Here is a 144179-nt window from a genome sequence, read left to right on the forward strand (position 1 = left end):
CAGAGATCACAGGGTCAGGGGTCATCTGGACACAGAAAGTTACACTTCAATAGCGCCTTTTATAACCTCCGGCCATCCTGAAATACTTCACAGCCAATGAAATGCAGTCACTGTTGTATCATGGGAATACGCTCTCATGCCTAGCACTACAGGTTCATAGCTCCTTGAAAGTGGAGTCACAGGTGGACAAAATGGTGAAGAAGGCATTTGGAATGCTTGGTTTAATTGGTCAGAACATTGAATACAGGATTTGGGACGTCTTGTTGAAGTTGTACAAGACATTGGTGAGGCCACACTTGGAATACTGTGTTCAATTCTGGTCACCCTATTATAAAAATGATATTATTAAACTAGAAAGAGTGCAGAAAAGATTTACTACGATGTGACCGGGACTTGATGGTTTGAGTTATAATGAGAGGCTGGATAGACTGGGACATTTTTCCCTGGAGCGTAGGAGGCTGAGGGGTGATCTTATAGAGGTCTATAAAATAATGAGGGGCATAGATCAGCTAGATAGTCAATATCTTTTCCCAAAGGTAGGGGAGTCTAAAACTAGAGGGCATAGGTTTAAGGTGAGAGGGGAGAGATACAAAAGTGTCCAGAGGGGCAATTTTTTCACACAGAGGGTGGTGAGTGTCTGGAACAAGCTGCCAGAGGTAGTAGTAGAGGCGGGTACAATTTTGTCTTTTAAAAAGCATTTAGACAGTTACATGGGTAAGATGGGTATAGAGGGATATAGACCAAACATGGGCGATTGGGATTAGCTTAGGGGTTTAAAAAGAAAGGGCGACATGGACAAATTGGGCCAAAGGGCCTGTTTCCATGCTGTAAACCTCTATGACTCTATCACCTGTTCACATTAATAACAAACATAGCTGAAAGGAATGGAGTCCATTCTCCTTCTATTCCCATCCACAGTCTGTCTTGTGAGATTTCTGAGTTACAATAATCTCAGTCTTACGGGGAGGAGCCAGTCATGTTCTCTCTCGTAAAAAGAAAAGCAAGAGTATTCTATATGTTTGGAGGTCTTGTGCCGCAGTGAGGTAGCGTCCCTGCCTCTGGGCCAGCAGCTCTGGGTTTGAGTCCCACCCCAGGACTTGATGTCCAAGGAAGGTGCGTACATAACATGGCCAAATGTTTTGAGTGTCAACTTGTAAATCCTTCCAATGGCTGGTAGAAAGAGTGGGAGAGACTCCTGGTCAGCCACGCTTGATGTGGAGTGGTGCCCCTCAAGCTATAAGCCCCCTTGCGACAGACTAACGATCTGTTCCGGGAATTACTAGCTATGGAAACAGACAAAAGCCTGCCACTGTGCACTACTAGGTGCGGGAAGAGAACCGGAATGGCGGATTCTACATAATGTTGAATTCTCTCATAAATTCTAATAGTCCAGGCAAACGATTGTTGGTGCGATTGTGTCTGCTCGTAGTGGAGGGACTGGACATTTATTTCAAATTTTAATTATTCAGGACCGGCATGTACCTGTGAGGATGAAGGATAAGTGTGGGAAGTATCGGGAACCCTGGATAATGAGGATATTATGAGCCTTGTCAAAAAGAAAAAGGAAGCGTTGGTAAGGTCTAAAAGGCTTAGGACAGATGAAGCCCTTGAAGAAAGGTGGTTAGCACTGCCGCCTCACAACGCCAGGGACCCGGGTTCGATTCCCAGCTTGGGTCGCTGTCTGTGTGGAGTTTGCACATCCTCCCTGTGTCTGCATGGGTTTCCTCCGGGTGCTCCGGTTTCCTCCCACAGTCCGAAAGACGTGCTGGTTAGGGTGCATTGGCCATGCTAAATTCTCCCTCAGTGTACCCGGACAGGCGCCGGAGTGTGGCGACTAGGAGATTTTCACAGTAACTTCATTGCAGTGTTAATGTAAGCCTGCACTAATAAATAAACTTTAAACTTTAAGAATATAAAGTAAGTAGGAAGGAAATTAAGGAAGCAGTTAGGAGGGCTAAAAGGGGTCACAAAAAGTCCTTGACAAACAGGATTAAGGAAAATCCTAAGGCATTTTATATGTATGTAAGGAGCAAGAGAGTAGCCACGTTGGTCCACTCTAGGATAGTGGAGGGAATCTATGCTTGGAAGCAGAGGAAATGGGTGAGATGGTAAATGAATATTTTGCCTCAATATTCACCAAAGAGATGGACTTGGTGGATGAGGAGCCTAGGGTAGGGTCTGTAGATTTTCTGGGTCATGTTGATATCAAAAAGAAGGAGGTGACCTGATAGAAGTTTACAAGATTATGAGTGGCATGGACAGAGTGGATAGTCAGATGCTCTTTCCTAGGGTAGAAAAGCCAAGTACTAGGGGACAAACTGGCTATCTCATAGAAGACAGAGGGTGGTGGTGGATGGAAAATTTTCAGACTGGAAACCAGTTACCAGCGGTGTACCACAGGGATCAGTGCTGGGTCCTCTGCTATTTGTGATTTTTATCAATGACTTGGAGGAGGGGGCTGAAGGGTGGGTCAGTGAATTTGCTGATAACACCAAGATTGGTGGACAAATTTTGGTAGGACAAATTTGAATGCGGATTACAGAGTTAACGGCAGGGTTCTGAGGAATGTGGAGGAACAGAGAGATCTTGGGGTTCATATCCACAGATCTCTGAAGGTTGCCACTCAAGTGGCTAGAGCTGTGAAGAAGGCCTATAGTGTGTTAGCGTTTATTAACAGGGGGTTTGAGTTTAAGAGCCGTGGGGTTATGCTGCAACTGTACAGGACCTTGGTGAGACCACATTTGGAATATTGAGTGCAGTTCTGGTCACCTCACTATAAAAAGGATGTGGAAGCATTATAGAGTGCAGAGGAGATTTACCAGGATGCTGCCTGGTTTGGAGGGTAGGTCTGATGAGGAAAGGTTGAGGGAGCGAGGGATTTTTTCTTTAGAGCGGAGGAGGATGAGAGGCGACTTAATAGAGGTTTATAAGATGATGAGGGAGATAGATAGAGTGGACGTTCAGAGACTATTTCCTCAGGTGGATGTAGCTGTTACTAGGGGGCATAACTATAAGCTTCATGGTGGGAGATATAGGAGGGATGTCCGAGGTAGGTTCTTTACTCAGAGAGTGGTTGGGGTGTGGAATGGACTGCCTGCTGTGATAGTGGAGTCGGACACTTTAGGAACCTTCAAGCGGTTATTGGATAGGCACATGGAGCACACCAGAATGATAGGGAGTGGGATAGCTTGATCTTGGTTGCAGATAAAGCTTGGCACAACATTGAGGGTTGAAGGGCCTGTTCTGTGCTGTACTGTTCTATGTTCTATAGATTTAAGGTGCCTGGGGAAAAGTTTAGAGGAGATGTGCGAGGTAAGCTTTTTACACAGAGGGTGGTGAATGTCTGGAACATGCTGCCCAGGGAGGTGGTGTGAGCAGGTATGATAGTGGCATCTAACGGGCATCTTCAGATGAATACATGAATAGGATGGGAATGGAAGGATACGGACTCTGTAAGTGCATATGGTTTTAGTTTAGACAGGCATCATGATCGGTGCAGGCTTGGAGGGCCAAAGGGCCTGTTCCTGTGCTGTACTGTTCTTTGTTCTTTGGTGTAATGTTTGATCTATTCATTTGCCTGACTAAGATATCTGAGAATATCTGGCGTCCACATTGATTTTGCTTTCTCCTTTCACTCGGTAGCTGTATTGTTCCGAAGAATGTGGTTCTTTGTACTTGATTACGTCCCATCATGCCTTAGAGCGTTGTGCCATTGACCAAGGTATATGCTTTTAACACAGAATGTTCAAAATTACATGTCTAAATTCTCTAACAGTAGTTATATGTGTCTCTCTGCAAACAGTACCTTTGTAAACTATATTCCAGGCACTTTGTGACCTTTATACTGTATTCACTCTGATCTTGTTAGTCATTTAGTCCCAAGTTATTCGAAACTCTGTCTTACAGGAGTTGTCGTCCGACACCCTCGTGGTATTTCCTACTTTGCAACATTACAGAAAGTACTTGATTGGCCGTAAAGTGCTTTGGAATGTTCTATGTTTGAGAAAGGTGTTAGAGTTTTTCTTTGTTATCGAAGGGAGCGACTATGATTTTAAGTTTGTTTTTCTCCTAGTGCCATCTGTTTCCTCCTTTTAGTGACTATCACCATGCTGTATCGACATAAGCGTGTCTTAAAAGCTGTGTCATCACACCCGTCTCCTGAATAAAATGTTCCTCAGTGCGGTCTGTGACAGTCAGTCTCGCTGGCGGGATATGGAGATGAATCTAATTATTCGACAGGAAGTGTCAAAGCTGAAGTCAGCACAGCGACTGAGAAATGTCACCTCTCTTCAGGGTGATTTCCAGCCACGGAACATCACTGTGTTTTGCCAACCTCCATTCTGCTGAGGTGCAAGGTTACATGAGTGTGGACATGACTCAAGGATGAGTAAGGCACTGCCTGTTGACTCCTGGATCTGATGCGTGTGAGAAATGGAAGGATGATAGAAACATAAAAGATAGGAGCAGGAGGAGGCCACTTGGCCCTTCAATCCTGCTCTTCCATTCATTACGATCATGGCTGATTGTCCAACTCAATAGCCTAATCTTACTTTCTCCCCATAATCTTTGACCCCATTCGCCCCAAGTGCTATATCCAGCCACCTCTTGAATACATTCAATGTTTTGGCATCAACTACTTCCTGTGGGAATGAATTCCACAGGCTCACCGGGTGAAGAAATGTTTCCTCACCTCCGTCCTAAATGGTCTACCCCGAATCCTCAGACTTTGACCCCTGGTTCTGGATTCTCCCACCATTGGGAACATCCTCCCTGTCTAGTCCTGTTAGAATTTTATAAGTCTCTATGAGAACACCCGGAGGAAACCCATGCAGACACGGGGAGAACGTGCAGACTCCGCGCAGTCAGTCACCCAAGCCGGGAATCGAACCCGGGTCCCTGGTGCTGTGAGACAGCAGTGCTAACCACTGTGCCACCAGGCTGTCATATCTCAATTCCCTCAGGTTGGGGAACATCCTCTCACATCTTCCCTGTCAAACCCCCACCCCTTCAGAATCGTATGTGTTTCAAGAAGATCACCTCTCATTCTTCTAAACTCTAATGAGTGTAGGTCCAACCTGCTCAACCCTTCCTCATAAGACCTTCCTCCAATAATTCAACTTAATAAACCTCACAACTGCCTCCTTTTTGCTCCTTAAATGAGACCATAACTGTATGCAGTACTCTCAGTGTGGCTTCATCAATGCCCTGTATAATTATAACAACATTTCCTTACCCTTATTCTCCATCTGCCATGCAATGAAGGCTTGTCCCATTACTGCTCCCTTTGTCCTTACGCCATTAACTCTTTTGTTATCTAATCTCTCCCACATAGGTAATCCTATTCTGATGGTACTGTGCCTTTAAGAAATATATTTGTGTCATGTTTCTCGTGCAGGAATTTTGTTTAGACATCAGTTCTATTTACCCGGTACACTTTGTCTACAACTGGCAGCTCACATGTTGATACCGCAGAAGCATAATTGATCCTAATTTTTGGAGTGTTTGTTTTAATCTGGGCTAACACAGGTTTGTTATTTTAGTGTTTCCCCCTGGGGTTTTCAGAGTTGGGTTTGATTTGGTTGAGTGAGAGGAGAATCATGTGACTGGGTGGAGCTAGGCTTAGAGAGAGAAACAATCACCCAGTTGCTGTTTTGAATCTTTACGGTGCAGTAACTCTGTCTCTCTCTTTCTCACTCTCTGGAGATTGAAGTCTGAGATCTGCCAGCAAAGAGGTCTCTTTCTCTGAAGTTCTACTGTTTGAAGATAGATCTTTCTCTGGAGCCTGCTGTGTGGCAGTCAGAGACAGTTGTCTCTCTGTATCTCTGTGTTAAAAGGCTGTTAAAAGAGGTGTTAAAAGGCTGGAAGCCTAGCATCCCACATAAGTCTGTGTGTTTTTGCCAACTGATTCTGAAGAGGGGTTTGAAACTATGGGGATATTGCTTAAATTGGAACTATAGAGATAGCTAGCAGGTAAGAATTATACCTTGTTACATTTAAGTACTCCAAATTGGTAAAAGTTATGCTAATTCTTTTTGCTACATTTTAACTGTGTTACTTAATAAAGTTTGTTTTAATAGAAGCTTCCTAGAGGGTCAATAGAATTCTGCAGCGCAGAAGGAGGCCATTCAGCCCATCAAGTCTGCACCGACAACAATCGCACCCAGGCCCTAGCCCCATAACCCAATGCATTTACCCTAGTTAATCCCCTGACGCTAAGAGGCAATTTAGCATGGCCAATCCACCTAACCCGCACATCTTTCGGACTGTGGGAGGAAACCGGGACACGCGGAGGAAACCCACGCAGATACGGGGAGAATGGGCAAATGCCACACAGACAGTGACCCAAGCTGGGAATCGAACTCGGGTCCCTGGCGCTGTGAGGCAGCAGTGCTAACCGCTGTGCCATCGTGCCACTGGGAGTGAAGCACCTTATCCTCACACTAATGCCAAAATCAAAAATAGTTGGGGTCTAGGCTAATGTCATAATGTACCGTTGAGTTTCTGATCTGATCCCTGTGATCTTCCTGTTTGTGTTTAACATCCCCTCCTTTGCTTTCACTCGCTTAAAACCTGTTACATCTCAATTTTTTCTAATTCTAATGAAAGGTTACTGAGCTGAAACACTAACTCTGTTCCTCTCTCCCCGACAAAATGCCAGATCTGTTGAGTATTTCCAGAACGTTGTGAGTTTACATCAGATTTCCAGCATCTGCAGTTATTTTGCTTTGGTCTTGCTGTGATCAACTGCTGTGCCCCTGTTACTGCAGCTCTCCAACCTGTTCTGAAATCAAATGAAATGGAAATGTAACTGCCACAGAAAGAATACAAATCTTGTCAGCTTGCAACGATACCACCTTTTAGATCACAGACTTTGAGATCTAACTCTGGTTCTCTCCACAGGTGCTGCCTGATCTGCTCAGTAATTCCAGCATTTTCCTGTTCTTATTTTGTTTGCTCTTTGTTTTAATTACAACAGCATCAAGTAACAAAAAAACTAAAATTGCGTTCAATCCTAGAATATTAGGAGTTTAAAATTAAACTGTGTGACTCTCAGTGGCCCCGTGGCCAGTGTATCTGCATGAAATGCTTTGCTGGCCAATTTGACAGAGTAAGAAGTCTCACAACACCAGGTTAAAGTCCAACAGGTTTATTTATGGTATTTGCTACCAAATAAACCTGTTGGACTTTAACCTGGTGTTGTGAAACTTCTTACTGTGTTCACCCCAGTCCAACGCCGGCATCTCCACAATTTGACAGAGACATGACACATTTGTGGCACGGGGGCACAGTGGTTAGCACTGCTGCCTCACAGCGCCAGGGACCCGGGTTCGATTCCCGGCTCGGGTCACTGTCTGTGTGGAGTTTGCACATTCTCCCCGTGTCTGTGTGGGTGTGCTCCGGTTTCCTCCCACAGTCTGAAAGACATGTTGGCTAGGTGCGTTGACTTGAACAGGCACCGTAGTGTGGCGCCTGGGAGAATTTCACAGTAACTTCACTGCAGTGTTAATGTAAGCCTTACTTGTGACTAATAAATAAACTTTACTTTTTGCCCTGAAGTAATGAAAAAAAAATGCATTTGAAGTGAAAGTGTTAAATATTCAAATATTAATATTCTCACAACCTCATTTCAAAGACCTTACTCTGATTTCAAAATCTGCAACAACCCAATAACTGGAATATCAATTAGGCCATTGAATTCCCTATTGATGCATTAGACACTTTAACCTGGAAATTATAAGTGTTCGGTTTCTGTAAAGTCTTACTGCATCAAAGTTTTCTGTGCACAAGTAATTGGAGAGGTAAATCAATGTCTTCTTTAAAGTAATGTACAGTGGCACAGTGGTTAGCACTTCTGTCTCACAGTGCCAGGGACCCGGGTTCCTTTCTCGGCTTGGGTCACTCTGCAGAGTCTGCGCATTCTCTCATGTGTCTGCGTGGGTTTCCTCCGGCTGCTCCAGTTTCTTCCCACAGTCCAAAAGATGTGCTGGTTAGGGTGCATCGGCCATGCTAAATTCTCCCTCAGTGTACCCGAACAGGTGCCGGAGTATGGCAACGAGGAGATTTTCACAGTAACTTCATTGCAGTGTTAACGTAAGCCTACCTGTGACTAACAAATAAACTTTAAAAACTTTAACGTGTTGCTTGTTTGTGCGATATTATTGCCGGAATTTTGCCGCCTCGGTTGTCCAAGTAAGATCCCACCCGAGGCCAACAGAGAATGTCATTCTGCGAGCCTCACCTGCCCTGATTCTGGGGCAGGCGAGGCGGTAAAATTCCAGCGTATGACTCTGTGATTTTCAGGTTTCATGCTTTCTTTCCCTCTTTCTTTCATATCATTTTACTCAAAATCTAGAGACTGTATGAGTTGATTCTGACCAGCAATGAAACTCATAGAAACAAGAAACCTTCATAGGGAGATTTACTTTGGTCTTTACGTGGTTGGAATACTAGAGAAACAGAGATGAGGAAAGTGTTACAAAATAAAATGCAATTAAGGGCTCATTCAAGACATTAGTCAGTGAGTTCTTTCCCCCTAAGTGTTCAGTGTTCCTAATCTACAGCAAGAGGAGAAATCTATCCCTCAGAAACATCACTGGCAATGAAAAGAATTCAATTAGCCAGCAACAACTGAAACTAAAAACATTTATCACAACAGCCACATGTTTGTCTTTAGAAGGCAGCACTCTTTAGAAATGTACCATTAAGTCTACATTACCTCTCCCCGTCCCTTCTGGCAATACATAGAGATCAAGCAAATGTTCTTTTGATTACACAATATTTGATTGGAGTGCTAATGAGGAATCCAGATGAATTGCTGTCTTCAGGTGAAGAGGAGTTAGAAGAATGTAGGGATAATTAGATCTGACTGCATAGGCATAATATTTAAAATTATTTATTTATTTAGTCTGTATGCATTTATTGAATATTTATTTATTCCTTGAATATCCATTTTAAAGCCATACGTTCTGCTCTCATATTTATATAATTTTGCTATAAATTACTGTTCTCATATTTATAATAAAAATTATCCATTCAAACTTGTGACACTGTAATTACAGACTCCTGTTAAGTTGCTGCTGCACTGCCTCCACCGGTGAAGGGCATCATTACAGCATGACAATGGCCTCCGTTGCCCTCAGCCGATTTTTATTAATGACTTAGAGGAGGGGGCTGAAGGGTGGATCAGTAAATTTGCTGATGACACCAAGATTGGTGGAGTAGTGGATGAGGTGGAGGGCTGTTGTAGGCTGCAAAGAGACATAGATAGGATGCAAAGCTGGGCTGAAAAATGGCAAATGGAGTTTAACCCTGATAAATGTGAGGTGATTCATTTTGGTAGGACTAATTTAAATGTGGATTACAGGGTCAAAGGTAGGGTTCTGAAGACTGTGGAGGAACAGAGAGATCTTGGGGTCCATATCCACAGATCTCTAAAGGTTGCCACTCAAGTGGATAGAGCTGTGAAGAAGGCATATAGTGTGTTCGCTTTTATTAACAGGGGGTTGGAGTTTAAGAGCCGTGGGGTTATGCTGCAACTGTACAGGACCTTGGTGAGACCGCATTTGGAATATTGCGTGCAGTTCTGGTCACCTCACTATAAGAAGGATGTGGAAGCGCTGGAAAGAGTGCAGAGGAGATTTACCAGGATGCTGCCTGGTTTGGAGTGTCGGTCTTATGAGGAAAGGTTGAGGGAGCTGGGGCTGTTCTCTCTAGAGCGGAGGAGATTGAGGGGAGACTTAATAGAGGTTTATAAAATGATGAAGGGGATAGATTGAGTGAACGTTCAAAGACTATTTCCTCGGGTGGATGGAGCTATTACGAGGGGGCATAACTATAGGGTTCATGGTGGGAGATATAGGAAGGATATCAGAGGTAGGTTCTTCACGCAGAGAGTGGTTGGGGTGTGGAATGGACTGCCTGCAGTGATAGTGGAGTCAGACACTTTAGGAACATTTAAGCGGTTATTGGATAGGCACATGGAGCACACCAGGATGATAGGGAGTGGGATAGCTTGATCTTGGTTTCAGATGAAGGTCGGCACAACATCGTGGGCCGAAGGGCCTGTTCTGTGCTGTACTGTTCTATGTTCTATGTTCTATGTTCTATGACAAGTTTACATAAATCATTTCCATTCTAAATGCGGACATAGACATTTGAAATGGGGGACATAAATGACAGGACACATAGACAGGTAAGCTGTTTAATGTCTTATAGATTTGATATATAGAGTCATAGAGGTTTACAGCATGAAAACAGGTGCTTCAGTCCAACCTGTCCACGCAGTCCAGTTTTTAACCACTAAGCTATTCCCAATTGCCTGCGTTTGGCCCATGTCCCTCTGTACCCATCTTACCCATGTAACTGTCTAAATGCTTTTAAAAAACAAAATTGTACCCGCCTCTATTACTACCTCTGGCAGCTCGTTCCAGACACTCACCACCCTCTGTGTGAAAAAATTGCCCCTCTGGACCCTTTTATATCTCTTTTTAAAATATAAAATATTTTAAATGTGTGATATTCTTAAAATTATCCTAATAGCATGTAAAGTGATACGTTTTAAAGCACAATATTGTATCAGAAAATATTTCACTTAAATAAAAGCTTTCTAGGTTTCTAACCCATAATTTTTCTTTAAATGCTATTTTGACGCAAAGGGGGGAGTACCACGAAGGTTAATATAAATTAAAATATATTGCAATATATATATTATACAGAAGTTAGTTAAAATATATTGCAAAGTAACTTTCTCCTAAGATAAAAATATTCTAAGTGCAAAGCTATGTTACTGGGAGCGTTGGTAAAGAATTAGTTACAGTATTTGTGTATGTATCCTCTGCATCAGCCTGGCTTTGCTTCCAAGTGGGCGATGACTGTTCCTTTTCCTCATTGAAGCTTTGTAGGGTGTAGTGGTCTTCAAGGTCAGTTGTCCCAGTGCGAACCGACTCTTTGTTTGCCCAGATCTCTGCTGGATTGGTAGGGGCAAGCGATGACAATCTTGGCGTGTGAGTAACAGTCCTTGCTGGGTCTCCGGTGGACAGTCGATCTAATCTGCCTCCGTGTAACCCATTGTGGTTTCTCCTCTCTTGCTTTTTTGGTGTCCTGTCCAAAAACCCTAGCTTGGCCAATAGATTTTGTGTCTCTGTCAGATTGTTGGCGCTGGTTTTGTAAGAGTGCTGACTGTCCAACTCACTCTCATTCACCCCAGCGGTGGCAGTGTTAAATGGACCTAGGTCCATTGTAGGTCTGGACGTAACCCCAATGTTCTCCCTCCCTTTGGATCTTCTGGAAGAGTGAACAGTCGAACTTATATCAGCGCCCTCATCCATTTTACTTCTAGTTGCCTCATCCTGCAAGCCATTATCAACTACACCTGTTGACATAGTTAGAGAATGGGTGGTCTCCATATCCCTCTTGCCACCTCTCGATTTCGTGGTTGCTAATCTGCTCATTTTGACGTTCTTCATTTTGCGGCCGGTATCGTTTTTTACAGGTTCATTCAGCCCGAGCAAACCCGAGGCAGTTCCTAGCTCCCCTGCAGTGGAGGGGCTGGTTACCCAGCGGTTTGATCCCACCTTCGTTACATCGCCCTTGTAGGCTTGATTCGGCTCATTAGGAGGGCGGCTTGTCGCTCGATTTTGGCGACCTGCCGGGGGCGTTTGCGGCGTGGGGATCAGCGGAGCGCCGATGTTCATGTCGCTGACCACGGTGCTGAATACGGTGTTCTCGGTGGCCCCGTGGTTACCACTGTCCATGGTACTGAACTGGTTTCCCTCGGTGGCCCTGTATTTACTGCTGTCCACGGTGCTGAACGTGGTCCCCTTGGCGGCCCTGTGGTTACTGCTGTCCATGGTGCTGAATACGGTGCTCTCAGTGGCCCTGCGGTTACTGCTGTCCACGGTGTTGAACTTGGTCCCCTCAATGGCCCTGTGCTTACTGCTGTCCATGGTGCTGAACGTGGTCCCCTTGGTTGCCCTGTAGTTACTGTCCATGGTGCTGATTTGGCCCCCCTCGCTGGCCCGGTGATTACTGCTGTCCATGGTGCTGAACTTGGTCCCCTCGGTGGTCCCGTGGTTACCTCTGTCTATGGTGCTGAACTTGATCCCCTCGCTGGCCCTGTGGTTACTGCTATCCATAGTGCTGAACCGGCTTCCCTCAGTGGTCCTGTGGGTACCTCTGTCCATGGTGCTGAATTGGCTTTCCTCGGTGGTCCTGGGGTCATCTCTGTTTATGGTGCTGAACATGCTCCTCTCGATGGCCGCTGCCTTGCTGCTGCTCACCCTGAGATCGCCGCGGCTGTCCGCGGTGCTGAAGCTGGTGAAAGCCGCGTCCACAACCCCGGAGCTCTCACTCTGCGAGTTGACAAAATCGCCAGCCCCACCGCCTGCGCTTCTCAAATGGCTTCTCTCGAATCGCGGATTGCTGAAGCCTTTAGGACTGCTCCTTATCGCGTTGAAGGCGCTCCTCCGCTTATGCCCGGAGCTGAAGTTGCCGGTTTCTGCATTAATCGCGGTCAAGTTGCTGTTGGACGGTCCGGGTTTCGTCCGGACAGGCTCCCAAATTAAAGTGTAATAGATCACCAGAATAACAGCAGTCAAAGACACGCACAGCAAATAGGCAAAAACCGTTGCAAGTCTCATCCACGTCTTTTGGGTTTTTGCTGTAATTTTTGCTTTCTTGTCTCCCGTGAAGCTCGGACCCCTGATCTGCTTCCCAATCCCATCAGACGCCCTGTTTTTCATTTCGGCCTTCAAGCTTTCCAAAGGAAAACGAAGTAATGGCCACTCTCGGCTTGGAGAAAGAAACGCGGGGCTAATTTGTCATTGCTTGCATGTCCTCAGACCTCTTATTATTAGCCTATTTTAGCTTTTTAGTCTCTCCAGCGAGACTGATATAGAAACATGCTTTTGTTTACAGCGCCAGCGAAGGCAGTTGTCCCGCCCCCCAGCTCCACCAGTTGGCTAGTGTCAAAATGAGGAGTCTTATTAGCTCGGCAGTGTGCAATTTAAGAAGTTCCAGCCCACCTCTGCTCGCTAAAACGGGAATGCAGTGAAGGGCAATTGTTTTCCTGAATGTTCCCCCCATCCCCCAGGGGCAATCCATGGTGGGTGCCTCTGGTGATTATTATACAGAATCATAGAGTGACACAGCAGAGGTGGTGGTTATTCGGTCCATTACGCCTGTACTAGCTCTTTCCCATCTTTCCTCACTATTTTTCCTGTTCAAGTATTTTAAATCAGTGCCTCTTTGCAAGTTATGAATCTGCACACATTAATCTTTCAGAAAGGGCATTCCAGGTAATCTACTGTATAAAAATATTATCCACATCTCTCTGGTTCTATTTGAATCTGTCCCCCTCTGGTTATTGCCACTAGAAACATTTACTTACTCTTTTAAAACCCCTTGGGAGGTTTTCAATGTCTCAGTCAAATCCCCCCCCTTAACCTAAAATGAAAAAAAGTGTACAGGGAGTGCTCAAAATTTAAAAAAAAACAGAAAATGCTGTAATTACTCAGCAGCATCTGGAGAGAAACAGAATTAACTGTTCAGTTCTGATGAATGGTAATAGATCTGAAAGGTTAACTGTTTCACTCCACTGATGCTGCCATAACTTGCCGTGTATTCCAGCATCTTCCATTTTTATACCCCTCAACCTTCTCTGGTCTGAAGAAAACCCTCCAATTTCTCCACAGAACTTGAAGACATTTACGAAATTTATGAAAAACCCATTCTACGAAATCACCTCTGCACCCTCTGTAAGGTCTTGTTAACCTGCCACAACATTTCAGCTGGAGCCTAACAAGTGTGTATAGAAGTTTGGCATTATCTGACTGTGGGAAAGATACTTAGCCTTCTGGGGCAGCACAGTGGTTAGCACTGCTGCCTCACAGCTCCAGGGACCCGGGTTTGATTCCAGCCTTGGTTGACTGTGGAGTTTGCACATTTTCTGTGTGGGTTCCCGCCAGGTGCTCTGGTTTCCTCCCACACTCCAAAAAGGTGTACAGGTTAGGTGGATTGGCCGTGCTAAATTACCCCTAAGTGTCCAAGATGTGTAGATTAAATTAGACAATTTAATGTCTAATTCAATGGTAAACCTCCACACTCTGACTGGCAATCTGAGGCAACAATGTGTGCAGAATGCATGCAGTGTTTAAGTTAAGCATCTCTCCAGCATTAGGAAGCCATGGCTGCAATGTGTTCATGATGTGGAGATGCCGGCGTTGGACTGGGGTAAACAGTAAGAAGTCTAACACCACCAGGTTGGACTTTAACCTGGTGTTGTTAGACTTCTTACTGTGCAATGTGTTCTGCAGACATGAGGAAGGCCTCAACTGGGTTACACTATCTGTAACCCCCTCAACTTGCAAAAATCTCACTAACTGTCCTGGCTGGAGACAATACACATCTCTTTAACCTATGCTTAACCCTCTCTCCACTCACATTGTCTGTACCTTTAAGACTTGATTACCTGTAAAGACTTGCATTCCAGCCATTATCTTGTAAATTGAGTTGGTGTCTGTATATGCCCTGTTTGTGAACACAACTCCCACTCACCTGAAGGAGTCTGAGACTCCGAAAGCTTGTGCTACCAAATAAACCTGTTGGATTTTAACCTGGTGTTGTGAGATTTCTTGCAATGCGTACTATCAGCAGTGGCGAAGGGTCATCCAGACATAAAACATTGGCTCCATTCTCTCCCCCCAGATGCTGTCAGACCTGCTGAGATTTTTCTGTTTTTGTTTCAGACTGCTGTGGTCAAATTGCCAGAATCTGGAAACTAAATCGTAATCTTGTTTTCTCCTCGATTGTGCAGTCTGTTACTATAAAAAGGAAGACTGTCACTTTTGGTGGGGAGTTGAAAATGCACTGATAGACTGGAGCTGTTGTGTTAACAGTGCAGTGATGAATAAAGAGCACGCAAGGGTTACTTCTGTAGTTCCAGAGAATTGGGAAGGGTTTCTAATGTAGGTGGCATTGTGATTGAATAGCAATGTTTAACTGGAGACCTGTAACCTACAAAATTTTCCATGGGGAGTAAGGAGAATGTAACAAATAAAAGATCAGGTAATTATTTATTTTTCATTTGTATTGGATTTTTAAAAAAACCTGTCTCCTAGGCTGTTTTATAATAGATTTCATTCTACACATAGAGCTGGTAAGAATGCAGGGGTTTAAGTTTATTAGTGTCACAAATAGGCTTATATTAACACCGCGATGAAGTTACTGTGAAAATCCCCTAGTCGCCACATTCTGGCATCTGTTTGGGTACAAAAGGAGGGAGAATTTAGCACGGCCAATGCACCTAACCAGCACATCTTTCGGACTGTGGGAGGAAACCCACGCAGACACGGGGAGAGAATGTGCAAACTCCACACAGACAGTGACCCAAGCCAGGAATCGAACCTGGGTCCCTGGCACTGAGGCAGCAGTGCTAACCACTGTGCCACCACTACACCATGGTGGTGTAGAGGTATCACCATGGACTAGTAACCCAAAGACCAAGGGTAATTCTGTGGGGACCTGGATTCTAATCCTACCGCAGCAGACCGTGAAACCTTAATTCAATAAAAATCTGGAATTAAAAGTCTAATGATTGTTGGAAAAACCCATCTGGTTCACTAATGTCCTTTAGGGAAGGAAATCTGCCATCCTTACCCGGTCTACATGTGAATCCAGACCCACAGCAATGTGGTTGACTCAAATGCCCTCACAAGCCATTCAGTTCAAGGGCAATAAATGTTGGCCCAGCCAGCAATGCCCACATGCCATAAATGAATTTGTAAAAATATAAAATACTAACACATCAAAATTGCTGATCCCAGCAAATCTTGTAACACCAATCTGACTCTTAATTTAGTGGCATGAGTTGGCACATGACAGAATGGGGACTAAAGTTGTTATTGACAATTCTAATTCTTTTAAGAACACAGGGTTTCAATAAAAGTGCAATTTATAACATCTCAAACACAATGTGTACTCAGATCTGATGCAGAGCCAGCCCTTGGTGAGTTTAAGCAGAACAGCAAGAAGTCTCACAGCACCAGGTTAAAGTCCAACAGGTTTATTTGGAATCACAAACTTTCGGAGCGCTGCTCCTTCATCAGGTGATGACGCACGTGATTCCAAATAAACCTGTTGGACTTTAACCTGGTGTTGCGAGACTTCTTACTGTGTCCACCCCAGTCCAACGCCGGCATCTCCATCTCATGGCTAAGCAGAACAGTGTTGGATTTATGTCACGTTATCAGTAACCCCCACAGCTTGCCCCTGGTCTTGCATAATCTCACCAGCTGTTCTGTCTGGAGACAATACACATCTCTTTAACCTGTGTTTAATGTTCCCTCCAACCACATTATCTGTACCTTTTAAGACCTGGCTGGCTGTAGAGATTTGCATTCTAATTAGTATTCTGTAACTTGATTTCTGTGTCTGTGCACTGTTGGAGAACAGATAACCACTCCATCTGACGAAGGAGCAGCACGCTCCGAAAGCTTATGGTATTTGCTACCAAATAAACCTGTTGGACTTTAACCTGGTGTTGTGAGACTTCTTACTAAGCAGAACAGGACAGGGACATAGAGAAGCTAGTTACACACGATGAATATTTCGTGTTGATGTCAAGGTGGAACCCAGCTGTGTGCGCACATTTTATTTCGGGTCACATCTCCCCTTGTCTGAAGCTGCCAGAAGCCAATAACATTTCATAAGGCAAATGAGGAGGAATCATAAAAAGCCTGTGGTCGATCACAGGTGGGCACCCTCACAATGTTAATCTGTCCGGCTTATATCGGAGTGGTATTATGGGACTTTATTTTACACCCACCCGACAGGAGAAAATCGAGTTTAACATCATATCAGAAACAACCCCTCGGCGTGGCTCTGAGCTAACAGCCTGGTTCATGTGTCTACTTTCTGAAACCACAACTTTCTGTCTGAGACACATAGCTGACACATTTAAAATCATAGACATAGAATCCTACAGTGCTAAAAGAGGCCATTCAGCCCATCGAGTCTGCACCAACCACAATCCCACCCAGGCCCTCTCCCCATAACACCATGCATTTACCCTAGCTAGCCCCCCTGACACTAGGGGGAAATTTAGCATGGGCAATCCACCTAACCCGCACATCTTTGGACTGTGGGAGGAAACCGGAGGAAACCCATGCAGACACAGGGAAAATGTGCAGACTCCACACAGACAGTGACCAGAGGCTGGAATTGAACACAGGTCCCTGGTGCTGAGAGACAGCGGTGCTATCCACTGTGCAACCCATTATCCATTCGACACACCTTGAAAAAAATAGAGACATTAACCACCATGTGCATTTGGATGCAAACAAGTGATGGAGTTAAAATACTCCTGTCCTGACAATATGCAAACATGAATTAGGAGGAGCAGGCCATTCGGCCCCCCCCCCCAAAATATCCTTTGACTCCCTTGTCAGTCAAGAAGCTATCTAACTCAATGCCCACACCTCCACTGCTCTCTGGGAGAAAGAACAGACATTTCCTTGGCTGGAATTCTCTGACCTCACCCGTGGCCAGGGTTCTCCAGTCCCATGGCAGTGAATGAAGTTTTGGCTGAGCGCCAAATTCTCCATTCTCGCCGGTGGTGGCGGCAGGACGAACAAAATTTGAGAATCCTGGTCAACATCTCAGGTCTTAAACAGGAATAACCCTTTATACCACTGATTGAGCCAACTTTTACAGATGCACCATAGAAAGCATCCTTACTGGTTGTATCACAGCTAGGTATGGCTTCTGCCCTGCCCAAGACTGCAAGGAACTACAAAGAGTCGTGAATGAAGTCTAGTCCAGTCCAGCCTCCCACCCATAGATACTGTCTACACTTGCTGCTGCCTCAGGAAAGCAGCCAGCATAATTAAGGACCCCACGCACCCCAGACAGACATTCTCTCTTGCACCTTCTTCCGTCGGGAAAAAGATACAAAAGTCTGAGCTCACATACCAACTGACTCAAGAACAGCTTCTTCCCTGCTGCTGCCAGACTTTTGAATGGACCTACCTCGCATTAAGTTGATCTTTCTCAACACCCTAGCTATGACTGTAACACTACATTCTGCACCTTCTCCTTTCCTTCACTATGAACGGTATGCTTTGTCTAGCCCGCAAGAAGCAACACTTTGCATTGTATACCAATACGTGTGATAATAATAAATCAAATCAGAAGGGAATGAAATACTCAGCAAACTATACTATTGTTGTCGTGCACACATCTTAGCAATTACCAAAACCTAGAAGTACAAGGACAGCAAGTGCAGAGGAATATCACTATCTTCAGGTTCTTCTCCAAGTCACACAACTGGACAAGAAATCACCATTTCCCCATCATTGCTGGGTCAAAACACTCGAGCTCTCTTTGCAACACAGAGAAAGCACCATGACCACGCAAATTGCAATGGTTCAAGATGACAGCTCACCACCACCTTCTCAAAAAGCAACTTGGGATATGCAACACTTGCAACATAACATTTGCGGAATATTATAATTAGATGTTTCACTTTGAAAAGATTGTCAAAAACGAGGTCAGTAATTTCTTCCATTGCCAAGCATTCAGCAGAAAAATGTTACGGGGAGGTGATGGCCTAGTGGTATTATCGCTAGTCTATGAATCCAGAAACTCAGCTAATGTTCTGGGGGACCCGGGTTCGAATCCCGCCACGGCAGATGGTAGAATTTGAATTAAGAATCTACTGATGACCATGAAACGATTGTCGGAAGAACCCATCTGGTTCACTAATGTCCTTTAGGGAAGGAAATCTGCCGTCCTTACCCGGTCTGGCCTACATGCGACTCCAGAGCCACAGCAATGTGGTTGACTCTCAACTGCCCTCCAAGGGCAACTAGGGATGGGCAATAAATGATGGCCCAGCCGGCGACGCCCATGTCCCACGAAGGAATGAAAAAAAAAAGAAAGTTGGTCCAGCAGATGTTTATTAAAGCAATATAACTGCACAGTTTAGTGTTGCAAAAATAATATACAACTTACTGTCTCTCCCCACAGCAAAAGGCACGATTCTCTAAGTTTAATTTGCTAACTGTGCAGGAGGAGGAGTTGCAGTGTAATTTGTAACCATTTGAAAATATATATTTCTCAATCCTTTGGTGTAAAAATTGTAACCATTCCTGATGACCGTTAAAGAATTTCCAATCGGACATGACCAACCCACTAATTCCGTGCGCCTGCCAATTTCGCCTCTGCACCGACTAGTTCTGAACTCACTAAATGGTAGGTTTTGACACGGCTGTTATCTTGTGCACTGATGGGATTTTCCTCCTGAGCTCAGTGCCTTCATTCCAGGGGTCTCGGTGAACCTGTAAATAACACGGACACCAGTTAGCAGGTAACACAAAACAAATCCCGAAAACTGCTCGCTTCCCAAGATGAATCACAGAATCCCTACTGTGCAGAAGGAGGACATTCAACCCATCAAGTCTGCACAGACTGTCCAAACAGAACATCCCACTCAGGCCCTATCCCCGTAACCGCTATATTTACCCTACTGATCCATCAGAAGCAAATCTTCAATTGTAGGCAATAAAATAAAAATTACCCCAACTTGATTTATGTTTAATAAAGAAACTTCATTACTCCAACACTTGAGGCCTCACCCTGGGCCATTCCAAGCTCCCACAAACTCCAGCAGCTTCTTATTTATACTGCGTCAGCTGACCACCACATCATTTTGTCATTGGTTACATAGTTTACTGGGTCAGCTGACCCTTGCAGCATGTTACCATTGGATCTGTTGTAGTGTGACCAATGTTACCATTTGGTTACATTCTAACATAATCTACACATCTTTGGATACTAAGGGGCAATTTAGCATGGCCAATGCACCTAACCTACACATCTTTGGAATCCACTAATTCCCACCGAAAATTCAACCTCCACTTAAAAAGATTTCCGTCTCCTGCCCATTGTCCCCACCAAAGATCCACAGGCTGGACATTGATACAGATCAGGAAATTCATTTGGTTTATTGCAATGTAGCCTTCCGGAATGAAGCAACAGAGCCACGTCACTGCGGTAACTTTCTTGAAGGATTTCAGGTTTCTGTCGCAGTTCGAACCCAGAATATCACACTGCATCAAACTGCCACATATTTCCTAAATTTGTCTTTTGCTTGTATAAATCTATGTCCCTTTATCCTCTCAGTTACACTGGAGGTAATATTTCACAGTAACATTTCACTTGTAGCGCTGCATACTTCTACACCATTCACCCTCTCAAAGATCTTCTCAATCACCTCCAAGTTACTCGCCTCAGTAATTCCAAAGCTTCCTGCTTTTTCTTTCCAAATCTAGCAGAGCAAGTGAAAAAAAGGATGCAGGATTCGAGAGAGGCCTTTTAAAGAAAGATACAAGAGTATTCCTGTCACCAACCACCATGGCGTTAACCATCTTACAAAATCATCTGTATCAGATGACACTGAACCAGAAAAATCAAAGGTGGATCACAGGACCATAAGATCTAGGGGCAGAATTAGGCAATTTGGCCCATCAAGTCTGCTCTGCCATCCAATCATGGCTGATAAGTTTCTCAACCCCATTCTCCTTTTTCCCCCTTACCAAACAAGAACCTGTCTTAAATACACTCAATGACCTGGCCTCCTCTGCGGCAATGAATCCCACAGATTCATCATCCGCTGGCTGAAGAAATTCCTCCTCATCTCGGTTCTAAAGGGTTGTCCCTTTACTCTGCGGCTGTGCCCTCGGATCCCAGTCTCTCCAACTAATGGAAACATCTTCCCCACGTCCACTCTATCCAGGCTTTTCGCTATTCTAGAAGTTTCAATGAGATCCCCCCTCATCCTTCTAAACTCCATCCAGTGCAGATCATAGGGCCCCTTGAGTATGTTTCAACATTCAATATGATCACGGCTAATCTTCTGCCTCAACTTCACGTTTCTGTCCTCTCCCTGAAGGGGAGCGAGTGCATTACGATATCTCCAAAAGCAAGTTCCAGAACCCCGAGATGCAAATCAAATCCAGGGAGCTCTACCCTTTTCAATGGGGTAATATGGAGTCCATATAATGTATATGGACTTTCCCCACATTCTCTGCATTGGACTTCCATCCACATTAATCTGGGTTGACACTACAACATTTCACCAGTTACCCGACATGTACAGCAGTGTCTCCGAGAGCTTCAGATACAACAACGTCCAACCAGACAGCATGAGACTTTTACCAAAGAACAAAGAAAATTACAGCACAGGAACAGGCCATTTGGCCCTCCAAACCTCTACCGACCATGCTGCCTGCCTGAACTAAAACCCCCTACCCTTCCGGGGACCATATCCCTCTATTCCCATCCTATTCATGTATTTGTCCAGACGCCCCTTAAAACTCACTCTCGTATCTGCTTTCACTACCTCCCCAGCAGAGAGTTCCAGGCACCCACCACCCTCTGTGTAAAAAGATCTGTCTCGTACATCTCCATTAAACCTATGCCCCCTAGTAATTGACTCTTCCACCCTGGGAAAAAGCTTCTGACTATCCACTCTGTCCGTGCCTCTCAATCTTGTAGACTTCTATCAGGTCACCCCTCAACCTCCGTCGTTCCAGTGAGAACAAACCAAGTTTCTCCAACCTCTCCTCATAGCTAATGCCCTCCATACCAGGCAACATCCTGGTAAATCTTTTTTGTACCCTCTCCAAAGCCTCCACATCCTTCTGGTAGTGTGGCAATCAGAATTGAACTCTATATTCCAAGTGCAGCCTAACTAAGGTTCTATAAAGCTGCAACCAGTTAACAGTGAACTGATAGAATCCCCTACACAGTACAGAAGGAGGCCATTCGGCCTATTAAGTCTGCACCGTCTCTCCGACAGAGGATCTATCCAGGCCCTATCCCGATAACCCCACATATTTACCTCGCTAATTCCCCTAACCTACATATCTTGGAACACTAAAGGGGCAATTTAGCATGGTCAATCCGCCTAACCTGCACATCTTCGGAGTGAGAGGGGAAACTGGAGCACCCGGAGGAAACCCACGCAGACACTTGGAGAACGTGCAAACTCCACACAGACGGTCAGCCAAGGCCGGAATTGAACCCGGGTCCCTGGTGCTACGAGGCAGCTGTGCTAACCATTGTGCTGCCCAAGAATCCGCAAAGAGTCCAGAGCAAACTGATGAACATTACTGGACAGCACAAGCCATCCCCTTCCACCTTGATCACCCACCTCTTCAACCAGAGTGTGAACAGGGGAGTGACAGGCAGGTAAAGGCTAGGGGTGGTCCATTCAGCCCAACATGATGGCCAGAACCAACCCCTCACCTTACCCCTAAAAAGGAAGACTAGATCATAGAATCCTACAATGCAGAAGGAGGCCATTCGGCCCATTGAGTCTGCACCGACTAAAATCCCATCCAGGCCCTATCCCCATAATGCCATGTATTTACCCGAGCGAATCACCCTGATACCAAGGGGCAATTTAGCATGGCCAATCTTTGGACTGTGGGAGGAAACTGGAGCACCCAGAGGAAACCCACGCAGACACGGGGAGAACGTGCAAACTCCACACAGACAGTGACCCAAGTCGGGAATCGAACCCGGGGTCCCTGGCACTGTGAGGCAGCAGTGCTAACTACTGTGCCACCCTAGACCTACATCTTGCTTTTAAAAAATCCCAAACACACATGGTGAGCAGCTCCAGTGGCTCAGTGCGTTACACACATGGGATTGGTTAGGTCAGGTATTAAAGGATCTGGAACTGTGACAGATAGGTGGAGTCAAGATACATATCAGCCGTGATCTAACAGACCGATGGGATAGGCTTGAGGGGCAGAATGGCCTCCTCCCATATCAAGGCTCCTGGTCACTATCTGACAACCCCTGTTGGAGGTTTGCACGTGTACCCACCAGGCTCAACTGTGATGGCACATCAAGGTCGAATAGCCTACGGGTAATTTAATACACGTGTTTGCAAAAATGACCACTTGGGTGCGAACGACAAGTCAATGAGCAAAAAGAATAATTCATAGGGTTGTCTTGTATTGTACGGACTTCCTCAAATCACCATCTCTGAAACTTGACATTTTCTGATGCAGTGGGAAAGAGAGAGAGGGGAAACAACATGACCTGATTGAGAGCTTGCCCCCAGCAGCTTTTAGGAACAAGCCAATTTTTAAACATTCTTATCCATTTGTTGAGAAAACACAGATCAGGTGAACTACAGATTCAGGAGAGTAGTTCAGCAGCAACAGAGTCATGGTACAAAGAGACAGACTAATGGAAACAAGAATGTGATAATCAATGACCCCTCCCGACATACACCTGGATTATTTGCCGAACACATTCGCTTGCATTAACAGATAAAGGAAACACCACACGAGTGTGTTAAAGCATCCTTTAATACCCAGATTATAGAAAGCACTTAATAGAAAAAAGGCAGTGCTCAATAAAACAGCAATATTGTTATGGGGCATAGAACTCACCTTGTGCTTTATTGTAACCTACAGGCATTGCTAAGTAGTTTTTTTAAAAGGACGTTATTAGTGCCTAACATACAAACATTAGCGTTTATATCAGCAGCTGGAATGTTAAATCCATTGAACAGTCACAAGTTTTAAAAAGTTTTTCAGATGCGGTTGACAATTTAATTCAATTTGCCAGAGACCTTACCCACTCCCTTCCAATATTCAAAACCATATCCGCCCCAACATTCAATAACCATTTCTGTTACATTCTCTGATTAAAAGTTCATCAAAAATATCTCAAGTCTTACAAGTAAACCTGTGGCTGTGCAGTTAATACAGATGCTGGTGAGATTGACAAACTCCTTTGTGATGATATTAAACCCCCACCCCCCACATCAACTAGCAGCATTACATCGAGTAATCGACAGTGCCCTCCATTAACACAATTAGGTAGAAGTGGATGCACAGTTGAGAAAAGGAACACTTTCCTGGCTCCGAGGAAAGAGAGAAAGAGAAATCGGATTGCTCTTGCAAAGAGCTAGCACAGGTATGATGGGCCGAATGGCTTCCTTCTTCCCGTGCTGCACTATTTCTAAGAAAAAAAACTATGATTATTGAAAAGACAAAAGAGAAAATGCTGGAAAATCTCAGCAGGTCTGGCAGCATCTGTGAGGAGAGAAAAGAGCTGACGTTTCGAGTTCAGACGACCCTTTGTCAAAGCTTTGACATTTGGACTCGAAGCATCAGCTCTTTTCTCTCCTTACAGATGCTGTCAGACCTGCTGAGATTTTCCAGCATCAGCTGTAATTTGCTTTTATCCAATAAAAAGACAATTCTTTTCCTTTCCCCGAATTTCTCTCTTTTTCTGAGGACATCATGTCTCACTGGGGCAGGTCTCGAGGCACCGTCAGCCCCAGTTGGTGCACTGAATTTTGACATTTTTAAACGGGGAGAAGTGCTGGTCTATTCAAACTTGGGTACTTATATAAATGGAGTCCGGAACTGGTCCCGGATCCAGAATCACATTGCCTTCACATTCTCAGTCACTGGATTGGACTCCGTATCAGCTCTCCTGCTGAAACACGGTGTCCACTCAGGAATCATAGAAGTTTACAGCATGGAAACAGGCCCTTCGGCCCAATTTGTCCATGCCGCCCTTTTTTCACCACTAAGCTAGTCCCAATTGCCCGCGTTTGGCCCATATCCCTCTATACCCATCTTACCCATGTAATTGTCCAAATGCTTTTTAAAAGACAAAATTGTACCCGCCTCTACTACCGCCTCTGGCAGCTCGTTCCAGACACTCCCCACCCTGTGTGTGAAAAAATTGACCCTCTGGACCCTTTTGGGTCACTGTCTGTGTGGAGTTTGCACATTCTCCCCGTGTCTGCATGGGTTTCCTCCCACACTCTAAAGATGGGCAGGTTAGGTGGATTGGCCATACTAAATTGCCCCTTAGTGCCCCCAGATGTGTAGGTTAAGGGGGTTAGTGAGGTAAATGCGTGGGGTTACGGGGATAGAGTCAGAGGTTTACAGCATGGAAACAGGTCCTTTGCCCTAACTTATCCATGCCGCACTTTTTTTAAACCTGTGAGCAAGTCCCAATTGCCCACGTTTGGCCCATATCCCTCTATACCCATCTTATCCATGTAACTGTCTAAATGTTTTTTTAAAAGACAAAATTGTACCCGCATCTACTACTACCTCTGGCAGCTTGTTCCAGACACTCACCACTCTGAAAAAATTGCCCCTCTGGACCCCTTTGTATCTCTCACCTTAAACCAATGCCCTCTAGTTTTAGACTCCCCTACCTTTGGGAAAAGATATTGACTATCTAGTTGATTTATGCCCCTCATTATTTTATAGACCTCTAAGATCACCCCTAAGCGTCCTACGCTCGAGGGAAAAAAAATCCCATTCTATCCAGCTTCTCCCTATAACTCAAACCATAAAGTCCCGTTAGCATCCTAGTAAATCTTTTCTGCACTCTGTCTAGTTTAGTGTGCACTGCACAGATAAATCTCAAGCACTACCTTACACCACATCAGTCTTGGCTCAGATCCCAGCCCAGACACAGAAGCACAATCCAGGTTTACATTCCAGTGCATTACTGAGGGAGTTCTTTGCCTTCTATATCCTTATCATCATATGGGATCCGAGGTGAGCTTGTAAAATGGATACAAAACTGGCTTGGGCATAGAAAGCAGAGGGTAGCAGTGGAAGGGTACTTTTCTAACCGGAGGTCTGTGACAAGCGGCGTTCCACAAGGATCAGTGCTGGAGCCTCTATTGTTTGTAATATATACATAAATGATTGAGGAAAATGTAGGTGGAGAGATTAGTAAATTTGCAGATGATACAAAAATTGGGGGGTGAGGGGGGGGGGTGCGCGGTGGGGGGGAGGGAGTAGTGGATAGTGAGGAGGATTGTCAGAGGATACAGCAGGATATAAATCAGCTGGCGACCTGGGCCGAAAGATGGCAGATGGAGTTTAACCTGCACAAATGTGAGGTGATGCGATTTGGAAGGTCTACTGCAGAAGGAAAGTATATAGTAAATGGTAAAGCCTTTAGAAATATTAGCATACAGAGGGATCCAGGCGTGCAGATCCACAGTTCCCTGAAGGTGGCAACACAGGTGGACAAGGTGGTCAAGAAGGCGGATGGCATGCTGGCCTTCATCGGTCAGGGCGTTGAGTATAGGAATTGGAAAATCATGTTGCAGCTGTAGGAGACTTTGGTTAGGCCGCATTTGGAGTATTGTGTGCAATTCTGGTCGCCTCACCACCGGAAGGATGTTGATGCATTGGAAAGGGTGCAGAAGAGATTTACCAGGATGTTGCCTGGTTTGGAGGGTATGGACTATGAAGAAAGTTTGAATGAACTTGGATTGTTTTCATTGCAGTGTCGGAGGATGAGGGGGGAAACCTGATAGAGGTTTACAAGATTATGACAGGCTTGGATAGAGTGAATAGTCAGAGTCTTTTCCCAGGGTTGAAGGGTCAATTACTGGGGAGCATGGGTTGAAAGTGAGAGGGGGAAAGTTTAAAAGAGATGTAAGGGGCAGGTTTTTCACACAGAGGGTGGTGAATGCCTGGATCGCGCTGCCGGAGGAGGTGGTGGAAGCGGATTCTATAACAACGTTCAAGAGGCATCTGGATAGATACATGAATAGGCAGCGAATAGAGGGATATGGACCACGTAGAGGCAAGAAAATATTAGATTAGAGAGGCATCTGTGTCGGCACAGACTTGGTGGGCCGAAGGGCCTATTCTTGTGTTGTACTGTTCTTTGATCTCCAGTGTCGGACATGTTATCTTTTGGAAGGAACAATGCCATGGCATTATTTTGCAGGGGTGTTTTTCACGATAGCTTGACCAATTGCTATCCCTCAACCATCTCTATTTTAAACAGACGACCTTGACACCTAATCTGGACCTTGCTGTTCACAAATTGGTTGTAGAATTATAGAATGCTCACAGTGCAGAAGGAGGCCATTCGGGTCCATTGAGCCTGCAATCCCACCCAGGCCCTATTACCCCTTAAACCCACATTATTTACCCAGCTAATCCCCCGACACTAAGAGTCAATTTAGCATGGCCAATCAACCTAACCAGCATATTTCCCCATGGCTAATCATCCTAACCTACACATCGTAGCACAGTAGTGAGCACTGCTGCTTCACAGCTCCAGGGACCTGGGTTCGAATCCCAGCTTGGGTCGCTGTCTGTGTGGAGTTTGCACATTCTCCCCGTATCTGCATGGGTTTCCTCCAGGTGCTCCCGTTTCCTCCTACAGTCCAAAAGATGTGCGGGCTAGGTTGATTGGCCATTCTAAATTGCCCCTTAGTGTCCTGGGATGCATAGGTTAGAGGGGTTAGTGGGTAAATATGTAGGGATATGTGGGTAGGACCTGGGTGGGATTGTGGTTGGTGCAGACTCGATGGGCCGAATGGCCTCTTTCTGCACTGTAGGATTCTATAATTGTGGGACGCCAAGGGACAATTTAGCACGGCTAATCTACACATCTTTCAGACTGTGGGAGGAAACTGGAGCACCCGGAGGAAACCCATGCAGGCACAGGAAGAATGTGCAAACTCCACTCAGACAGACTGTCACCCAAGGTCGGAATTGAATCCGGGTCCCCAGCGCTGTAGAAACATTCATGGAAGATAGGAGCAGGAGGTGGCCATTTGGCCCTTCGAGCCTGCTCCACCATGAGGCAGCAGTGCTAACCACTGTGCCACCTACATTCTAAACAGTAACTGTCGGGGGACTCTGGGGAAATGCAAAGTGCTATAGAAGTGCAATTTTCCTGGTGTGTCTCACAGGAAAAAAAAAGAATCCGGGATTTCCAACGTTCGTAGTAAAGGTGAAAGCCTACTGAGAAAAATCCCCGGGCCAGAGGAGAAGTAATGCGGAGCGAGTGGAAAATATACCCCTTGGACCTCCGCAGCCAGCTAGCTACACAATGGATTCAAGTTGTGTCTGGTAAACACTAAACTCGATGGAAAATTCCAAAACAAAACATCTTGAGTCATTGCACCATCAGTACCTCTGGTTTGCATAAATGGGACGCAAAATTTGTATAAAGTCTACATTTGTGTACACAACAAGTATGTGTGGACATACCCAAAACAGGAGGAGGAAACTGGCTTCTGAACTAGAAAAAGCTAATAGAAACCTTACATTCAATAGCAGAGAAAACAAGAACCTCACCAAGGCAAGACCTTAATCAAACATACCCATCCAAATGAACAAAAGGTTCAATTCATTTACAAATGTGTGTTATTCCCCATGGACTTTGTGGCTGCATTGCTTAATTTAACGCTAATATTAGCTTAAAATACTGTTTCGCACACATGCAACTTTCAGTAGGGTTTAGTCACCACCTAGTTGAGACGAAACCTTGACAGAGACAGGGTGGGACCAAAGTAAGGGGGTCATGGTTCGAATTGTATAGTTGCCTTAGTGATAAGCACCTTGTTAATGTGCCAATGTCTCGCACATCATGTCAAAGAAGTAGTTAACACAAAGCATACTTTCTACTTTTAAAGACACATTAAAAATTGGACATTTGGAGTCTAGTTAACATTCTAGGATCTTCCCAGACAGCCTACTGGAGGCCCAGAATGCCCACTCCAGAAACCAAACACACAGTAACCAAATCCAACACAGAAAAACCGCATCCATTTCTTCAGAAAGTTCCCATTGTTCAGCTAGGAAGAAAGCCAGGAGGTACAGACCGCAGAGGTGTAGAAAAGGGAAGAGATCTCACAAGTAGGTGCAGCCCATGCTTTCCCGAGAGAGCGTGGCAAGAGAGCAGAGTCAGGCAAGAAGAGCGGAGAGCAGGAATTGCAGTTCAGAGTAACAGTCGTGGGATCCGCCCCCAAACTTGACTCCCAGGCCTCGGCCTAGCACCTCAAGAGGCCAAAGGTGTTAATGTTAGCTCCCTGGAGTTGGTGAGCGTTTGCCTTTAAGTCAGGGCAGTAGGAGGTTAGAGATGTTAGGTGCATTGTCTAGTTTGGTTAAGCAAATACTTGAGGTTAGGCAGCATGCTCAAGTTTAGTCCAGAGGGAGAGGAATCTTACGAAAACAAACAGTCTCGTAGCTAGTGATTTGAACTGCACCTGAGCTGGATTCATTGACTTCTGCACGTTCTGTGCTCCGCACTGTCCTTGTGGAGGTTTCCAAGGAATCATCTTTGAGAGAGAGAGGGAGAGAGAGAAATGTATTTAGAGAAAAAAGACAATGTAACTTGCGATGGCAAAATACTGCAGATGCTGGAATCCGAAACAAAATGCTGGAAAAGCTCAGCAGGTCTGACAGCGTATGTGGAGAGAGAATAGAGAAAGATGCCAAGAGCGTCCATTAAGGGATCGGGATGGGAGAATGGCAGAACGAAGGTGCAGATTGTCAGCGGACAACCTAAGGAATGTGGCAGTTCATAGAATAATAGAAACCCTACAGTGCAGAAGGAGGCCATTCGGCCCATCAAGTCTGCACCAACAACAATCCCACCTAGGCCCTATCCCTTTAACCCCATACATTTACCTCACTAATCCCTCTAACCTATGCATCGCGGGACACTTAGGGGCAATTTAGCATGGCCAATGCACCTAACACACACATCAGTTGGCCCCGGGGGGGGGTGGATCTGATCTCTTAATGAACAATCTTTGCTCCTTTCTCAACCTTTGTCATCACTATTTACATTCCCTTTGTCCAATTACAGCCCCACCCCGAACCCAAGTAGTATAAATCTTGTCCGATTTTCTTTGCTTTGAGCTCTGACGAAGGGTCACCCAGACTCGAAACGTTGGCTCTATTCTCTCCCCATTTTCTACTGCTCTAACTTGCAATGTCCGTCTTGCAAGCAACATCACATGTTAAGAACTAAAGATGAGAGAATAAATGTCTTCATAGAATCCCTACAGTAGAGAAGGAGGCCATTCAGCCCTGCACCTATCCCTGTAACCCCACATCCTGCTAATCCCCCCCGAAACTAGGGTCAATTTAGCATGGTCAAGCAACCTAACCCGCATGACTTTGCACCCAGAGGAAACCCACGCAGACACGGGGAGAATGTGCAAACTCCACACAGACGGTGACCCAAGCCGGGAATCGAACCCAGGTCCCTGGCGCTGTGAAGCAGCAGCGCTAACCACCGTGCCGCCAAACAGCATATTGTTGCGTTGCGTGGACATTAGGAAGGACAGCATGGTGCATGGAGAGGGAGGAGGAGAAGAAGAGATTCACTAAGCTGATAAGAGGGAGAAGAGGCTTTTGTTATGAACTTTAAACTTCACCTGAAGGGGCAGTGCTCCGAAAGCTTGTGCTACCAAATTAACCTGTTGGACTTTAACCCTTTAATCTGGCGTTGAGAGACTCCTTACTGAACTTTAAATTGGAACAAAGGATGTGGGATCTGCCAGAGCCAGGTGAAAGAGGGGGAGGTTTTAACATAGCATGAAGGGTCATCCAGACTCGAAACATTAGCTCTATTCTCTCTCCACGGATGCTGTCAGACCTGAGATTTTCCAGCATTTTCTGTTTTCATGGACTGGAAAAACTAGAGTTTCAGTTTAATCTCAGCAAAAGGGGAGGACAACAATGGTAGAAGATTTTTTGAAAAATATAAAACATCTGGACGCAGAACTTGTAGAGGAATAAAGCATTGGGGAAAAAAAAACATTTCAAAAGGGACGCAGTGAAGGAATAATAGTTTCTATTTCAGAAAAGCAGGGCAGGATGGCTGGATTCTGTGTTGTTGGAAGATTCCATGATGGCCTTTATATGTGGGCGGCACGCTGTGAGGCAGTGCTACTGCCCCACAGCGCCAGGGATCCGGTTCGATTCCCAGCTTGGGTCACCTTGTGCAGAGTCTGCACGTTCTCCCCGTGTCTGGGTGGGTTTCTTCCCACAAGTCCGAAAGACGTGCTGGTTAGGGTGCATTGGCCATGCTAAATTCTCCCTCAGCGTACCCGAACAGGCGCCGGAATGTGGCAACAACAGTGGTTAGCACTGCTGCCTCACAGCGCCAGGGACCCGGGTTCAATTCTGGCCTCAGGCGACTGTCTGTGTGGAGTTTGCACATTCTCCCCGTGTCTGCGTGGGTTTCCTCCCACAGTCCAAAGATTATACAGGTTAGGTTGATTGGCCATGGTAAATTGCTCCTTAGTGTCAGGGGGACTAGCTAGGGTACACGTGGGGTTAGGGGGATAGGGCCTGGATGGATTGTGGTTGGTGCAGACTCAATGGGCAGAATGGCCTCCTTCTGTACTGTCGGAATTCTATGACTCGGGGATTTTCACAGTAACTTCATTGCAGTGTTAATGTAAGCCTACTTGTGACACTAATAAATAAACTTTAATTCTGAGAAGGGTGGGGGGTGGGGGAGACTTTGGTTAAAACTTTCCGGCCACGCCAATTGTGACACCCCCCCCCACCTCGGCACATTCTCTGGTGGCAGAGGGTGCGGGAAACACAAAGGTATATTGACGTTGCCGGGACCGGTAGATGCTGCCACCAGCCAATGACGGGGTTGCAGGAAGGTACTCCGGGCGGGGCAGGGGGGGCAAAACCCCACCCTTCACGTATATTTAACACGAGGGTCGATCAGAGAATTGATTAATATCAAGAAACAAATTTCAAGTAACAAGACGCCGCTTCCAGGAACAAATCAATGTCACCACTGAATTTAACACAACAAAAATACAACCAAATTAAATTGACTCTGAATGTGTCATTAACAATCTGCAGATAAAACATAGGGTGGCACGGTGACACAGTGGTTGGCGCTGCTGCCTCAGTGCCAGGGACCCATGTTCGATTCCCAGCTTGGGTCACTGTCTGTGTGGAGTCTACACATTCTCCCCGTGTCTGCGTGGGTTTCCTCCGGGTGCTCCGGTTTCCTCCCACAGTCCAAAAGACGGACTGGTTAGGTTAAAAGCAAATTACTGCGGATGCTGGAATCTGAAACCAGAAGAGAAAGCGCTGGAAAATCTCAGCGGGTCTGGCAGCATCTCCAAGGAGAGAAAAGAGCTGACATTTCGAGTCCAGATGACCCTTTGTCAAAGCTAAAAGGCAGCTATTAGCAGTCATTTCCCCTGGTTTCGATGGCTATGACTCATCTTTCTTTCCCCGCCCCCCCCAGCAGTATAAATATCTTCCACTGAAGCTAAAAGGCATAGAAAAAGGGTTATCGGAACTCAAAACATCAGCTGTTTTCTCTCCTCACAGATGCTGCCAGACCTGCTGAGATTTTCCAGCGCTCTCTCTTTTGGGTGCTGGTTAAGTTGATTGGCCATGACAAATTGACCCTAGTGTCAGGGGGATTAGCAGGGTAAATGCGTGAGGTTATGGGAATAGGGCCTGGGTGGGATTGATGTCAGTGCAGACTCAATGGGCCGAATGGCCTCCTTCTGCACTGTAGGGATTCTATGATCTGGAAATACAGCAATCAGTTATTAAATGCTGACCGACCCATTACATAATTCCACCTATTTTCCCATTTTTTTTAATTCTGCAATTCTTGCCGCACTTTTCCTTTCAAAAAAATCTGGAGGGTTAAGATAATTACTCATAAATCATGCCCTTGTATTGGATTTTTAATGAACCACAGTGAAAAAAAATAATCAATGCTTTGAAAAATGCATGGCATCTTTAAACTGAATCAGCATGGATTAGATTCCTCTGTAGCAACAGGGAAAGGTTTACAATAGGGAAATGAGGGTTAGAATTCTCCAGTCCTGCCCGCGGGCTGGGGGTTCTCCAGTCCCGCTGCTGTGAATGGAGATTTGGCAGAGCGCCAAATTCTCCGTTCTCGCCGACAGCGGTAATGGGGCACGCGAGACTGGAGAGTGCCGATCTCTCAGGAGGCATTCCACCAAGGAATCTTATCGGGTATTCTGAATTACATGGGGTTCAGATGAATTAGAGGAGGGGGAGGCGCACTGGTGTGGGCACACTGGACTAATTATCCAGCAACCCCGGGCAAGATCTGGGGACCCGGGTTTGAATCCCACCACCAGCAGATGGTGAAATTTGAATTCAATAAAAATCTGTTATTAAGAATCTACTGATGACCATGAAACCATGGTCGATTGTCAGAAAAAACCCATCTGGGTTCACAAATGTCCTTTAGGGAAGGAAATCTGCCGTCCTTACCTGGTCTGGCCTACATGTGACTCTGTGGCATAGCTGCCTCAGTGCCAGGGACCCAGATTCGATTCCCGGCTTGGGTCACTGTCTGTGTGGAGTTTGCACGTTCTCCCCGTGTCTGTGTGGGGTTTCCTCCGGGTGCTCCAGTTTCCTCCCACAGTCTGAAAGACGTGCTGGTTAGGGTGCATTGGCCATGCTAAATTCTCCCTCAGTGTACCCGAACAGGCGCCTAGGGGAGTGTGGCGACTAGGGGCTTTTCACAGTAACTTCATTGCAGTGTTAACGTAAGCCTACTTGTGACACTAATAAATAAACTTTATAAACTTACATCCACAGCAATGTGTTGACTCAAATGTCCTCTGGAAAAAATATTTATTAGTGTCACAAGTAGGCGTACATTAACACTGCAATGAAGTTACTGTGAAATTCCCCTAGTCGCCAGATTCCAGCATTTGTTTGGGTACACTGAGGGAGAATTTAGCACGGCCAATGGACCCTAACCACCATGGATTAGATTCCTCTGTGGCAACAGGGAAAGGTTTACAATGAGGAAGTGAGGGTTGGAATTCTCCAGCCTTGCCCGCGGCTGGGGTTCTCCAGTCCCGCTGCTGTGAATGGAGATTTGGCTGAGCGAGGGACTGTGGGAGGAAACCGGAGCACCCAGAGGAAACCCACACAGACACGAGGAGAACGTGCAAACTCCGCACAGGCAGTGACCCAAGCTGGGAATCGAACCCGGGCTCCTGGCGCTGTGAGGCAGCGGTGCTAACCCACTGTGCCACCGTGCTGTTTTGAGGGCAGTTAGGAAAGAGTGATGAATGCTGGCCCAGCCAGCGACACCCACATCCAGCCAACGAATAGAAACAAAATTACATCTGAACCGCACGTGTGATGGCATCAGACCAGTGCAAGGGGCATCCCAAAAAATGCTTATCCTGCAAATTAATCCCAGATCCTGAGGTGGAAAAGGAGGAAGTGTCCTCATCCCATGTATCATTCATGGGAAATTGACCAGACGTTGCCATTTGTTATAACTACAGTTCACAGGGCACACTGACCTGGTCTCCTATTGATCTCCTGTTGTTTAAGCTCCTCTTCTGTTGCCACTTGTGTAGCCACAATGGCGGCAGTGTCATTGCTCTGATCACCCTGGCCAGGGTCAGGCTCCGCCTGTTCCTTCGGGATTTCACCAGTGGGACTGCTGTTCCCGCTCCCGTCTTGCGGAGGCGGCTGGTCGGTCACAGACACAGGCTGTGAATCCGAGGCATGGGACTCGTTGCCGGCGACGACGTCCTCTGGTTTGCTCTCCACTGTAAACGAAAGAACTGCTCGTTACTTCAAACCAAAAACCACCCGAGACTCCCCGGAGCACAGAACAGGACGGGGGATTCTGGAGGGTGCTGGAGTCTTGTCTCCTGACGGGAAAGGCTGCCTCCCAGAAACTGGGATAGGTTTCCGCTCCAGAATCATGACAGCAGAAATATGGGAAAGGAGGCCTCGCTACTCACTCGGTGGAACTGGTGGATGTGAGGATGGCATGGAAAAGGGGAGGCTGGCCAAAGCATTATTTAGGGAGAAGGCAGGAAAATGGGGATGAGGAGCATATCAGCCATGATTGAATGGTGGAGCGGACTCGATGGGCTGAATGGCCTCATTCTGCTCCTATATCTTATGAAATGATCTCGGGGAGATTTCTCCTCTCACTCTGGACAGTTAACACGGTGTTTCAGACTCCAGAATCCGCAGTATTTTACCTTTATCTTAAGAGTTATCTTAGGGCGGCACAGTGGCAAGCACTGCCGTCTCTCAGCGCCAGGGATGCGGGTTCGATTCCCGACTTGGGACACTGTCTGTGCGGAGTCTGTACGTTCCCCCCCCCTTGTCTGTGCGGGTTTCCTCCGGGTGCTCCTGTTTCCTCCCACAGTCCAAAAACACATGGGTTAGGTTGATTAGCCATGCTAAATTGCCCCTTAGCCTCAGGTGGCTTAGCAGCGTAAATAGGTGGGGTTACGGGGATAGGGCCTGGGTGGGAAGTTGTCGTTGCAGACTCGATGGGCTGAATGGCCTCCTTTCTCCTGTTCGGGGAATTAGTAGGGCAAATACATGTGGTTATGGGGATAAGGCTGGGGTGGGATTGATGCCAGTGCAGACTCAATGGGCCGAATGGCCTCCTTCTGCACTGTAGGGATTCTATGATATTTACATGGCATGCTGCCTGGGATTCGGGAGCTAGTTATTTGGTTTGGGGCAAGATTAAAAAGAGGTAGGGGAAAAGCGGAGGAATAAACAAAAAGAGGTTCTATTGGACTTGCCCCCACCCCAACCTCTTCCCCCGCCCAACCCCAGCTAACCTTTATCGTTACACTCCTCCTCCTTTGTGGTGTTAGCCACTTGCAATGGACTCTGTTCCATATTGCTTCTTGGTGAAGATGTTTCCATCTCCTCCGCCCAATCCTTCACTGGGTGATACTCATCGAGTGAGAAGGGACTCAGGGGTTTGGAGGCGGTTTCTTGAACCTGGACAGCTTCGTCCTTCGGAGGAATGTGAAGTTTGGGAGCCTCCCTGGGCTTCCTGATCCGCTGCTGTTTGGCACCAATCTCGGGGCTTGTGTCGGCACGCTGCTTTCCTTCCACCACCTCCACCGTTTCTCCAACACCTTTCTTCTCCTCCGCCTTGTCAAGCTCCGTTATTTCCTTCAGTTCGTCCTCACTGTCGGACACACCTTCTCCCACTATTTCCTCTTCACCGTCACTGGCATCTTCCCATTCATCCTCGTCGTCTGCCTCATCCACGGGTGATTCTTCCGTCTTGGCTTTGAGCTCAGCGAGCTTCAGATCTTCAATGGGTTTTCCTTCCGATTCCTTTTCCTGCAAGGAGCAAAATGGAGAGGATGATTCTCTGTGCTTCATAGATTTGGCAACTTGAACGCAAATATGAGTGGCAGGGTGGCACAGTGGTTGGCAGTGCTGCCCCACAGCGCCAGGGACCCAGGTTCGATTCCCAGCTTGGGTCACTGTCTGTGCGGAGTCTGCACGTTCTCCCTGTGGGTTTCCTCCGGGTGCTCCGGTTTCCTCCCACAGTCCAAGAGACGTACTGGTTAGGTGGATTGGCCATGCCAAGTTGCCAGGGGGATTAGCAGGGTAAATATGTGGGGTTACATGGATAGGGCCTGGGTGGGACTGTTGTCAGTGCAGACTTGATGGGCTGAATGGCCTTCTGTGCTATAACCATTCTACAATTCCATGATCTCCCTCCACAGTACAGCCCAATCTGTCAATTCCCCCACAACAGGTTCATCACATTTGGCCTTCATTTGCACCTCATTCTATTTTGACACAAAGGGACTGTAAGAATGCCCCCCACCCCCACGTGCCCACCTGCTGCTCTTCACTTCTTTGCTTCTGTTCATGTTCTGCTTCACACGTTTCCCAGCGATTGTCGTGCATACTACAGAGGAAAGAATGGAAAAGCGTTTCAGCACCAGAGAACCAAACACACAAAGACAATGCACTGCTTAAAACAATACACCCCCCACATCCACTCCTAGCTGTTGCTCTTTCATACCACTTGAACTCAACTCCTTCCTGGCTAAAATCGCTGAGGGTCGGGAGTGTCTGGAATGAGTTGCCAGAGGCAGTAGTAGAGGCAATTTTGTCTTTTAAAAAGCATTGAGACAGTTACATGGGTAAGATGGGTATAGAGGGATATGGGCCAAATGCGGGCAATCGGGGCTAGCTTAGTGGTTAAAAAGAAAAGGGCGGCATGGACAAGTTGGGCCAAAAGAGCCTGTTTCCATGCTGTAAACTTCTATGATTCTATGACTCTACCACCAGCCTGCTGTCTCCCAGTGCCAGAAGCCTGGGTTCAATGTGTTGGGTGACTGTTTGTGTGGAGTTTGTATGTTCTCCCCGTGTCTGCATGGGTTTCCTCCAGGTGCTCTGGCTTCCTCTAACACTCCAAAGATGTGTAGGTTAGGTGGATTGGCCATGGTAAATTGCCCCTTATTGTCCCGAGATGTGTAGCTTAGGTGACTTGGTCATGCTAAATTGTCACTTAGTGTCCAAAGATGTGCAGGTTAGCTGGATTGGCCACCCAAGTGAAGGCAAGAGAAATGTATTTTAGAAGAAAGCTCGGACTGGCCATTCTGTTACCAATGGCAGCCATTATTGGGCTGGCAAAACCCGCTTGGAAATTAGTTTTCACATTGTCAGGGAAGTCCATTCGCTCGGCCCCCATGGAGCAGGAACACCAGTGGGGAAAATTTGTTTCTGGCATCTGGGCAGAGTAAATAGGGAGTGACTGTTCCCACTGGGAATGAGGGGGCACAGAATCAAAGGCAATGGTCAAAGAAGCAAAGGAGACAGGCAGAGAAACTTCTCCATCCAGTGAGTCGTGAAGATCTGAGTGCGCTGCCGGGGAATGTAGTGGAGGTGGATTTGGTTGGGGCATTTGGATTATTATCCGAGGGGAAAGAGTGTGGAGGCCTAGGTGGAGCAACGGCACGAGGCGAATTCTTCATTCGGCGTGCTGGTGCTGACATGATGGGCTGAATGGCCTCCCTGTGTGCTGTAACCGTTCTCCAATTCGGTGCTGTGAATTTTATCAAGACGACTCGAGACTAGGACCAAGGGCACATAGTAAAGGGACGACCATTTAGAACCGAGAGGAGGGGGAATTTCTTCAGCCAGAGGGTGGTGAATCTATGGAATTCATTGCCACAGAGGCAGCCGGGTCATTGAGTGTATTTAAGAGAGAGAGAGATAGGTTCTTGATTGGTAAGGGGGTCAAAGGTTACAGGGAAATAATAGGAGAATGGAGTTGAGAAACTTATCAGCCATGATTGAATGGCAGAGCAGACATGATGGGCCAAATGGCCTAATTCTGCTCCTACCCCATATGGTCTTATCAATATCTGTGAGCATTTTACAGCAGGAAGTGTGGTGGGACACTAGCTCTGTACAGTTCCCCCACTTTCCTTGACCAGGGGTCGTCACCTTAAACAGAGCTCAGTTAGAGCAGCATGGCAGCACAGTGGTTAACACTGCTGCCTCCCAGCGCCAAGGACCCGGGTTCGATTCCCGGCTTGGGTCACTGCCTGTGTGGAGTCTGCACATTCTCCCCCGTGTCTGCGTGGGTTTCCTCCGGGGGCTCCGGTTTCCTCCCACAGTCTGAAAGACGTGCTGGTTAGGGTGCATTGGCCGTGCTAAATTCTCCCTCGGTGTACCCGAACAGGCACCGGAGTGTGACGACTAGGGGATTTTCACAGTAACTTCATTGCAGTGTTAATGTAAGCCTGCTTGTAAATTTTTTAAAAATCAGTTCTAAACAGGGTCCGAAGGAGAACCTCTTGGACTGGGCAGTCCAACAAAAGAGGAACGTAGCAAAGGCAAGAATTCTATTTGACAAGAATCAAGATACTTTTCCTACCTGTAATTTTTACCCCCACGTTTGTCTCTCCCTCGCTTGGAATCCTTATTCCTGGGCTGAGAAATAAAGTCGGAAATTGTTGGCGGTCTGGGAGGGCGATGATCATCTGGAAAAGAGGGGGGCGTTACCAGCGACACTCTCCAGAACATTAACGAGACCCCTCCCACCCCCAGAGAAAAGAGGGCCACCTCACTGAACAGAGGTGGAGATGCCGGCGTTGGACTGGGGTGGGCACAGTAAGAAGTCTCACAACACCAGGTTAATTTGCTGGACAGACTTTTCATTGTTACTCAACTTGGCTCGGGGTGAGTTTTAGCCACTCAGTAACAATACTCGGAATTCCCCGAAAACATTCCCATTATTGTCTACGAAACCCGTGAGTTTTACAGCTCTGCTGAAGACAAGGTGGCGACATTCTCAAAGACGACAGGAATAAATACCATCGAATCCCTACAGTGCAGGAGGCCATTGAGTCTATACTGACCACGGTGGCACAGTGGTTAGCACTGCTATCTCAGCGCCAAGGACCTGGGTTCAATTCTGGCCTTCAGTCACTGTGTGGAGTTTGCACATTCTCCGTGTCTGCGTGGGTTTCCTCCAGGTGCTCTGGTTTCCTCCCACAACCCAAAAATGTGCGGGTTAGGTGAACTGGCCATGCTAAATTGCACCTTAGTGTCAGGGGGTAAATGGCGAGGGTAAATACATGGGGATAGGGCCTGCATGGGATTGTGGTCGGTGCAGACTCAATGGGCCGAATGGCCTCCTTCTGCACTGTAGGGACTCGATGATTCAATCCCACCCGGGCCCTATCCCCGTAACCCCACATATTTACCCTGCTAGTCCCCCTGACACTAAGGGGCAATTTAGCATGGCCAATCAACCTAACCCGCACATCTTTGTACTGTGGGCGGAAACTGGAGCACCTGGAGGAAACCCACACAGACACGGGGAGACTGTGCAAACTCCACACAGTGACCCAAGGCCGGAATCGAACCTGGGTCCTTGGTGCTGTGAGGCAGCAATGCTAACCATTATTAAATGAACGACCTTGGACATTTTGTCACATTAAAGCAAACAAGGAGTCAGCTTGATGGAAAGGGCAGGGGTCAGAGTGCATTTCTGGGGTCAAGCTTTCAACCTGGGCCAATGTAGCAGTGTAAAAATACACAGACTTGCATTTCTCTAACACCTTTCATAGCCTCAATGTTCCCAAAGCTGCTTTGCGGTCGATGAAACACTTTTCGAAGTGTAGCTTCAAGGCAATGACGAGAATGCGGCAGCAAACTCCAGCAAGCTCCCACAGCCAGCAATATGATAACGAGCAGATAACAGCATTGCCTGCCTCAGTGCCAGGGACCTGGGCTCGATTCCAGCCTTGGGTGAGTGTCTTTGACTGTGTGGAGTCTGTCTGCGTGGGTTTCCTCCGGGTGCTCCAGTTTCCTCCCACGGTACAAAGATGTGCAGGTTAGGTGGGTTGGCCATGCTAAATTGCCCCTTAGTGTCCAAAGATGTGCAGGTTGGGTGGATTGGCTGCACTAGGATTGCTCCTTGGTGTCCGGGTGCGTGTAGTTTGGGTGGATTGGTCATGGTAGATGCATGGTGTTGTGGGGATGGGGCTGGGCTGAGTGGGATGCTCTCTTGGAAAGTCAGTGCAGGCTCGATGGGCTGAATGTCCTCCTTCTGCACTGTAGGAATTCTATGGTTCTAATCCATTAGAGTGCTGTAGGTGACGGATAAACATTGGGCTAGGTTACCAGGGGAACTGCCCTCCTCCTCTTTATGCAGTGATACCCTGAGGAAACACAATACCTCAAGTTTCGCCAAATAGATCTACCCAAAGGATGGCACTTCTGACAGCGTGGCACTCCACTGAGATGTCAGCCTAGATTTTATGCACTGAAGTGGTCCTCAAACTCACAACCCATCTGAGTCAAGAGACGGTAGCGCTACCCACTGGGCCACAGCTGATTAACAAAACAGTGGGGGAGACATCAGGATTCACACTCACAAAGCAAACACATACAGAAGTGTGACACAGCAAACCTGTATGCTTGGCACTCAGATTTGATTTCTTAAAGTTCTTCAGACCTACAGATGGAAAGATAGTCATAAAAGAAATAGAAAAAGAGGAGAAATAGTAAAATAACGAACACGGAAATATATAAAACTCAAATACACAACAGGGCGTGTAAGCCAATCCTGGAGCAGTTAAAATGGTCGGTTATATGGAGCCAATTACCCGCCCAATATAAATGCAAGAATCGGGCAAATATATATAATTTTTAAATTCATTTGTGGCACATGGCCAGCATTCATTGCCCATTCCTAGTTGCCCTTGAACTGAGTGGCTTGCTAGGCCATTTTCAGAGGGCAGTTGAGAGTCAACCACATTGCTGTGGCTCCAGAGTCACATGTAGGCCAGACCAGGGTAAGGACGGCAGATTTCCTTCCCTAAAAGGATGTTAGTGAACCAGATAGGTTTTTCCGACAATGGTTTCGCTGCCATCAGTAGATTCTGAATTTTATGGAATTTGAATTCCACCGTCTGCCGTGGCGGGATTTGAATCCAGTTCCCCAGAACATTAGCTGGGTTTCTGGATTAATAGTCCAGCGATAATACCACACTTGCGGGTGGCGATGTTCCCATGCGTCTGCTGCCCTTGTCCTTCTAGATGGTAGCGGTCATGGGTTTGGAAGGTGCTGTCCAAGGAGCCTTGGTGAGTTGCTATGTTGAACCTTGGTTAGTGCACACTTAGATTAAGTAGTCTCACAACACCAGGTTAAAGTCCAACAGGTTTATTTGGTAGCATGAGCTTTAACCTGGTGTTGTGAGACTACTTACTGTGCCTACCTCAGTCCAACGCTGGCAACTCCACATCATGGCTACCACTTAGACAGCACTGCGTCTAGTTCTGGCCACCATTTTATAAAAAGGATGTGGAGACACTGTAGAGAAGCATTTTTTTTACAAGGATGCAAGCAGAAATGCATGGGTACAAATATCAGTTAAGAATCGACAGTCTGGGTCTCATTTTCTCCGAGAAATGGCTGAGGGGTGTCCTACTGAGAGGTAGGATAGTGAGAACGTTCCGTCTTGTGAGGAAGAGATTACATAGAGCCATCATCGAGGAATCCAATCGGGAATTCAGAAAAAACCTCTTTATCCAAAGGGTAATGAGAAGCAAAACTAGAAGGAGAAACTAGGCAAGCAAATGGGAGAGAAGGAATTGAGGGTTACAATGGCAGATTTAGATGCGAAAAGATGGAGTGTGGGATCCTTTGTATGGTTTGCTTTAGTTAAACAACTTCAATTTTAGGTATTTATGCCAATGTAACTAACTATGCTAAGCTTGACCACATTTTAAACTCAGCTGGGAATTCTGGGATTAGCTTAGAATTTGGCTGCATTCTTTGAAATTACAATACATTCAAACTTTTTCATAAACAGAAGCTTTCACGGTCACACAGCTGCCAATTGTTTATGAAAGTTGAAGACTATGTGTGCCCAGCTCTTTCATAACACAGATAAGAAGTCATATATTGTAAGTAACAGCTATCTGTTTAACTCAGTTGAATCCTGTACAAGTTCAAGATCAGGTCTGTTTCGGGACCAGCTTTTGGTCCCTCCCCTCCTCTCTCTGGTTGGGCTGAAGGGTCTCTTTCAGCACCATACATCCTGCATAATCCGATATAATGTAAAAACGTTTCAATAATTGCCTCCCTCGTCTCTCATTTTGAGTGGAATTAAGTTGGTTAGGCCACATTTGGAATACTGCGTCAATTCTGGTCACCACACTACCAGAAGGACGTGGAGGCTTTGGAGAGAGTACAGAAAAGGTTTACCAGGATGTTGCCTGGCATGGAGGGTATTAGCTATGAGGAGAGATTGAATAAACTGGGATTGTTCTCCCTGGAAAGATGGAGGCCGAGGTGCGACCCGATAAAAATTTATAAAATTATGAGGGGGATAGATAAGGTGAACAGTTGGAAGCTTTTTCCCCAGGGCAGAAGCGATAACTACAAGGGGGCACAAGTTCAAGATAAGGGGGGAAAAGGCTCAGTGGAGATGTTTGGGGGAAGTTTGTTTTTACAGAGGGTGGTGGGGGCCTGGAATGCACTGCCAAGTGAGGTAGTTGAGGCAGATACATTAGCCATACTTGAGACTTATCTTGATAGGCATATGATCAAATGGGGAATAGAGGATTATAAGAGGTTGGTTAGATAGGCAAACATGATCGGTGCAGGCTTGGAGGGCCGAAGGCCTGTTCCTGTGTTGTACTGTTCTTTAGTTCAGATGGCTATCTTCAAATGGTTCTTTCTGGAATTCCTCCCCCTTTGGGAAGCTCCGGATGGCGTCACCTACCTCGCTTGCTGCCTCCTCCTTCAAAATTCCCAGCCGAACCTGGATTATCTTTGAACCTGAGAGGTGGGGGGGAAGGGTGGGGGAGCAAGAGAAAAACAAATTAAATCAATGACCAGATTAAGGCTCAACTTTTCCTTTTGACCGAACAGAGCAAATTAGTTAGATCACGCAACGAATCAAATGAAGAACATCACATTGGAATGTGAACACTGGTTAGAATCGGAGTGAATCTGGCTGGAATGACAGCCCTTGTGTAAAGGGATGAGCGTCTAATTAGACCGAATGTAGGCACCCAGGGAGAAAGGATCACACAGTGATAATTTTCCTACTGGAGTTTGGTTGGCTGGACTAGATGCAGGAGAACATGTAGTCGCTGGAAGATGGGCGACGCGGTGGCACAGTGGCTAGCACCGCTGCCTCACCGCGCCAGGGACCCGGGTTCGATTCCCAGCTTGGGTCACTGTCTGTGTGGCGTTCTCCCCGTGTTCGTGTGGGTTTCCTCCGGGTGCTCCGGTTTCCTCCCACAGTCCGAAAGATGTGGTGCATTGGCCACCCTAAATTCTCCCTCAGTGTACCCGAACAGGTGCCGGAGTGTGGTCACTGGGGGATTTTCACAGTAACTTCATTGCAGTGTTAATGTCAGCCTACTGTGACAATAATAAACAAACTTTAACCATAGCTTGCTCACACATCCTCCATCACCGCAAACAAACATTCACTCCCTCCAGTGCTGACACAATCTAAGCTGTGGGAAATAACTACAAGATGTACCGCAGCAATGCACCAAGGCTCCTTCGACAACACTTTCCAAACACCCGACCTCTACCATCTAGAAGGCCAAGACCAACCGACACCTGGGAACACCACCACCTGCAACATCCTCTCCAAACCACACACCATCCTGACTTGGAAATAGATTGGCCGTTCCTTTGCGGTCGCTGGGTCAAAATCCTGGAATTCCCTCCCTAACAGCACTATGGGTGTACCTACACCACACAGACTGTAGCGATTCAAGGCGGCAGCTCACCACCACCTTCGCAAGGGGCAACTAGGGATGGGCGACAAATCCTGACCTTGCCACTGACTCCGACATCTTTTTTAAAAATTCATTCATGGGATGTGGGCGTCGCTGGCTGGGCCAGCATTTATTGCCCATCCCTAGTTACCCTTGGTGGGGAGTTGAGTCAACCACATTGCTGTGGCTCCAGATCCACATGTAGGCCAGACCGGGTAAGGACGACAGATTTCCTTCCCTAAAAGGACATCAGTGAACCAGATGGGTTTTTACGACAATCGACAATGGTTTCATGGTCATCAGTAGATTCTTAATTCCAGATATTTTTCTGATGAATATGGAAGACATAGCACAGCAACAGATTTCTGCCTAACTAGTCCATACCAGCATTTTATGCTCCAGGTGTCTCCTTCCAGCCTTCATCCCATTAGCAGAAGTTTCTAGATCTTTCTTCCTCATTTGTGTGGCACTGCTGCCTCAAAGCACCGGTTCAATTCCCGGCTTGGGTCACTGTCTATGTGGAGTTTGCATATTCTGCCCGCGTGGGTTTCCTCCGGGTGCTCCGGTTTCCTCCCACAGTCCAAAGTTGCGTAGGTTAGGTGGATTGCCCATGCTAAATTGCCCCTTAGTGTCCCAAAGATGTGAAGGTTGGGTGGATTGGCGATGCTCAATTGCCCCTTAGTGTCAGGGGGACCAGCAGGGTAAATACATGGGGATAGGGATTGTTGTTGGTGCAGGCTCGATGGGCTGAATGGCCTCCTTCTGCACTGTAGGGATTCTATGATGTGCTTATCTAGCTTCTTCTAAAAGGCATGAATACATTTTAAAAAGCTCAGTCGGTGGTGGTGGCGATTGGCAATTGGACAGCAGACTCTAGGCTCTCAAATATTCTACAATGCCTGAAACCTGACGGAAAATATAGTGCGGAAAACTCCAAACCTTTCGAAAAGGAATATTTCCAAAATTAAAAATAATAATTTTTCTCATTGTCTGAGACAGAGAAAGCGACGGTTACCACAGCATGAAGACTAAGAAAATGACCAGAAAAACACGGAGGACACTTGGAGAAGAGGGATAATAGAAATAACTTTCTAAGTGTGAATAAAGGATCTGGGGAACGTGAAAATTAATGCTGGGGTGGTAATTAGAAATACAAGACAGCAGAGCCCTAGTGCTCTCAATAAATTTATTCCTCTGGCTGGCGGGGGGTGGGGTTCTAGGTAAAGGGTCACATAGAAACTAGAAGCAGGAGGAGGCCATTCAGCCCTTCGAGCCTGCTCCGCCATTCACTATGATCATAGCTGATCATCAAATTCAATATCCGGATTCTCCCCTTCCCCCCCATAACACTTGAGCCCCAAGAGCTATATCTAATTTCTTCTTGAAATCACAATGTTTTGGCCTCAACTACTTTCTGTGGGAGTGAATTCCACACACTCACCACCCTCTGGGTGAAGAAATTTCTCCTCACCTCAGTCCTAAAAGGTTTACCCCTTATCCTCAAACTATGACCCCTAGTTCTGGACACCCCCACCATTGGGAACATTCTTTCTGAATCTACCCTGTCTAACCCTGTTAGAATTTTATAAGTTTCTATGAGATCCCCTCTCTCTTCTAAACTCCAGTGAATACAATCCTAACCAACTTAGTCTCTCCTCATATGACAGAGCTGCCATCCCAGGAATCAGCCTGGTAAATCTTCGCCGTACTCCCTCTATAACAAGGACATTCTTCCTCAGATAAGGACACCAAAACTGCACACAATACTCCAGGTGTGGTCTCACCTGATGGAAAATATTTACCAGGCTGATTCCTGGGATGGCAGGTCTGTCATTAGAGTAGAGACTAAAATCGATTAGAATTATATTCGCTGGAGTTTAGAAGAGTGAGAGGGGATCTCATAGAAACTTAAAAAATTCTAACAGGTGGCCATTGAGGACTGAGATTAGGAGAAACTTCTTCACTGAGGGTCAGTAAGTAATCTCACAACATCAGGTTAAAATCCAATAGGTATATTTGGTAGCACGAGCTTTCGGAACGTTGCCCCATTATCAGATGAGTCTGGCCACACTCCAAAAGCTTGTGCTACCAAATAAACCTGTTGGACTTTAACCTGGTGTTGAGAGACTTCTTACTGTGCCCACCCCAGTCCAGCACTGGCAACTCCACATGATCACTCAGAGGGTGGTAAACCTGTGGAATTCTCTGCCACAGAGGGTTGTGGAGGCCAAGCCACTGAATAGATTCAAGGAGGAAATAGATAGATTTCTAGATTCTATAGACGTCAATGGGTATGGAGAGAGGACAGGAGGATGGCATTGGAATAGAGGATCAACCATGATTATGCTGAATGGTGGAGCAGGCTCGAAGGGCCGAATGGCCTACTCCCACTCCTATTTTCTACGTTTCTAGAAACACGTACATGGATTCGGTTTTCTCGGCGTCCCACTCGCGCCGCCACTGTCCGGTTGCGTTGCGGTGCCTAGCCAGCCTCTCCAGGTCAATCTGCTCGCGCTCCTTCTTCCAGCGCATGTACTCCGACCTCTCGCGACCGGTCATCGACATTGTCATGTCAACAGAGCCCTTGGAACCTGACCGCCTGCCCTGTGGGAACAAACGCAAGATGGATTATCCACTGAGGGAGTCGAAATGGGGGGGGGGGGGGCGAATAAATCCAGAATCCTTATTTGAGGAAAGATGTAGTGGCATTGGAGGCAGTTGAGGAGTTTCACAAGATTGATTCCAGAGATGAGGGGTTTGCCGTATGAAGAGAGATTGAACAGTTTGGGCCAATACTCTCTGGAATTTAGAAGAATGAGGGGAGATCAAATTGAGGTTTACAAGATGATAAAAGGTATGGATAAAGTAGACGTGGAGCGGATGCTTCCTCTTGTGGGACATTCTAGGACGAGAGGTCACAGTCTGAGGATAAGGGGCAGCAAATTTAAACCAGAGTTGAGGAGAAACTACTTCTCCCAAAGGGTTTGTGAATCTGTGGAATTCGCTGCCCCAAAGTGCGGTAGGTGCTGGGACCATAGAATCCTACAATGCAGAAGGAGGCCATTCGGCCCATCGAGTCTGCACCATCCACAATCCCACCCAGGCCCTATCCCCATAATCCCATGCATTTACCCTCGCTCGCCCCCCTAACAATAAGGGGCAATTTTAGCATGGCCAATCCACCTAACCCGCACATCTTTGGACTGTGGGAGGAAACCAGAGCACCCCGGAGGAAACCCACGGGGAGTATGTGCAAACTCCGCACAGACAGTGACCCCAAGCTAGGAACCGAACCCGGGGGTGCCTGGGTGCTGTGAGGCAGCAGTGCTAATCACCGTGCCACCCACTGTTCTGTGCCGGGACAATGAGTAAATTTGAGGAGTTGGACAGATTTTTAATTGGGAATGGGTTGAAGGGCTATGGGGAGAGGGCAGGAAAATGGGGATGAGGAGCATATCAGCCATGATCGAATGGCGGAGAAGACTCGATGGGCCGAATGGCCTAATTCAGCTCCTGTATCTTATGAACTTATACAGGCTCTCAGCAAAAAGGATAAAGTCACTTGCTGCTTCACTTAACCATGTAAGAAGTTTAACAACACCAGGTTAAAGTCCAACAGGTTTATTTGGTAAATACCGAATATCAGAGGCCGATATTCGGTATTCGGCCTCTGATATTCGGGTAAGCGTTCTCCAAGGCGGCCTTCGCGACACACGACGGCGCAGAGTCGCTGAGCAGAAACTGATAGCCAAGTTCCGCACACACGAGGACGGCCTCAACCGGGATATTGGGTTCATGGCACACTATTTGTAACTCCCACAGTTGCGTGGACCTGCAGAGTTTCACTGGCTGTCTTGTCTGGAGACAATACACATCTTTTTAGCCTGTCTTGATGCTCTCTCCACTCACATTGTTTTGTTTCTTAAAGACTTGATTAGTTGTAAGTATTCGCATTTCAACCATTATTCATGTAAATTGAGTCTGTGTCTTTATAAGCTCTGTTTGTGAACAGAATTCCCACTCACCTGAAGAAGGGGCTTAGAGCTCCGAAAGCTTGTGTGGCTTTTGCTACCAAATAAACCTGTTGGACTTTAACCTGGTGTTGTTAAACTTCTTACTGTGTTTACCCCAGTCCAACGCCGGCATTTCCACATCACTTAACCATGACATCGAACATTTCTCAGAGCCACTAACTCATGAAAAATTGTCCGCACAACACTCCTTGTTCATCTCCTTTGACTCCCATCTGACACCTTGCCGGAAATTATATCACCGATTGGCCAAAGTTTTTGTGATGCAACAGGGAACAGAAACACTCCAATCTCCTCTTACATCCCAACTGAGAGCAATGGCTCCCTTCAAATCGGAAATAATCCCCAGGCTGGAACAACACAGATCAGGACCCAGAGAGGGAACAAGTTAGAATTATGGGTAGAATCTTTAGGTAGAAACTGAAATGGAAAGGGAGGCAAAACCTCTCCGCATTTGATGGAATACCTCAGCATTAATCCTCCATCCCTCTGGAGTCCAACTTGTATTTCCAGCATGTGTGTCTCAGGTTTTAAGAATTTTTTGCTCCCATTTCCCTACGCACCCCGGACATTCTCTCTTCCACCTTCTTCCGTCAGGGAAAAGATACAAAAAAGTCTGAGGTCACGTACCAACCGACTCAAGAACAGCTCCTTCCCTGCTGCCGTCAGACGTTTGAATGGTCCAACCATATTTGGGCGGCACAGTGGCCAGCACTGCTGCCCCTCAGCTCCAGGGACCCCAGGTTCGATTCCCGGCTCAGGTCACTGTCTGTGCGGAATCTGCACATTCTCCCCTCCGTGTCTGCGTGGGTTTCCTCCGGGTGCTCCGGTTTCCTCCCACAGTCCGAAAATGTGCAGGTTAGCTTGAGTGGCCATGTTAAATTGCCCCTTAGGTGTCCCAGGATGTGTACGTTAGATGGATTAGCAGGGTAAATATTTGGGGTTTCAGGGATAGGGCTTGGGTGAGATTGTTGTCGCTGCAGACTCGATGGGCCGAATGGCCTCCTTCTGCACTGTAGGTATGTATGTGTATTAAGCTGATCTTTCTCTACACCCTTAACTATGACTGTAACACTACATTTTGCACCCTCTCCTTTCCTTCTCCCCTATGTACTCTATGAACGGTATGATTTCTCTGTATAGCACGCAAGAAACAATACTTTTCACTGTATCCTAATACACGTGACAATAATAAGTCAAAAATTTAGATTCCCTCCCTCATTAATGAATACAAGGGTTCTCCTTTAAATTGCCCTCTTTACGAATAAAGAGGCCCTTTGTTAATCCCCCTCGGAAAGACCACAAGACATAGAAGCAGAATTAGGCCACTCAGCCCATCGAGTCTTCTCTGTTATTCAATCCTGGCTGATTTTTTTCTCACCCCCATTCTCCTGCCTTTTCCCCATAACCCCTGATCCCCATATCAAATCAAGAACCTATCTATCTCTGTCTTCAAGACACTCAAGGACCCGGCCTCCACAGCCTTCTGCGGCAAAGAGTTCCACAGATTCACCACTCTCTGGCTGAAGAAATTCCTCCTTATTGTACTATCCACCCACCCCTCCCCGCCAGCCCAACTCACAGGACCCCATAAATATTCTTCACAAGGTTAGGTGGGTTGGCCACGCTAAATCGCCCCTTAGTGTCAGTGGCAGGGCAAATGCATGGGGTTACAGGAATAGGGTGGGATTGTTGTCGGTGCAGGCTCGATGGGCTGAATGGCCTCCTTCTGCACTGTAGGGATTCTATGATATGCTAATCTAGCTTCTTCTTTAAGGCATGAATACATTTATAAAAGCCCACCTTCCTAACCTGAAGAACCGGCTCCTCTTAAATCTTCCGTGTTTACAGGCCTCCCTATGTCTCCATCATTGGAGAAAATATCGTGATCCTTCACTTCGCTGAGGCTGGTGGATCTTTGGAATTCTCTACCCCAGAGGGCTGAGGAAGTTCAATCATCAAGCAGGGGTGGCACAGCGGTTAGCACTGCTGCTTCACAGCGTCAGGGACCCGGGTTCGATTCCCGGCTTGGGTCACTGTGCGGAGTCTGCACGTTCTCCCAGTGTCTGCGTGGGTTTCCTCCGGGTGCTCCGGTTTCCTTCCGCACTCCAAAGATGTGCAGGTTAGGTGGATTGGCCGTGCGAAATTGACCCTAGTGTCAGGGGGATTAGCAGGGTAAATATGTGGGGTTACGGGGATAGGGCCTGGGTGGGATGATGGTCGGTGCAGGCTCGATGGGCAGAATGGCCTCCTTCTGCATGGTAGGGATTCTGTGATTCTATGAGTGAGGCAGAAATTGAGGAAATGAAGGGATATGGGGACAGTAAGGAAACACGCCGCAGGCTTGGGTGATTGGCCATGTCATATTGAATGGTGCAGCAGGCCCAATGGGCTGAATGGCCGACTCCTGTTCCTATGTTTCTCTTTCACTAGAGGGCGACCAGGGAAAGAACGCAGCCTGTCCCATGCCATCCTGATTGACTCAATCCACGTGGGGAATGACCGAGTTACACACGGAATTTCTTTTTCATCAACAGCCCCACCTGCCAGTCCTTATCTCGATCCAACCCAGTCTTCACCTTGTCGAAGTCGGGTCCCCCCCAATTCCGGATGTGGCGCCGGCTGCCATCTTTGCGGTCACCGTCAGGGAGGGACCCCAAGCGCCGCGGGTCATCCAGAAAGTTCCGCATGGGGTTTTTCTCACCAGAGCCATCCTGGAAACACGATGGATTTTGTTATATTTTAAAAACGGCGTCAACACACAACTTTACAAGTACCAAGCCAGATCACTTGTTGCCTAGTGTTGGCATGAGGAACCCTGGCGTGCCCGCCATGGCTCACCTCTGAGGCAGAAGGTGAAGACCCATCTAGACCCATACACCCAGGGAAGGGTCTGGTCTTCAAGCAACATTACTACAAAACAGAGTATCTGGTCATTATCACACTACTGTTTGTGGGATCTTGCTGTACACAATTGGCTGTTGTGTTTCCTGCACAACAGTGATCACATTTGAAAAGTATTTAATTGTCTATAAAGAGCTGTGAATGATCATGAAAGGTGCGAAAATATACACAACTTTAACTCAATTCCCCAACTTGGAACCGCCCCAAGTCTTAAACTCTCCGCAATAGAACAGAGTCAGCGATGTGTCACCCGGATCAGTTTTGACACCGGCAAATGGTACACATTTGGATTTGAGGACCTCCTGCCCAGCTTCTCCACTCAATCATCCACCTACATATCCTCCCCACTGTGACTCTAACACATGGGCACAGCAATGTATTGAATACAGGAGTTGGGACATTGATAAGGCCACACTTGGAATACTGTGTGCAGTTCTGGTCACCCTATTATAGAAAGGATATTATTAAACTAGAAAGAGTGCAGAAAAGATTTACTAGGATGCTACCGGAACTTGATGGTTTGAGTTATAAGGAGAGGCTGGATAGACTGGGACTTTTTTCCCTGGAGCGTAGAAGGCGGAGGAGTGAGCTTATAGAGGTCTATAAAATAATGAATGGCATAGATCAGTTAGATAGTCAACATCTCTTCCCAAAGGTAGGGGAGTCTAAAACTAGAGGGCATAGGTTTAAGGTGGGAGGGGAGAGATACAAAAGTGTCCAGAGGGGTGTTTTTTTCACACACAGGGTGGTGAGTGTCTGGAACAAGCTGCCAGAGGTAGTAGTAGAGGTGGGTACAATTTTGTCTTTTAAAAAACATTTAGACAGTTACATGGGTAAGATGGGTATCGAGGGATATGGGCAATTAGGACTAGCTTCGGGGTTTAAAAAAAAAAGGCGGCATGGACAAGTTGGGCCGAAGGGCTTGTTTCCATGCTGTAAACCTCTAATGACTATGAATGTACATGATGCTAATTCAGGGGCTGGTTTGCAGAATGGAAAGGTGGAATTTAACCCCTTGTACTTGTCAACTTCAAGTCTTAAGCAGTAATGTCATTTCTCCAACAATCCATGCCCTGTTTGAGGGGTAACTTGCGGGACAATTATGCCAACCTTCACGCCTGGTCAAACAGTATGCACAGCAATAGAGTCAATATTGGAGAGTCGGCCCAACTTGTCCATGCTGCCCAGATTTTAACCACTAAGTTAGTCCCAATTGCCTGCATTTGGCCCATATCCCTCTGTACCCATCTTACCCATGTAACTGTCTAAATGCTTTGTAAAATTGTACCCGCCTCTACTACTACCTCTGGCTCATTCCAGACACTCAGCACCCTCTGAAAAAATTGCCCCTCTGGACCCTTTTGTATCTCTCCCCTCTCGCCTTAAACCTATGCCCTCTAATTTTAGACTCCCCTAACTTTGGGAAAAGATGTTGACTATCTAGCTGATCTATCCCCCTCATTATTTTATAGACCTCTATAAGATCACCCTCAGCCTCCTACGCTCCAGGGAAAAAAGTCCCAGTATACCTAGCCTCTCCTTATAACTCAAACCAACAAGTCCTGGTACCATCCTAGTAAATCTCTTCTGCATTCGTTTTAGTTTAATAATATCCGTTCTATAATTGGGTGGCCAGAACTGGTGGCCTTACAATGTCCTGCATAACTTCAACAAGACGTCCCAACTCCTGTATTCAATGTTCTGACCAATGAAACCAAGCATGCCAATTGCCTTTTTCAATGTTTCAGACTAGTTCACAATACCCACCCCAAAAGGGCTTATGGATGGGTCCCATGTACAAGAATGAATCCTTACGATCCAAAAACTGAGAACACATGCATGAACCAAAATACAGTGGGAGTTAAAACTTTTTTAAAAATATTCATTCGTGGGACACGGGCGTCGCTGGCTGGGCCACCATTTATTGCCCATCCCTAGTTGCCCTTGGAGGGCAGTTGAGAGTCAACCACATTGCTGTGGCTCTGAAATCACATATAGGCAAGACCAGGTAAGGACGGCAGATTTCCTTCCCTAAAAGGACATTAGTGAACCAGACGGGTTTTTCCCGACAATCGACAATGGTTCCATGGTCATCAGTAGATTCTTAATTCCAGATTTATTTATTTAAAAAAAAAATTGAATTCAAATTCCACCAGCTGCCGTGGCGGGATTCGAACCCGGGTCCCCAGAACATTAGCTGAGTTTCTGGATTAGTAGTGATAGTACCACTAGACCATCGCCTCCGCAAACTGTGGATCATTTAATGAAGGGGCAGCAGAAACTCTGGCATATTCAGCGGTGTGAACTCTTTGCCTTCCCGACAAAAGAATATCAGAGGTAATCAAATGTAAATACTGCATCGACTCTGACAGAAATATTACATACGCGCACAGTCCCAACTGTGCCATTCAACTGGGGCAATTAGCCAAAGAGCTCATCCATATGGAATAGGACTCATTAAACACAGCTGTGTGTTTGTTAATAAAGAGAAAAGACTTTCTCCCACGAGATATTTCACCGATATACAGGAAGCAGAAGGCAGTAATCTGGGACAACAGGTGTATTAACAACTCGAGAGACGCACGCAGTTCCTCTGTCCCACAGCCACAGCTCATTTTGCCCCACTATCCTAACCAAATTGTCTCAAACCATTTTAAAAGTATTAACCCTTGTAGGCACGGCGGCACAGTGGTTAGCGCTGCTGCCTCACAGCGCCAGGGACCCGGGTTCAATTCCAGCCTTGGGTCACTGTCTGCGTGGAGTCTGCATGTTCTCCCCGTGTCTGTGTGGGTTTCCTCCGGGTGCTCCGGTTTCCTCCCACAGTCCAAAGATGTGCGGGTTAGGTGGATTGGCCGTGCTAACTGATCTCTAGTGTCAAGGGTATTAAATGCGTGGAGTTACGTAATTCCAGGGATAGGGCCTGGGTGGGATTGTGGTCGGTGCAGACTCGATGAGCTGAATGGCCTCCTTCTGCACTGTAGGAATTCTCTGATTCTATGGCTCCTCTAAGCTACAATTAACGGCTCTGTACCAGCTCAAAATCAGAAACTGACTAAAAGGCTATTTTAACCAAGGAATAGGAGCGGCCATTCAGGCGGATCTATATCGTTGTTCGATATCCCTCTATATATTTGCCTAAAAAAAAAAAAACACCTCTCTGCCTTGGCATTGCAATTGGCCCCACAACCTTTCGGGCGGAGGAGATTCCAGATTTCCACTGCTGTGAGAGAGAAACATCATCCCAGTTCTTATTTTAAAAAGATTAGGCCCCGTCGTTTTCACACCAGAGGGGGATAGTTATTTTGCATCCACTCCGTCATTCATTATTTTATCATTTTAAACACCTCAATTAGATCCTCCCTCAATTGCCGAAACTCACACACGCGTAAACACACACAAAGACACAAGACACCATGGTTAATCTGTAGCTTAACTCCATTCAGACACCTCTTCCTGCACCTATCAAATCGGACCCTCGACTGTAAAGATGGCAGCTGATTATGGGACGACACGGTAGCACCGTGGTTAGCATTGCTGCCTCACAGCGCCAGGGACCCAGGTTCGATTCCAGCCTTGGGTCACTGCGTGTGGAGTTTGCACATTCTCCCCCATATCTGCATGGGTTTCCTCCCTGGGCAAGATGCGCTTTCGGAGAGTTGGTGGCAGACTGAATGGTCTCCTTCTGCACTGTAGGGATTCTATGTTGCAATGGATGTTAGAATAACATCTGTCTGTTACGATGGAGTGGAAACCTGGCTGATATACCATCCATAAGAAGCATTATAGATTGTCCCAGAAGGCTGTGGAGGCCAGGTCATTGAGTGTCTTTAAGACAGAGATAGATAGGTTCTTGATTAATAATGGGATCAGGGGTTATGGGGAAAAGGCAGGAGAATGGGGATGAGAGAAATATCAGCCATGATTGAATGGCGGAGCAGACCCGATGGGCCGAGTGGCCTAATCCTGTTCCTTTATGGGTCTTAAACTCATCAGAAACCCAGGTTTGTGTGGCTCAGTACATGTAACCACAGAGCCAGAGCAGCTAATTAAAATATACTTGGACAATGAACGACATATAAAATGATGGGCTAAATCGCCTCCATCCATACGATATTATTCTACAATAATCCCCCTGATGGATTTTAACCCGTCCTTATGGGCTCTTCTTCATTCTCTGCCTAGGAAAATTGTACTTTATTCTGACGTTGTGCTCTAGCCTGGCCTGATCTCTCAACTTCTTGTCTGTGGGGAGTGGAGTACTTTCAAAGTTAGTTGCTCAAAAACCACCATTAAGCAGGATCGCGCAGTCCCCGCAGGTTCATCCAGAATTCTGATCCCTGGGCAAGGTCAAATTTTCTAGATACCATTGACAGCAAGGGATCATAGAATCCCTACAGTATAGAAAGAGGCCATTCTGCCCATCGAGTCTGCACCGACCACAGTCCCACCCAGGCCCTACCCCCATATCCCTACATATTTTACCCACTAATCCCTCTAACCTATGCATCTCAGGACACTAAGGAGCAATTTTAGCATGGCCAATCAACCTAACCCGCACATCTTTGGACTGTGGGAGGGAACCAGAGCACCCCGAGGAAACCCACGCAGACACGAGGAGAATGTGCAAACTCCACACAGACAGTGACCCGAGCCGGGAATCGAACCCAGGTCCCTGGAGCTGTGAAGCAGCAGTGCTGACCACTGTGCTACCGTGCCGCCCCAGGGGCCAGTACAGGAAGTTGACAATGCAGTAGGTCAGACATGGCTGAGTTAAATGGCAGCAGAGGCTTGAGGGGCCGAATGACCTACCCTTACATTTCTATGTTCCAAAAATGGAAGTTCCAAGGTTAAAGATTATTAAGGGAGGTGATGGCCTAGTGGTATTATCGCTAGACTATTAATCCAGAAACTCAGCTAATGTTCTGGGGACCCAGGTTTGAATCCCACCACAGCAGGGGCGGCTCAGTAGCACAGTGGTTAGCACTGCTGCCTCACAGCGCCAGGGACCAGGGTTTGATTCCTGGCTTGGGTCACTATCCGTGTGGAGTTTGCATGTTCTCCCTGTGTGGGTTTCCTCCGGGTGCTTTGGTTTCCTCCCACATTCCGAAGGATGTGCATTGACCCGAACAGGTGCCGGAGTGTGGCGAATTTCACAGTAACTTCATTGCAGTGTTAATGTAAGCCTACTTGTGACTAATAAATAAACTTTAGATGGTGGAATTTGAATTCAATAAAAAATATCTGGAATTAAGAATCTACTGATGACCATGAAACCATTGTCGGAAAAATCCATCTGGTTCACGGATGTCCTTTAGGGAAGGAAATCTGCCATCCTTACCCAGTCTGGCCTACATGTGACTCCAGAGCCACAGCAATGTGGTTGACTCTCAACTGCCCTCCAAGGACAACTAGGGATGGGCAATACATGCTGGCCAGCCAGCGACACCCATGTCCCATGAATGAATAAAAAAATAGGAGAATTGGAACCACGCTCACCATCTGGCCCCTCTCGTATTCAGCAATCTTCTCCATTTCTTCATTCATTTTCTCAATGTTCTGTCTTCGTTTTTCTTCCCATTCCTGCAAAAGAAATGACCCAATTGAAATCTTGTCCAGACTCGTTCTCCCAATCCTGCGAAATTTAATTACACCCTGAAGGCTGCAAACTCCAACTCTTGGTTTCCGTCTAATGATGTTGTGGTGAGGGATGAGAAGGGGTGGGAGTTAGCTGTAATGGGGTGGCACAGTGGTTAGCACTGCTGCCTCACAGCGTCAGGGACCTGGGTTCGATTCCTGCCTTGGGTGTCCGTTTGAGAGAAATTTGCACATTCTCCCCGTGTCTGCGTGGGCTTCCTCCGGGTGCTCCGGTTTCCTCCAGATGTGCAGGTTAGGTGGATTGGCTATGCTAAATTGCCCCTTAGTATCCAAAGATGTACAGGTTAGGTGGATTGGCTAAGCTAAATTGCCCCTTAGTATCCAAAGATGTGCCGGTTAGGTGGATCGGCCCCAATAAATGTGTTGTGTTACGGGGATAGGGCCTGGGTGGGATGCTGTGTCGGAGAGTCAGTGCAGACCTAATGGGCCTCCTTCTGCACTGTAGGGAATCTATGATTGCTGACTCCAATGAACAGCAATCAGGAGCAGGAACCCGGGCTGATTTTCCACCCACCGAATACCAGAGACCATTGTGAAGGACCCAGAGAGTCACAAATTTCAAATAAAAAGGTCCCATTTAGGGATCACTGTCAACAAAGCTGTTAAGGTTTTGTGAAAATAGGATTGGAATTGGTTCCGGTGCGCTGATGCACCCAGACAAGCTACCAAAACCCAACATGTTGCTTGGATATTTGTCCAGTGGAGACTGGTTGGTACCTTACATGCCAGCTAGGCTCAGCTGAGAGCACTTTGGAATCTGGTGGTCATAGAATCCCTACGTTTTGGGACACTCGGGGGCAATTTAGCACGGCCAATCCATCTAACCTGCATACCTTGGGGCAATTTAGCATGGCCAATCTCCCTAACCTGCGCATCTTGGGACAATTTAGCATGGCCAATTCACCTAAGTCTGCACTGACAACAATCCCACCCAGGCCCTATCCCTGTAACCCCACATATTTACCCTGCTAATCACTAACCTACACATCCCGGGGCACCAAGGGGCAATTTAGCATGGCCAATCCACCTAACCGGCACATCTTTGGACTGTGGGAGGAAACAGGAGCACCCAGAGGAAACCCATGCAGACACGGGGAGAAGGTGCAGACTCCACACAGACAGTGACCAGAGGCCAGGAATCGAACCCGGGTCCCTGGAGTTGAGACAGCAATGCTAACCACTATGCCGTCCAAGAATTCACTGGTCAGTGGGATTAAATCCTTTCAAGGAGTCGGTCAAAATTCTATCGGCAGCTGTCCGCTCTGAAAACATGCAACCAATTTTATAATAAAAAAGGACTTTCCCCAGAAACATTAACCTTGCCTCTCTTTCTAGTTGCTGGTGTATCTGTTATGGTATAAATTTCAATACACACTGGTTTTGAAGAGCTGCAATCGGGGTTTTGAACAGAGGAATGAGAGTGTGTTCCCCAATTCCAATGGCTGCAACGCTCAGCTCTCTCCAAGGTCCAATCAATAAAGGCACACACAGTTAGTTAGAAACTGCTTTCACCCCGGCGCCCCAAGCCTTTGGCAACTCCCAGCTTGCTGAGAAAATGCAACAAATTAATCACCAGTGAATTCTTGGCTCTCTTTTCATCCGGTTATGTTTAGACAAGTCAGGTGTCAGTTTTAGTCAAATTTCCGGAAAAATTCCAAAGCAAAAACTGTGAAATTGGGAAGATCTACGGTGTGCACACACACAGGAATATCTACAGGGTAGCAGACACAGCAGTTGCTCCATGGGTCGGTACTTAAAAAAAACCCAGAACCTTTTGATTTGGGAAGTTGCCCGATCCAGGATGGATGTGGTTAAGGTGCCGGAGGCTGATAGAGGTACAATTGTACATCTGTGTCCCCAGTAATTGGGGAACAGATTCAAGGTAATTGGCAAAAGAAATAAGTGGGTTGTAATGATCTTCCCAAGACACTGGTGGTTGCAGATTCCAGAGTAACTTTCAAAAAGGGAACTGTTAAAAATTACAGGGCTACAGGAGAATAGAATGGAGGGAGTGGGACTAATTGAATAGCTTTTTCAAAGAGGCAGCACAGATACGATGGACCAAATGGCCTTGTTCACAGTTGCTGGATTAAAAACATAGAAGATCGGAGCAGGAGGAGGCCGTTTAGCCCTCAGAGCCTGCTCCGCCCTTCATCATGATCATGGCTATGGAGTTGGACGATCAGCCTAGTCTTGCTTCCTCCCCATAACCTTTGATCCTATTCGCCCCAACTGCTATATCCAGCCGCCTCTTGAATACATTCAACATTTTATTTGATTTATTATTGTCACATGTATTGGGATACGGTGAAAAGTATTGTTTCTTGCATACGATACAGACAAAGCATACCGTTCATAGAACTTTAAGTTTATTTTTAGTGTCACAAGTAAGGCTTACATTAACACTGCAATGACGTTACTGTGAAAATCCCCTAGTCGCCACACTCCAGCGCCCGTTCAGGTACACAGAGGGAGAATTTAGCACGGCCAATGCACCTAACCTGCACGGTCTTTCGGACTGTGGGAGGAAATCTGAGCACCCGGAGGGAACCCACGCAGACACGGGGAGAATGTGCAAACTCCACACAGACAGTGACCCAAGCCGGGAATCGAACCCAGGTCCCTGGCGCTGTGAGGCAGCAGTGCTAACCACTGTGCCACCCTAGAGTACACAGTGGAGAAGGAAAGGAATGCAGAGTGTAGCGTTACAGTCATAGCTAGGGTGTAGAGAAAGATCAACTTAGTGCGAGATATGTCCATTCAAAAGTCTGATGGCAGCAGGGAAGAAGCTGTTCTTGAGTCGGTTGGTACGTGACCTCAGACTTTTGTATCTTGTTCCTGATGGAAAAAGGTGGGAGAGAGAATGCCTGGGGTGTGTGTGTCCTTGAATATGCTGATTCATGAGATTAGAAATGGAGAGAAATTATTTGTGCGGCAAGTGTATTTTGTGTGAACTATTTTTAGTTTGAGGTCATTGTAACTCGAATGGAAGAAAATAACCTTTGCAGGATTGAAATGTATTTACGTCCAGAAGCCTCCTGGCTTGTGAAGTCTGCTTCAAACAAATGATTAAATTGATGCGGTCAAGTCACAGATCACTGAGCGATTTTATTATGTTACAGACCTTACATTGTTATTGGTCCTTACTCAAGATGGAGAGTTGTGATTGTGTACAGAATCTCGCTGATCTCAGTTTTAGGTGAATGAAACAGCGCTGGTTTTGTGAAATTTTGACTCATTTTATCGCTGCGGTTCTCTCATCATTAAGTTGTCTCCACCTTTGAAGCTGTTGTCACAAACACTACCAGCACCTCCCCACTGAGTGCAAAGAGAGGAAAATTCTAGAATCCCTACAGCGCAGAAGAGGCCATTCAGCCCATCGAGTCTGCACTGACCATCTTACCGAGGCTTTCTTGCCCATCCTATCCCCATAACGCAACACATTTAGCACGGCCAATCCACCTAACCTGCACATCTTGGGACACTAAGGAGCAATTTAGCATGGCCAATCCACCTAACCTACACATCTTTGGAGTGTGGGACGAAACCGGAGCACCCGGAAGAAACCCGTGCAGACACAGGGAGAACGTGCCAACTCCACACAGAGGCCAGAATTGAACCGGGTCCCCAGCGCTGTGAGGCAGTAGTGCTAACCACCGAACCAGGCGTGTTAAGCTCATTGGAGGGAATTGCATTAATTCTGCTCCTGTCCCTCACCCTGGCCTGCACACTTACCCACCCGCAGTCTCTCAGTTACAGTTAGGCAGTCTGAGAACAGGTTCCTCCACTCTTGTCCAACGTCCAGCATTGGAACTGAGGATTGTAATTCTCCCCACCCTCCCCCCCTCAAAGAATTGGGGGCTTTCTTCACTATACTGTCCCTCCCCTTTTCCCACCACACTGCATCATTTATTTGCCTATCAAGCCACTGCACACGTGACGCTACTGAACCTTGAAGAAATGTATTTCTTTTTAAATCATGTTCTCTGCAGTTTGTAAGCCAGCCTTTTGTTTTCACTGTGGCATGGGCTTTCTGCTCAGAAGTCCCTTTAATTGCTGCTTCAATAGGATTTTGCTTATTTTACTCTGGGCCTAATGCACTTTCTGGGATTTTTTTTAATTTAAAAAAACAACCTTTTGAATTGTTAGGAGGAAGAATGAGTTCTTTCACTTTTGGACTGTTGGCTGCTGTTTTAGTTAGAAGGTGTTTTACTTCAGGCTGGATGCAGTGTTCTGTCTGTCTCTCTCTCTCTCCCTGGTATTTTGGGAAGCAGTTTGGACTTTAAGCGTGTGTCAAGAGAACGGCAGCATCCAACCCAAGGACTAAGTTCCAGCATCACGTGATCATTCCTATTCTGAGCACAGTGGTTAGCACTGCTGCCTCACAGCACCGGGGACCCAAGTTTGATTCCCGGCTTGGGTCACTGTCTTTGCGGAGTCTGAACGTTCTCCCCGTGTCTACGTGGGTTTTCCTCTGGGTGCTCCGGTTTCCTCCCACAGTCTGAAAGACGTGCTGGTTAGGTGCACTGGCTGTGCTAAATTCTCCCTCAGTGTACCCGAACAGGCGCCAGAGAGTGGCGACTAGGGGATTTTCACAGTAACTTCATTGCAGTTTTAATGTCAGCCTACTTGTGACACTAATAAATAAACTTATTTTCCATGTTAAACCTGTGGCAGGTGTTTGTTGATGTGACTTGTTTGGTTGGAACAGCATTTAGTTGTTCAGGTTTATACAATATCATGGTTGTTTTTTTGTAATTGATAAAAGTTCTTGCAAATTTTCTTACTATACATGTTAACTATATTCTTAAATAAACTTTGTTTGGTAAAAGCTCCCTAGTGGGTCACTTGAATCATACCCTGAAGTGAAACATCTCATGCTTATCCTAGCCAAATTCAAATTGTAAAACTTATGATCGAGGCAGACTTCATAAAACACTTCCCGTGTCTGTGTGGGTTTTCTCCGGGTGCTCCGGTTTCCTCCCACACTCCAAAGATGTGCGGGTTAGGTTGATTGGCCGTGCTAAAATTGCCCCTTAGTGTCCCGGGATGCATAGGTTAGAGGGATTAGCGGGTAATGTATAGGGATATGGGGATAGGGCCTGGGTGGGATTGTGGTCGGTGTAGACTCGATGGGCCGAATGGCCTCTTTCTGCACTGTAGGGTTCCTATGATTAACACTCCTGTGTCAGACTTGTCGAGGGAACCCAAAACTAGGGACCAATTCAAATCGGGAATTCAGGAGAAACACCTTTACCCAGAGACTGGCAAGAGGGTGGAGCTCACTCCCAAAGGGGATGATTGAGTTAAACAGAATAGAGACGTTTCAGGGGAAGCTGGATAAAGAGAAAGGAATAGAAGGATTTGTAGATAGGATGCAATATAGAGGGATAGAATGAGGCTCTTGTGGAGTAGAAGCACCATAGAATCATACAGTGCAGAAAGAGGCCATTCAGCCCATCGAGTCTGCACCAACCATAATCCCACCCAGGCCCTATCCCCATATTCCCATGCATTTACCCTAGCTAGTCCCCCTGACACTAAGGGGCAATTTAGCACAGCCAATCAACCTAGCCTGCACATCTTTGGGCTGTGGGAGGAAACCAGAGCACCTGGAGGAAACCCACGCAGACACGGGGAGAATGTGCAAACTCCGCACAGACAGTGACCCAAGCCAAGAATCAAACCCAGGTCCCTGGAGCTGTGAGGCAGCAGTGCTAACCCACTGTGCCACCTGACCGGGGCTCCCACAGTCCAAAGATGTGCGGGTTAGGTGGATTGGCCATGATAAATTGACCCTTTGTCAGGGGGATTAGCAGGGCGGCACGGTGGCACAGTGGTTAGCACTGCTGCTTCACAGCTCCAGGGACCTGGGTTCGATTCCCGGCTTGGGTCACTGTCTGTGTGGAGTTTACACATTCTCCTCGTGTCTGCGTGGGTTTCCTCCGGGTGCTCCGGTTTCCTCCCACAGTCCAAAGATGTGCGGGTTAGGTTGATTGGCCATGCTAAAATTGCCCCTTAGTGTCCTGGGATGTGTAGATTAGAGGGATTAGCGGGTAAAATATGTAGGGATATGGGGGTAGGGCCTGGGTGGGATTGTGGTTGGTGCAGACTCGATGGGCCGAATGGCCTCTTTCTGTACTGTAGGGTTTCTATGATTTCTATGATAAATGCATGTGGTGATGGGAATAGGGCCTGGGTGGGATTGGGATCGGTACAGACTTGATATGCTGAATAGCCTCATTCTGTACTGTAAGGATTCTACGATCCACCAGTATGTACTAGATGGGCCGAGTGGTCTGTTTCTGAGAGGCTATTAAAGTTATCCAGTTGTGTGTCCTTCCCAGTCGGACTAACCTTTACTCTTCGGTCCTGGGGTGAAGCATTGCCAGGTCCAGACCCTCCGCCATCTCCCACTCCTCCTCCTCCACCTCCACCACCTCGACCTCTCCTGGTGCGACCCCCTCGGTTGGGCATCTCCCCGCCCGGGCTCTCGATCCCACTGAAGCCTCGGGGGCTCCTGTCGGGGTGGTCTGCCCACATCATTCTGTCGGGCCTGCTGCCAGGGGAACGGTGGTAGCTGCCACGCTCGGCTGGTGACCTGGGTCCTGGGGGAGCGGGACTCGCTGCCCACGGCCTCCTGCCGGGAGACTCCTGGTTGCCACGGGGAGAGTTCACCATCTTCCTGTCATTCACAAGTCGCTTCTCCTGTTGTGATCAGGGGAGAAGATTTCAGACAGTTCACGCAACAACAGAACCTCAACACCATCACCCAGCGAATCAATTTTGTTCCGAAATACAGCACACAGAATCTACACAGTGCAGGAGGTGGTCATTCGGCCCATCGAATGGTCGGTACAGACCACAATCCCACCCAGGCCCTATCCCTTTAACCCCATGTATTTACAATCCCCCTGACATTAAGGGTCAATTTAACATGGCCAATCCACCTAACCCGCACATCTTTGGACTGTGGGAGGAAACCGGAGCACCCGGAGGAAACCCACGCAGACACGGGGAGAATGTGCAAACTCCGCACAGACAGTGACCCAAGCCGGGAATCGAACCCAGGTCCCTGGAGCTGTGAGGCAGCAGTGCTAACCCACTGTGCCGCCCAAGAATTCACCGGTCAGTGGGATGAAACCCCTTCGAGGAGTCGGTCAAAATTCTGTCGACAGCTGTCCGCTCTGAAAACATGCAACTAATTTCATAATAGATAGGACCTTCCCCAGAAACATTAACCTTGCCTCTCTTTCTACCTGCTAGGGTATCTGTCCTGGTACAAGTTGAACATACACTGGCTTTTAAGAGTTGCAATCGGGCTTTTGAACACAGAGGAATGAGAGTGCGCAAACTCTGCACAGACAGTGGCCAAAGCCAGGAATCGAACCCAGGTCCCCTGGCGCTGCGAGGCAGCAGTGCTAACCATCGGCACACGCCCCTGGGAGACCCAACATTAAATCGCTCCAAACACAGCAAATACTGAGAGTTTGGAGACCAAATTCTAAGCTGATCCATGCAAGGCAGCGCTGAGCGAGTATCTCACCCTCCAAGGGGGAGGGGGTGGTGGTGGAACAGTGCTGAGGGAGCACCGCAACCTCAGTGGGGGTGGGGGATGCAGCATTGGGAAACACTCACTATCCAAGGATGGGGGGGTGGGGGGGCAGTGCTGAGGGAACGCTGCGCCCTCCGAGGGGAGGGGGGGGGTGGAGAAAGAGAGAGCGCGAGGGAGCACCACATTCTCTGACGGTCCTTCTTTAAGAATTCCATATAGAGCCAGGAGTCTGCCTGGCCTTTGGAGGAACAAAGAACAATACAACACAGGAACCGGCCCTTCGGCCTTCCAAGCCCGTGCCGCTCCCTGGTCCAAACTAGACCATTCTTTTGTATCCCTCCATTCCCACTCCGTTCATGTGGCTATCTAGATAAGTCTTAAACGTTCCCAGTGTGTCCGCCTTCACCACCTTGCCCGGCAGCGCATTCCAGGCCCCCACCGCCCTCTGTGTAAAATATGTCCTCTGATATCCGTGTTAAACCTCCCCCCCCCCCCCCCTCCCACCTTGAACCTATGACCCCCTCATGAACGTCACCACCAACCTGGGAAAAAGCTTCCCACCATTCACCCTATCTATGCCTTTCATAATTTTATACACCTCTATTAGGTCACCCCTCATCCTCCGTCTTTCCAGTGAGAACAACCCCAGTTTACCCAATCTCTCCTCATAACTAAGCCCTTCCATACCAGGCAACATCCTGGTAAACCTCCTCTGTACTCTCTCTAAAGCCTCCACGTCCTTCTGGTAGTGTGGCGACCAGGACTGGGCACAGTATTCCAAATGCGGCCGAACCAACGTTCTATACATCTGCAACATCAGACCCCAACTTTTATACTCTATGCCCCGTCCTATAAAGGCAAGCATGCCATATGCCTTCTTCACCACCTTCTCCACCTGTTTACTCACCGTTGGGGATTTACTAAGTTCGACGGTGACCTTTTCATCCCATTTGCGATCGTGTTCAGACTCGTGCCTGGGTTTCTGATTGGTCACAGAAATTCCATCCTCCTCTGCCTTTCTTCGATCTTCTTCAATTTCCTGTTTCAAAACAAAAAACAGTAAAACCCGGTCCGCCTGTCCCGCTATCGAGAGGAACCTGCCGGCAAGTGAAGCATTTTCGCAACTTGTCGGGAGTAGAGATATTCTTGTGCGTCTTTGTGACGTGCTTTGAGGGAATAATGGATGGAAACCAGGCCGTGACTTCAGTAAGGCTTTTGACAAGTCTATTTGAAGTTTCTTTTCATTAGTGTCACAAGTAGGCTTACATTAACACTGCAATGAAGTTACTGTGAAAATCCCCAGTCGCCACACTCCGACACCTGTGCGGGTACACCGAGGGAGAATTTCGCACATCAACCAGCACGTCTTTCAGACTGTGGGAGGAAACCGGAGCACCCGGAGGAAACCCCACACAGACACGGGGAGAACATGCAGACTTTGCAAAGATAGTGACCCAAGCCGGGAATCGAACCCGGGTCCCTGGCGCTGCGAGGCAGTAGTGCTAACCACTGTGCCACCGTGTCGCCCGTTGGAGCTATATAAATGTGGTGAACCATCGTTGGTTCCCACTGGATAGTACTGAGCTAGGGTCTGGCCAGTACTACAAGGATGTACATATGTTACTGTTGGGTTGTGCTACTTGTTGCTGTTGGGGTTAGGGTGGGGTTGTTACACCTTTGTACTGTAGTGTTGTGGCACATCCCAGTCGGGCTCCGCCTCCTGGGAGAGGTATAAAAGTCCCTGCTCTGGCTGGGACCCCTCAGTCTGGGATCGTGTATATAATTATTGGCTGCTTCATTACAGTAAATAAAAGCCTTTATTTCCCGAGCATCTAGCCTCGTGTTTGATAACGCGCATCAATAAAACACTGGTTAGGCCACAGTTAGAGTACTGTGTACATTTCTGGTCGCCACACTATAGGAAGGATGCGATTGGCACTAGCCTATGGCTCCAATGGTTAGTCCTCCTTACCCTGGGGGAGCGTTGCAAATGCTCACAGTTGGGCCATTAGAGGAAGTAACGATTTGATGGGGTTTCCCTGGATTTTTACCCAATGGACCCTATTGGTGGTGCGCGGGGGAGGGAAGGATCTGCTTTGGTGACTAGGGATTGGCTGGTGGCGAGGCCTGGCGGGATTGGTCAGAGGGTGGGGGGGGGGGGGGGGGGGGGGGGAAACCCTGGCCCCACGGGATTGGCCGGGGGGGGGGGTGGGGAGAAAGGCGGAGAGCACCTGGCCCGGTGGTATTGGCCGGAGAGGGGAGCCCGGCCTGGTGGCATTAACCGGGGCCCTAGCTTGGTTCTGATGCACTGCAAGTTCAAAACTGAACACTCCCCACAAAGTCTCCCATGTGACACCCGACCTCTCACCTGGTGTCTCTTCATCAGCGCCTCATTCTTCTTTCGGAGAGCTTCGATCCTCCTGTCCAGCGCGGCATCCTTCTCCTCCCGTGTCTTCAAATCGGGATCTCCTGCCGTTGACTGAAATGAGAGAGGAGGTGTCTTATTCATCCTCTGGAGCTGGGAGAGATCACGCCCAGTTAAGTGACAACCTGATAGAAGTCTACAAGATTATGAGGGGCTTGGACAGAGTGGATAGTCAGAAGCTGTTTCCCAGGGCGGAAGAGTCAATTACTAGGGGGCATAGATTTAAGGTGCGAGGGGTAAGGTTTAAACGAGATGTACGAGGCAAGTTTCTTTACACAGAGGGCGGCAGGTACCTGGAACTCACTGCCGGGGGAGCTAGTGGAAGCAGATATGATAGTGACTTTTAAGAGGGGGCATCTTGACAAATACATGAATAGGATGGGAATAGAGTTATATGGCCACTGGAAGGGTAGGGGGTTTTAGTTCAGTTGGGCAGCATGGTCGGTGCAGGCTTGGAGGGCCGAATGGCCTGTTCCTGTGCTGTAATTTTCTTTGTTGTTAACAACCAGCATTTATATAGCACCATAAACATGGCAACGCATCCCAAGCTGCTTATGGGTAGGTTTATCAGGCCCAAAAAAAAACCTGCCTCTCAGCCAAAGAAGGTGACGAAGGGTCATCCGGACTCGAAATGTTGGCTCGATTCTCTCTCCACAGACGCTGTTAGACCTGCTGAGATTTTCCAGCCAGTTTTTGTTGTTGACGGTGATATGAGGCTAAGTTTTAAGAGGCTCTCAGAGACAGGAGACAGAGAGGTGGAGGGGTTTGGAGAGGGAATTCCAGAGCTAGTGGGGTTTGGCAGCTGAAGGCACGGTCGCCAATGATGGAGTGATTAAACCCACAATTAGATTGCTGCAGAGATTGTGATGGGTGGTGGGGTTGGAAGAAATGGCAGAGAGAGAGGGAGGGAAGCCATGGGAGGGCTTTGATAAGGAGGACAAGCATTTTTCAAATCAATGCAAATCAATCAAAGCCCACCCCCAGAGTGAGGGGGCACTTTTGAAGTTGGAAGGCCTTCAGTGTGTAGGAGCTGCAGTTTGAGATTCAGGGAGGGAGGGAGGGAGGGAGGGAGGGAGGGAGGGAGGGTGAAAAAACTCCTTCGAGGCAGATGACCCTTCACCAGATTTAGCTTTATTTACAGAGGCAGCAACACTCGGACAGGTACAGAATATAAACCCTGGGAACCGGTATCCCTGACACTCCACATTACGTACACATGCTTGGTTGGACAAGGGCTCCCTGATTACTGCCTTAATCTGGGAGCTCCTATTCTAAAAGAGGCCCATATCCTGAGCCTTGTTAAAGTCACTATGCAGAGGGCATCTTGAGACAACTTTACAAAAAAAAGATTAAAGAATAGCTAGGTTGGCCATCATTTTGAAACCTCTCCGAATGGACCACACCCACAGTCAGGTGGGTGGAGAAGGCCTCAAAGCCTGACCTGGAGTGCTGGACCCCTGGTTAGATGATGGGAGGCCACTATCAGACACAGGCGTGTCTGTGAGCCAATTCTGGTCAACCTCGGAGACTTAGGCTCATTTCACCATTAATCCATCTTAATTAGCTCTTCCACACACCCACCCACCCATCTAGCCGTACCCCAGTCCAGGGAAGATGATTTCTGAGAGACAGACTCTGGCATCCACCAGTTCCATTAAATTATTTCTCGATCGCCACAATTCACATCTCCAAAATCATTGAATCCTACAGTGCAGAAGGAGGCCATTTGGCCCATCGAGCATGCACTGACAACAATCCCACCAATCCCCACATATTTACCCCACTAATCCCCCTGAGACCAAGGGGACAATTTAGCACGGCCAATCCACCTAACCTGCACATCTTTGGACTGTGGGTGGAAACCCACGCAGACACAGGGGAGAACGTACAGACTCCACACACACTGACTCAAGCCAGGAATCGAACCCAGCTCCCTGGCGCTGTGAGGCAGCAGTGCTAACCACTGTGCCGCCATGTCACCCGTCAGAGGCGGAAGTTCTACCCAATTGGATTCACTTTCACCCCCTGGTCTGGCAGTATTGGACCACTCTTAGACCCTGGTCTGAACTCACTGAGTTGGACTCAGGTCATCAAATTGTCTTGCTGTCTCCAAAACGGCTGTTTAGTCTTCTGTCTCTGGGTCACAGGAAGGAAATAGTCAGCCAGAGCTCCCAGGCCCAATCTCCAGCTGGCCACCTCTGCTGCAAAGCACATAGAATGGCTACAGCACAGAAGGAGGCCATTCGGCCCTCAGACTCTCTGACAGAGCATGAGCAGAGGCGATGGCCTAGTGGTATTATCACTAGATTATTAATCCAAAAACTCAACTAACGTTCTGGGGACCTGGGTTCGAATCCCGCCATGGCAGATGATGGAATTTGAATTCAATTTTTAAAAAATCTGGAATTAAGAATCTACTGATGACCATGAAACCATTGTTGATTGATGGAAAAGCCCATCTGGTTCCCTTTAGGGAAGGAAATCTTCCATCCTTACCTGGTCTGGCCTACATGCGACTCCAGAACCAAAGCAATGTGGTTGACTCTCAACTGCCCTCAGGCAACAAATGCTGGCCCAGCCAGTGACACCCATGTCCCACAAATGACAAAAAAAATCTTACACTAGGCCCACCCCTCTGCCCTATCTCCATAACCCCACACATTTGCCCCACTAATCCCCCAATCCTATACATATTTGGACATTAAGGGGCAAATTAGCATGGCAATCTACCCAAACTGCACATCTTTAGAGTGTGGGAGGAAACTGGAGCCCCCGGGAGGAAACCCATGCAGACACAGGGAGACTGTGCAGACTCCATTCAGTGACCCAAGCCTTGAATCGAACCCAACTGTGAGGCAGCAGTGCTAACCACTGTGCCATTCTGCAATTAGAATAGACTGTGATGCACCCGAAGGTCAAATTGCCCATCAGCACTCATCATCTAGGTGGAGGGTTTGGAAGGTAAGGCCATGGTGGTAATTGAAAACAAGTTCCGAACTTGAGATCCCACAAGAGAAATAGGTACTTAAAGCTTTCAGTCGAGCAAAACCACAGACAAATTAGTTCCACACCCTGTTTGAAATTCTGCACACTCACCATCGTAGCCTGCTGTGTGTCAGTAACTGTGCTGAACTTTCTTCAAAACTCCTGCAGAACATCAAAACAGAATCCAGAGTTTATAGACTTTCACTGAGAACTACAAAATCAAATCAGCTGAGTTTGTGTGGGAGAGAAGAGGGAGCAGATTGCTAAGCTCTGTGGGATTCTGATATTAGTTTGCCCAAACCAGCTGGGCTCAGGGAGAGAGCAGCTGAGATCAATATTAAAGAGGCCGTTTTGTCCCACTCACATGGTTAGTGAGGTCTGTCATTTAAAAGGGGCATCAAATCCCCAAAGGTTTCATGGTGGGACCCGGTTCGATCAGAATCGGCCACCTTACCTCCAATAGTATTAATACTCTTACAGTTCACTCAAGGAGTTCATACAATCATAGAATCCCTATAGTGCAGAAGGAGGCCATTTGGCCCATCAAGCCAGCCCTGACAACAATCCCAATCCTATCCCTGTTAATGCCATATATTTACCCTGCTAATCCCCCTGACACTAAGGGGCCATTTAGTGTGTGCAACTGACCTAACCTGCACAACTTGGGACACTAAGGGGCAATTTAGCCTGACCAATCCACCTAACCTACACATCTTTGGACAGTAAGGGGCAATTTAGTATGGCCAATTCACCTAACCTGCACATCTTTGGACACTAAGGGGCAATTTAGCATGGCCAATCCACCTAACCTGCACATCTTTGGACACTAAGGGGCAATTTAGCCGAACCAATCCACCGAACCTACACATCTTTGGACAGTAAGGGGCAATTTAGCATTGCCAATCCACCTAACCCGCACATCTTTCGGACTGTGGTAGGAAACCTACACAGACACAGGGAGAAGGTGCAGACTCCACACAGACAGTGACCTGAGGCCGGAATTGAACCCGGGTCCTTGGCGCTGTGAAGCAGCAGTGCTAACCACTGTGCCACCATGCTGCCTGGTTATGGCAACATTCGCTTTTACCTGCATGTTGTGGCCTGGAGCTCTGGTGATTGAGGCTTTGACAGTCTTTCTATTGCATGGCTGACCAGGATTCTCTCCCGCTCACACCGCCTGCCACGGGCGTGGGTAGGAAGGATTTACAGGTTGACACTCAGCCAATGCTGAGAGGTTGCTTCCCCTTGTGGGAGAGTCTAGGGACAGAGGGCATCATCTCAGAGTAAGGGGGTCCCCCATTGAAGACAGAGATGCGGAGGAACTTCATCTCTCAGCGGGGAGTGAATCTGTGGAATTCTTTACCGCAGAGGGCGGTAGAGGTTGAATTATTAAGTATGTTCAAGGCTGAGATAGAGAGATTTTTAACCAGTAAGAGAACTGAGCCTTATGGGGATAAGGTGGGAAAGTGGAGTTGAGGATTATCACATCAGATCTGTCATGATCTCATTGAATGAAGGAGCAGACTCGACGGGCCGAATGACCTTCTCCTACTCCCCCATGTCTTACAGTCTTACTTTTGACTGCGTAATGAATGCATCTTCCATCAATTCCAGAGGGAGACTCGAACCTGGATCTTCTGGGTTAGAAGCAGAGATGCTAATCCACTGCGACACCAGGTCTCCCTCATGAACCTGTACCCAAATAGATTACCGGCCACTAACTAACTTTACCCAGGCTGTTGACCCCGCAATGATAAACTGCCTTAAGATGCAGACTTGATGGGCCGAATGGCCTCCTTGTGCAATGTAGGGGTTCTATGAATGGCCAGGGAATTGAGAAGGCAAAAATGTGCAGGGCCATTGAGGGGCAGTTAGTAGGTACAACTCTTTCAAAGTGGCTATTACAATCATAAGGAGCTGGATGGCCTCCTGGGATCCGTCCTGGTTCTTCCATACTACACTATAGTTAAGAAAGCCCACTAACTTTCTCAGAAGACTAAGGAAATTTGGCATGTCAGCTACAACTCTCACCAACTTTTACAGATGCACCATAGAAAGCATTCTTTCTGGTTGTATCACAGCTTGGCATGGCTCCTGCTCTGCCCAAGACTGCAAGGAACTACAAAGGGTCATGAACATAGCCCAGCCCATCACGCAAACCAGCCTCCCATCCATTGACTCTGTCTACACCTCTTTCTGCCTCGGCAAAACAACCAGCATAATTAAGGACCCCACACACCCCGGACATTCTCTCTTCCACCTTCTTCCATCAGGAAAAAGATACAAAAGTCTGAGGTCACGTACCAACCGACTCAAGAACAGCTTCTTCCCTGCTGCCGTCAGACTTTTGAATGGACCTACCTTATATTAAGCTGATCTTTCTCTACACCCTAGCTATGATGTAACACTGCATTCTGCACCATCTCCTTTCCTTCTCTATGTACAGTATGCTTTGTAGAATCATAGAATCATAAAGACCCTACAGTGCAGAAGGAGGCCATTTGGCTCATCGAGCCTGCACCGACAACAATCCCACCCAGGCCCTATCCCCATAACCCCAGATATTCGCCCTGCTAATCCCTCTGACACTCAAGTGCCAGTCAACCTAACCTGCACAACTTTGGAGTGTGGGAGGAAACCAGAGCACCCGGAGGAAACCCACGCAGACATGGGGAGAACGTGCAGACTTCACACAGACAGTGACCCGAGGCCAGAATTGAACCTGGATCCCTGACATGTGAGGTAGCACTGCTAACCACTGCGCCACCGTGCCGTGCAAGAAATAATACTTTGCACTGTATCCCAATACATGTGACAATAAATCAAATCAAATTGTGATTTTGTTTCCTCCAAAAAAGGAGCGGCACGGTGGCACAGTGATTAGCACTGCTGCCTCACAGTGCCAGGGACCCGGGTTCGATTCCGGCCTCGGGTCACTGTCTGTGTAGAGTCTGCACGTTATCCCCGTGTCTGCGTGGGTTTCCTCTGGGTGCTCCGGTTTCCTCCAACATAGTAAGAAGTCTAACAACACCAGGTTAAAGTCCAACAGGTTTATTTGGTAGCAAACGCCACTAGCTTTCGGAGCGTGCTGCTCCTTCGTCAGGTGGAGTGGGAGATCAGATCTGATGAAGGAGCAGTGCTCCGAAAGCTAGTGGCGTCTACTACCAAATAAACCTGTTGGACTTTAACCTGGTGTTGTTAGACTTCTTACTGTGTTTACCCCAGTCCGACGCCGGCAACTCCACAACATTCCTCCAACATTCCAAAGATGTGTGGGTTAGGTTGATTGGCCGTGCTAAATTGGCCCTGAGGGGGATTAGGACTGTAAATATGTGGGGTTAAGGGGATGGGGCCTGGGTGGGACTGTGGTCGGTGCAGACTCGATGGGCCGAATGACCTCCATCTGCACTGTAGGGTTTCTATGAAATTGAAATCATTGCTCTGATCAATGAGCTTTGGACCAGCACAATGGTACCAAGTCTCAAGAACAGCTCCTTCCCTGCTGCTGTCAGACTTTTGAATGGACCTACCTTGCATTGAGTTGATCTTTCTCTACACCCTGGCTATGACTGTAACACTACATTCTCCACCCTCTCGTTTCCTTCTCTATGAACAGTATGCTTTATCTGTAGAGCGTGCAAGAAACAATACTTTTCACTATACGTTAATACAGGTGACAATAATAAATCAAATTAAATCAAATCAAAAAGTTCCACGAATAGTACAGCCCCCTGACATACAACAAGTCCTTGTGCAAACTGCACGTCTCCAGATTTGCAAAGACGCAAGGTGATCATGACAACCTAAATTAATTTTTTTCTCTCTTTTTAAAAGCATCAGCGGTGTCTCTGGACTTAACTCAATAGAACTGCAGCTTTCAACATTAAACAAATGCAGCTGCCAATTTCTGGATCCAACAATCAGCATATCAAAGCTCTCAATCAAACACTACATCAAAGAGTGTCTTTATTAGGACACTAGACAGGAAATAGGGGAGGGTCACAGCATGGCATTTAGACTTAAAGCACGGTATGGATCACTGGCTGTGCTGAATAATAGGAACAAAAACATAGACATATTTATACACAAATCATTTGCAAAAATTACATTATATCCTGGCGATCCTAAATTAGATCATCCTAAATCATAGAATCACACAGTGCAGAAGAAGCCCTTCGGCCCATTGAGTTTACACCAACGCATTAGGAACACCTGAACTCCCACCTAATCCTATTTACCAGCGCTTATTTATTTGTTATTTATTAGTCACAAGTAGGCTTACATTAACACTGCAATGAAGTTACTGTGAAAATCTCCTAGTTGCCACACTCCTGTTCGGGTACACTGAGGGAGAATTTAGCACGGCCAATGAACCCTAACCAGCACGTCTTTCGGATTGTGGGGGGAAACCGGAGCACCCGGAGGAAACCCACGCAGACACGGGGAGAACGTGCAAACTCCACACAGACAGTGACCCAAGCCGGGAATCGAACCCGGGTCCCTGGCGCTGTGAGGCAGCAGTGCTAACCACTGTGTCACTTGGCCTTGAATGTTATGACGTGCCAAGTACTCATCCAGGTACTTTTTAAAGGATGTGAGGCATCCCGCCTCCACCACCCTCCCAGGCAGCGCATTCCAGACCCTCACCACCCTCTGGGTAAAAACGTTTTTCCTCATATCCCCCCTAAACCTCCTGCCCCTCACCTTGAACCTATGTCCCCTCATGACTGACCCTTGAACTAAGGGGAACAGCTGCTCCCTATCCACTCTGTCCATGTCCCTCATGATCTTGAACACCTCGACTAGGTCGCCCCTCAGTCTTCTCTGCTCCAACAAAACAACTTTCATACATCATCCCTGTGCTCTCTGATCTACAAAGATTCTGTCTGCCAACAGCTCAATAAATCTCATCCTTATTTTCAAATCTCTCCGTGGCTTTGCCGCTCTCTCTCTCCTCCTCTAGCTCCACAACACTTTGAGATCTCAGCGCTCCTCCAATTCCGTCCTCTTGCACATTATCGATTTCAATCACTCCTCCATGGTTGGCCGTGCTTCAGCTGCTGGGTTCCCAAGGCTGGGAATTCCCTTCATAAACCTTTCCCTCTCTCTCTCTCTCCCCCCCCCCTCCTTAGTGATGTTCCTTATCATCTACATCTTCGACAAGTCACTTTTTATTCTTTCACGGGGTCTGGGTGTCGCTGGCTAGGCCCAGAATTTATTGCCCATCCCTAATTGCCCCTTGAAAGTCATAGAATCCCTACAGTGCAGAAGGAGGCCTTTCGGCCCATCGAGTCTGCACCGACCACAATCCCATCCGGGCCCTATCCCCGTAACCCCACGTATTTACCCTGCTAATCCACCCGACACTCCGGTCAATTTAGCATGGCCAATCAACCAAACCCGTACACCTTTGGACTGTGGGAGGAAACCGGAGCACCCGGAGGAAACCCACGCAGACACGGAGAGAATGTGCAAACTCCGCACAGACAGTGACCCGAGGCCGGAATTGAAGCCGGGTCCCTGGCGTTGTGAGGCAGCAGTGTTAACCACTGTGCTACCGTGCCGCCCCTGATCTCGAGCCTATGCCCCCTCATGACTGACCCTTCAGCTAAGGGGAACAGCTGCCAAAACATTGAATGTATTCAAGAGGCAGCTGGATATAGCATTTGGGGCGAATGGGATCAAAGGTCATGGGGAGAAAGCAGGATTAGGCTATTGAGTTGGACAATCAGCCATGATTGTGATGGATGGCGGAGCAGGCTCGAAGGGCCGAATGGACTCCTCCTATCTTCTATGTTTCCATCTATTCTGTCCAGGCCCGAAGGTAGAGGTGAGCTGCCTTCTTGAACCGCTGCAGTCCATGTGATGTAGGTACACCCATAGTGCTGTCAGGGAGGGAATTCCAGGATTTTGACCCAGCGACAGCGAAGGAACGGCGATATATTTCCAAGTCAGCCTGGAGAATGGCTTGGAGGGGAACTTGCAGGTGGTGGTGTTGCCTTATATCTGCTGCCCTTGTCCTTCTAGATGGAAGTGGTCATGGGTTTAGAAGGTGCTGTCCAAGTAGCTTTGTCAAGTAGCTACAATGCATCTTGTAGATGGTACACACTGCTACTACTGAGCGTCGGTGGTGGAGGGAGTGGATGTTTGTGGGAGGGTTCGCAATCAAGCGGGGCTGCTTTGTCCTGGATGGTGTTGAGCTCCTTGAGTGTTGTTGGAGCTGCACCCATCCAGGCAAGTGGGGAGTATTCCATCACACTCCTGACTTGTGCCTTGTAGATGGTGGACAGGCTTTGGGGTGTCAGGAGATGTGTTTGTAACCTGCTATTGTAGCCACAGTATTTATACAGCTGGGTCCAGTTCAGTTTCTGGTCAATGGTAACCCCCCAGGATGTTGATAGTGGGGGATTCAGCAATGGTAATGCCATTGAATGTCAAGGGGCGGTGGTTAGATCCTCTCTTGTTGGAGATGGTCATTGCCTGGCACTTGTGTGGCGCGAATGTTACTTGCCACCTGTCAGCCCAAGCCTGGATATTGTCCAGGTCTTGCTGCATTTGAACATGGACTGCTTCAGTATCTGAGGAGTCACGAATGGCGCTGGACATTGTGCAATCATCGGCGAACATCCCCACTTCTGATGGAGGGAAGGTCATTGATGAAGCAGCTGAAGATGGTTGGGGCCAGGACACTGACCCTGAGGAACTCCTGCAGAGATGTCCCAGAGCTGGGATTGACCTCCAGCCACCAAAACCAACCTCCTTTGTCCATCTAGAAGGACAAGGGCAGCAGATACATGGGGAACACCACCACCTGCAAGTCCCCCTCCAAGCCACTCACCATCCTGACTTGGAAATATATCGGCCGTTCCTTCACAGTCGCTGGGTCAAAATCCTGGAATTCCCTCCCTAACGGCATTGTGGGTCAACCCACAGAACATGGACTGCAGCGATTCAAGATGGCGGCTCACCGCCACCTTCTCAAGGGGCAACTAGGGATGGGCAATGAATGCTGGCCCAGCCAGCGACGCCCATGTCCCACGAATGAATAAAAAAGAGTGACTCCAACCAGCGGAGAGTTTGCCAACAATCCTATCGGGCGCCACCTGTCGATGACCCCTTCCATTAGTCTGACTGTTCTGATCAATCGTTCCTGGTGGGATTGGGGATAATATTCCACCTCCTTCGTGCCGAGTCTTTGCGGCGAGATGAATATTGGGTGGTAGACAGGCGGAGCCTGGGAGACATGGACAGGCCTAGGTTGATGAGGCTTTTACTGGTCTGGATTTAAGGGTCTCACAGTAAGAAGTCTCACAACGCCAGACTAAAGTCCAGCAGGTTTATCCGGTAGCACAAGCTTTCGGAGTGTTGTTCCTTCTTCAGGTGAGTGAAGAAGGAGCGACACTCCGAAAGCTCGTGCTACCAAATAAACCAGTTGGGACTTTAACCTGGTGTTGTGAGATTTCTTACTGTGCCTTCCCCAGTGCAACGCCGGCGTCTCCACATTAAGGGTCTCAACAGCTGATCGAATCATACCTGATAAAACAGCGGCAAGTCCAGAGGATTGTAAACCTCAGTGTCCGTGGAGAGTGAGTTAACATTGAGTCCAATAAGACTCTTGTTCGGAATGAACTTAAAACAACACTCTGAATTCTTATTCAATCGGTTAAGAGGACCTAACCCCCGAACCTCTCGCACTGGGAGGAAATCTCAACTCAAGAGATGAACTGCTTCACCCCGTCAGTTTCCTGTGATTAACAAAATGCTATATCGGTCTGGGATTATCCACTCAGCACAGATTACCCCCTCCCACCCCTGCCTGAGCAAGCTCACACACGTACAAGGTTCCTTAAGGAACAGGCTGCCTCAGTGCGTGCCAAATGGAGAGCGGGCTGGGAAAACAGGATTGACCAGAACATGTGAATTATAAAGAATATCCCAGAACAGGAACAGGCCATTCGGCCCATCCGCTCTATGCTGGTGTTACTGCCCCACACGAGCCTCATTCCCATCCCCTCTTCATTTCATCCATTCAGCAAATCCTTCTATTCCTCTCTCCCTCATGTGTTTATCCAGCTTCGCTGTGTCACTGGGAGCGAGTCACACATTCTCCCCCTCCCCGTGGGAGCGAGTCCCACATTCTCCCCACTCCCCGTGGGAGCGAGTCCCACATTCTCCCCACTCCCCGTGGGAGCGAGTCCCACATTCTCCCCCTCCCCGTGGGAGCGAGTCCCACATTCTCCCCGCTCCCTGTGGGAGCGAGTCCCACATTCTCCCCACTCCCTGCGGGAGCGAGTCCCACATTCTCCCCACTCCCTGTGGGAGCGAGTCCCACATTCTCCCCACTCCCTGTGGTAGCGAGCCCCACATTCTCCCCACTCCATGTGGGAGCATATCCCACATTCTCCCCACTCCCTGTGGGAGCGAGTCCCACATTCTCCCCACTCCCTGTGGGAGCGAGTCTCACATTCTTCCTACTCTCTGGGTAAAGAGGTTAGTCCTGAATTCCCTGGTATCAGTGACTGTCTCGCACTGATGGACCCTAGTTGTGCCCTGCCCTATCCCAACACCCACCCGCACCACCTGTAAATCCACCCTTCCCTAGCTCTATTCCCACCACTCCCCCACAGCACCCCCCAAAACACTGATGTGGCACAAGTGTGCCCAGTGTCAAATTGGTCTGCCAAGGATGACCTCCTCTGGATCACTGTTCCAGAAAGCTTCAAGTTTCTAGGTGTTCTTATCCCCACAGTCCATCCTGGTCCCCCCCCCCCCATGCTGACACTATCGTTAAGAAAGCCCACCAAAACCTCTACTTCCTCAGAAGACAAAGGAAATTTGGCATATCCGCAATGACTCTCGTCAACTTCTACAGATGCACCATAGAAAGCATTCTTTCTGGTTGTATCACAGCTTGGTATGGGCTCCTGCCCTGCCCAAGATCGCAAGAAACTACAAAAGGTTGTGAATGTAGTCCAGTCCATCACACAAACCAGCCTCCCATCCATTGACTCCGTCTACACTTCCCGCTGCCTCGCCAAAGCAGCCGGCATAATTAAGGACCCCACTCACCCCGGACATTCTCTCTTCCACCTTCTTCCGTCGGGGAGGACACGGACCAACCAACTCAAGAACAGCTTCTTCCCTGCTGCCTTTGAATGGACCCATCTTGCATTAAGTTGATCTTTCTCTACACCCTAGCTATGACTGTAACACTACATTCTGCACCATATCCTTTCCTTCTCTATGAACGGTATGCTTTGTCTGTATAGCGCACAAGAAACAATACTTTTCACTGTATCCCAATACACGTGACAATAATAAATCAAATCATATCAAACTATTCCCAACCAGCCTGTTGCCTTTGAACCTGCCTCTGATAAGTTTGCCCTGAGACCCCGAGTGACACTTTAAAGGAATGCAGAGCAAAGCAGATAGCCCAGTCTCTCGACTGCACAGAAAAGTTGGGTGCCAGAGTATCTCTAGGGGTTGACAAAAGGCAGTCAGTTTGACATACACATATAACAAACTACATGTGAGGGGCTGAATAATAGGCCCAAACTATGTCTGCTCCACAATGTGTATCTCCAAGGCCCACTTTAGCAAACCACTCAAAAAAGTTTGCCCTCTCCCCCCTGCCCCCTTTTGAACATCTTTCGTGACAGCAGATTGCTCAGTTGTACTGAGCCCTCCCTGGCGAGTGGCTGTAAATCTATCCAGGGTGGATCATGGCCTTCTCTCTGCTGCTAACTGTGCACTAGTGCCAGCCACAGGCTTGCTAAGTGAATTGGAAGGAATTCAGCAAGCCACTCTGTTATCACTTAATGAGTTCCCACTCGCTGTGCGCCAGCCCCCCTCCCTCCCCTCTCCCCACCCCCCCCCCCCCTCGGTACCTCAGTTTCCCAGCGCTCCCACATTCTCCACAGAAGCCAGTGTGTGTGAGCTCAGAGCTGCAAAATCCTGCCCCGCACACACACTCACTTCCTGCGGATGGAGTCCCCACATTTCCTGCCAAATAGTGAGCCCTCCCCTTTCCCTTAAAGGGGACCTGGAGTGTCTCTTAACGGCGTGACGGAGGAAAGCCCAGGTCAAAGGAGCGTGGAGGCCGAACTCCTTCGGCCCTCCCTCTGTCTGTCCTGCGAGCTCCCCCCACACACCGGGCCACTTCGTTCAGGGCGGGCGGTCAAGCAAGAGAACATTAATCACTGACGCGAGCTGGCAGGATTAAAGAGAGAGCTGTCTTAAAGGCAAAGTCTTTGAGCCGAATTTGTGTCTGCACAGAAAATAATATGTAAAGAAAAATCCTTGACTGTTTGTATCCACCTTGAAAAGTTTGATTTGTCATGACGTTGATTCGTGTTGAGAAAGTGTTCCTCTTTAATTAATGTCGGGAATCGGACATTTGATAAGGATTTTTTTAATCTCATAGATTTTTGATTTTTTGATTTTGATTTGATTTATTATTGTCACATGTACTAGTGTACAGTGAAAAGTATTGTTTCTTGCGCGCTATACAGACAAAGCATACCGTTCATAGAGAAGGAAGCGAGAGAGTGCAGAATGTTGTGTTACAGTCACAGCTCGGGTGTAGAGAAAGATCAACTTTGATTTGATTTATTATTGTCACATGTACTAGTGTACAGTGAAAAGTATTGTTTCTTGCGCCCTATACAGACAAAGCATACCATTCATAGAGAAGGAAGGGAGAGAGTGCAAAATATAGTGTTACAGACATAGCTGAGGTGTAGAGAAAGATCAACTTAATGCGAGGTCCAATCAAAGGTCTGACGGCAGCAGGGAAGAAGCTGTTCTTGAGTCGGTTGGTACGTGACCTTAGACTTTTGTATCTTTTTTCCGACAGAAGTAGGTGGAAGAGAGAATGTCCGGGGTGCGTGGGGGTCCTTAATTATGCTGGCTGCTTTGCCGAGGCAGAAAGAGGTGTAGACAGAGTCAGTGGATGGGAGGCTGGTTTGCGTGATGGATTGGGCTACATTCACGTCCTTTTGTAGTTCCTTGCGGTCTTGGGCAGAGCAGGAGCCCATACCAAGCTGTGATACAACCAGAAAGAATGCTTTCTCTGGTGCATCTGTAAAAGTTGGTGAGAGTCGTAGCTGACATGGCAAATTTCCTTCGTCTTCTGAGAAAGTAGAGGCATTGGTGGGCTTTCTTAACTATAGTGTCGGCATGGGGGGGACCAGGACAGGTTGTTGGTGATCTGGACACCTAAAAACTTGAAGCTTTTGACCATTTCTACTTCGTTCCCATTGATGTAGACAGGGGCATGTTCTCCTTTACGCTTCCTGAAGTCGATGACGATCTCCTTCGTTTTGTTGACATTGAGGGAGAGATTATTGTTGCCGCACCAGTTCACCAGATTCCCTATCTCATTCCTGTACTCTGTCTCGTCATTGTTTGAGATCCGACCCACTACGGTGGTGTCATCAGCAAACTTGAAAATGGAGTTGGAGGGGAATTTGGCCACACAGTCATTGGTGTATAAGGAGTATGGTTGGAGTCTGAGAACACAGCGTCTCCTTTCTCGAAGGTGACAGTCAGGGGATCCAGCATCATAAATTCAATCTTGCACTCTGGAACTCTCTAGTTATGTCTTGTTGTGTGGGGATATATTCCAGCCCACGCACCAGTATCGTAGGACCATGAGGCGACATGGTGGCACAGTGGTTAGCACTGTTGCCTCACAGCGCCAGGGACCCGGGTTCGATTCCCGGATTGGGTCACTGTCTGTGTGGAGTCTGCACGTTCTCCCCGTGTCTGCATGGGTTTCCCCCGGGTGCTCTGGTTTCCTCCCACACTGCAAAGACGTGCTGGTTAGGTGCATTGGCCCTCCTAAATTGACCCTAGTTTTGAGGGGCCTAGCAGGGCTGGCAGGGTAAATGTGTGGGGTTACGGGGTTACAGCCTGGGTGGGATTGTTGTTGGTGCAGACTCGATGGGCTGAATGGCTTCCTTCTGCACTGAACAGAAGGAGGCCATTTGGCCCATCGAGTCTGCACCGATTCTCCGACAGAGCATCCCACACAGGCTCTTTCCCCATAACCCCAGGTATTTGCCCCACTAACCTGCACATCTTGAGGCATAATGGGGCAATTTAGCATGGCCAATCCACCAAACCTGCACATCTTTGGACTGTAAAATGCTGCGGATGCTGGAAATCTGAAATAAAAACAGAAAATGCTGGAAAAGCTCAGAGGGTCTGGCAGTGTCTGTGGAGAGAGAAACAAAGTTAATGTTTCGAGGCCGTGTGACTCTTCTTCAGAGTTAGAGAGAGGGAGAAATCTGATGGAGTTTAGACTATCAGAGGTTAGTGATAGGTGGGAGCTGGGAGAGATTGTGGGACACAAGACAGAGGGAGTGTTAATGGCAGTGTTAAGGACAGGAGTAGGTGCTGATAGTGGCATAAAGGTGAGAGAGCAGAGTGTGTTAATAAAAAACAAAGGTCAGTGCTGAGTGAAAGCAAAATTGGAGAACAAGTGACAGATGGCCCAGTGGAGGGGGTGGGGGGCAATTGTGTGGGACAAAAAAAGTGATTTTTTAAAAAGAGGGTCACAGTCTACAGTTGTTCAACTCAAAGTGGAGTGAATATACTAGTGTCACAAGTAAGGCTTACATTCACACTGGGATGAAGTTACTGTGAAAATCCCCTAGTTGCCACACTCTGGCGCCTGTTCGGGTACACTGAGGGAGAATTTAGCACGGCCAATGCACCCTAACCAGCACGTCTTTCGGACTGTGGGAGGAAACCGGAGCACCCGGAGGAAACCCATGCAGACACGGGGAGAACGTGCAGACTCCGCACAGACAGTGACCCCAAGCCGGGAATCGAACTTGGGTCCCTGGTGCTGTGAGGCAGCAATGCTAACCACTGTGCCACCGTGGCACCCGGATTCAATCGGATTACAATGTTGAATACGGTAAGTGTGTGTGTGCGTGTGTGTGTAGTGTGCACATACATATATGTATGAGAGAGAGATATTCAAATAAATCTGCTTCTATTGTTCCCTTGGCATTTCTCCCCCACTGCCTTGCTCCAGCAGAGATCACTATGAGGATGCAAGAGAAATTATTATTGGTTCAAACTTGCTGTTGAGTTCCAGCCACCTTGAAATGTTGTCTATCGAGTGAACAGCTGGCAGGCCACCACATAGTTTGGCTGGTGAGCATGGGTCAGCATTGATAATGTACTGTAACATCCCAATTTGCTTCACTGGAGCAATTCATAGAACCATAGAATCCCTACAGAGCAGAAGGAGGCCATTTGGTCCATCGAGTCTGCACCGGCTCACTGAAAGAGCATATTATCCAGGCCTAACCCCATCCACCCAATGGCCAATCCACCCATAGAACCATAGAAAATTGCAGCTCAGAAACAGGCCCTTTGGCCCTTCCTGTCTGTGCCGAACCATTTTATGCCTAGTCCCACTGACCTGCACTTGGACCATATCCCTCCACGCCCCTCTCATCCATGAACCCGTCCAAGTTTTTCTTAAATGTTAAAAGTGCATTTACCACTTTATCCGGCAGCTCATTCCACACTCCCACCACTCTCTGCGTGAAGAAGCCCCACCTAATATTCCCTTTAAACTTTTCTCCTTTCACCCTTAACCCATGCCCTCTGGTTTTTTTCTCCCCTAGCCTCAGCGGAAAAAGCCTGCTTGCATTCACTCTATCTATACCCATCAAAATCTTATACACCTCTATCAAATCTCCCCTCAATCTTCTACGCTCCAGGGGAATAAAGTCCCAACCTATTCAATCTCTCTCTGTAACTCAGCTTCTCAAGTCCCAGCAACATCCTTGTGAACCTTCTCTGCACTCTTTCAACCTTATTTACATCCTTCCTGTAACTAGGTGACCAAAACTACACATCTTTGGACTGTGGGAGGAAACTGGAGCACCCGGAGGAAACCCACGCAGACACGGGGAGAACGTGCAGACTCCACACAGAGAGAGTGACCCAAGCCGGGAATCGAACCCAGGTCCCTGGCGCTGTGAGGTAGCAGTGCTAACCACTGGGCCACCGTGCCGCCCAAATTAAAACTGGAGCTGAGGAAATATTGGGAGAGGTCAAAGAGGTAGGTTTTGTGGAGTGTCTTAAAGGAAAGCAAAGAGGAAGAAAGGTGGGGAGAGGATTTCAGAGCTGGGGGCTGAAGGCCAATGTGGAAGGATTAAAATCAGGATTCAAGTGGCCGGAATGAGGAGAGTTTAGGAATCTGGGAGGGCTGTGGGGCTGGAGGCAATGACAGAGATAGGGAGGGAACGAGGCCATAGAGGGATTGGAAATCAAAAATGGCAATTTTAAAGTCAAAGTGTTGCTTGACTAATGTTGGTCAGTGAGCGCAAAGGGTGATGTGTGAGTGGGGCTTGGTGTGAGATGGGACACGGGCAGCAGAAATTCGGATAAGCGCAAGTTTAGAGAGGATGGAAAAGGGGAGGGCGGCTGGGATTACATTGGAATAGTTGCGTCTGGAGGTAATCCATGTGGTGTGGGCACAGTAAGTAGTCTCACAACACCAGGTTAAAGTCCAACAGGTCTATTTGGTAGCACGCCATGATGTGGAGTTGCTGGCGTTGGACTGGGGTAGGCACAGTAAGTAAGTTGGACTTTAACCTGGTGTTGTGAGACTAGTCCAAAGATGTGCAGGTTAGGTTGATTGGCCAGGTTAAAAATTGCCCCTTAGAGTCCTGGGACGCGTAGGTTAGAGGGATTAGCGGGTAAATATGTGGGATGGGATTGTGGTTGGTGCAGACTCGATGGGCCGAATGGCCTCCTTCTGCACTGTAGGGTTTCTATGGTTTCTATGATTACTCACTGTGCCCACCCCAGTCCAACGCCGGCAACTCCACATCATGTGGTGTAGGCACACCCACGGTGCTGTTAGGGAGGGAGTTTGAGGATTTCAATGCAGCTGGGCCGGATTTGTTCTTCATACACGTGAGGGGTAAGGAAAACAGGGAAGTCGGCTTAGCTCGGTTGGCTGGACGGCTGGTTCATGACGCAGGGTGACGCTAACAGCGCGAGTTCAATTCCCGTCCTAGCTGAGGTTATCCATGAGGCCGCCAATGGGGAGGGCCGCCTTCTCAACCTTGCCCCCTCGCCCGAGGTGTGGAGACCCTCAGGTTAAATCAGCACCAGCCACGGCTGATGGTCATCTGGGATTATGAAGACCCTTTTTAAGGAAAGCTCGGGGAAGGACAGATCAGGGTGAACTAGCAACATGATTTTGTTACGACATCCCTTTTTGTTACCTCACCTGAATAACGCGGGTAACAACTGGAGAGGAGCAGGAGGCAATGTGTCTTTTTTCATTAATTCATGGGATGTGGGCATCGCTGGCTAGGCCAGCATTTATTGCCCATCCCTAATTGCCCCTTGAGAAGGTGGCAATGAGCTACCTTCTGGGCCCGCTGCACTCCATCTGGTGTAGGCACACCCATGGTGCTGTCAGGGAGGGAGTTTGAGGATTTGAGGACAGCACGGTGGTACAGTGGTTAGCACAGCTGCCTCACAGCACCAGGGACCCGGAAGAGAGAAAACACTGGAAAATCTCAGCAGGCCAAAGCTTTGACAAAGGGTCATCTGGACTCGAAACATCAGCTCTTTTCTCTCTTTACAGACCTGCTGAGATTTTCCAGCATTTTCTCTTTTGGTTTCAGATTCCAGCATCCGCAGTAATTTGCTTTTATCCCGGGACCCGAGTTCGATTCTATAAGACCATAAGATGTAGGAGCAGAATTAGGCCATTCGGCCCATCAAGTCTGTTCTGCCATTCAATCATGGCTGATATGATTCTCATCCCCATTCTCCTGCCTTCTCCCCATAGCCCTTGATCCCCTTATTGATCAAGAATCTATCTGTCTCTGTCTTAAGAGACACTCAATGACCCGGCCTCCACAGCCTTCTGTGGCAATGAGTTCCACAGATTCACCACCCTCTGGCTGAAGAAATTCCTCCTCATCTCAGTTTTAAAGGAGCGTCCCTTCACTCTGAGGTTGTGCCCTCGAGTTCTAGTCTCTCCCACTAGCCTTGATTCTTGTCTTGAGTCACTGTCTGTGTGGAGTCTGCATGTTCTCCCCGTGTCTGCGTGGGTTTCCTCCGGTTTCCTCCCACACTCCAAAGACGTGCGGGTTAGGCGGATTGGCCATGCTAAGTTGCTCTTTAGTGTCCAAAGATGTGTGGGTTAGTTGGATTGGCCATGCTAAGTTGCCCCTTAGTGTCCAAAGATGTGTGGGTTAGTTGGATTGGCCATGCTAAATTGCCCCTTAGTGTCCAAAGATGTGTGGGTTAGTTGGATTGGCCATGGTAAGTTGCCCCTTAGTGTCCAAAGATGTGTGGGTTAGTTGGATTGGCCATGCTAAGCTGCCCCTTAGTGTCCAAAGATGTGTGGGTTAGTTGGATTGGCCATGCTAAATACGCGGGGAGTAGGGCAGGGGGGAGGTAAGATGCTCTTTCGGAGAGTCAGTGCAGATTCTATAGGCCGAATGGCCTTCTTCACTGTAGGGATTCTATGATTTTGACCCTGCGACAATAAAGGAACGGTTGAAGTGGGTCTAAGTCAGAACGGGTGAGCGGTTGGGTGGGGAACTTGCTGATGTTCCCAGGTACCTGATATATGCCACATAGTAACGTAGAATTGATTGTGAGTGGAGTGTTGGTACAATATTCCCCAACAGAGTAACAACAACGTATCAACAGGTGAGTGTAAAACGGAGGTAACTAAGTTAACAAGAGACAAATCATTCCTGGTACGTTGTATCCTTTCTCTTTTGCACTTGTTGTTAAAGTTCTCAGATATTGATACGAGTATTAAAGTGTCTCAGTAGGTTCAGCTGCTGTGTTATAAAACCATCAAGAACCGATTGTTCCAGGCTCACTGAGACCTGTGATAGGCTGCGTAAAACCGGACGAGGAAAACCTGCATTTGTGTGGCACTTTTCACAAACCACAGAAAGTATTGTACAGCCAACGAAACGTGGCGGCTGTAATAGCACAGGAAACGTGGCGGCCAATTGGTGCACAGCAAGCTCCCAGAAGGTGACAATGGGTAGATAATCCACGACTCTCACCAACTTTTTTACAGATGCACCATAGAAAGCATCCTTTCCGGATGTATCACAGCTTGGTATGGCTCCTGCAAGAAACATTACTATGGGCGGCACGGTGGCACAATGGTTAGCACTGATACCTCACAGGGACCTGGGTTCAATTCCCGGATTGGGTCACTGGAGTTTGCACGTTCTCCCCTTGTCTGTGTGGATTTCCTCCGGGTGCTCCGGTTTCCTCCCACACTCCAAAGATGTGCAGGTTAGGTGGATTGGCCATGCTAAATTGACCCTAGTGTCAGGGTACTAGAAGGGTAAATATGTGGGGTTACGGGGAATAGGGCCTGGGTGGGATTGTGGTCGGTGCAGACTTGATAGGCCGAACGGCCTCCTTCTGCACTGTCGGGTTCAATGATTCTATGAAACTACAAAAGGTTGTGAATGTAGCCCAGTCCATCACTCAAACCAGCCGCCCATCCATTGACTCTGTCTACGCATCCCGACAGTGCAGAAGGAACCTACACTGACCACAATCCCACTCAGGCCCTAAGCCCATAACCCCATAACCCCATGCGTTGACCCTAGCTAGTTCCCCTGACACTAAGGGGCAATTCAGCACGGCCAATCCACCTACCCTGCACATGTTTGAACTGTGAGAAGAAACTGGAGCACCCGGAGGAAACCCACGCAGACACGAGGAGAACGTGCAGACTCCACACAGACAGTGACCCAAGCCGGGAATCGAACCCGGCTCCCTGGCGCTATGAGGTGGCAGTGCTAACCACTGTGCCACCATGCCGCCCTTTACAGCGTCATGGGATTCTTTGCAACTCCCCGAGGAGCCAGAGGGGGCCTCAGCTTAATATTTCACCCCAAAGGCGGGACACCTCCGGCAGTGCAGCACTCCTCAGGCGGGTCAGAACCTGGAGTGGGAGCTGAAACCTGAACGGTAAAAGTGCTACCTACTGGGCCATGCATCAACAACCAAGATTATGAAGTTCATTTATTTATTCATGTCACAAATGGTCTTACATTGTAATGAAGTGTTGTTGTTGGTGCAGATTCGATGGGCCAAATGGCCTTCTTCTGCACTGACTGGGATTCAGTAGTTTACCACTGGGCGGCACGGTAGCACAGAGGTTAGCACTGCTGCTTCACAGCTCCAGGGTCCTGGGTTCGATTCCCAGCTCGGGTCACTGTCTGTGTGGAGTTTGCACATTCTCCTCGTGTCTGCGTGGGTTTCCTCCGGGTGCTCCAGTTTTCTCCCACAGTCCAAAGATGTGCGGGTTAGGTTGATTGGCCAGGTTAAAAATTGCCCTTAGTGTCCTGAGATGTGTGGATTAGTGGGTAAATATGGAGGGATATGGGGGTAGGGCCTGGGTGGGATTGTGGTCGGTGCAGACTCGATGGGCTGAATGGCCTCTTTCTGTACTGGAGGGTTTCTATGATTCTATGATGTGACTGTGAGGGAACCGGAACACTCGGACGAAACCCACGCAGACACGGGGAGAATGTGCAGACTCCACACAGACTGTGACCTAAGTCGGGAATCGAACCCGGGTCCCTGGTGCTGTGAGACAGCAGTGCTAACCACTGTGCCACCGTGCTGCCCCCCCTTTGTGAAGCCTGGTCTTACATATTTTCCAACGTTCGAGGCAAGGCTAAACTTTAAGGAAAGCCCAAGGCAAAGGATTCACAATCAAGCTGTGAGGCTGCTTGGACTTACTGAGGGTTTTGAGTCTTACACCACCTATAACCACAAGGTGGCGACAGTTACTGCATTTGGCTCCATTCAGCCTCCAGACAGTTCAATAATCCAATAAACCTTGTGTTTACACAGCATTCCAGACTCAAGCCACTCACACAATGAAATGCTCTTTGAAGTGTAATGACTGCTGTTAATTAGGTGAATACAGCAGTCATTCTGACCAGCAACATCCCACAAACAGCAAATGCCTGACCAGTTCGTGTAGTCATAGAATGATGCAACATGTGTGCAGCCTCTGAACTATACAGAATGTGTGGAGGCCATTCGGCCGCTCATGTCGGTACTAGCTGTTTGAAAGAGCTGTCCAATTCACCCCACCTGCCTACCACCCCCCTCTCCCCGCCCTTCCCCATAACCTTGGGGAGTCACTGCTGCCTCACAGCGCCAGGGACCCGGGTTCGATTGGGTCACTGTCTGTGCGGAGTCTGCACATTCTCCCCGTGTCTGCGTGGGTTTCCTCCGGGTGCTCCGGTTTCCTCCCACAGTCCGAAAGACGTGCTGGTTAGGGTGCATTGGCCGTGCTAAATTCTCCCTCAGTGTACCCGAACAGGTGCCGGAGTGTGGCGACTAGGAGATTTTCACAGTAACTTCATTGCAGTGTTAATGTAAGCCTGCAATGAAGTTACTGTGAAAATCCCCTAGTTGCCACACTCCGGTGCCTGTTTGGGTACACTGAGGGAGAATTTAGCACGGCCAATGCACTCTAACCAGCACATCTTTCAAACTGTGGGAGGAAACTGAAGGAAACCCACACAGACACGGGGAGAACGTGCAGACTCCATACAGACAGTCAAGAAGGAATTAGAACAAAGAACAAAGAACAGTACAGCACAGGAAACAGGCCCTTCGGCCCTCCAAGCCTGTGCCGCTCATTGGTCCAACTAGACCATTCGTTTGTATCCCTCCATTCCCAGACTGCTCATGTGACTATCCAGGTAAGTCTTAAACGATGCCAGTGTGTCTGCCTCCACTACCCTACTTGGCAGCGCATTCCAGGCCCCCACCACCCTCTGTGTAAAAAACGTCCCTCTGATATCTGAGTTATCCCTCGCCCCTCTCAGCTTGAGCCCGTGACCCCTCGTGATCGTCACCTCCGACCTGGGAAAAAGCTTCCCACTGTTCACCCTATCTATCCCCTTCATAATCTTGTACACCTCTATTAGATCTCCCCTCATTCTCCGTCTTTCCCTGGAACATGTTTAGATATAGCTCTTGGGGTTAAAGGGATACGGGGGGGAAGGGGGAAATTAGGATATAGAATTTGATGATCTAATAAATGGCGGAGCAGGCTCGAAGGGCCGAACAGCCTACTCCTGCTTCTAGTTTCTCCCGGAGGAAACCCACGCAGACGCGGGGAGAACGTGCAGACTCTACACAGGCAGTGACCTGAGCCGGGAATCGAACCCGGGTCTCTGGCGCTGCGAGGCAGCTGGGCTAACCACTGTGCCATCGTGCCGCCCCAGTTCCGTCTCCTGAGATATCTGAAATGAACCCAGTAGCCATTGCAATCTAATAAAAGACTGTTTGCTCGATCATGCCCTTTGCCCTCTCTTGACCATTTCCTCGGGGTCTGTTTCACGTCAGAAGCAGCAGATGGAGGACGGAAAAGAAAGCGTCTCCTTGTCCTCGCCGTCTCTCCCGAATTCTTCAAAGAAATTCCACATCCCGATTATCAATCTAAATTTCTCCAGATATAGGAACGTGTCAGCCTCCCAGACGCACCCAGTGCCAGCTGCACATCAGTTGCAGACTGAGTTTTGCATTGTTGCCAGCGAGGCCTCACATTCACAGAGTAACTGTTGTCTGAGCCACTTTTCCAGAGAGAGCGAGAGAGGGAGGGAGCAGGTCCGGCATTCCAGGAAGAAGCTGCAAACCTTTTAATAAACACCATCACTTCATTCATTCCACCTTGAGCAAAACAACAGAGCCTGTTTTAGATTTATTTTCAGATCCCACCTATTGCCTCTCCTGGCAGTCACTGGTCGGAGATGATTTGGAGATGGATTACACTATCAACAACGCAGGGTGCTCCCTCCCCCCCGCCCTCCCCCCCTCCATCCGCCCCACTCCCCCATCCCCCCACCGCTCTCTCCCCTGGCCGGAACTGTCCCAAATGGTCAATCTTCATTATGTAACTACAATGAATGCTTCCCAGCTATCCAACTGTGGGGGCGTAAATAGAATCATAGAATCCCTACAGTGCAAAAGGAGGCCATTCAGCCCATCGAGCCTGCACCCGCAACAATCCCACTCAGGCCCTAGCCCTGTAACCCCTCCTATTTACCCTGCTAATCCCCCGATACTAAGGGCCAATTTAGCATGGCCAATCCACCTAACCTGCACATCTTTGGACTGTGGGAGGAAACCGGAGCACCCAGAGGGAACCCACGCAGACACGGGGAGAATGTGCCAACTCCACACAGACAGTGACCCAACCCAAGGGGATCGAACTCGGGTCCCTGGCGCTGTGAGGCAGCAGCGCTAACCCACTGCACCATCGTGCCAAGTAAATGCCAAGCTCAATCCTGTTCTCAGCCAGTGTTGGGTGGGAGGGATAAAGGAGAGGAACCGGGGATGCTGGAATCTGAAACAAAAACAGAAAATGCTGCAAAATCTCAGCAGGTCTGATCATATCTGGGGCAGCACGGTGGCACAGTGGTTAGCGCTGCTGCCTCACAGCGCCAGGGACCCGGGTTCCATTCCCGGCTTGGGTCACTGTCTGTGCGGAGTTTGCACGTTCTCCCCGTGTCTGTGTGGGTTTCCTCCGGGTGCTCCGGTTTCCTCCCACAGTCCGAAAGACGTGCTGGTTAGGGTGCATTGACCATGCTAAATTCTCCCTCAGTGTACCCGAACAGGCGCCGGAGTGTGGCGACTGGGGGATTTTCACAGTAACCTCATTGCAGTGTTAATGTAAGCCTTACTTGTGACACTGATAAATGACCTTTAAAGTATCTGTAGAGAGAGAGCGGAGTCTGGATGACCCTTTATCACAACTCCAATTGGATGCATTCCCTGGATGACCTTTCACCTACAACTGGACATGCCGCCTGTTTTTCGGATCTGAGATGTTAAATGGACCCCCACCCCCTCCCCCCTCCCCCTCCCCCCACCCCTGCCGCGCTCTTGGGTAAGTGTTTAAGATCCCATCTCAAGGAAGAGAAGGGGTGTTCTCTCCTCTGACTTGGTCAACATTCATCCCTCAACTAACATCATTGAACCCACGCCGACACTATAGTTAAGAAAGCCCCACCAACGCCTCTACTTTCTCAGGAGACTAAGGAAATTTGGCATGTCAGCTACGACTCTCACCAACTTCTACAGATGCACCATAGAAAGCATTCTTTCTGGTTGTATCACAGCTTGGTAGGGCTCCTGCTCTGCCCAAGACCGCAAGGAACTACAAAAGGTCGTGAATGTAGCCCAATCCATCACGCAAACCAGCCTCCCATCCATTGACTCTGTCTACACTTCCCGCTGCCTCGGCAAAGCAGCCAGCATAATCAAGGACCCCACGCACCCCGGGCATTCTCTCTTCCACCTTCTTCCATCGGGAAAAAGATACAAAAGTCTGGGGTCACGTACCAACCGACTCAAGAACAGCTTCTTCCCTGCTGCTGTCAGAATTTTGAATGGACCTACCTCGCATTAAGTTGATCTTTCTCGACACCCTAGCTATGACTGTAACACTACATTCTGCACTCTCTCCTTTCCTTCTCTATGAACGGTATGCTTTGTATAGCACGCAAGAAACAATACTTTTCACTGTATGTTAGTACATGTGACAATAATAAATCAAATCAAATCAAAAAAATATTATCTGGTTATTTGCCTTATTGCTGTTTATGGGATCTTGCTGTGTCCATTTTGGATTGACACGTTGCCTACATTGGAACAGAAGTACTTCCTTGGCTGTGAGACACTTGCAGACGGCCTGAGGCCGTGCAAGGTGCTATATAAATGCAAGTTCTTCCTTCTATCTCTGCTTGTCAGGGGGTCACTGTTAAGAATTGAGACTTCCCTGGGTGCCGCACCGATAGCCCGCAGATTGGCTAACTGGCTGAGGAGGTGGGGCGTTCTGGTGTGTCTGGGACTGTCCCCCAGCAAGTCAGCGGTTTCCAGAGAGAGAGAGAGAGAGAGAGAGGTGGGCGTGGGGGGGAAGGGCAAGGAATGAAGAAAGCCCATTGCCAGGAGCAGCAATGGGTCACAGGGGGCGGGTGAGCTGTGCCACCTGTTACCATCCTGCGGGATGGGTCTCTGTGAGGGTGTCACGTTCAGACAGCCATTGAGAGAACGCAGACACAACTTGTGTTCTAAATCCAGCCTCAGACTCAGACAGTGACATTTCCACCCCCTCCCCTACCCCCCTGCCCCCCTCCCCCCCCCCCCCCCCCCCCCCGCCCCAATCCACGGATGTCCCTCTCTGTACTAATCAAAAATAAAATTTTCACAGAGTTACAGCGAGTAAAATCACTCCTGGTGCTCCCACACTGCCCTGTCAGCATTGGGTGGCACGGTGGTTAGCACTGCTGCCTCACAGTGCTAGGGACCTGCGTTCGATTCCTGGCCTCGGGTCACTGTCTGCGTGGAGTCTGCACATTCTCCCAGTGTCTGCGTGGGTTTCCTCCGGGTGCTCTGGTTTCCCCCCACAGTCTGAAAGACGCGCTGGTTAGGGTGCATTGACCCGAACAGGCACCGGGCTGTGGCGACTCGGGGAATTTCACAGTAACTTCATTGCAGTGTTAATGTAAGCCTTACTTGTGACTAATAAATAAACTTTAACTGTACAGATCTGGAATGGAGGGGCTGTATGTGGCCTGGTGGGTCAGTGAATGACACTCCCCCGCCCCCCGGATATGTAACTTTAAGCTTATTTATTAGTCACATGTTGGCTTATTAACATTGCGATGAAGTTACTGTGAGATTCCCCTAGTCGCCACACTCCGGCACCTGTTCGGGTACACTGAGGGAGAATTTAGCACGGCCAATGCACCCTAACCAGCACGTCTTTTGGATTGTGGGAGGAAACCGAAGCACCCGGAGGAAACCCACGCAGACACGAGGAGAACGTACAGACTCCGCACAGACAGTGACCCAAGCCGGGAATCGAACCCTGGGTCCCTGGCGCTGTGAGGCAGCAATGCTAACCCACTGTGCCACCGTGCCGCCCACACTTGCCCTTGCTTTACGTGCCAATCACTCCAGTCACACTGGTAGGAAAAGAACTACGAGGACAGAAATCAGCAAAATGTGGCAACTCTGCACCTGGGCAACGGTCAACAAAATGTCTCGTGAGGCCACGCTCAGAACCCAGATGGGCTCCATGTGAGGGGAGATGATGGCCTAGTGGTATTATCGCTAGACTACTAATTGGCACAGTGGTTAGCACTGCTGCCTCACAGCGCCAGGGACCCGGGTTCGATTCCCAGCTTGGGGGTCACTGTCTGTGCATAGTCTGCACGTTCTCCCCGTGTCTGCGTGGGTTTCCTCCGGGTGCTCCGGTTTCCTCCCACAGTCCAAAAGACGTGCTGGTTAGGGTACATTGGCCGTGCTAAATTCTCCCTCAGTGTAACCCGAACAGGCGCCGGAGTGTGGCGACTGGGGGATTTTCACAGTAATTTCATTGCAGCGTTAATGCAAGCCTTACTTGTGACACTAATAAATAAACTTTAAACAGAAACTCAGCTAATGTTCTGGGGACCCAAGTTCAAATCCCGTCACGGCAGATGGTGGAATTTGAATTCAATAAAAAATATCTGGAATTAAGAATCTACTGATGGCCGTGAAACCATTGTCGATTGTTGGAAAAACCCATCCGGTTCACTAATGTCCCTTTAGGGAAGGAAATCTGCTGTCCTTACCCGGTCTGGCCTACATGTGACTCCAGAGCCACAGCAATGTGGTTGACTCTCAACTGCCCTCCAAGGGCAACTAGGGATGGGCAATAAATGCTGGCCCAGCCAGCGATGCCCATGTCCCATGAATGAATAACTAAAAAAAAAGGCTTACACTCGAGGTAGATTTGATTTGATTTATTATTGTCACATGTATTAACATACAGTGAAAAGTATTGTTTCTTGCGCGCTATACAGACAAAGCATACCGTTCATGGAAAAGGAAAGGAGAGAGTGCAGAATGTAGTGTTACAGTCATAGCTAGGGTGTAGAGAAAGATCAACTTAATGCAAGGTAGGTCCATTCAAAAATCTGACAGCAGCAGGGAAGAAGCTGTTCTTGAGTCGGTCGGTACGTGACCTCAGATTTTTGTATCTTTTTCCTGAAGGAAGAAGGTGGAAGAGAGAATGTCCGGGGTGCGTGGGGTCCTTAATTATGCTGGCTGCTTTTCCAAGGCAGCGGGAAGTGTAGACAGAGTCAATGGATGGGAGGCTGGTTTGCGTGATGGATTGGCTACGTTCACGACCTTTTGTAGTTCCTTGCGGTCTTGGGCAGAGCAGGAGCCCATACCAAGCTGTGATACAACCAGAAAGAATGCTTTCTATGGGGCATCTGTAAAAGTTGGTGAGAGTCATAGCTGACATGCCAAGTTTCCTTAGTCTTCTGAGAAAGTAGAGGCGTTGGATGGGCTTTCTTAACTATAGTGTCAGCATGGGGGGACCAGGACAGGTTGTTGGTGAACTGGACACCTAAAAATTTGAAGCTCTCGATCCTTTCTCCTTCATTCCCATTGATGTAGAGTCACCAGTGTGGGAGCTTTGTCACAATATTCAACTGTATTGAGGCAGGTGACTTACCAAATCACATCCCCACATCACATTCCTGAAGTGACTGGCCATCAGAAGGAGCAACCACAAAGAGTTTCACTGGCGTGTGGTCAGAAAACATTTGACACAACCACAGAAGATATTAGGACGGTTGGCTTGGTCAGGGAGGAAGATTTTTATGTCTGTTGTTAACAAATGAGAGGAAAGTGGGGAGGTTTCGGGAGGGAATTCCACAGCTTAGGGTCCCAGGAAAATTAAGGCACAGAAGCCAACTGGAGATGCGCAAGAGGCCGGAATTGGAGGAGCGCAGAGACCTTGGAGGGCTGGAGGAGGTTACAGAGATAGAGAGGGGTGAGGCATAGAATCTCTACAGTGCAGAAGGAGGCCATTCGGCCCATCGAGCCTGCACCGACAACAATCCCACCCAGGCCCTATCCCCGTAACCCCACATATTTAACCTGCTAATCCCCCTGACACTAAGGGTCAATTTAGCACGGCCAATCAACCTAACCCGCACATAGAAATCAATCATAGAAATCATAGAAACCCAACAGTGCAGAAGGAGGCCATTCGGCCCATCGAGTCTGCACCGACCACAATCCCACCCAGGCCCTACCCTCACATATTTACCCGCTAATCCCTCTAACCTACACATCCCGGGACTCTAAGGGGCAATTTTTAACCTGGCCAATCAACCTAACCCGCACATCTTTGGAGTGTGGGAGGAAACCGGAGCACCCGGAGGAAACGGGGACACGGGGAGAACATGCAGACTCCACACAGACAGTGACCCAAGGCCGGAATTGAACCCGGGTCCTTGGCGCTGTGCGGCAGCAGCGCTAACCACTGTGCCACCCATGGAGAAAGATAGGAACTTTAAAACAGAGCAGTTGCTGGAGCAGGGCTCATTGTACATCATCAGCCGTAATTGGTGAAACGGTCATAGCGTGGGTTTGGATAAGCAGGAATCCCCCAGTAGAGGGTCCTTTCCCTGAGCCCAGGTTTGCTGAGGTCAATTTTAACCATCTGGACAAACCATCTCCCACATCCCGGCTTAGACCAAGGAGGGAGTGCAGCGAAGGTTTACCATCCCGGGGATGGCGGGATTGATGTCTGAGGAGGGATTGACGAGGTTAGGATTGTTTTCGCTGGAGTTCAGACGAATGAGGAGGGGATCTGATAGAGACTTATAAAATTCTAACAGGACTAGACAGGGTAGATGCAGGGAGGATATTCCTGATGGTGGGGGAGACCAGAAAATCTGAGGTCACGTACCAACCGACTCAAGAACAGCTTCTTCCCTGCTGCTGTCAGACTTTTGAATGGACTTACCTTATATTAAGTTGATCTTTCTCTACACCCTAACTATGACTGTAACACTACATTCTGCACTCTCTCCTTTCCTTCTCTATGAACGGTATGCTTTGTCTGTATAGCGCGCAAGAAACAATACTTTTCACTGTATGTTAATACATGTGACAATAATAAATCAAATCAAAAAATCAAACCGGGGTCACAGTCTGAGGATTCGGGGTAGACCATTTAGGACGGAGGTGAGGAGACATTTCTTCACCCAAAGAGTGGTGAGTCTGTGGAATTCATTCCCACAGGAAGTAGTTGATGCCAAAACATTGAATGTATTCAAGAGGCGGCTGGATATAGCACTTGGGGCGAATGGGATCAAAGATTATGGGGAGAAAGCAGGATTAGGCTATTGAGTTGGATGATCAGCCATGATCGTGATGAATGGCGGAGCAGGCTAGAAGGGCCGAATGGCCTCCTGCTGCTATCTCCCATGTTTCTATGTTTTCTATATCAGACCAGAATTGGTGCTTTCCTACCCCATGTGACACAGAGCTCTGAGAAAGGTCAGAATCTATTAGTTCCTGAGTTCTAAATAATGAAAATAGTGAACAATTATACAAGAAACAACATCCTCATTCTTTGAGTATAAAGAGGAACTAAGATAGACTGAGAAATGAAGGTCAGGGTGGGTGGCTGTGTCAACGTGACATAAAAATAACCATTGTACGCCTAAAATAAAACCCTGTGGGCACCTCAGCCAAAATCTTGTTTTTATTTGTTCATGGGATGTGGGCGTCGCTGGCTGGGCCAACATTTATTGCCCAAACCTAATTGCCCCTTGAGAAGGTGGTGGTAAACCGCATTCCTGAGCCGCTGCAGTCCCTATGGTGTAGGCGTACCCACCGTGCTGTTGGGGAGGCAGCAGATTTGACCCAGCGACAGTGAAGGAACGGCCGAGATATTTCCAAGTCAGGATGGTGAGTGGCTCGGAGGGGAACTTGAAGGTGGGGGTGTTCCCATGTATCTGCTGCCCTTGTCCTTCTAGATGGAAGTGGGTTTGGAAGGCGCTGTCTAAGGGTCTTTGGTGAATTGCTGCAGTGCATCTTGTAGATGGTACACACTGCTGCTACTGAGCGTCGGTGGTGGAGGGACAAAGCAAGTGGGCTACTTTGTCCTGGATGGTGTCGAGCTTCTTGAGTGTTGTTGGAGCTGCACCCATCCAGGCAAGTGGGGAGTATTCCATCACACACATTCCATTAACAAATAAAAACATAACGTGAAATGTATTGTCCAAACCTAGTTCATAGAAGAAATCATAGAAATCCTACAGTGCAGAAGGAGGCCATTCGGCCCATCGAGTCTGCACCGACCACAATCCCACCCAGGCCCTACCCCCATATCCCTACATATTTACCCGTTAATCCCGCTAACCTACGCATCTCAGGACACTAAGGGGCAATTTTAGCATGGCCAATCAACCTAACCCGCACATCTTTGGACTGTGGGAGGAAACCGGAGCACCCGGAGGAAACTCACACAGACACGGGGAGAATGTGCAAACTCCACACAGACAGTGACCCAAGCCGGGAATCGAACCCAGGTCCCTGGAGCTGTGAAGCAGCAGTGCTAACCACTGTGCTACCGTGTCGCCCTTGATAAGGTGGTGGTGAGCTGCCTTCTTGAACCGCTGTATCCCAGATGGTGTAGGTACACCCACAGTGCTGTTAGGGAGGGATTCCAGGATTTTGACCCAGCGACAAGGTAGGAAGGATAGAATGGTGGCGCAGTGGTTAGCACTGCTGCCCCACAGCGCCAGGGACCCGGGTTCGATTCCCGGCTTGGGTCACTGTCTGTGTGGAGTTTGCGCGTTCTCCCCGTGTCTGCGTGGGTTTCCTCCGGGTGCTCTGGTTTCCTCCCACAGTCTGAAAGACGTGCTGGTTAGGGTGCATTGGCCATGCTAAATTCTTCCTCAGTGTACCCGAACAGTCGCCGGAGCGTGGCGACAAGGGGATTTTTCACAGTAACTTCATTGCAGTGTTAATGTAAGCCTACTTTTGACATGAATAAATAAATTTAAAACTTAAAAAGATAGAGGGCGGAATTCTCCAACCGTGCTGCCCTAAAAGCCAGAAATTCCCGTCCGGCTGTCAATGGGGTTTCACATCCCCCATAACTCCCCCGCTAAAATTCCAGTGGCAGGCAGGATGAGGGAATTCTGGCCATATTCCTGAGTTGGCATCACGTGTGGCTTGACGGGGAACCTGGGCTGAGGGGATAAACGTTAGCCAGGGTGTTGGGGGAGGACTCACCAGTTCATCTTCAAGTCACGGTATCTTTTACATCAACCTGAGAACACAGACAGAGCCTCAGTTTAACGCGTTACCCAAACGACAGCACCCCCAACAGTGTCGCACTCCTTCAATATCGCACCAGAAGGCCAGCTTAGATTTTCAGCTGAATCGCTTCAGGGTTTTCTGACCTTGTGAAAGGTGTTAGATCAAAGCAAGTTTCGCTTTTCAATAAGTGGGTCCCACTCTCACAGCATGAAGGTTCAAGCCCCACTCCACCTCTCTATCAGTCCTGTCGTAACATATCAGGATGTGGAGATGCCGGCGTTGGACTGGGGTAAACACAGTAAGAAGTTTAACAACACCAGGTTTTTGCTACCAAATAAACCTGTTGGACTTTAACCTGGTGTTGTTAAACTTCTTACTGTAACATATCAGGGCATTAATAAGGATTGACATTTGATCCGATTTTTTGATTCGATTTAATTTGATTTATTATTGTCACATGTCATAGAATCATAGAAACCCTACAGTGCAGAAAGAGGCCATTGGGCCCATCGAGTCTGCACCGACCACAATCCCACCCAGGCCCTACCCCCACATATTTACCCGCTAATCCCTCTAACCTACGCATTTCAGGACACTAAGAGGCAATTTAGCATGGCCAATCGACCTAACCCGCACATCTTTGGACTGTGGGAGGAAACCGGAGCACCGGAGGAAGCCCACGCAGACACGAGGAGAATGTGCAAACTCCACACAGACAGTGACCCAAGCTGGGAATCGAACCCAGGTCTCTGGAGCTGTGAAGCAGCAGTGCTAACGACTGTGCTATCGTGCCGTATTATTGTACCGTATTATTACGGTATTATGCTACCGTATTAGCAAGAAACTACAAAAGGTCGTGAATGTAGCCCAATCCATCACGCAAACGAGCCTCCCATCCATTGACTCTGTCTACACTTCCCTCTGCCTCGGCAAAGCAGCCAGCATAATTAAGGACCCCACGCACCCCGGACATTCTCTCTTCCACCTTCTTCCATCGGGAAAAAGATACAAAAGTCTGAGGACACGTACCAACTTATTGGAACTTACAGGATACTGTGAGGCCTGGATAGAGTGGACGTGGAGAGGATGTTTCCACTAGTAGGAAAAACTAGAACCAGAGGGCACAACCTCAGGCTAAAGGGACGATCCTTTAAAACAGAGATGAGGAGGAATTTCTTCAGCCAGAGAATGGTGAATCTGTGGAACTCTTTGCCGCAGAAGGCTGTGGAGGCCAGGTCATTGAGTGTCTTTAAGACAGAGATAGATAGGTTCTTGATTAATAAGGGGATCAGGGGTTATGGGGAGAAGGCAGGAGAATGGGGATGAGAAAAATATCAGTCATGATTGAATGGCGGAGCAGACTCGATGGGCCGAGTGGCCTAATTCTGCTCCTATGTCTTATGGTCTTATAGTTGACTGAAGAACAGCTTCTTCCCTGCTGCCATCAGACTTTTGAATGGACTGACCTTGCATTAAGTTGATCTTTCTCTACACCCTAGCTATGACTGTAACACTACATTCTGCACTGTCTCCTTTCCTTCTCTATGAACGGTATGCTTTGTCTGTATAGCGCGCAAGAAACAATACTTTTCACTGTATACTAATACATGTGACAATAATAAATCAAATCGAATTAAATACAGTGAAAAATATTGTTTCTAGCATGCTATACAGACAAAGCATACCGTTCATAGAGAAGGAAAGGAGAGGGTGCAGATGTAGTGTTACAGTCATAGCTAGGGTGTAGAGAAAGATCAACTTAGTGTGAGTTAGGTCCATTCAGAAGTCTGACGGCAGCAGGGAAGAAGCTGTTCTTGAGTCGGTTGGTAGGTGACCTCAGACTTTTGTATCTTTTTCCCGAAGGAAGAAGGTGGAAGAGAGAATGTCCGGGGTGCGTGGGGTCCTTAATTGTGCTGGCTGCTTTGATTATGTTGGCTGCTTTTCCGAGGCAGCGGGAAGTGTAGACAGAGTCAATGGATGGGAGGCTGGTTTGCGTGATGGACTGGGCTACATTCACGACCTTTTGTAGTTCCTTGCGGTCTTGGACAGAGCAGGAGCCATACCAAGCTGTGATACAACCAGAAAGAATGCTTTCTATGGTGCATCTGTAAAAGTTGGTGAGAGTCGTAGCGGACATGCCAAATTTCCTTAGTCTTCTGAGAAAGTAGAGGCGTTGGTGGGCAGCTCTGGGAGAGTGCTACACGGTTGGAGGTGCTGTATTTTTGATGTAATGTGAAAGCACAGGCTTTGAACGCCCGCTCCAGGTTGGTGTAAAAGTTTCTCAACACTACATCTGAGCACTGGTCTGTCCTCCCAGTGTCATGATCCACATTCCTCCCTCAAACAATAGGATGAGGTAATTTGCCATTCATTTCCTGTTTACGAGATTTCAGCCTGGGTGTCGGTGATGTGCTAACATGACAAGAGTTAACGCGAAAATTAATTCACTTGGCTGCCAAATGTTTGTGGATAAGGCAGTATTTAAGGTCGGTTATCTATTATAATACGCCGTTTATTTATATCTCAGAGGGGAAACATCTGTCACATACCATCCCAAATAAGAAATGGTGAATTTTTGTAGGCATTTGTGTATTTTTTTCGCAAAAAAAATACTTTCACCTCTGCTGTGAGATCATATAATTCCCCATCGCACCAAGGCAGACCGCAGGGTGATCTCACTTCCTGCGACTCATTCCTTTCAACTAGGAATCCACGGCCACCACAGGGGTCACAGGTCAGCCACGTTGCTTAACCCCGACTCGCAGGAAATGGTCTAACGGCTCCCACCCGAAAGCAGCCCAAAATGATCAAGCATCAAAACCCACGCCTCGGTTGCTTGCTGCTGTTGCAGCCTCGTGACGTCCAGGTGTCCCCCGGGTTTTCAAAAGAAAAAGCAAACTGGGACCCGAGCAAGTAAATAATATTCACAGCGCCTCACAACTGCTCTCCCACATCTTCCCCTCCCGCCATCCCTGGCTACATATCCCGAGAAAAGACGCAACAGGGGCGAGGGCAGGATGTTGCTGCCTCTGGGACAGGCGGCACTGGGGGTGACTGGGCCAGGGGGTAATAAACGTGAGCGTCACCAATAAATCTAACAGGGAATTCAGCAGGAAGCTCTTTATCCAGAGAGTGGGGAAGATGTGGGACTCGCTCCCACAGGGAGTGGGGAGAATGTGGGACTCGCTCCCACAGGGAGAGGGGAGAGTGTGGGACTCACTCCCACGGGGAATGGGAGAATGTGGGATTCACTCCCACAGGGAGTGGGGAGAATGTGGGACTCGCTCCCATAGAGTGTGGGGAGAATGTGGCATGCGGTCCCAGAGGGAGTGGAGAGAATGTTGGACCCGGCTCCCTTAAGGAGTGGGGAGAATGTGGAACTTGCTCCCATAGGGAGCGGAGAGAATGTTGGACCCGGCTCCCACAGGGAGTGGGGAGAATGTGGGACTCGCTCCCACAGGGAGTGGGGAGAATGTGGGACTCGCTCCCACAGGGAGTGGGGAGAATGTGGGACTCGATCCCACAGCGAGTGAAGAGGATGTGGGACTCGCTCCCACAGGGAGTGGGGTGAATGTTGGACCCGGCTCCCATAGGGAATGGGGAGAATGTGGGTCTCGCTCCCACGGGGAGTGGGGAGAATGTGGGACTCGCTCCCACAGGGAGTGGGGAGAATGTGGGTCTCGCTCCCACAGGGAGTGGGGAGAATGTGGGACTCGCTCCCACAGGGAGTGGGGAGAATGTGGGTCTCGCTCCCACGGGGAGTGGGGAGAATGTGGGACTCGCTCCCACAGGGAGTGGGGAGAATGTGGGTCTCGCTCCCACAGGGAGTGGGGAGAATGTGGGACTTGATCCAAAATTTGAGGAAAAGCTTTATTACCCAGAGGCTGGTGGGAGTCTGGAACTCGCTGCCTGAACGGGTGGTGGAGGTGGGAACCCTCACAACATTTAAGAAGTATTTAGATGAGACCTTGAAACGTCACAGCACACAAAGCTACGGACCAAGAGCTGGAATATGGGGTTAGAATAGATAGGTGCTTGATGGCCGGTGTGGACATGGTGGGCTGAAGGGCCTCTTTTTGCGCTGGAAAACTCTATGGGAGGGATTTCCAGCCGCGCCCGCCCCAAAAATGAGAACGTCCCACCTGTGGTCAATGAACATTTGCATGCTCCGCCGGCTATGGTTCCCGTGGCAGGCGGGACAGGAAAACTCCTCCCTATGGCTCTATAAATCTAGCGAGAGGAGGCTTGTATGGAGCATAAAGGCCAACTGTTGTTGAAATGGGCCGAACAGCCTGTTTCTGTGCTGTAAATACTATGGAATTCTATATCAAGCTCGTGCAACAACAAGATGCATTTATATAGCGCCTTTATTGCAGGAGAACATCCCAAAAGGCTTCACAAGAGCCTCATTGAGCAATATTCAACACTGAACGATCTAAGTAGGTATTGGAACAGATGATGAGAAGCTGGGTCAGAGAGGTGGGTTTTAAAGAGGGTGAGACGGGGAGTTTAAGGAGCAGATTCCGGAGATTGGGGCCCAGGCAGGTGAAGGCTGCCAATGAATCACAGAATCCCTGCAGTGCAGAAGGAGGCCATTCGGCCCATTGAGCCTCTGCTGACAACAATCCCACCCAGGCCTTATCTCTATAACCCCCACACATTTACCCTAGCCAGTCCCCCTGATACAAAGGGGCAATTTAGCGCGGCCAATCCACCTAACCCGCACATCTTTGGAGTGTGGGAGGAAACCGGAGCACCCGGAGGAAAACCCACACAGACACGGGGAGAACGCGCAAGCTCCACACAGAAAGTGACCCGAACCGGGAATCGAACCCGGGTCCCTGGCACTGTGAGGCAGCAGTGCCAACCACTGTGCCACCGTGCCACCCATGGGGAAGTGACGGATATCAGAGGTGCCTGAGAGGCTGGATTTGGAAGAAGTGAATAAGAAGCTAAATAAAACTGTCGAATTCCCCAGCGGATTCAGTGATTTAATACCTGACTCACCTTAGATTATCATCAACCTTGCCACTAGGAGCTTGCATGATCTGATTTGCGCTCGGTGTCGTTCACTAATCACAGCTGGGACTGGCTCTTGTGGATGCTGACAGGGAAAGAAATATTTCTATCGCATCTTTCATAGAAACATAGAGGATAGGAGTAGGAGGAGGCCATTCGGCCCTTCGAGCCTGCTCCGCCATTCATCACCATCATGGCTGATCATCCAACTCAATAGCCTAATCCTGCTTTCTCCCCATAACCTTTGACCCCATTCGCCCCCAAGTGCTATATCCAGCCGCCTCTTGAATACATTCAATGTTTTGGCATCAACTACTTCCTGTGGGAATGAATTCCACAGGCTCACCGGGTGAAGAAATGTCTCCTCACCTCCGTCCTATATGGTCTCCCCCGAATCCTCAAACTGTGACCCCTGGTTCTGGACTCCCCCCACCATCGGGAACATCCTCCCTGCATCTACCCTGTCTGGTCCTGTTAGAATTTTATAAATCTCGATGGGATGCCTCCTCATTCGTCTGAACTCCAGTGAAAACAATCCTAACCTCGTCAATCTCTCCTCACACATCAGTCCCGCCATCCCCGGAATCCCAGTCTGGTAAACCTGATTCATGACAACAGACCATCTCAAAGTGTTTTCCAGGCAATAATCACTTTGAATAATAGTCACTGTAATAATGAGGGAAATGCGGCAACCAATTTACACACAGCAAGCTCTCTCAGAAAGCAATATTAAAGTGTTTGAGTTATCTGCTTCTCAATGTTGGTTGAGTGATTAAAGATGTTAGACACCCTGGGAAAACTATCCGGCCCTTCGAAGCGAGTTGTGGGATCTTTTACATTCATTTAAGAGGGCAGATATGTTTAAAATTTTATCCAAAAGGCGGCACCTCTGACAGTGAGGCACTCCCTCAGTACTGACCCTCTGACAGTGCGGCACTCCCTCAGCACTGACCCTCTGACAGTGCGGCACTCCCTCAGTACTGACCCTCTGACAGTGCGGCACTCCCTCAGCACTGACCCTCTGACAGTGCGGCACTCCCTCAGCACTGACCCTCCGACAGTGCTGCACTCCCTCAGTACTGACCCTCTGACAGTGCGGCACTCCCTCAGTACTGACCCTCCGACAGTGCGGCACCCCCTCAGTACTGACCCTCTGACAGTGCAGCACTCCCTCAGTACTGACCCTCTGACAGTGCGGCACCCCCTCAGCACTGACCCTCTGACAGTGCAGCACTCCCTCAGCACTGACCCTCTGACAGTGCGGCACTCCCTCAGTACTGACCCTCTGACAGTGCGGCACTCCCTCAGTACTGACCCTCTGACAGTGCGGCACTCCCTCAGTACTGACCCTCTGACAGTGCGGCACTCCCTCAGCACTGACCCTCTGACAGTGCGGCACTCCCTCAGTACTGACCCTCTGACAGTGCGGCACTCCCTCAGCACTGACCCTCTGACAGTGCGGTGCTCCCTCAGCACTGACTCTCTGACAGTGCGGTACTCCCTCAGTACTGACCCTCTGACAGTGCGGCACTCCCTCAGCACTGACCCTCTGACAGTGCGGCACTCCCTCAGCACAGACCCTCTGACAGTGCGGCAGTCCCTCAGCACTGACCTTCTGACAGTGCGGCACGCTCTCAGCGCAGACCCTCTGACAGTGCGGTACTCCCTCAGTACTGACCCTCTGACAGTGCGGCACGCTCTCAGCGCAGACCCTCTGACAGTGCGGCACTCCCTCAGCACTGACCCTCTGACAGTACGGCACTCCCTCAGCACTGACCCTCTGACAGTGCGGCACTCCCTCAGCACTGACCCTCTGACAGTGCGGTGCTCCCTCAGCACTGACCCTCTGACAGTGCGGCACTCCCTCAGCACTGACCCTCTGACAGTGCGGTGCTCCCTCAGTACTGACCCTCTGACAGTGCGGCACTCCCTCAGCACTGACCCTCTGACAGTGCGGCACTCCCTCAGCACTGACCCTCTGACAGTGCGGCACTCCCTCATCACTGACCCTCTGACAGTGCGGCACTCCCTCAGCACTGACCCTCTGACAGTGCGGCACTCCCTCAGTACTGCACTGTCAGTGTCAGTTTAGATTTTGTGCTTAAGTCTCTAGCCACAGAGTTCTGACTTTGAGCTGAGGGGGCTAATTGCTGGGCGACAGCTAACAATATCACTCGACATCAGTCGAACCCGCAATCCTGTCATTTAACTTTCAGCAGTTTAAGAACTGTCGGCTGGTAATTATCAATAACTCAATAGTGTGTTGTCAGAGGCCTGTTTGCATTAAAATCCCAGGAGAGATTGAACTTCAGTGAATCCTCCAAACACAAGGACGTTTCAATCTTCTCTTGACCCTGGGAGGTCTGGAGCTGAACTACAAGGGTGGAATTTCCTGGAGGCACTCAAGAAATCGCAGCTGAGTCACAGCTAATTAATAGACCTCTTGCTCTTCTGAGAGGGGTGAGTGAGGTACCATCTTTCAGATGAGGTGTTGAACTCAGGTTAAGAAAGCCCACCAACGCCTCTACTTTCTCAGGAGGTGAAGAAAATTTGGCACGTCCGCTACGACTCTCACCGATCTTTGCACCATAGAAAGCATTCTTTCTGGATATATCACAACTCGGTATGGCTCCTGCTCTGCCAAATCAAAATTTGATTTGATTTGATTTATTATTGTCACATGTATCAGCATACGGTGAAAAGTATTGTTTCTTGCGTGCTATACAGACAAAGCATACCGTTCATAGAGAAGGGAATGGAGAAAGTGCAGAATGTAGTGTTACAGTCATAGCTAGGGTGTAGAGAAAGATCAACGTAGGGTCGTGAACGAAGCCCAGTCCATCACGCAAACCAGCCTCCCATCCATTGACTCTGTCTACACTTCCCGCTGCCTCGCCAAAGCAGCCAGCATAATCAAGGATCCCATGCAGCCCGGACATTCTCTCTTTCATCTTCTCCCATCTGGGAAAAAGATACAAATGTTTGAGATCACGTACCAACCGACTCAAGAACAGCTTCTTTCCTGCTGCCATTGGACTTTTGAATGGAACTATCTCACATTAAGTTGATCTTTCTCTACACCCTAGCTATGAGTGTAACACTACATTCCGCACTCTCTCCGTTCCTTCTCTATGAACGGTATGCTTTGTCTGTTTTGCGCGCAATAAACAATACTTTTCACTGTATGTTAATACATGTGACAATAAATCAAATCAAAAAGGTTACACAAACATGCGAATGATGAACAGGAGGAGGCCACTTGGCCCCTCCAGTGTTCCCTGCCATTCAATTCCATCATGGCTGTTATGACTGCAACCTCAACCCCACATCCCCGCCTACCATCGTCAATCCTCTCAGGTGGATGCCAACGATCCCTGGACCGTTATTGTGAAGAAGAGCAGGTAGCTCGCTCCAGTCTCCCGGAAAATATTTATCATAGAATCCCTACAGTGCCGAAGGAGGCCATTTGGCCCATCAAATCTGCACCAACTCCCTGATGGAGTATCTTACCTCAGGGGGAGGCGGTGGTGTAGTTGCTGGACTTGTAATCCAGAGACCCCGAGTCATGCTCTGGGGACCCGGGTTCGAATCCCACCACGGGAGATGATGGAATTTGAATTCAATAAAAATCTGGAATTAAGGATCGACTGATGACCATGAAACCATTGTTGATTGTCGGAAAAACCCATCTGGTTCACTAATGTCCTTTAGGGAAGGAAATCTGCCGTCCTTACCCGGTCTGGCCTACATGTGACTCCAGAGCCACAGCAATGTGGTTGACTCTCAACTGCCCTCAGGCAACTGGGGATGGGCAAGAAATTCTGGCCCAGCCAGCGACACCCACATCCCATGAATTAATTTTTTAAAAGCCCTATCCTCCCAATCCCACATACTTACCCTACTAATCCCCCTAACCCCCACATCTTTGGACACTAAGGGACAATTTAGCATGGCCACTCCATATAACCCACACATCTTTGGACATGTAGGGGTAATTTAGCATGGCCAATCCACCTAACCTGCACATCTTTGGACACTAAGGGGCAATTTAGCCCGGCCAATCAATCTAACTTACACATCTTTGGACATGTAGGGGTAATTTAGCATGGCCAATCCACCTAACCCACCCATCTTTGGACACTAAGGGGCAATTAAGCATGGCCATTCCATCTAACCTACATATTTTTGGACACTAAGGGGCGATTTGTCATGGCCAATCCATCGAACCTGCACATCATTCATTATCCCTGAAACAACTTAACAAAACAGATTATCTGGACATGATCACATTGCTGTTCGGATGGATCTTGCTGAGTGAGGATAGGCTGCTGTGTTCCCCTATTACAGTAAGAAGTCTCACAACACCTATTACGACAGTGGCTACGCTTTATAAGTACTTCATCAACTGTAACCCACTTTGGGACATCCTGTGGTCACGAAAGGCACCCCAAAAAGACTCTAAACCAAATCTTGTCATTGATTCTATTTGATTCACGGTGGTGCCTCCAGCTGCCTGGGCCCTAGTCTCTAGGCCTCTCTAAACCTCACTGTTGCTCTGAGTGAGAATATCTCCTTTGTACTAAAGATTCAAGACACACACAGGAGCCTAGGCCAGCACTTATTGCCCATAGGGGAGGCGATGGCCTAGTGATATTATTGCTAGACTATTAATCCAGAAACTCAACTAATGTTCTGGGGACCCGGGTTCGAATCCTGTCACAGCAGATGGTGGAATCTGAATTCAATAAAAAATATCTGGAATTAAGAATCTACTGATGACCATGAAACCATTGTCGGAAAAACCCATCTGGTTCACTAATGTCCTTTAGGGAAGGAAATCTGCCGTCCTTACCCGCTCTGGCCTACATGTGACTCCAGAGCCACAGCAATGTGGTTGACTCTCAACTGCCCTCCAAGGGCAACTAGGAATGGGTAATAAATGTTGGCCCAGCCAGTGACGCCCATGTCCCATGAATGAATTTTTAAAATCTCAAATTGCCCTTTAACTGAATGGCTGGCTCGGCCATTTCAGAGGGCAGTTAAGAGTCAACAACTTTGCTGTGGGTCTGGAGTCACATAAAGTTTTAAAGTTTATTTATTAGTATCATAAGTAGGCTTACATTAACACTGCAATGAAGTTACTGTGAAAATCCCCGAGTCGCCACACTCCAGCGCCTGTTTGGGTACACTGAGGGAGAATTTAGCACAGCCAATGCACCCTAACCAGCACGTCTTTCGGACTGTGGGAGGAAACCGGAGCACCCGGAGGAAACCCACGCGGACACGGGGAGAACGTGCAAACTCCACACAGACAGTGACCCAAGCCGGGAATCGAACCCGGGTCCCTGGCGCTGTGAGGCAGCAGTGCCACACTGCTGCCCTTGTAGGCCAGATCGGGGAAGGATGGCAGATTTCCTTTAACTAAAGGGCATTAGTGAAACATGGGGGTTTTATATTCAAACAACAAAAATGTTTATTTTCAAGATCACGATTAGACTGTTAATTCCAGAGTTTTGTAGAATTCAAATCTGCCCGTGGTGGGATTCGAACCCAAAGTCACAGATCGTTCAGGACCAGCATTGACCTGGTGGGCCGGGTGGCCTCTGTCTGAGCAGCAATGGTCTCCTCAGCCAGTGTGGATTCGACATCAGATTCACGAGGCATCTGGGAGATTGAGTCATGTTATCCCCATGGGACGCTGCTTTAAAAGGGCTGCCGCCCACTGCTCCCACGTAGAGCCTTTTCTGATCTCCGCATGTGGTTATGAGGCGACAGCAAATGGCGGACAGATGTTTCCCCAAAGCTGGCGAGGGCTGGGAGACTGAGAGTCAGGCTTACATTTCAATAGCACTTTTCAAAATTTGAGACCAGATGACCCTTCATCAGAGCTAAGAGAAAAGAGTTCTTACCTCTGACGAAGGGTCATCCAGACTCTCTATTCTCTATTAGCTCTATTCTCTCCCCACAGATGCTGTCAGACCTGCTGAGATTTTCCAGCATTTTCTGTTTTTATGGCAGATTTCCTTCCCTAAAGGACATTCGTGAACCAGATAGATTTTTTACGACAATTCATGGTTATCATTAGACTTTTTATTCCAGATTTTTACTGAATTCAAATTTCACCGTTTGCTGTGGTAGGATTCGCACCCGGGTCTCTAAAGGAGCATCAGTGAACCAGGTGGGTTTTTACAATGGTTGCAAGGTCATCATTAGACCTTTTAAAGTAATTCAATATTTTTTAGTTGAATTTAGATTTCACCATCTGCCGTGGTGGGATTCGAACCCGAGTCCCCAGAGCATGGCCCTGTGTCTCTGGTTTACTAGTCCTGTGACAATATCACTACACCACTGCCTCTCTTCACAGGCAATAAATGAGCTTCTGAAATTGTGTCCACTGTTGTAACATAAGGAATGCGATCACCAACAACCTGCCCTGGTCCCCCCATGCCGACAATATAGTTAAGAAAGCCCCACCAATGCCTCTACTTTCTCAGAAGACTAAGGAAATTTGGCATGTCCGCTACGACTCTCACCAACATTTACAGATGCACCATAGAAAGCATTCTTTCTGGTTGTATCACAGCTTGGTATGGGCTCCTGCTCTGCCCAAGACCGCAAGGAACTACAAAAGGTCGTGAATGCAGCCCAATCCATCACGCAAACCAGCCTCCCATCCATTGACTCTGTCTACACTTCCCGCTGCCTCGGAAAAGCAACCAGCATAATCAAGGACCCCACGCACCCCGGACATTCTCTCTTCCACCTTCTTCCTTCGGGAAAAAGATACAAAAGTCTGAGGTCACGTTCCAATCGACTCAAGAACAGCTTCTTCCCTGCTGCTTTTGAATGGACCTACCTCGCATTAAGTTGATCTTTCTCTACACCCTAACTATGACTGTGACACTACATTCTGCACCCTCTCCTTTCCTTCTCTATGAACGGTATGTTTTGTCTGTATAGCGCGCAAGAAACAATACTTTTCACTGTATGTTAATACATGTGACAATAATAAATCAAATTAAATACCTGCTGAGATTTTCCAGAATTTTTTGTTTTTACGGCAGATTTCCTTCCCTAAAGGACATTCGCGAACCAGACAAATTTTTTACGACAATTCATGGTTATCATTAGACTTTTTATTCCAGATTTTTACTGAATTCAAATTTCCCCATTTGCCGTGGTAGGATTCGCACCCGGTTCCATAAAGGAGTATCAGTGAACCAGGTGGGTTTTTATAATGGTTGCAAGGTCATCAATAGACTTTAAAAAAATTCCATTGAAAAAAAATTGAATTCAAATTTCACCATCTGCTGTGGTGGGATTCAAACCTGGGTACCCAGAGCATGGCCCTGAGTCTTTGGTTTATGAGTCCTCTGGCAATACCACTGCACCACTGCCTCACCTCACATGCAATAAATGAACTTCTGAAATGGTGTCCATTGAAACATAGAAACATAGAAACCCTACAGTGCAGAAGGAGGCCATTCGGCCCATCGAGTCTGCACCGACCACAATCCCACCCAGGCCCTACCCCCACACATTTTACCCGCTAATCCCTCTAACCTACGCATCCCAGGACTCTAAGGGACAATTTTTAACCTGGCCAATCAACCTAACCCGCACATCTTTGGACTGTGGGAGGAAACCGGAGCACCCGGAGGAAACCCACGCAGACACGAGGAGAATGTGCAAACTCCACACAGACAGTGTGTGTTGTAACATAAGGAATGTGACAGCCAATACACACTGCAAACTCCCGTAAACAACAGTTGAGGAATGGGGAGATGGTAGTGTAGCGATATTGTCAGTGGATGATTAATCCAGAGACACAGGGTAATACTTTGAGGACCCGGGTTCGAATCCAGCCACAGCAGATGGTGGAATTTGAATTCAATAAAAAATATCTGGAATTAAGAATCTACCGATGACCATGAAACCATTGTCGATTGTCAGAAAAATCCATCTGGTTCACTAATGTCCTTTAGGGAAGGAAATCTGCCGTCCTTATCCGGTCTGGCCTACATGAACCACAGCAATGTGGTTGACTCTCAACTGCCCTTGAGCTACTAAGGAAGGGCAATAAATGCTGGCCCAGCCAGCGACCCCCATGTCCCACAAATGAATAAACAAACAATATCCCACAACTCACATATTTACTCTGCTAATACCCCTAGCCTACACAGCTTGGGACACTAAGGGGCAATTTACCATGACCAATCCACCTAACCAGCACGTCTTTCAGACTGTGGGAGGAAACCGGAGAAACTGGAGGAAACCCACACAGACACGGGGAGAACGTGCAGAACGTGGGAGAACAGTCGCCCAAGGCTGGAATCAAACCCACGTCCCTGGTGCTGTGAGGCAGCAATGCTAACCACTGTGCCATTGTGCCACCACAGGACGTGTCCTTGGATGGCAGTTTAGTGCCTCATCTGATGGACGACTGTGCAGCACTCCCTCAGCACTGGCCCTCTGACAGGGCAGCACTCCCTCAGCCCTGATCCTCTGACAGTGAGGCACTCCCTCAGCACTGACCCTCTGACAGTGTGGCACTCCCTCAGCACTGACCCTCTGACAGTGCAGCACTCCCTCAGTACTGACCCTCTGACAGTCTGGCGCTCCCTCAGTACTGGCCCTCTGAAAGTGCGGCACTCCCTCAGCACTGACCCTCTGGCAGTGCGGCACTCCCTCAGCGCTGACCCTCTGACAGTGCAGCGCTCCCTCAGCACTGACCCTCTGACAGTGCAGCACTCCGTCAGCACTGACCCTCTGACAGTGCAGCACTCCCTCAGTACTGACCCTCTGACAGTGCGGCACTCCCTCAGCACTGACCCTCTGACAGTGCGGCACTCCCTCAGCACTGACCCTCTGACAGTGCGGCACTCCCTCAGCACTGACCCTCTGACAGTGCAGCACTCCCTCAGTACTGACCCTCTGACAGTGCGGCACTCCCTCAGTACTGACCCTCTGACAGTGCGGCGCTCCCTCAGCGCTGCATTGAGAGGGTCAGCCTGGATCATGTACTCATCTTGTACTTATCTCCTTCTTTCTCAAGACGCGAGGATGTTATGCATTGAGTTCCAGCTGACAGGAAGAAGGTGGGAGTTCTGCATACAGCAAGTTATAGAAACACCCTTGAACATCACATTGATTGAATCACTTAATATATTAAATTATATCAATGCTTATTATTGTTTTGTGTTAAGGCGATTGATCAGAGATATATATCCGTTGTAACAGTATTTTTAATTCTTGTATGTTACATTTGATTTGATTTGATTTATTATTGTCACATACGTGAAAAGTATTGTTCCTTGCGCGCTATACAGACAAAACATACCGTTCATAGAGAAGGAAAGGAGAGAGTGCAGAATGTAGTGTTACAGTTATAGCTAGGGTGTAGAGAAAGATCAACTTAATGCAAGGTAGGTCCATTCAAAAGTCTGACGGCAGCAGGGAAGAAGCTGTTCTTGAGTTGGTTGGTACGTGACCTCAGACTTTTGTATCTTTTTCCTGACGGAAGAAGGTGGAAGAGAGAATGTCCGGGGTGCGTGGGGTCCTTAATTATACTGGCTGCTTTGCCCGAGGCAGCGGGAAGTGTGGACAGAGTCATTATTCCTCCCCACGTGTTAAGGGCATGGGACTCAAGCAGTGATACTAACAGGGTAGAAACAGATGACTAACTAAAACCAAAGTAAAACATGGATTAAAACCGTATGTTAGCACTCACCATGTCTGACTAGGAGAACCCTCGGGTGGCACAGCAGTTAGCACTGCTGCCTCACAGCGCCAGGAACCCGGGTTCAAGTCCTGGCTTGGGTCACTGTCAGTGCGGAGTCTGCATGTTCTCCCCGTGTCTGCGTGGGTGCTCCGGTTTCCTCCTACACTCCAAAGATGTGCGCGTTAGATTGATTCGCCGTGCTAAATTGCCCCCTTCATGTCTGTGGGATTAGCTTGGGTAAATGTGTGGGGTTATGGGGATAGGGCCTGGGTGGGATTGTGGTTGTTGCAGGCTCGATGGGCTGGATGGCCTCCTTCTGCACTGTAGGGATTCTATGAACCCATCTGTACTGGGAATCCGCTTCCAAGTTCAGTCGAGGTCACAGTCGGAGTGACAATTAGGGCAACAGAATTGCTTTTAGCTCTCCTGAGATAGGAGACTAGATCAGCTAGGATTCCCGCTCCTGATCACAGTCCGAAAGTTAAATTCCCCGCCCCTGGCCGCAGCTTCTCTGTCAGGCCACCTCCAGTTTGAAAGCCCGTGAGTGTCGAAGACCAATTCGCACTCAGTTGTGGATGAGACCACCACCCCTCCCCGCGGCTCCCGCCTGGAAAAGGTCACACAGGACGGTGCCAGTGACAACAGGCTTTCAGCAGGAAAGAGGAAAGAGCAACGGGACAGCAAAAACTGATGGAATCCAACAGATAAACGTCTTCTTCAGAGAATCATAGAAACCCTACAGTGCAGAAAGAGACCATTTGGTCCATCGAGCCTGCACCGACATTCTGAGAGAGCATCTTACCCAGGCCCACCCCCTGCACTCCATCCCTCATGTATTTAGCATGGCCAATCTCCCTAACCTACACATCTTTGGACACTAAGGGGCAATTTAGCATGGCCAATCCATCTAACCTACACATCTTGAGACACTAAGGGGCAATTTAGCATGGCCAATCCACCTAACCCGCACATCTTTGGACACTAAGGGGCAATTTGGCATGGCCAATCCACTTAATCTACGCACCTTTGGATGCTAAGGGGCAATTCAGCATGGCCAATCCCCCTAATCTACACATCTTTGGACACCAAGGGACAATTTAGCATGGCCAATCCACCTAACCTGCACATCTTTGGACATTGAGGGGCAATTTAGCATGGCCAATCCCCCTAATCTACACATCTTTGGATACTAAGGGGCAATTTAGCATGGCCAATCCATCTAACCTACACATCTTTGGACACTAAGGGGCAATTTAGCATGGCCAATCCAACTAATCTACACATCTTGAGACATTAAGGGCAATTTAGCATGGCTAATCCACGTAACCTACACATCTTTGGACACTAAGGGGCAATTTAGCATGGCCAATCCACTTAATCTACACATCTTTGGATGCTAAGGGGCAATTTAACATGCCCAATTAGCCTAACCTGCACATCTTTGGACACTAAGGGGCAATTTAGCATGGCCAATCCACCTAATCTACACATCTTTGAACACTAAGGGGTGATTTAGCATAGCCAATCCACCTAACCCGCACATCTTTGAACACTAAGGGGTGATTTAGCATGGCCAATCCACCTAACCTGCACATCTTTGAACACTAAGGGGTGATTTAGCATGGCCAATCCACCTAACCCGCACATCTTTGAACACTAAGGGGTGATTTAGCATAGCCAATCAACTTAACCTGCACATCTTCGGAGAGTGGGAGAAAACCGGAGCACCCGGAGGAAACCCACGGAGAGACGGGGAGAACGTGCAGACTCCACACAGACAGGGACCCAAGGCTGGAATTGTACCTGTGTCCCCGGCGCTGTGAGGCAGCAGCGCTAACCACCGTGCCACCCAATATACTGAGCTATTCGTTTTTATTTCAGATGGGAAGCGGAAAGCTCTCGCTCTCTCTCATTCGCTCCCTTTGCCTGTCTTTGCGTCTCTTCCCCTCCTCTGTCTCTCTGTTGTTTTCCCCTTTCTTCTGCCTCTCTCTCCCTTTGTCTCTGGGTGGACTTTTCCCGTGCCGCCCGCCACGGGAATCGTGGGATGCGGACATTGCAAAGGTCCGTTGACCTTGGGTGAGAATTTCCGGTCTAGGGGTGAGCGCGGCCGGAAAATCCCGCCTTCTTTCTCTCGACCCTGCTCCCTGTTTATCTCTATCGGTCTTCTCTTATCTCTGTTTATCTCTCCCTCTCTCTCGTTTCTGTGCGTCTCTCTCCTTTTTCTCTCTCTCTGTCCTCTCTCTATATTCTTCTATCTCTCTCTGCCCTCTCTCCCTATCTCTCTCTGTCTATATCTCCCGATCTTACTCTCTGTTATTCTGCCCTTTGTTGCTGTGTTTCTCTTCTCTCTTTGCCGACCTCTCTCTCTCTCTCTCTATCGACCAAAAACCATTGACTTTAGTCAAGCCATGGATACAGCAGAGGTTCAACTCAGCCAATCACCTGGGACCTGGATGACCTCACATTACAGTAGTGAGTAACAGTTTAAATTAAATGATGATCTCAGTGTGTTTGTCAGGAGCTGTTATTGTTTTTGCTTCACATATACAGATTAAAAAATGAGTGATGTCATTGAGGTTCTTTCAAAGAATGAGTCAACCTTTTTCTCAGTGTGAGCAGCGGGCCAGCGATAGTCAGAATGCCCGCCTTCCCTCCCATTGCGAAACCACAAGCAGTCGGCACGTGTTGCTAAGCTTCTCAGTGTTTATCTCATTAGTGACTTAACCTGCCAACAGGAGATGAATGGTGAGGAATTATGATTCTTGCCATAAGCTAAGGAAATAAAGAGAACTGTTCTCTGGGCTGTCACTGCTGCGTTGTCAGAGGTGTCACATTTCAAATGTCAACATTAAACCGAGCTACCGTCTGCCCTCTCCGGTGGATCTGAAAGATCCCATGGTTGCGACCTTGAAGAAGAGCAGGGGAGTTCTCCCCGGTGTCCGGGCTAACATTTATCCCTCAATCAAAATGATTGAGACAGACTATCTGGCCATTGTCCACTTGCTGTTTGTGGGAGCTTGCTCTGCACAAATTGACTGTTGTGTTTGCCTACATAAGAATGGTGAGGGGAGGAAGTGGCATAGCGGTATTGTCGCTGGACTAGTAATCCAGGCTAATGCTCTGGGTACCTGGGTTCAAATCCCACAGTAAGAAGTCTCACAACACCAGGTTAAAGTCCAACAGGTTTATTTGGTAGCAAACACCATAAGCTTTCGGAGCGCTGCTCCTTTGTCATTCAAATCTCTTCAAATCCCTTCGTCCTTCAAATCCCACCACAGCAGATGGTAAAATTTGAATTCAATAAAAATCTGGAATTAAATGTTGACTGAAACCATTGTCGGAAAAACCCATCTGGTTCACTAATGTCCCTTTAGGGAAGGAAATCTGCCGTCCTTACCCGGTCTGGCCTACATGTGATCTTTAAAAATATTCATTTGTGGGACTTGGGTGTTGCCGGCTTGCCAGCATTTATTGCCCATTCCTAGTTGCCCGAGGGCAGTTGAGGGTCAACCACATTGCTGTGGCTCTGGAGTCACATGTAGGCCAGACCGGGTAAGGACGGCAGATTTCCTTCTCTAAAGGACATTAGTGAACCAATTCTGACAATTGACAATGGTTTCATGGTCATCAGTAGATTCTTAATTCCAGATTTTTTTTATTGAATTCAAATTCCGCTAATTACCATGGCGGGATTTGAACCCGGGTCCCCAGAGCATTAATAGCACTGGGCCATCGCCTCCAGAGCCACAGCAATGTGGTTGGCTCTTAAATGCCCTCAGGGATGGGCAATAATTGCTGGCCCAGCCAGCGACGCCCACATCCCATGAACGAATAAAGAGAAGCTCCAATAGATGTGAAGCACTTTGGAATATTTTCAAGACTCTACAAATGCAAGTCTTTCATCTGCTGCTGCACATTTGACCTTCCTGGGAGGGTTGGATGATGCTGAGATGATGACTCCCTTCATGGGGGGGCGGTGGGGGGGGGGGGGAGCCAAGAACTAGGGGGCACAGTAAGATCCCATTAAAGATGGAGAGGAGGTGGAATTTCTTCTGTCAGATGGTAGTTGTTCTGTGGAATTCTTTTCCTCAGAGGGCTGGGTCACTGAATATATTCAAGGGTGAGTTAGGCAGATCTTTGATGGACAAAAGGTGGGGGGGCGGTCAGAGGTTATGGAGGGATGGACACAAAAGTGGAGTTGAGGTCACAGTCAGATTAGCCATGGTCCTATTGAATGGTAGGGCAGGCTTGAGGGACTGAATGGTCTACTGCTCCTATTCTGTAGTTTGGTATGTCCTCCCTTGCTTGGCTGTTGGCGCTTTGTGGAATTCGCTTTCAAGGTTGGTGCCAATCACCCTAATGTAGACTTAGACTTCAATGGACCCCCAGCAGATTTATCAGTCAGGCACATACTGAACTGCAGGACTTTGTCCTTCAGTCGAATATCATAGAATCCTAGAATCCCTACAGTGCAGAAGAAGGTCATTTGACCCATTGAGTCTGCACCGACCACAATCCCACCCAGGCCCTGTCCCTGTAAACCCACATATTTACCCTGATAATCTCCCTGACACTAGGGTCAAGTTACCATGGCCAATCCACCTAACCTGCACATCTTTGGACACTAAGGGTCAATTTAGCATGGCCAATCCACCTAACCTGCACATCTTCAGACTGTGGGAGGAAACCGGAACACCCGGAGGAAACCCACACAGACACAGGGAGAACGTGCAAACTCAACACAGACAGTGTTGACAGGTCCTTGGCGCTGTGAGGCAGCAGTGCTAACCACTGTGCCACCGTGCCGCCCATATGATGAGTCATATGACACTTGAAATCACAGCGCTCTGAAAGCTTGTGTTTTCAAATAAACCTGTTGGACTATAATCTGGTGTCGTGTGACCTCTCATCTTGTCCAACCCAGTCCAACACCGGCATCTCCACATCATAGTGCAGGAAACAGCCTCGTGTTACCAACGAAAGCCAATTTTGCCTTGAGCATTAGTAAGATATTCGATCCGTGGCACTGTGGCATTGTGGTTAGGACTGCGCCAGGGACCTGGGTTCAATTCCCGCCTCGGGTGACTGTCTGTGTGGAATTTACATGTTCTCCCCGTGACTGTGTGGGTTTCCTCCGGGTACTCTGGTTTCCTCCCGCAGTCCAAAGATGTGTAGGTTTGGTGAATTGGCCATGTTAAATTGCCCCTTAGTGTCCCAACATGTGTAGGTTAGGTGGATTGGCCATGCTAAATTGCCCCTTAGTGTCCAAAGATGTGTAGGTTAGGTGGATTGGCCATGTTAAATTGCCCCTTAGTGTCCCAAGATGTGTAGGTTAGGTGGATTGGCCATGCTAAATTGCCCCTGAGCGTCCCAAGATGTGTAGGTTAGGTGGATTGGCCATGCTAAATTGCCCCTTCATGTCCCAAGATGTGTAGGTTAGATGGATTGGCCATGGTAAGTGTATGGGGTTACGGGGATTGGGTGGGAGAGAGGGCCTGAGTAATATACTCTGTCAGAGAGCCAGTGCATACTTGATGGGCCGAATGGCCTTCTTCTGCGCTGTTGGTATTCTATTCTATTCTAATTGTACAGTAATCGAAAATGAATTTCGATATAAATAACTGGGTGACGGTACAGTTTGGCAGGAAGAATAACAGAGATATGTGCTCCTTCTGTAAATGGGGTAGAGATACTCAGGGATCTGGGCGTACAGACACACATACCACTAAACATAGCGACTCAGGTTAATAAGATCTTGACAAAAAGAAGACCAAGCTCAGTTCTAAAGGGATAGAATAGAAAAGCAGAGAAGCTGTACTAAATGTGTATACAGGTGCATTGGCCACACTAAATTCTCCCTCAGTGTATCCGAACAGGCGCCGGAGTGTGGCGACTAGGGGATTTTCACAGTAACTTCATTGTAGTGTTAACTTAGGCCTCCTTGTGACATGAATAAATAAACTTTAACTTAAAACTTAAACCTGAGTTAGCCCACACTTGGAGATCCCATGCACAGTCCCATATTATAAAAAGAATCATAGAATCCCTACAGTGCAGGAGGAGGCCATTCGGCCCATCGAGTCTGCACCGACAACAATCCCACCCAGGCCCTATCCCCGTAACCCCACACATTTACCCTGCCAATCCCCCTGACACTAGGGTCAATTTAGCATGGCCAATCCACCTAACCTACACATCTTCGGACTGTGGGAGGAAACTGGAGCACCCGGAGGGAACCCACGCAGACACGGGGAGAACGTGCAAACTCCAGGTAGACAGTGCCCGAGGCCAGAATTGAACCCGGGTCCCTGGCGCTGTGAGGCAGCAGTGCTGACCACTGTGCCACCGTGCCGCCCTATATGGTGACACTGGAGCTGGTGGGAAAAGCTGATACCAAAACTGAAAGGTTATATCAATGTGGAACAGACAGGGATACTTTTCCCTTGAAAGGAGTTGGCTCTGGGGGTGAGCTGATGGAAGGCTTTAAGATAATGAAAGGGTTTGTTAGGGTCGATACATGGGTGGCATGGTGGCACAGTGGTTAGCACTGCTGCCTCACAGCGTCAGGGACCCGGGTTCGATTCCCAGCTCGGGTCATTGTCTGTGTGGGGTTTGCATGTTCCCCTCGTGTCTGCGTGGGTTTCCTCCGGGTGCTCCGGTTTCCTCCCACAGTCCGAAAGACGTGCTGGTTAGGGTGCATTGGCCGTGCTAAATTCTCCCTCAGTGTACCCGAACAGGCACCGGAGTGTGGCGACTAGGGGATTTTCACAGTAACTTCATTGAAGTGTTAATGTCAGCCTACTTTTGACTAATTAAGAAACTTTAAAGATGTTTCCACCTGTAGGGGAGCTGGGAACTAACAGGTAGAAATATGAGATTGTCACTAATAAATCCAATAAGGAGTTGTGAAGAATAAAGTTCAAATAAAAAGATTAAAAGCTTTTTTCCGAGTGTTTGAAGAGGGCGAATCTCTTTATTTTTGCCCAGTTGCAGTTGGCTCGTGACAGCTTACGATACTTCCTCCTTTGATGAAAGTTCAGATGACACAAGCAGTGAAAATGAAACCTCGTATCTTAGCAACTCATCGCTGAGTTCGCCTCAAATTTCATTCTCTACTGAAGTTTACAGTTCTCCTGCCTGAGATGCTGCTGAACAGTTGGCATAAATGTTTTAGCAAGCCTAGCGTGGGGAGAGGGGGGGGGTGGGGGTAGAAATATGCTTTCTATTATTTGCTTATTTTAGCATTAATCTCGGCACAGCATAAACCTACCTCAAACTGCAATATTTGATTTTCTGTTAAAACTGTCCAATGGGGTAGAGGGAGGCGGGGGGAGTTATGTGATGACCCCTCTATACATCCAACTAGAGTTGGCAACTGTAGATGGATTGTGCGTTCTGGGGTGGGAAAGTTCAACAGGGGAAGCAATGGAGTTGCAGTATTGTCGCTGGGCCGGTAATCCCGAGACCCACGGTAACGCTTTGGGGTCCCAAGTTCAAATCCCACCACGGCAGATGGTAAAATTTGATTTCAATAAAATCTGGAATTAAAAGTCTAATGATGACCATTTGTCGGAAAAACCTACCTGGTTCACTAGTTAGGTTCATTTATTAGTGTCACAAGTAGGCTTACATTAACACTGCAATGAAGTTACTGTGAAAATCCCTTAGTCGCCACACTCCAGCACCTGTTCGGGTACACGGAGGGAAAATTTAGTAGGGCCAATGCACCCTAACCAGCACGTCTTTCAGACTGTGGGAGGAAACTGGAGCACCCGGAGGAAACCCACGGGGAGAACGTGCAGACTCTGCACAGACAGTGACCCAGGAATCGAACCCGGATCCCTAGCTCTGTGAGGCAGCAGTGCTAACCACCGTGCTGCCCCTGTCCTTTAGGGAAGGAAATCTGCCATCCTTACCCGGTCTGGCCTATACAGAGCCACAGCAATGTGGTTGACTCTCAACTGTCCTCAGGCAACTAGGGATGGGCAATAAATGTGGGGACGCAACAACCCCTGAAATGAATTTAATAAACGGTGTTCTAGGAACTGGGCCATGTCCAGAGGAGATCCCACTGATCTCAGTCTCCCTGCTCTGGACTTCAGATTTCTTATTCACACCTTTCAAAACTGTGCACACCTCAATCACACCTTCTCTACTCTTCCTTCTTCAGGTTGCCCTTCTTGATGTTGTGCTTCAGGTGGCTCACCCAATATGTCCTGTGTAGCACTGACCTCCTTCCCAGCACCCAAAGCTGAAAGAAAGACAGAACTGAATTTCTGTAGCACCTTTCACAAGGTCAGGACGTCCCAAAACATTTCATGGACAATGACATACCAGTGTGGTCACTGTTGTAATGTAGGAGTTCCCCAGGCTAGTGTCCTAGGCCCACCATCTTCAGCTGCTTCATCAATCATCTTCCCTCCGTCATAAGACCATAAGACATAGGAGCAGAATTAGGCCATCGAGTTTGCTCCGCCATTCAATCATGGCTGATATTTTTCTCATCCCCATTTTCCCAGAACCCCTGATCCCCTTATTAATCAAGAACCTATCTATCTCTGTCTTAAAGACACTCAATGACCCGGCCTCCACAGCCTTCTGCGGCAAAGAGTTCCACAGATTCACCACTCTCTGGCTGAAGAAATTCCTCCTCATCTCTGTTTTAAAGGATCGTCCCTTTAGCCTGAGGTTGTGCCCTCTGGTTCTAGTTCTTCCTACAAGTGGAAACATCCTCTCCACATCCATTCTATCTAGGCCTCGCAGTATCCTGTAAGTTTCAATAAGATTCCCCCCTCATCCTTCTAAACTCCAAGGTCAGAAGTGGGGATGTTTACTGACAGCTGCACACTGTTCAGGACCATTCGCGACTCCTCAGATACTGAAGCAGTCCATGTCCAAATGCAGCAAGACCTGGACAATATCCAGGCTTGGGCTGACAAGTGGCAAGTAACATTCACGCCACACATTCACACCAGACAATGACCATCTCCAATAAGAGATGGGGAGGGTAAATGCATGGGGTTATGGGAATAGGGCCTGGGTGTGATTGTAGTTGGTGCAGGCTTGATGGGCCGAATGGCCTCCTTCTGCATTGTAGGATTCTATGAAGAGAGAATCTTAAGCATCATCCTTGACATTCAATGGCATCACCATTGCTGAAACCCCCACTGTCAATATCCTTGGGGTTGCCATTGACCAGAAACTGAACTGGACTAACCATATACTGTGGATACCACAGCAGGTCAGAGGCGGGGAATCCTGTGGCAAGTAACTCACCTCCTGACTCCCCAAAGCCTGTCCTCCATCTACAAGTCACAAGTCAGGAGTGGGGCGGCACGGTAGCACAGTGGTTAGCACTGCTGCTTCACAGCTCCAGGGACCTGGGTTCGATTCCCGGCTTGGGACACTGTCTGTGTGGAGTTTGCACATTCTCCTCGTGTCTGCGTGGGTTTCCTCCGGGTGCTCCGGTTTCCTCCCACAGTCCAAAGATGTGCGGGTTAGGTTGATTGGCCAGGTTAAAAATTGCCCCTTAGAGTCCTGAGATGCGTAGGTTAGAGGGATTAGTGGGTAAATATGTGGGGGTAGGGCCTGGGTGGGATTGTGGTCGGTCCAGACTCGATGGGCCAAATGGCCTCCTTCTGCACTGTAGGGTTTCTATGATTTCTATGTGGTAGAATACTCTCCACTTGCCCGGATGGGTGCAGCTCTAATAACACTCAAGAAGCTAGTAAGAAGTCTTACAACACCAGGTTAAAGTCCAACAGGTTTATTTGGAATCACGAGCTTTCAGAGCACTGCTCCTTCATCAGGTGAGTCAACTTGATGAAGGAGCAGCGCTCCGAAAGCTCGTGATTCCAAATAAGCCTGTTGGAGTTTAACCTGGTGTTGTGAGACTTCTTACTGTGCCCACCCCAGTCCAACGCTGGCATCTCCACATCATGACTCAGGAAGCTCGTCACCATCCAGGATAAAGCAGTCCTGCTTGATTGGCACCCCCATCCACAAACATCCATGCCCTCTACCATTTTCTAAACCCATGACCGCTACCATCTAGAAGGACAAGGGCAGCAGATACATGGGAACACCACCACCTGCAAGTTCCCCTCCAAGCCACTCACCATCCTGACTTGGAAATAAATCAGCAGTTCCGTCACTGTTGCTGGGCCAAAATCCTGGAACTCCCTCCCTAACAGCACTGTGGGTCTACCTACATCACAGGGACTGCAGCGGTTCAAGAAGGCAGCTCACCCACCACCTTCTCAAGAGGCAATTAGTTTAAAGTTTATTCATTATTGTCACAAGCAGGCTTACATTAACACTGCAATGAAGTTACTGTGAAAATCCCCTAGTCACCACACTCCAGCGCCTGTTCGAGTAACACTGAGGGAGATTTTAGCATGGCCAATGCACCCTAACCAGCACATCTTTCGGACAGTGGTAGGAAACCGGAGCACCCGGAGGAAACCCACGCAGACATGGGGAGAACATGCAGACTCCGCACAGACAGTGACCCAAGTCGGGAATCGAACCCGGGTCCCTGGCGCTGTGAGGCAGCAGTGCTAACCACTGTGCCACCGTGCCTGCCTAAATTAGGGGGGGCAATAAATGCTTATTTTGTAAATGATTTGCTTAAAAAATGCAGAAACTATTGTTTGCAGAGCAAGGAGCCACAGATAACCTGGTTCTGTTAGTGTTTCTGGTGGGAGGCAGGAATGCCTCCTGAGAGTGTGGATAGGGTCTCAGTTTAATCTGTCATCCAAAAGGTAACGGCGCCTCTGACACTGCAGTGCTCCCTCAATCCCTCATAGATTACACATTTATACCACTGGAGTGGGGCTTGAACTGACAACCTTCTGGTTCAGATATCAGGATGGGCAGTCACTGAGCCACAGCCACTGGCTGCCTCAGGTGTGTAAATTGAAGGCCAGTTCAGAATTCCTGTTGTTCAAAGAATCCCTACAGTGCAGAAGGAGGCCATTCAGCCCATCGAGTCTGCACCGACCACAATCCCACCCAGGCCCTAATCCCGTAACCCCACGTATTTACTCCGCTAATCCCCCTGACAAAAAGGGGCAATTTAGCATGGCCAATCCACCAAACCTGCACATTTTGGGACACTAAGAGGCGCTTCAGCATGGCCAATCCACCTAACCTGTACATTTTTAGACACTAAGGGGCAATTTAGCATGGCCAATCCACCTAACCTGTACATTTTTAGACACTAAGGGGCAATTTAGCATGGCCAATCCACCTAACCTGCACATCTTTGGACACTAAGGGGCAATTTAGCATGGCCAATCCACCTAACCTGTACATTTTTAGACACTAAGGGGCAATTTAGCATGGCCAATCCACCTAACCTGTACATTTTTAGACACTAAGGGGCAATTTAGCATGGCCAATCCACCTAACCTGTACATTTTTAGACACTAAGGGGCAATTTAGCATGGCCAATCCACCTAACCTGCACATTTTTAGACACTAAGGGGCAATTTAGCATGGCCAATCCACCTAACCTGTACATTTTTAGACACTAAGGGGCAATTTAGCATGGCCAATCCACCTAACCTGTACATTTTTAGACACTAAGGGGCAATTTAGCATGGCCAATCCACCTAACCTGTACATTTTTAGACAATAAGGGGCAATTTAGCATGGCCAATCCACCTAACCTGTACATTTTTAGACACTAAGGGGCAATTTAGCATGGCCAATCCACCTAACCTGTACATTTTTAGACACTAAGGGGCAATTTAGCATGGCCAATCCACCTAACCTGTACATTTTTAGACACTAAGGGGCAATTTAGCATGGCCAATCCACCTAATCTGCACATCTTTGGACTGTGGGAGGAAACCGGAGCACCCGGAGAAAACCCACGCAGACACGGGGAGAATGTGCAGACTCCACACAGACAGTGACCCGAGCCGGGAATTGAACCCGGGTCCCTGGCGCCGTGAGGCAGCGGTGCTCAGCACTGTGCCGCCGTGCCGGCCCCGCTTTGTTGGCACGGCCCTTTTCCCTGAACACTTTGCACTTCACCTCAAGGTGAAAGCACCGTCCCATTTCCCAACACCCCCCCCTCCCCCCCCCCCTCCCTCCTTGACAAACACCGAGAGTATTTCTACAAACAACACGACCCCATTCAGCAAGCTCACCTGGGACTGATGTCAGTGGCTGGGACAGTTTCACCTGACCAGGAGACTGGGTGAGACAAATGGAAATATGTTCCACAAGTAATACAAATAATCACGGAGCCTAAGCGGTTTATTATGTAAACAGATCCACTATTTAAATAGGGAAAAACACACAGACACACGCAAACACACACACACACACACACAGACAGCTACACGCAACGGTTTGTTTTCCTGGTTTTCTCAATGGCTGAGGTCTGATATTCAGCTACACATGTTATAAGTTTTAAGCTTATTTATTAGTGTCACAAGTAGGCTTACATTAACACTGCAATGAAGTTACTGTGAAAATTCCCTAGTCGCCACATTCCGGCACCTGTTCGGGTTACACTGAGGGAGAATTTAGCACGGCCAGTGCACCCTAACCAGCACGTCTTTCAGACTGTGGGAGGAGAGGTTGGAGAAACTTGGTTTGTCCTCACTGGAACGATGGAGGTTGAGGGGCGACCTGATAGAAGTCTACAAGATTATGAGAGGCATGGACAGAGTGGATAGTCAGGAGCTTTTTCCCAGGGTGGAAGAGTCAATTACGAGGGGGCACAGGTTTAAGGTGCGAGGGGCAAGGTTTAAAGGAGATGTACGGGGCAGATTCTTTACACAGAGGGTGGTGAGTGCCTGGAACTCGCTGCCGGGGGAAGCGGATACGATAGTAACTTTTAAGGGGCGTCTTTACAAATACATGAATAGGATGGGAATAGAGGGATATGGTCCCTGGAAGAGTAGGCGGTTTTAGTTAAGTCGGGCAGCATGGTCGGTGCAGGCTTGGAGGGCCGAAGGGCCTGTTCCTGTGCTGTAATTTTCTTTGTTCTTTGAAACTGGAGCACCCGGAGGAAACCCACACTGACACGGGGAGAACATGCAGTGTCTGCACAGACAGTGACTCAAGCCAGGAATTGAACACGGGTCCCTGGCGCTGTGAGGCAGCAGCGCTAACCACACTCTCTCTCTCTCTGAGCTCAGGGTCTGACAGGCCACCCAGTCTGGCTGAGCTGGGATATTAGCCACAGAGGGGAGAAGGAGACTAGAAACGTGGACATGGTTCTCAGGGGTAAGGGTTGGAGACGATGGTTTCTGTCTTACGGGTGTTTGGTCAGTTGGGTGGAGGGGTGGGGGGAATGTTTGGCCTGTGCAAGATTGGCAGCATGCCAACTAAAGGCAGGCCACACATGGCAGCATTGGGGCTGAGAGGTAGAGCTGGGTGTGGGGGGGCGGGGGGGGGGTTGTGGGGGGCAGCACCAGACTATGCCTGGAAGCTGACACATTTTGATTTGATTTATTATTGTCACATGTATTAGTATACAGTGAAAAGTATTATTTCTTGCATGCTATACAAAGCGTACCGTTCATAGAGAAGGAAAGGAGAGAGTGCAGAATGTAGTGTTACAGTCATAGCTAGGGTGTAGAGGCAGATCAACCTAATGCGAGGTAGGTCCATTCAAATGTCTGACGGCAGCAGGGAAGAAGCCGTTCTTGAGTCAGTTGGTTCGTGTCCTCAGACTTTTGTATCTTCTTCCCAACAGAAAAAGGTGGAAGAGAGAATGTCCGGGGTGCGTGGGGTCCTTAATTATGCTGGCTGCTCTCCCAAGGCAGCGGGAAATGTAGACAGAGTCAATGGATGGGAGGCTGGTTTGCGTGATGGACTGGGCTACATTCACAACCTTTTATAGTTCCTTGCGGTCTTGGGCAGAGCAGGAGTTTGTAATATATATAAATGATTTGGAGCAAAATGTAACTGGATTGGTTAGTAAAGTTTGCGGACGACACAAAGGTTGGTGGATTTGCAGATAGCGATGAGGACCATCAGAGGATATCGATCAGTTGGAGACTTGGGCGGAGAGATGGCAGATGAGTTTAATCCAGACAAATGTGAGGTAATGCATTTTGGAAGGTCTAATACAGATAGGAAATATACAGTAAATGGCAGAACCCTTAAGAGTATTGATAGGCAAAGGGATCTGGCTGTACAGGTATACAGGTCACTGAAAATGGCAATGCAGGTGGAGAAGGTAGTCAAGAAGGCATACGGCATGCTTGCCTTCATCGGCCGGGGTATTGAGTTTAAAAATTGGCAAGTCATGTTGCAACTTTATGGAACCTTAGTTAGGCCGCACTTGGAATATAGTGTTCAATTCTGGTCGCCACACTACCAGAGGATGTGGAGGCTTTGGAGAGGGTACAGAAAAGATTTATCAGGATGTTGCCTGGTATGGGGGGCATTAGACCTGAGGAGAGGTTGGAGAAACTTGGTTTGTTCTCACTGGAGCGACAGAGGTTGAGGGGAGACCTGATAGAAGTCTACAAGATTATGAGAGGCATGGACACAGTGGATAGTCAGAAGCTTTTTCCCAGGGTGGAAGAGCCAATTACTAGGGTTTAAGGTGCGAGGGGCAAGGTTTAAAGGAGATGTACGAGGCAAATTTTTTACACAGAGAGTAGTGGGTGCCTGGAACTCGTTGCCGGGGGAGGTAGTGGAAGCGGATACGGTAGTGACTTTTAAGGGGCGTCTTGACAAGTACATGAATAGGATGGGAATAGAGGGATATGGTCCCCGGAAGGGTAGGGGGTTTTAGTTAAGTTGGGCAGCATGGTCGGTGCAGGCTTGGAGGGCCAAAGGGCCTGTTCCTGTGCTGTAATTTTCTTTGTCCTTTGAGCCATACCAAGCTGTGATACAACCAGAAAGAATGCTTTCTATGGTGCATCTGTAAAAGTTGGTGAGAGTCGTAGCTGACATGACAAATTTCCTTCGTCTTCTGGGAAAGTAGAGGCTTTGGTGGGCTTTCTTAACTATAGTGTCGGCATGGGGGAGACCAGGACAGGTTGATGGTGATCTGGACACCTAAAAACTTGAAGCTCTCGACCCTTTCTGCTTGACAAGGTCCCTCATGGCAGGCTGGTGCAAAAGGCTAAATCTCACGGGATAAAAGGTGAGCTAGCTAGATGGGTAGAGAACTGGCTTAGCCATAGAAGACTGAGGGGTCTCTTTGTTGCCATTCTTGGTCAAATTCCCCTCCACCTCGTTTGCTGACGACACCACCGTAGTGGGTCGGATCTCAGACAATGACACGACGGAGTGGAGGGGTCTTTTTCCGGTTGGAGGCCTGTGACTAGTGGTGTTCCGCAGGGCTCTGTACTGGGACCTCTGCTGTTTGTGATATATATAAATGATTTGGAAGAAGATGTAGCTGGTGTGATCAGTAAGTTTGCGGACGACACGAAGATTGCTGGAGTTGCGGATAGTGATGAACATTGTCAGAGAATACAGCAGGATATAGATAGGCTGGAACATTGGGCGGAGAAATGGCAGATGGAATTTAATCCAGATAAATGCGAAGTGATGCATTTCGGTAGATCGAATGTAAGGGGGAGCTATACAATAAATGGCAGAACCATCAGGAGTATAGACACACAGAGGGACCTGGGTGTACAAGTCCACAGATCCTTAAAGGTGGCAGCACAGGTGGAGAGGGTGGTGAAGAAGGCATATGGCATGCTTGCCTTTATTGGACGGGGCATAGAATATAAAAGTTGGCATATGATGTTGCAGCTGTATAGAACGATGGTTCGGCCACATTTGGAATACTGCGTCCAGTTCTGGTCGCCACACTACCAGAAGGACGTGGAGGCTTTGGAGAGAGTACAGAGAAGGTTTACCAGGATGTTGCCTGGTATGGAGGGTCTTAGCTATGAGGAGAGATTGGGTAAACTGGTGTTGTTCCCCCTGGAAAGACGGAGGATGAGGGGCGACCTAATAGAGGTGTATAAAATTATGAAAGGCATAGATAGGGTGAACAGTGGGAAGCTTTTTCCCAGGTCAGAGGTGATGAACACAAGGGGTCACGGGTTCAAGGTGAGGGGGGGGGCAAGGTTCAACACAGGTGTCAGGGGGACGTATTTTACACAGAGGGTGGTGGGGCCTGGAAGGCACTGCCAAGCAAGGTGATTGAGGCGGACACGCTGGGATCATTTAAGACTTATCTAGATAGCCACATGAACAGACTGGGAATAGAGGGATACAAAAGAATGGTCTCGTGGGCACATGAGTGGCACAGGATTGGAGGGCAGAAGGGCCTGTTCCTGTGCTGTATTGTTCTTTGTTCATCCCCATTGATGTAGACAGGGGCATGTTCTCTACCACACTTCTGAAGTTGATGACTATAGAACATAGAACAGTACAGCACAGAACAGGCCCTTCGGCCCTCGATGTTGTGCCGAGCTTTGCCCGGAACCAAGATCAAGCCATCCCACTCCCCATCATGCTGGTGTGCTCCATGTGCCTATCTAATAACCACTTGAAAGTCCCTAAAGTGTCCGACTCCACTATCCCTGCAGGCAGTCCATTCCACACCCCAACCACTCTCTGAGTAAAGAACCTACCTCGGACATCCCTCCTATATCTCCCACCATGAACCTTATAGTTATGCCCCCTAGTAACAGCTACATTCACCCGAGGAAATACAGAGTGAAGCTCCCTTTACACTGTCCACCCCCATCAAACACTGTCAAGAACAAAGAACGAAGAAAATAGCGGCACAGCAACAGGCCCTTCAGCCCTCCAATCCTGCCCTTCATTTTGCTGACATTGAGGGGACGATTATTGTGATCGCACCAGTTCACCAGATTCTCTATCTCATTCCTGTACTCCGTCGTGTCATTGTCTGAGATCCGACCCACTACGGTGGTGTCGTCAGCAAACGAGGTGGAGGGGAATTTGACCAAGAATGGCAACAAAGAGAGCGTGAAGGCAGAAGAGGGAGGTGGGTGGCGGCGGGGGGGGGGGGGGGGGGGGGGGGTGGAATTAGAAATGGAAAGCGATTGGAAATACTCAGCAGGTCAGGCAGCGTCTGTGGAGAGAGACACAGAGTTAAAGTTCGGCAATGTGTGGATGACCAGTCCTCAGAATGAGTGCTGAATTGGGGTGAGGATGCGGGAGGGAGGCTGGGGGTGGGTGGAAAGTAGCACTCAGGTAAAAATTAAATCTGTCTTGGCTAGCTGACAGGAAATGGTGGGGGGGGGGGGGGGGGGGGGGGGGGGGGGGGGGGAATGGCCGACAATTCATATCTTTGTTTTGAACGCTTGGGCTGATGAGTTGGTACACAGGAGATGAAATGATGTCATTTTATCCCTCTGATGGCCTCCCATTGGCCAGCGGTGATGTAATGCACCTCAGCCCCAGCCCATCAGCTGTGGCGAATGGGTGTTGTAGAAGAATGTAGCACGATTGATGGAGGAAGAAGTTTCCTGCAGTGCCAGCACTGCGGGAGCACTGACCCTGTTAGAGGAAGTCCCAGATTAAATATCTCCGTGTAAGATTTGAGCAGTTGCCCTCCCCTCTCTTACAGGGACTTTCAGCAAATAGTTTGTGTGTGTGATCATCTCAACGTGATGCAGTCATTGCCAAAACCTCTGGTGACATTTTCTTGCTGGATTCCTTCAGGATATCATTTCAAGATATATTTTCACAGTGCTCTGAGCAACATTTCGGAAGGGAGCGAATCTTTTACTGAATTTTCACCCAGATGTTTTACCCCCCGCCCTGCCCCCTCTTCTACCTTAACCTGCTGGCTCCGTGTGCAGGCACATGAGGCCCAATAATTGTTTAGGGACACCTGCCACCCCCCCCCACACTCCCGCCCCCTGCAGAGATGTCTGCCTGTCACATAAGCACGCAGCTACGCAGCACGGTGGCACAGTGGTTAGCACTGCTGCCTCACAGCGCCAGGGATCTGGGTTCGATTCCCAGCTTGGGGGTCACTGTCTGTGTGGAGTCTGCACGTTCTCCCCCGTGTCTGCGTGGGGTTCCTCCGGGTGCTCCGGTTTCCTCCCACAGTCCGAAAGACATTAGGGTGCATCGGCCGTGCTAAATTCTCCCTCAGTGTACCCGAACCGGCGCCGGAGTGTGGCGATGAGGGGATTTTCACAGTAACTTCATTAATGTAAGCCTTGCTTGTGACACTAATAAATAAACTTAAAACTACCCCAATGATGGGTAACCCAGGATAGTGAGTGACCCTCCTTCATCTCTGTAGGTCGCAAGATTGAAACTGGGCTTGTTGACTAACCGTGACCCCATGAATAAAATTAAATACATTGAATACATGCCGAATATTTCATAATGAGTTATAGAAAATGCTTCATCATTTATATATTAATAAAACTCTCATCAACTTCAAATATTAAAAAACAAAAGAGATATTGACTTTGGACACAGAGGGAGCGCACGGCTCTCATAGTCACTCGCCCATGCTTTACATGCGAATCACTTCAACACCACGCACCCCGGACATTCTCTCTTCCACCTTCTTCCAACGGGAAAAAGATACAAAAGTCTGAGGTCACGTACCAACCGACTCAAGAACAGCTTCTTCCCTGCTGCTGTCAGACTCTTGAATGGACCCACCTCGCATTAAGTTGATCTTTCTCTACACCCTAGCTATGACTGTAACACTACATTCCGCACTCTGTCCTTTCCTTCTCCCCTATGTACTCTATGAACGGTATGTTTTGTCTGTATAGCGCGCAAGAAACAATACTTTTCACTGTATCCCAACACAATAATAAATCAGATCAAATCAAATCAAACTATCTACATAGAATCATAGAATCCTACAGTGCAGAAAGAGGCCATTCGGCCCATCGAGTCTGCACCAACCACAATCCCACCCAGGCCCTATCCACATATCCCTACATATTTACCCACTAACCCCTCTAACCTATGCTCCCCGGAACACTAAGGGGCAATTTAGAATGGCCAATCAACCTAGCCCGCACATCTTTGGACTGTGGGAGGAAACCGGAGCACCCAGAGGAAACCCGCGCAGACACAGGGAGAATGTGCAAACTCAACACAGACAGCGACCCGAGCCGGGATTCGAACCCAGGTCCCTGGAGCTGTGAAGCAGTAGTGCTAACCACTGTGCTACCGTGCCGCCCTCATGGGGCATACATGGGGAGGCGATGGCCTAGTGGTATTATCGCGAGACTAATAATCCAGAAACTCAGCTAATGTTCTGGGGTCCCGGGTTCAAATCCTGCCACGGCAGCTGGTGGAATTTGAATTCAATACAAAAAAAATCTGGAATTAAGAATCTACTGATGACCATGAAACCATTGTCGATTGTCAGAAAAACCCATCTGGTTCACTGACTCAAGAACAGCTTCTTCCCTGCTGCTGTCAGATTTTTGAATGGACTTACCTTGCATTAAGTTGATCTTTCGCTACACCCTAGCTATGACTGTAACACTACATTCTGCACTCTCTCCTTTCCTTCTCTATGAACGGTATGCTTTGTCTGTATAGTGCGCAAGAAACAATACTTTTCACGATATGCTAATACATGTGACAATAATAAATCAAACAAAATCAAATCAAATCAAAATCAAAATGTCCTTTAGGGTAAGAAATCTGCCATCCTTACCTGGTCTGGCCTACATGTGACTTCAGAGCCACAGCAATGTGATTGACTCTCATAGAATCATAGGAATCATAGAAACCCTACAGTACAGAAAGAGGCCTTTCGGCCCATCGAGTCTGCACCGACCACAATCCCACCCAGGCCCTACCCCCACATCCCTACATATTTACCCACTAATCCCTCTAACCTATGCATCTCAGGACACTAAGGGCAATTTTTAGCATGGCCAATCAACCTAACCCGCACATCTTTGGATTGTGGAAGGAAACCAGAGCACCCGGAGGAAACCCACGCAGACACGGGGAGAACATGCAAACTCCACACAGACAGCGACCCGAGCCGGGATTCGAACCCAGGTCCCTGGAGCTGTGAAGCAGCAGTGCTAACCACTGTGCTACCGTGCCGCCCTCAACTGCCCTCCAAGGGCAACTAGGGATGGGCAATAAATGCTGGCCCAGCCAGCGACGCCCATGTCCCACAAATGGAAAAAAAACCAGTTGATCGCTGAATTTGGGAGCGGATCAGCTGTTGTGTTCCCTACATCACCGTAGTGTTTTCAAAAAATGTTTCAGGACATCTTGTGGTTGTGAAAGATGCTATAGAAATGCAAGACTTTCTTTCCGTCACAGATGTTGGTTGCAAAACATTTTGGGAGTTTCACAGCGAACACAAACCTTTCTTTCTGTAAAGTGCAAATCACCCAGGTATTGGATGGCAAATATGAAGTTCTGAATGCTCATCCAGCAGAAGGTGCACTTCAACTGTAGGCAATGAAATGAAGTAAAACTTACTCCAACAGGTAAATCCAAAAAAAAGGTTTAATAGAGAAACATCATTACTCCAACACTTCAGGCCTCACCCTGGGCCATTCCAAGCAATTTAACAATCCCCAACAGGTTCTTATTTATACTGAGTCAGCTGGTCAGCTGATCATCACGTCATTTTGTCATTGGTTACATGGTTTATTGGGTCAGCTGACCCTTACAGCTTGTTACCATTGGTCACACTATAACAGATCCAATGTTATCATCGGTTACATTCTAACACCAAAGATATGGAGATGCCGGCGTTGGACTGGGGTGGCCACAGTAAGCAGTCTCACAACACCAGGTTAAAGTAGGGCAGCACGGTGACACAGTGGTTAGCTACCTCACAGCGCCAGGGACCCGGGTTCGATTCCCGGCTCGGGTCACTATCTGTGTGGAGTTTGCACATTCTCCCTGTGTCTGTGTGGGTTTCCTCCGGGTGCTCCGGTTTCCTCCCACAATCCAAAGATGTGTGGGTTAGGTGGATTGTCATGATGTGGAGATGCCGGCGTTGGACTGGGGTAAACACAGTAAGAAGTTTAACAACACCAGGTTAAAGTCCAACAGGTTTAACCTGGTGTTGTCAAACTTCTTGCTAGGTGGATTGGCCATGCTAAATTGCCCTTAGTGTCAGGCAGACTAGCTAGGAAACAAAGAACAAAGAACAGTACAGCACAGGAAACAGGCCCTTCGGCCCTCCAAGCCTGTGCAGCTCCTTGGTCCAACTAGACCAATCGTTTGTATCCCTCCATTCCCAGGCTGCTCATGTGACTATCCAGGTAAGTCTTAAACGATGTCAGCGTGCCTGCCTCCACCACCCTACTTGGCAGCGCATTCCAGGCCCCCACCACCCTCTGTGTAAAAAACGTCCCTCTGATGTCTGAGTTATACTTCGCCCCTCTCAGCTTGAGCCCGTGACCCCTCGTGATCGTCACCTCCGACCTGGGAAAAAGCTTCCCACTGTTCACCCTATCTATACCCTTCATAATCTTGTATACCTCTATTAGATCTCCCCTCATTCTCTGTCTTTCCAAGGAGAACAACCCCAGTCTACCCAATCTCTCCTCATAGCTAAGACCCTCCATACCAGGCAACATCCTGGTAAACCTTCTCTGCACTCTCTCCAATGCCTCCACGTCCTTCTGGTAGTGCGGCGACCAGAACTGGACGCAGTACTCCAAATGTGGCCTAACCAGCGTTCTATACAGCTGCATCATCAGACTCCAGCTTTTATACTCTATACCCCGTCCTATAAAGGCAAGCATACCATATGCCTTCTTCACCACCTTCTCCACCTGTGTTGCCACCTTCAAGGATTTGTGGACTTGCACACCTAGGTCCCTCTGTGTTTCTATACTCCTGATGACTCTGCCATTTATTGTATAACTCCTCCCTACATTATTTCTTCCAAAATGCATCACTTCGCATTTATCCGGATTAAACTCCATCTGCCACATCTCCGCCCAATTTTCCAGCCTATCTATATCCTGTTGTATTGCCCAACAATGCTCTTCGCTATCCGCAATTCCAGCCATCTTCGTGTCATCCGCAAACTTGCTGATTACACCAGTTACACTTTCTTCCAAATCATTTATATATATCACAAATAGCAGAGGTCCCAGTACAGAGCCCTGCGGAACACCACTGGTCACAGACCTCCAGCCGGAAAAAGACCCTTTGACCACTACCCTCTGTCTCCTATGGCCAAGATGTGGAGATGCCGGCGTTAGACTGGGGTAAACACAGTAAGAAGTTTAACAACACCAGGTTAAAGTCCAACAGGTTTATTTGGTAGCAAAAGCCACACAAGCTTTCGAGGCTCTAAGCCCCTTCTTCAGGTGAGTGGGAATTCTGTTCACAAACAGAACTTATAAAGACACAGACTCAATTTACATGAATAATGGTTGGAATGCGAATACTTACAACTAATCCAGTCTTTAAGAAACAAAACAATGGGAGTGGAGAGAGCATCAAGACAGGCTAAAAAGATGTGTATTGTCTCCAGACAAGACAGCCAGTGAAACTCTGCAGGTCCATGCAACTGTGGGGGTTACAGATAGTGTGACATGAACCCAATATCCCGGTTGAGGCCGTCCTTGTGTGTGCGGAACTTGGCTATCAGTTTCTGCTCAGCGACTCTGCGCTGTCGTGTGTCGCGAAGGCCGCCTTGGAGAACGCCTTGGAGACCGCCTTGGAGAAGCGTTCTCCAAGGCGGCCTTCGCGACACACGACAGCGCAGAGTCGCTGAGCAGAAACTGATAGCCAAGTTCCGCACACACAAGGACGGCCTCAACCGGGATATTGGGTTCATGTCACACTATCTGTAACCCCCACAGTTGCGTGGACCTGCAGAGTTTCACTGGCTGTCTTGTCTGGAGACAATACACATCTTTTTAGCCTGTCTTGATGCTCTCTCCACTCCCATTGTTTTGTTTCTTAAAGACTGGATTAGTTGTAAGTATTCGCATTCCAACCATTATTCATGTAAATTGAGTCTGTGTCTTTATAAGTTCTGTTTGTGAACAGAATTCCCACTCACCTGAAGAAGGGGCTTAGAGCCTCGAAAGCTTGTGTGGCTTTTGCTACCAAATAAACCTGTTGGACTTTAACCTGGTGTTGTTAAACTTCTTACTGTCCTATGGCCAAGCCAGTTCTCCACCCATCTAGCCACTTCTCCTAGTATCCCATGAGCCTTAACCTTCTTAACCAACCTGCCATGTGGGACTTTGTCAAATGCCTTACTGAAATCCATATAGACGACATCTAGGGTAAAATACGTGAGGTTATGGGGATAGGGCCTGGGTGGGATTGTGGTCAGTGCAGACTCGATGGGCCGAATGGCCTCCTTCTGCACTGTAGGGATTCTATGAGCGGGTTCTATGAACAGGTTTATTTGGAATTACGGGCTTGCGGAGCGCTGCTCCCACTCTCTTGATGAAGGTCCAAAAGCTCCAAATAAACCTGTTGGACTTCAACCTGGTGTTGTGAGACTTCTTACCTGTAACACTGAAGGGGCTGCAGGGTGTGGGTAGAAGATTGTTGGATCAAGGGTAAGGATGCTTGATCTTGGTTTCAGATAAAGCTCGGCACAACATTGTGGGCCGAAGGGCCTGTTCTGTGCTGTACTGTTCTATGTTCTATGATGGGTCGGCTCCAAGGTCTTGGTCATCAATATCTACCATGTGACATTAACTTTTGATTTGATTTATTATTGTCACGTGTACTGAGATACAATGAAAAGTATTGTTTCTTGCACGCCTTACAGACAAAGCATACCATTGACAGAGTACATTGTGGGGTGGGAAAGCAGAGGGTGCAGAGTGCAGTGTTACAGTTCCAGATAAGGTGAAGAAAAAGATCAGCTTAGTATAAGATAGGATGGCAACACCTTTGTATCGATAATCAGCATCAGATTCATGGCATCAGTTTGCCTTTCTCACCTGATAAATGTTCTGATAATGCACTTCCTAATCTTTGTGTGAAAAGAGCTTTCGCTTGCCAGCTGAAAGGAAAGTGTCACATGACTGTGTGGTTAGTCATTTCCCCTTGCTTGCTTCATACTATCTCCAAATGGTGCTTGAGAGATAAGGCAGGAGGTGCGATCCCGTGCTCCAAGTCTAGAGCTGCACTTCCAGGGATTGGGGAATCAGAGAATGTAGGCCATGATGTTGCAACTGCTGTTGACTCAGGGGGTCAAGGAACAGCCCACAACGACTCAAAATATCACAGAATCAGTCCCCACTCAAGATATCTGAGCACTAAATCCAGGCCGACAGTAGCACCGAGGGCATGCTGCATTGTTGGAGGTACTGACTTTCAGTTGGGATGTTGAGGCAAACCTCTCAGGTGGAATTTCATAGAGGATAGGAGCAGGAGGAGGCCATTCGGCCCTTCGAGCCTGCTCCGCCATTCATCACGACCATGGCTGATCATCCAACTCAATAGCCTGATCCTTGAAAAAGCAGCCAGCATAATCAAGTACCCCACAGACCCCGGACATTTTCTCTTCTATCTTCTTCCGTCGGGAAAAAGATACAAAAGTCTGAAGTCACGTAACAACCGACTCAAGAACAGCTTCTTCCCTGCTGCTGACTTTTGAATGGACTTGCCTTGCATTAAGTTGATCTTTCTCTACACCCGAGCTATGACTGTAACACTACATTCTGCACTCTCTCCTTTCCTTCTCTATGAACGGTATGCTTTGTCTGTATAGTGCGCAAGAAACAATACTTTTCACTGTATGTTAATACATGTGACAATAATAAATCAAATCAAATCAAATGCTGTCTCCCCATAACCTTTGAAATCATTTTCCCCAAGTGCTATATCCAGCCGCCTGTTGAATACATTCAATGTTTTGGCATCAACTACTTCCTGTGGTAATGAATTCCACAGGCTCACCACTCTTTGGGTGAAGAAATGTCTCCTCACCTCCGTCCTAAATGGTCTACCCCGAATCCTCAGACTGTGACCCCTGGTTCTGGACTTCCCCACCATCGGGAACATCCTCCCTGCACCTGCCCTGTCTAGCCCTGTTAGAATTTTATAAGTCTATGTGATCCCCCCTCATTTGTCTGAACTCCAGAAGAGCATAATGTTTCAACTGCGGTTGACTTGTGGGTCACAGGAGCAAGGAATAGCCCATAACAACTCATGACACCTGAGCACTAAATCTAGGCCGACAGACCGAGCGTAGCATCGAGGGCATGCTGCACTGTTGGAGGTGCTGACTTTCAGTTGGGACATTAAGGCGAGGCATTTCTAGTGGAATTTCAAATGTCTCTATTGGAAAAAAGAGCGAGGCGCTCTGGCTGATCATTGTCCCTCAACTAACGTCGCTGAAAACCAAAATAGAGAATGCTGGGAAATCTCAGCAGGTCTGATGGCGTGTGTGGAGAGAGAATAGAGCTAACGTTTCATGTCTGGGTCAGAATGACCCAGGATGACTCAAACTCGAAATGTTGGCTCTGTTCCCTCCTCGCCCCCTCCCAAAACTCAGCAACAGAAACACTGGGATAGTCAGCAATGAGTTATGTATTTCAATCCTAACGTTACGCAGTCTGTTAACTGAAAACTTGCGGGCTATCCTGTCTGGAGACAATACACATCTCTTTAATCTGTGCTTAATGCTCCCTCCACCCTCATTGTCTGTATCTTTAAGATCTGGTTGGCTTTAGGGATTCGCATTCTAATCAGTATTCTGTAACTTGATTTTGTGTCTCTGTGTCCTGTTTGAGAGCACATTTCCACTCCATCTGACGAAGGAGTAGCGCTCCGAAAGCTAATGGTATTTGCTACCAAATAAACCTGTTGGACTTTAACGTGGTGTTGTTAAAACTCTAACTGAAAACGGACACAGCAGTACAGAAAACTGAGAGCAGAAGGAACCATAGAATCCCTACAGTGTAAAAGGAGGCCATTCGGCCCATCGAGCCTGCACCGACTTTCCGAGACAGCATCTTACCCAGGCCCTCCTCTCCATCCCATCCTGCAACCCCACACATTTACCATGGCCAATCCACCTAACGACCATCATTCCAGTACCAAAGAAAAGCCAGGCACTGCGTGCCTTAATGACCATCGACCATCCATCATTATGAAGTGCTTCGAAAGGTTAGTCATGTCACCGAATCAATTCCAGCCTCCCGGCCTACCTGGATCCACTACAGCTTGCCTACCGCCACAACAGGTCCACAGCAGACCCCATCTCCCTGGCCCTGCACTCAACCCTGGAACACCTAGATAACAAGGACACCTATGTCAGACTCCTATTTATTGACTACAGCTCAGCCTTCAACATCATTATTCCCACGCAACTCATCTCCAAACTCCGTGGTCTGGACCTCGGCTCCTCCCTCTGCGACTGGATCCTGAACTTCCTAACCCACAGACCACAATCAGTAAGGATAGGCAACAACTCCACAATCATCCTCAACACCGGTGCCCCACAAGGCTGTGTTCTCAGCCCCCTACTATACTCCTTATTCACCTGTGACTGTGTGGCCAAATTCCCCTCCAATTCGATTTTCAAGTTTGCTGACGACACCACCGTAGTGGGTCGGATCTCAAACAATGACAAGACGAAGTACAGGAATGAGATAGAGAATCTGGTGAACTGGTGCAATAACAATAATCTCTCCCTCAATGTCAACAAAATGAAGGAGACAGGAATCGACTTCAGGAAGCGTAGTGGAGGACATGTCCCTGTCTACATCAATGGGGGACGAAGTAGAAATGGTTGAGAGCGTCAGGTTTTTAGGTGTCCAGATCACCAGCTACCTGTCCTGGTCCCTTCACGCTGACACTATAATTAAGAAAGCCCACCAACGTCTACTTTCTCAGAAGACTCAGGAAATTTTGCATGTCAGCTACGACTCTCACAAAACTTTACAGATGCACCTTAGAAAGCATTCTTTCTTGTTGTATCATAGCTTGGTATGGGGCTCCTGCTTTGCCCAAGACCACAAGAAACTACAAAGGGTGTGAAGGAAGCCCAGTCCATCACGCAAACCAGCCTCCCATCCATTGACTCTGTCTACACTTCCCGCTGCCTCGGCAAAGCAGCCAGCATAATTAAGGACCCCACGCACCCCGGACATTCTCTCTTCCGTCGGGAAAAAGATACAAAAGTTAGGTCACGTACCAACTGACTCAAGAACAGCTTCTTCCCTGCTGCTGTCAGACTTTTCAATGGACTTACCTTGCATTAAGTTGATCTTTCTCTACACCCTAGCTATGACTGAACATTACATCTGCACCCTCTCCTTTCCTTCTCCCCTGTGTACTCTATGAATGGTATGCTTTGCCTGCATAGTGCGCAAGAAACAATACTTTTCTCTATATACTAATACATGTGACAATAGTAAATCAAATCAAATAACCTACACATCTTTAGACACTAAGGGGCAATTTAGCATGGCCAATGCATTTAACCCGCACATCTTTGGACTGTGGGAGGAAACCGGAGCACCCGGAGGTAACCCATGCAGACACGGGGAGAACGTGCAAACTCCACACAGACAGTGACCCAAGCTGGGAATCGAACCCAGGTCCGTGGTTTTGTCTTGTGTGACCTCGGGACATCCCAAAGCGCTTCACAGCCAATTTATTGAAGTGTGGTTACTGTTGTAATGTAGGAAACGGGACAGCCAATTTGCGCATAGAAAGATCCCACGTAAAACAATGTGATAATGACTGGATTGTCTGTTTTTTTTAGCTGAGGGAGAAATATGTTTTCCAGGACATTGTGACTCCAGAGCCACAGCAATGTGGTTGACGTTCAACTGCCCTCTGAAATGATAAATACATCAAGCTTTATCAGGGTAGATGCAGGGAGGATGTTCCCGATGGTGGGGGAGTCCAGAACCAGGGGTCACAGTCTGAGGATTCAGGGTAGACCACTTAGGACGGCGATGAGGAGACATTTCTTCACCCAAAGAATGGTGAGCCTGTGGAATTCATTACCACAGGAAGTAGTTGATGCCAAAACATTGAATGTATTCAAGAGGCGGCTGGATATAGCACTTGGGGCGAACGGGATCAAAGGTTATGGGGAGAAAGCAGGATTAGGCTACTGAGTTGGATGATCAGCCATGATGGTGATGAATGGCGGAGCAGGCTTGAAGGGCCGAATGGCCTTCTCCTGCTCCTATCCTCTATGTTTCTATGTTTCAAGAAGGCAGCTCACCACCATCTTCTCAAGGACAATTAGGAATGGGTAATAAATGCTGGACAGCCAGCGACGCCCATTTGCGCCAACTGGTCCCAGCGGCATTTCGACCATTAGAGCCCTCACATTCTCCAGCAAAGACGACTCGATGAAGCAGCGATCCTGGAGAACCCAGTCCCAACAATGATAAGGTGTGGGCTGGGGTTTGGGGGGGGGGGGGGGGGGGGGGGGGGGTGCGGTTTGGTTTGGGGGGGGGGGAATCCCCAGCCCAGTTTCTCACCCTGTGGTCCTTGCAAGAGCAATACATTGGGAAAAATTGTGAAGCCCACCTCAGGCAAATAGCATTCCCTGTTGAAGCTCATGTCATTACAATGCTCACTTGGCAGGTATACTGGCGAAACCAGATAAACTAAATTGGAGATGGGACCGTATAAGGTGATTTGGGGCAAAGGTTCGGTCAAAGAGGAAGGTGTTAAGGAGGGTCTCAAAGGAGGAGGGCGGGATAGAGAGGTTTAGGGAGGAGTTTCAGCGCTTAGGGGTTGCACGGTTGAAGGCCACTGGTGCCAGTGACAGGACGATTAAAATCAGGAGTTGTCAAAAGGTCAGGAGTAAAGTTTATTTATTAGTGTCACAAGTAGGCTTACATTGACACTACAATGAAGTTATTGTGAAAATCTCTGAGACATAGGCCGGAATTTTACCGGCACGCCGGCCCCGATTCCGGAGGCGGGCAAGGCTCGGAGAACGGCATTCTCCATTGGCCTCGGGTGGGACTGTACGAAACTCGGGCGGACTTGCCGGTAAAATTCCGCCCATTGAGTTATAGAGGTTTACAGCATGGAAACAGGCCCTTCGGCCCAACTTGTCCATGCCACCCCCTTTTTTTAAACCACTAAGCTAATCCCAATTGCCCGCGTTTGGCCCATATCCCTCTATATCCATCTTACCCATGTAACTGTCTAAATGCTTTTTAAAAGACAAAATTGTACCCGCCTCTACTACTACCTCTGGCAGCTCGTTCCAGACACTCACCAACCTCTGTGTGAAAGAATTGCCCCTCTGGACACTTTTGTATCTCTCCCCTCTCACCTTAAACCTATGCCCTCTAGTTTTAGACTCCCCTATCTTTGGGAAAGGATGTTGACTATCTAGCTGATCTATGCCACTCATTATTTTAAAGACCTTTATAAGACCACCCCTAAGTCTCCCACACTCCAACACCTGTTCGGGTACACTGAGGGAGAATTTAGCATGGCCAATGCATCTAACCAACACGTCTTTCGGACTGTGGGAGGTAACCGGAGCACCCGGTGGAAACCCACGCAGACACGGGGAGAACGTGCAGACTCCGCACAGGCAGTGACCCGAGTCGGGAATCAAACCCAGGTCCCTGGCGCTGTGAGGCAGCGGTGCTAACCACCGTGCCACCAGGGTGGACACCCAGAGGATCTTTCATAGAAACATTGAAACTAGAAGCAGGAGGAGGCCATTCAGCCCTTCGAGACTGCTCCGCCATTCATTTTGATCAATGAGACTAAAATGAGGAGACACGGTTTAAAAATAAGAGGCCTCCCTTTTAAGACAGAGATGAGGAGAATTCTCTTCCCCAGAAAGTGTTGGAGGCTGGGTCTTGGAATTTATTTAAGGCAGATTTAGAGATAATTTTGTTCAGAAAAGGGGTCGAGGGTTATGGGAGCCATGATCTTACTGAATAGTTGAGCAAGCTCAAGTCTGGAATGTGACTGGCTTTACCCGAATGGCTTGTAAACTAAAGGAAATGACTTAAGACTTTTACTTCAGAGGGAGGGGGGCGGGGGGAGGGTGGTGTCAGAATGCTGAGGGCGCGTAGCAGTTTGTTATCTCATTCAATCCACACACTTCCTGAACAGTGTGGTTCTCCAGACACCTTTGCTCGCAAGTACCTGCATCCTTACGGTGGTGAGTACATTACTATTGTTGTACTTGGCTCTGGCAAATGTTAAAATGCATCCCCTGGGGTAGAATACTTTTTTTTTAATATGTTAAAATCCCCTGCAACTTCTAATAAAACCCCAAAATGCTTTAGTGGTGGAATCAGATTGAGTGAGAAAATGAAATGCGGAGAGCACCCGGTGTTATAAATGTGGGATTCCCGCCCGGAATCTGTTTGCCGATTATGAGCTGCCGTTTGACCTCCCTCTCCTAAATGTCCTTACATTACTCAATGTTAAATGTTTGTCCAGTTTACGTAGAGCGTGAGACAGCCAGTGTGAACAGGGGAGTTAACTGCTTAACGTGATGCTGAGTCAGAGAGAGGCAGAATTAATATGAGAGAGAGAGATAAACTGAAGGAGGAAAGGATTTGTCACAGATTAAACGGATAATGTTTTAAATTTAAAGCTTATTTATCAGTGTCACAAGTGGGCTTACATTAACACGGCACAGTGGTCAGCACTGCTGCCCCACAGCACCCAGGAAGCCCGGTTCAATTCCAGGCTCGAGTTACTGTCTGTGCGGAGTTTGCACATTCTCCCCGTGTCTGCGTGGGTTTCCTCCGGGTGCTCCGGTTTCTTCCCACAGTCCAAAGTTGTGTGGGTTAGGTTGTTTGACCCTACTAAATTGCCCCTTAGTGTCAAGGACATTAGGAGGGTAAATATATAGGGTTATGGGGGTAGGACCTGTGTGGAATTGTTGTCGGTGCAGGCTTGATGGGCCAAATGGCCT

General features: G+C 48.2%; 1 protein-coding gene across 5 annotated transcripts; it reads right to left on the reverse strand.

Moving 5' to 3' along the window:
- Nucleotides 1-18932: 18932 nt before the first annotated feature.
- LOC144511463 (uncharacterized) lies at nt 18933-79640 on the reverse strand. 5 transcript variants are annotated; one of them, XM_078241843.1, is made up of 16 exons: nt 79359-79640; nt 69580-69630; nt 66427-66537; nt 64966-65097; nt 62861-63211; nt 56345-56428; nt 50488-50658; nt 46336-46517; nt 42899-42954; nt 40579-40623; nt 38536-38641; nt 36486-36555; nt 35459-35975; nt 34166-34417; nt 29075-29146; nt 18933-19334 (listed from the first exon to the last, which is right to left on the reverse strand). In XM_078241843.1, the coding sequence occupies exons 2-16, from the start codon at nt 69580-69582 to the stop codon at nt 19312-19314; spliced, it is 2175 nt and encodes a 724-aa protein (XP_078097969.1). In that variant the 5' UTR covers nt 69583-69630; nt 79359-79640; the 3' UTR covers nt 18933-19311. The 5 variants fall into 5 exon arrangements, with proteins under 5 accessions (XP_078097969.1, XP_078097971.1, XP_078097970.1 ...); XM_078241845.1 differs by having other exon boundaries at nt 50524-50658; nt 79359-79457; XM_078241844.1 differs by having other exon boundaries at nt 78538-79457.
- Nucleotides 79641-144179: the final 64539 nt, after the last annotated feature.

Source organism: Mustelus asterias, chromosome 24 (assembly GCF_964213995.1).
Source record: "Mustelus asterias chromosome 24, sMusAst1.hap1.1, whole genome shotgun sequence".
Taxonomy (NCBI): Eukaryota; Metazoa; Chordata; class Chondrichthyes; order Carcharhiniformes; family Triakidae; genus Mustelus; species Mustelus asterias.

What these genes read in the sequence shown, in the direction of transcription:
- LOC144511463 (XM_078241843.1), bottom strand. An exon ending in CGCTGATGAAGAGACACCAG is followed by an intron (nt 65,098 to 66,426) that starts GTGAGAGGTCGG and finishes GTTTTGAAACAG; the next exon opens with GAAATTGAAGAAGATCGAAG. An exon ending in AACTTAGTAAATCCCCAACG is followed by an intron (nt 63,212 to 64,965) that starts GTGAGTAAACAG and finishes TGATCACAACAG; the next exon opens with GAGAAGCGACTTGTGAATGA.